Here is a 144,179-nt window from a genome sequence, read left to right as displayed (position 1 = left end):
CAGTCAGTGACTCAGAGAGCTGAGTAGTCCTACCCAGAATAACTTTGAACCCGTTTGAATCATTGTGGTTGTATTACTCGATACTGCAGAAAGAAATGTTAACATTTTCACATTGTCTAATATAAGCACTGACATCAAAACATCAGAGACAATCTGTTCCAACACAGATAGAGAGGGTAACTCACCAGGAGAAAGCTGCACAGCACAGTGGCGGGAAGGGTCATACTGTCCCATGATGCTTCGTCAGGAAGTCGGAGGCAGCCAGCAACAGGTGGCGTTCTCTATGAGCATGAACTGAAGGAGGGAAAGGTCACAACATAGTCTGTCTGCAGACAGCTTTACGTCACTGTAAGCTGAGGACGCAGAGGTGGGGACTATGCAAACCCGTGCCTGTGAGTGTGTGTGTGTGTGTGTGTGTGTGTGTTATATATATATTATATCTGTCTGTGTGTGCAGCTCGATGAGGCAGTGCTCTACATGGAATACAAAACGGCACGCTGAAACAAGCACCGGATCAAGTAAGAGAAAAACGACGAGAAACGTTCAATTTCACCAAAAGGCTTACTGCATAAAAAACTGGCCTGCGGAAGCGCGACGGTCCGTCTTTGACGTTGAGGAAGAGGAAGATGTGGACGAGCCCCATGATGCCGTAAAGGCACGCCAACACCAGGGGCCGGTGCAGATGTCTGGTTGCTGTGATACCAGCCAGAAGGAGGCCGTGAGCCAGTGGAAACCTGGAGGCCAACATAAAAATAGACTAAGAGATACATGCAATAGGGGATCCATATGCAGTGTACCACATGATGCAGAGAAGAAGGTGAAAACAAGTGGATTAAGAGGACACGCTGCATCACTGAGGATAATTACAACACTAGTACACAAGTGTACTTGAATAAGCTCGTGTTTTTATATGTATAAATTTGAATCATGAGGAACATATGAATCTCTACTTGGTTACGTCACAATATCATTTATTGCACGCTTTCGCTTCCTTTAAAAGGGTTTCATGCTTAAGTGTCAGCTACACAAAAGCCACAATCGCTCACCTGCCACTCCACAGACCCCCAGTTAAAGACCCTGGCAAAGACCCATGAGGCAAGTCACCCTTGCAGCACATGCCCGCCCTCCACACCAGCTGGCACAGCAGGGCCGCCGGAGGCAACGCCAGGTGGGCCTGGTCGTATCAGGCAACAGGCTCTGCTGCTACAATACCAGGGCCCAGGAAATAGACAGCAAACAGAACCCAGAGCTAGCCCACTGAGGAAGTATGAAAAAAAAAAATCTCTTATTGAGATACTATCTTGAACAATTTACATGCCCGCAAGCGAGTGTAGAGCCAATACGATCCGTTTTACCTGGAGACATGATGCCCACATCAGTGGACACCACGACATGGCCTGCAGCAGGCTCTGGGCAGCGTGAGGACGAGGCCTCCAGCAGCCAAGAGCAGCACACATCTGCCTGCTGCATGACAGCAGCTCCCAGCTCAGCGACAGAGTCCTGCCTGCGCAGCACGCCTTTATGCAGTCCCATAACCGCCAGAAGGGAGACAGAGACAGATACCAGAGTGTGATACACAGTAACCTCCTGGTGAAGCTTCAATGAGTTGATATATAGAATTCTTCCTGTGCTCCTCTTTATATATCCTATAATGATACAATATCGTGTCAGATGATAGCCGGCGTCGCACAGATCTTACTTCTGAAGATGCCCAAGTGCAGTATGTGTATGACAGACAGTAGCATCGCCTGTCATCACCGTCATCACAGTACCATTTCATGCTCACGGTTGAACTGCTGTCCCCGGTATAAGAGGCCGAGAGTGGGCCCGCCCCCACTGCGTCTCCTCATTCCAAAGGTAAAACCCTACACAGTAGAACACTGACACACAGACAGCAAATACAGACACACAGATGTAAGACGGTGTGAGCATTTTCATGCGGGATATAGTTTGTTTTCAGTGTAGGGATTAGTCGAGAGCTGCAGAGGCCAGCAGAGTCCTTGAGAAATTAAAGAGCACCTTGTTGTGGTGTGTCCTTTAATTTAAGAGGAAGTCGCTCTAATGAGATGATACACACACTTCCACCAAGCAGAGACCACAGCTGACTCCTGGCTTCACACACCCTGCAATTTATTCTACCTTTACTTACACAAGACTTCTCGTGCACTGTAAAACAACGATGAAGCACCTCTCACCACATTGATCATTTTAAATAATGCTTCATTTTTTCCTGTGACAGCTAGTGTGGAGTCAGTGCAGCAGCACAGTATTTTTATCTCCCGCTGAAGGCAAAGTCACACTTTGTACACTTCCAGTAGTCATGAACTAGCTTCTAAATCTCTCCGACTCACAGCCTATATGCTATAACATGTTTCTTTGGTTTATGTCCAGTGGTTATATATATATATAGATAGATAGATAGATAGATAGATAGATAGATAGATAGATAGATAGATAGATAGATAGATAGATATACACACACAGACCTTCTCACTTGTTTTTCCTTCTATGATATTCTCTGATGTCTTTGATCCTGTCCTACAGCATCCTATACCTCACTGTTTATTTACTGTCACCTTCAACTATATCAAAAAAGACTGAAATAGCACAACATCCTGCATATGAATATCTTGCATGTCAGATCTTTGTCAAGTTGTTAAATTTGCGCCACATCACCGGTTATGTTTGTGCTATTTTTTCTCAAGTAGCACTTGCATAGACAGTACAGTGACTCAGAGAGCTGAGTAGTCCTACCCAGAATAACTTTGAACCCGTTTGAATCATTGTGGTTGTATTACTCAGATACTGCAGAAACTGTTTAACATTTTCACATTTGTCTAATATAAGCACTGAACATCAAAACATCAGAGACAAATCTGTTCCAACACAGATAGAGAGGGTAACTCACCGAGGAGAAAGCTGCACAGCACAGTGGCAGGAAGGGTCATACTGTCCCATGATGCTTCGCTAAGGAAGTCGGAGGCAGCCAGCAACAGAGTGGCGTTCTCTATGAGCATGAACTGAAGGAGGAGAGAAGGTCACAACATCAGTCTGTCTGCAGACAGCTTTACGTCACTGTAAGCTGAGGACGCAGAGGTGAGGATGACTATGCAAACCCGTGCCTGTGAGTGTGTGTGTGTATATATATATATATATCTGTCTGTGTGTGCAGCTCGATGAGGCAGTGCTCTACATGGAATACAAAACGGCACGCTGAAAACAAGCACCGGAATCAAGTAAGAGAAAAACAAGACGAGAAACGTTCAATTTCACCAAAAGGTCTTACTGCATAAAAACTGGCCATGCGGAAGCGCGACGGTCCGTCTTTGACGTTGAGGAAGAGGAAGATGTGGACAAGCCCCATGATGCCGTTAAAGGCACGCCAACACCAGGGGCCGGTGCAGATGTCTGGTTGCTGTGATACCAGCCAGAAGGAGGCCGTGAGCCAGTGGAAACCTGGAGGCCAACGTAAAAATAGACTAAGAGATACAATGCAATAGGGGATCCATATGCAGTGTACCACACTGATGCAGAGAAGAAGGTGAAAACAAGTGGATTAAGAGGATACGCTGCATCACTGAGGATAATTACAACACTAGTATACAAGTGTACTTGAATAAGCTCGTGTTTTTATATGTGTAAATTATGAATCATGAGGACCATATGAATCTTTACTTGGATTACGTCACAATATCATTTTATTGCACGCTGTCGCTTCCTTTAAAAGGGTTTCATGCTTAAGTGTCAGCTACACAAAAGCCACAAATCGCTCACCTGCCACTCCACAGACCCACCAGTTAAAGACCCTGGCAAAGACCATGAGGCAAGTCACCCTTGCAGCCAACATGCCCGCCCTCCACACCAGCTGGCACAGCAGGGCCGCCGGAGGCAACGCCAGGTGGCCTGGTCGTATCAGACAACAGGCTCTGCTGTACAATACCAGGGCCCAGGAAATAGACAGCAAACAGAAACCAGAGCAATAGCCCACTGAGGAAGTATGAAAAAAAAAAATCTCTTATTGAGATACTATCTTGAACAATTTACATGCCCGCAAGCGAGGTGTAGAGCCAATACGATCTGTTTACCTGGAGACATGATGCCCACATCAGTGGACACCACGACATACGCCTGCAGCAGGCTCTGAGGCAGTGTGAGGACGAGGGCCTCCAGCAGCCAGAGAGCAGCAACATCTGCCTGCTGCATGACAGCAGCTCCCAGCTCAGCGACCGAGTCCTGCCTACGCAGCACAGCCTTTATGCAGTCCCATAACCTGCCAGAAGAGGGAGACAGAGACAGATACCAGAGATGTGATACACAGTAACCTCCTGGTGAAGGCTTCAATGACAGATTGATATTAATAGAATTCTTCCTGTGTTCCTCTTTATATATCCTATAATGATACAATATCGTGTCAGATGATAGCCGGTGTCGCACAGATCTTACCTTCTGAAGATGCCCAAGTGCAGTATGTGTATGACAGACAGGTAGCATCGCCTGTCATCACCGTCATCACAGTACCATTTCATGCTCAGCAGTTGAACTGCTGTCCCCGGTATAAAGAGGCCGAGAGTGAGGCCCGCCCACTGCGTCTCCTCATTCCAAAGGTAAAACCCTACACAGTAGAACACTGACACACAGACAGCAAATACAGACACACAGATGTAAGACGGTGTGAGCATTTTCATGCGGGATATGTTTGTTTTCAGTGTAGGGGATTAGTCGAGCGCTGCAGAGGCCAGCAGAGTCCTTGAGAAATTAAAGAGCACCTTGTTGTGAGTGTGTCCTTTAATTTAAGAGGAAGTCGCTCTAATGAGATGATACACGCTTCCACCAAGCAGAGACCACAGCCTGACTCCTGGCTTCATCACAACCTGCAATTTATTCTACCTTTACTTACACAAGACTTCTCGTGCACTGTAAAAACAACGATGAAGCACCTCTCACCACATTGATCATTTTAAACTAATGCTTCATTTTTTCCTGTGACAGCTAGTGTGGAGTCAGTGCAGCAGCACAGTATTTTTATCTCCCGCTGAAGGCAAAGTCACACTTTGTACACTTCCAGTCACCTTGTCATCTCTTGTGTCCTGCCCTTGCCCCATTGATCTGCTTAGTCAGGGAATGATCAGTCCTTTACAACGGATTCCAGATGTGCATTCATTTCAATATTTTAGTTATAATTACATGAATAACCTATTTGATCATGTTTTTGTTTTTAGAGAAATCTAAAAGGTGATCCCTGTCTGTTTCAAGGACAGTCTGTTGCTGTGGAGGTTTAAATGTGACCCAGCTGAATGACCCCTGATCCAGGTAATAGGGGGGCCCCAGTTTGGGCAACCCAGCTGAGCAATGCTTTGCCAATTCAGCAGTAACGACTGAGCTCTATAGCATCACCATCTGAATTGTGTTTCTGACCTGAACCAAGGCTGGCTCCAGCTCCAGCTCCAGCTCCAGCACGAAGCATCTCCATGCAACAGTGTTTCATTCATTAAATCCAGCATACAAAAAAAAAATACTACACAAAAATAAAACATCACACCTCCCTTGTTCGCATATCCACTCAGCCAAACAAACACCCACGCTCGCGAAAAGGTTTGAATCCTCACAGCCCACTTACGTGCGGTCCGTTCGGCCACAATAACCAGCGCCGACGCGCCGAACAGCACCGCCTGGCACCACGCTGTCCAGCATCCGCTCCGCCGGGCCGCCGACGGCATCCTGCGGGCGACCGCCCCGACAGCGTTTATCATGATAGGGATATGTGAGAGAGCGAATAACGCGGCGGTGACATTATCCTGGGCATCCTTCAAGCCCGGGTACGTCCGCTCCTTTCTTCTCCCGCTGCCTGCCCCCCCAGTCAAAAATATATGACGTCACCGCTCGGGTTTAAAGGGGCGTCGGTTTACCGAGCGCGCTCCGTTACTGTTACTGTACGCAGCTCACCTCCCTCCAGCCTCTGATCATGAACGATCCTAATGTTTTAATGGGAGGTATCATGCTTGTTTCCTATTGATAGATGGCTTATTGATCAGGTTCCTCACATGCACGTGTTATTTTCAAGAATTATTCAGCAATAATGTGGGATAATCAATATTATATTGATCCCCTGTTGGGCCATTCTTCTGTATAATATGTGGTCAGCTCCACAGCAGCTGGTAGGCAGGCAGGCTGTGTCCTGATCAGCAGTGTGTCATCATCATTGAAGATGCATGCTCTCTCTTTGCATGTAAGTAGTAAGTCCCATCATTTGGTGGCCACTTTGAACAATGAGCCACCTGACACCCTTTTTAAGTTGTAATCTGAGGATCACACAAGGCTACTGCACAATAAGTGCACAGAGCATGTCTGGCCTCCTCACTGTATTGTAATATAATGTTTGTGTGTGCACTGTCATCATGTCAGTTTGATTATTTTTACAGTCAGCTTGTGTTTTAGTTATATATATATATATATATGATCTAACTTAGAGTCTGAATCTGTCGTGGGTTTATTTTCTAGTTAGCTGATTAATACTGAAACTGATGTTGAACTGCTTAGTACAAAACTAGTTTGTTGTTGTTGACACTCTTTGATGATGATTATTCCAAGACGCATAACAGGATGTTTCTCTACGTCACTATTATCCCGCCTCAGCACACAACACACACACACACGCAAAGGTAAGTGTGTTACACATAACACACACAACTGAGGTTTCGCACCTTATGATACATAGTCATGGAGTAATTGTAGCACACACAAAAACAAGAAGATTCAGTCTCACGCAGTCAAACCACAAATGAAGACAGACTTATTGTACGTATAATCACATATTTAGTTGTTATTCTATGAAGATGTTCCAGAGATACAAAACAAATAGCGGAAAATGTCACAGATCTCTCCTTTTTTTAATATATACATTTCAGATTAATATTAGCAACAGAATAAATTAACAAAGATGTATACATTAAATCAACTTAGTCATTGGTCCCAGGCCATGCTGGTAAAGACTTGATTCTTCACACGCTACAGTCTCTGTAAAGTATAGGCTAGGCAATCCATGATTGAGATAAGGCTTTACTTCAAATAGGGCAGTAACAGACAGCTGCTGAGTTGACCTGTAAGGATTATATGGCTGGATTAGCAAGGCTGTTTTAGGGCTCTGATATACAGCCTGACTCCAGCTTGATGCTGGTTGGATGCAGAGGTAGAGGGCTGCCATGATGCAGCTGAACGGCAGAACACTCCTTTGCTTTGTAGATGCTAAACTCAGTCTGCTCTCTGGCGCCACCCTGGTGGCCAGAAGTATGAGTCTCCATCTTCTTTATTATGTCAATAACGTTCCCCTTGTCCATCTCAGCCTCTGCAGCCATGGCCTCGAGCTGCTCTGCCGCTTCACTCATGTCAAACCTCTCGATCTCTGAGTTGACTCGGTGTAGCTCCTCCGGTGAGTGTCTGTGGGAGGCAGAGGGGGAGAGAGGGCAGAAGCCTTGAAGGTGCACCTGGAGGCTACAGTAGTGGAGATAGGCACAGGGGCAGCTAGGGCACCTGTGGGGTCGTTCTCCAGTGTGGAGGCGTTTGTGGAGCTTCAGGTGGACGAATTGTGTGAAGCGTGCCGGGCAGAGTTTGCACTGGTAAGGCCTCTCACCTGAGTGTAGCCTCTGGTGGGTCTTCAAGTTGCTAGTGCTGCTGAATCGCTTATGGCACACCTGTGTCAAAACAGAGAGAAGGAGTCACAGTTACTACACAAATAAACAAGATAAACCACGATAATCAGTTTTATTTGGACCGAGCCAGGTAAGCTGTTGACTGAAACTACATATTTTGCACAGACGTTTGAGCGGTACTATGTGGTAACCATTTCTTTAACCACTGTAACCGTACCTTGCATTCATGAGGCTTCTCTCCTGTGTGAACCAGGTAGTGTTTCTGCAGGTGGGCCAGCTGAGTGAAGTTTTTATTGCAGGTCTGACACCTGAAGGGACGCTCGCCACTGTGCACTCGCAGATGGACCTGAGGACAGCATGTCAGAGATTTAAGTATTTACATTTCGATAAACAGTGGTAGCTGCTAAATTCTAATTCTCAGTTCCTTTACATATTATGCAAGTGATTTTACAGTAACTGCATGAAGCAAGTGGCTGCTCTGTTTTCCAAACCCTGCTTTACTAATATGATGAAGAGGAACTAACCTTGAGGTTAGACAGCTGACCGAAAACCTTCCCGCAAATGTTGCAGTCATACCGGATCTTTCCATTCTGCCTTGTGAGGGGGTAAGACAGGGTCTTGTAGCCGATAGTCTGCCCACCTCGTTTGGTCTTCCTGAGGTCCATTGCATCCTCTGTACTGCTCTGAGTGGCGGAGGTGGGTTTGGAAGGGAGGCAGTCTGAAAAAGCAGCCATGCCCACTGGTGGTGAGCAACCTCCAGGTGCAAGAGAGGGCAGTGCTTTGCGGAGCGATGTGGCCATGGATGAGGCACTGGAGGTGGCAGGTATAGTGAGGTCTGCCTTGACATTGCTGGGAGGAGAGTGTTTGAAATCTCTGAGGTCATCTGAGGGGATCCTGAGGTAGTTTGTCCTTTTTGATATGAGGTCCTTATTGTCTTTGTTTTCACTGGTCTGTGAAAGAATGAGGTCTTGTTTTGTGTTGGATAGTGCAAGTGTCAAGTCTTTGTGTGCATTGGCCAGAGGATGAAGGAAGTGTGCATAGCCATCAAAAGGCAGTAAATGAGATGAGAGTGTTAGGTGAGGCTTCAGTCGATCACTGTAGTACGGGTAGGAGTGAGGTAGAATGCTGTTAAGGCCAAGTGAGTAGTGAGGCATTAGATAGGGAGCATGCCTCAGAGCAGGATGAACTCGATCGGGCACCGAGGGCTCTTGGTAAGGTTTGGCTATAACCGGGCCTTGATTGTGCTGAAAGGTGAAGTGCAAATTGGAAGGGACAGGACTACTTAGAGCTGGCCTTTTTGCAGCTGGAGGGTTACAGGATGACAGAGGTGGTAGAGTTGCATATCTATGGCCGTGGATGGATTCTGAGTGGGGCTGCATTGGGTACACAACATGTGGACATAAGGGAAAAACCGCTGAGAAGTTAGTCTGAGACAAAGGACTGTCCAAACGTCTGGGGCAGGTCATCAGGGATTTGGAAGGCTCGTCTTTTAAGATTTCAGAGACGCTGTGTCCTAGTTTCCCTGTTGTCTTCTCCTGAGCTTGACTCTGTTCTGTGAAACAAATAAACAGAAATGACATCAGCAAAATCATTTTTAGAAATACAGTAAGCATAAGTGACACATACACCCATGGTATTAATGTGATCATGCACAGTTCCTTGTTCAACTTTACTTTCAGTTCAATGAGTTACTTTATGGGTTAAAGATTAGAAGACCTGCGGTCTGTCTCCCAGACTTGCCCTGGCTCTCTATGAAAGTGGACACCACATGTGAAACAATAGGTATCTGATCAGGATACAGATAACATGGACTTAGTGAGGACAATATGTTACTTGCATTAGAGTGTTGGCCAGATGTAAGTATTTTCCACCACAAGCAGGACAAGATACATAAGATAAAATAGTGCTTTTAATCTGAAAGTGACACAGTGTGTTTTTTAAAGACATAAATAATCCTAAAAGATTTACATTTAGTCATTTAGCAGACGCTTTTATCCAAAGCGACTTACAATCAAGGTGCAGTGCAATAAGAAAGCATTAGTGCAACAATAAGTGCTATGACAATTCTTAAAAGGAGATTCGGGAGATTTTTAAAGGTAGAGAGGGACGCCCCTGCTCTGGTAGGAACTGGTGGTGCGTTCCACCAACGGGGAACAACAAACGAAAAAAGTTTGGATTGCCTTGAGCGAACAGGTGGCAGATCCAGGCGTCGCTTATTGGAGGAGCGCAGCGGTCGTGAGGTAAAATATGCCTGTACAAGGCCGTTCAGGTGGGTAGGTTTCAGTACCAGAGACAACTTTGTAGGTGAGCATTAGAGATTTGAATTTAATGCGGGCTGCAACAGGTAGAGCTCGATGAGCAGCGGGGTGACGTGACCTTTTGCGTTGGTTGTAGATCAGCCGCTTCAACTTTATATATAAAAAAATCACAAGAAGATTGTGCTTAAATGACTCACAGAAACAGAGGAAGACAAAATACAGAAGTATGTATGTACATTTCACCTAGTCTTGCACACGATTAATATCAACCCACACGACCAGTGAGCAACCCTCACCTACTGTGAGTTCCCCCTCCGTTACCCTTCCCCCCTCTCCTGAGAGGCCAGCTCTCAACAAACAAACGGCCGACACTCAGTGAGATATCAATCTGTCAGCGGGTCGCCTTGTCAGGAAGTTCAAGTAGTCGCTGGAGCGCTTCCCACCTCTCTTCCTCCTTAAAGAGGCAAATAAATAAGGGGAGTCGTGCCAGAATGCTGTCAGCACCTCAGGCAGCCTCTTGTCTGTGAGCGTGCGTGTAAATGAGTATTTCTGTGTTTGCATGCGGTCTCTCTGCTACCATGTGCACTCTTTGTGTTTGTGAATGAAAGCCAAATGCTTTGTGTGTGTGAAAGAGCTGCCAGCTGTGTTTCTATGTGGAGCTTTTTTCTTGGAAAAAAAAAAAAAAGGGAAACTGAAACATTGCCTAAAGTCCTGAAATTGGTCTCACCTTACTCAGGTACTATGGCTATACCTGGAGACAGACCCTCTCTGCTTTCAGGACTCTACTCTTCATGCTTTGTGTCCTGCTTTAACAAAAGGGCTGTGGGTGTGTCTGAGTAACTTCTTAAACACCCACACAAAGAGTGCGTCAGTCGGCCGGTGCTTTGATTTGGAGTCTTACTTTACAATGACAGTACATGACAGATTTGTCTCAATGCGTGGGCGCAAGAATAGTTTCTCTCTCAACTCAGTCCTTGCACCTTTGTGAATTAACTCTACCCACAAACTTACCAATACTGTCAATAGCTAGTTGGCCCAGAGGAGGGTAGTTACAACGCTGGGCAAATTCAGGGCAGTACCACACAAGAAGCTCCTGGCCCAGCTGAAGTGGTTTGATGGTGTAGAAGTAGATTTCCAAACCATTCTGGCAAGCAACCAGGTTCTGCTCCTCCACAGTACATGCCGGGTTGACATAACGCATCCAGTTACTCCGCTCCTCATTCAAACCATCCAGGATGTGGTTCAAATGCCCCTTCAAGAAGACCTGACGGTGTGAGAACAAGACAAGGCATAATTCAGTTCACGATGACAAATCAACATCGAGACATGGTCTGATTCTGAAACCATGATGTCACTGGTTTCACGGTGCCTTTATGGTAAATACTGCGCTTTCTTTCAGCTGAGATCGGTGCTGCTTATGATTGTGGCTTACAAAGCAATGAATAAAAATTTCACTGAATGACTACAAAGTAGTATTGAGTATTCTATCTCGCCCACGAATACGCTCATCTATCGACTCAGTGGTGGAATCATCACATCTGCTGACCTTTTCGAAAGCTATCTGACTTCAGTTCATTTAAAACACTCTGCCTTCCCTCTCTTTAGTTCTGTTAACTTGTTCTTCATGCTATCTGCTCTTTGAAGCTGCACTTTCATTTGAGTCATGGCTGAAACAGATCGTCTGTGTTATGGCTGGTGCAAGTTTTGGTTGGGTTTGCATAATTTCAAGGTTGCTGACTGTAAACCATAGAACACACACAGGCTTCTTTTGTGTGGAATGGAAGTCCTGATGCTACTGATTTGTAACGTAGCCGTTCTCAGGCTCAAAGCCACTTCCTTGCTTAGTCAGTGTGAGAGTTTGTGAGACTGGAGAAGTGCGGACATGGTATGTTGTATTTACTGGCAGTGATACCACTGCCGAGAGAAGCGGAGAGAGAGGAGAAGCGCTGCGTCACTGAAACCAAACAGCTGTGTGTGTGACCTCAGACTGCCATGCAGAGAACTGACAAGCAGTGCATGCAGATTTGAACCCATCTGATGTAGCGGCATTTAAAGATACTCCACCATTTGGCAGGCACAGTCACACTTTCACAGGATGTCAGGCATTGACCACAAATGCTAACTTGTGCCATGCCACAGCCATAGCAGCGTCCCCAGATGGAGATACAGGATGTGAAGTGAACGGTTTTGAAAACACACACAGATGAATTTCAAACACAAATCCAGAGATTCACATGCAACATACTTACCCTCCAGAAGTACTTCCTGTCTGCGTCTTTCGGTAGCGTCTCATCGGTGTAGCTTTCTCCCACAAGAGGACCAAAACGTGTCCCCTTAGGAATCATCTCTTTACTGGTCACCCCGAGCACCTGTTCAACAAGGAGGACATAAAAATCAAACAACAGAGTAGCTCACAAATTGGAAGCTTGAGCAAGCTGCCGGATGCACTCGAGTTGAAAAAACATAATTAGAGGGATGAGATTCTTGAGAATACAGTCCACTTTATCTGACATTCCACCCACTGCTTGTCCCTTAAATAAATAAAAAAGGATTAGATAACTTCACTGGAAAGGATAACTTCAGTGGAATTATTATCTCAAACAATTTGATGTTTTTATTATATATATAGATAGATAGTCATCACAAACCTTCCTGAGAATTTGTCTGTGACAGTATGTTTCTTTTCCTTCACACGCTGAATATTTCATAAGCCGAAAGCCCAAGTTATCTTTAGTTTCTCTACCATATTAAAATTTCACCACTACTCTTGTTCGGCTACCTCCAGGTGTGAAACTCACTCCTCTGTCTCAAGCCTCCAGGGTGTGGAAGAGAGTATAAGGTGTCACAGGCACACCCCAACCAGTCAACAGCACCTTGAGCTCTGTGTTCAAATCCCCTAAAGCAATGGTAATGTAGTCTCTTTCATCTTGGAGCAATACTAGCGGTGGTGTGTATGTAGCTGTATCAACCGCTGCATGCTTAGCCATAGAGTTTATCTTTACTTTATCCAGCTAGTTTTACTCTGGCTTTCATTGGCTTTGTCTGACGGCTCCATTCGCGGTGCCCTTGTGTCACAGATTACTGTAACGTATCCTGCTCTTTGGTGTCAACCAGACTCTAGACAGACCTTTTTAGAAGGTCAAAGTGGTAGTACAGGTATTTTGCTGCAGACGCCTAGGCTACTTCCTCTGATCTTGCTTGACTACCATCATTCATCTACAAAGACTCAACCCATATCTTGCAAACCTGAAGTTTCCTTTTCATGAATAGTCCACTGGGTTAATCCTTTATCATGCATTACCTGCAATTTCCTTGCTTTTGCTCATCCAGTTTAACATAAACTATTCTCTACTTTAAATCCCTGTAACTGCCACACACTTAATCCAGAAGATTGTTTATGGTGTTACTCTTAAGGTGGGTCCCGGTGCTGGTACTCTGCTTTACGGTGTAATTGTGTGCTAGGACAAAGGGGTTGGGAATCTAAGGTAGCTACTAATCATAGAGACCTGAGGCTGAGTGCTGAGGGGCTTGCCTTTCCCTGTCTTTGCCTCAACACATACAGAGCAGAGAGGAAAGGCTGAAATTAGACAACAACATGTCAAGTACTTCCCGCTTGAGGATGGATGAGTGGATGGAAGGATGTTGGAGTGACGCAAGAGAGGTGCAAGAGTCGGCAGCCACACAAAACATAAACAACTATTGTACATGCTTGCATACCTCTTAGATATATTAGGGACTTATTTTTTGCATCGTTTTCCTGGATGGTAACAACTCCTTAAAACCAGAGACCATTTGAATAACACACAAACAAGGAAGCTCTGCTTTGCTGCCTACCTCTGAGGAGCTGTGGCACCGTTTCAGCGCCAGGTTTCTGGGTAAAGATCTCTCAGCTCGTGTCCTGCTGCTGTTTTGAGGCTCTTCCTCCAGAGGTTGGTCCTTAACGATATAAGTACATTTCTCCTCAAAGTCTGCCTCACTCCATGATGTCATGTCTATATCCTGTGTCTCGGGCATCGCTGCTGTGATGATCCCAGAGCTTTGCAGTGATCTTTCTGAGGTTAACATGGCTGTGGTGCAACGAGAGGAGGAGGCCTAAAGAAAAAGAGAGAAACATGTGTAAAAAAAATTGATGATTCTGGCTACGAGGGAGGGCCACGGACACCTTTTTCCTTTTACCTTTTCCTTTTCATGTCACAACTTAAGGGGGAAAAAACAAAGACAATACAAATAACAGCTAAAGTATCACAGGAAGTCAAGTTTTGAATGGAGCTAAAATTAGATTCCAGAGTGTGAAATGTGCCAGCAGCAAGTTGATGTTAAGAAGGAGGAGAAGTGGTCTATCCTATAATCTAACTTTCCCATCGGCCGCTACTGCCGGACAAACAAACTTCAAAGTGGAACCTTCGTGCTTGTTGCCCCGTTGCCCCCACTGTCCCATACATCCTGTGACTCTCCGAATCACAACCCCTAGGCTGTAAGGGAGGTTCCTGTGCACGTCAGTCCCAGAGCAGGACCACTTTCACAAGGAAATCAGCGCTCCTAGTGAATCGACCAGACTTCCTCTGAACTGACTAAGACTTGGCTCTCAGCCAGGCTCAAACTCTCTTTCTGTCTGTCGCCTATGTCTATTCCTCGCTTCTCAGAAAGATTGTTGTCATGTACCTCAGCCCTGACAAAAGCTGAGCTGAGTGCCTTGACTGATGAGATAAAATGGTGAAAAAGAGGAAGACTTGTGATTAAAAGACAATGCTGAGATAGACCCCCTGAGAACTTCCTTTTTTAGGGTCATCATTTGCCTCTGTGATAGCAGTAGATAAGGTGGGTGGTAATATTTGGTAGGCGTTCATGATGCGACCAGAAGTGAGACCAATCTCAACTCAAAACTTGAACCTATCTGAAAACTTGTTTGACATAAAATACTTAAATCATGAACAATTAAACCAAAAGTTTGACAACATTTTTTTAAGTCACACAGTAATATGACATATATTTGAAATAGTGCATGCAGTAACATAATATATCGACTTATTCTCAGGGAGGGAATGCAAATAAAAGTGCAGCGAGAGGGTCGTTGTTTCACCCTATTTTTCTCTGAAGTGTGTCACCACAGCTGACTCGGAATGACTGTCACAAGTGCGACAGCTCACTCTGAAACCATCAAACCCAGTGACACAGCATAAAATATACTCTGAAACATCGAGACATGAGTCAAAGGCACACAGCTGTGTACACATAACGGGGCTGACTCTCGAAAGCACTCCTTACCTTACTTTGACATTAGATTTCGCAGGACAGTGTTATAATGCAAAGATTAAATTAATAAAAAAAAAAAATTCAGAATCATCAGAACAGGCTCTTTTATTCGTTAGATGATTTTAAAAAAATGATGTTGCATACTTACTGTGAAGCCTTGAGAGGAGCCACACATAGGGCAGACTGTCAGTGTCCTCCTTGAAAGCTTGAGTGTGAGTGAGCAACCAGTGGCTGTTCTCTGTCTCTTCCCCTATCTCAGCCAACCTTAGTCTACTGTGTACCTGTGTATGACTGACACAGTGCGCGACTGAACACTCAGTTCAGCGTGTGACTCTTCTTGCATTGGAGGAAGGAAGGTGTGTGTTTGAGACACTCTCCTCCCCCTCCTCCCCTTTGCCCCATGACTCCTCCTTGGAGAGTGTTTGTGTGTATGTGTGTGTATGTGTGTGTGGGTGTGTGTGTGTGTCATTCTTTTGCCCCAGGGTGTGAGGCTTTCTCCAGGGGTGGTGGTGGTGGTGGTGGTGGGAGGGGGGTTGCACTCACTGGCTGTCACACAGCTATGTCCGGATCAGACAAATACATCTTCATTTTCTGACAGTCACCCACTCCTTCTTCATCATTAGACATACCTGTGTTGTGTTGGGAAGTCAAGGACCCAGCACAGAGGAGATGAGGTCATTCTGGTGCTTGTTTAGTGTGGAGCGAGCATTTTTAAATCAATTCAGTTTAAGCTTGAAATATCTGACTGTGCTTACCCTGTGTACAGGGTTAAATGTAGCACACCATGTTGTCACGCCGTAAACCACATAGATAATTACAGTTCCTGGAGTAACATTTCCTGATCTTGACACCTTCCATAACAGTGCTTTAAAAAATGTGTGTTTCCTCTCATTTCCTGTGTCACGATCAGTTGGTCAGTTTACTAAAATACTGCTTGTAAAGTGACACGTCTTGAATATGAAGACATTCAATATCCTACTGTTCATCACAGCAACAGCTGCACACTGAAATATTTCCACTCTCTCTATGAGTGTTGCATGCTTGACTAACCGATACAGATACTTCCTAACGTTCAGCGTCAGAGCAGACAAGAATTGTGTGAAACTAACCCAAATTGATATGATCTTTTTCGTCAGAGTATTTCTTGGAATACAACGATAAGTGTGTAATCTTGGAACATGTAAGGGGGGGGGGGGGGTAATGAAAAACTTTGTCTGTTGTAAATCAACAAATAGAGAACATTGTTCTCTTTATTGTTTAATCTGTTCATTTTCTCAAATAATTGTTTGGTCGATAAAGTAAAACATTATCCTAGAGCACAAGGATGGTCTGATACCCAAAATATTTAATTTACTATAATGTAAAGCAGTTCATTCTCACATTTTATGACCTGGGAATATCAATTTTTCGTCCTTTTTAGCTTGATAAACAACAAAATAGTCATTGCAGCTCTGGTTGTAATTTACAATAATAAGAATATACTTTTGCTTGAACACACACATGAAATCTTACACATTGTATTACTGCCCCCCAAACACATAGATGATTGAACATACCTCGTATTTTCATCTAAATCTCTGCCCTTTTCTTATTATTTTAGTCAACTCTTATTCACATGAATTCATTCTTTTATTTAAAAGAGCATGTTTATAATGCTCAGCTACTGAAACCGTGCCCTCACTTAAAATAATAATAATAAAAAAAATGAATGGAATACTGTGAATGCTGCATACAGGAACAGTCGTATCCTGTGTTTTCCCTTTCAGGAGACTTGTGTCCAGCTGTCCTTCTGTACTGCTCAGTGGGGGTGAGATCCACAATGTGTTATACTTGTGTCATGCTGTAAGTTTATCTGTAGCCCGACATTCACCCCACTCTGCTCTCCCCTTGTTCTTTTCTCCAAAGGCAACGTTTGATTTGGCAGGCTGCCATCCAGCTTAAGAATTGTCTGAATTTTTAGACTCGTCATCCACGCGCTTGACACGCGACATACTGTGAACAACAACAACCCCGCATGCACGTCTCTGAGCTTATTTCCATTCGCATATACGTTTGCAATGCACACTGCTCTCATTCACTTTCTCCACTTCAGGGAAGTTATTATAAATTGCCTTGCCATGTGTCAAGTAGATTCTGTTCCACATAGACACCTCTTCGTTTCTGTGGTGTTGTCCTCCTTTTCATACTTCCTGCCCCACTCATCACACCTGACCAAGCTACTAATTATGGCTGCTGACATGATCCACCATGTAATTTAAAATCCACTTCTCTCTTCGCTGTTTCGCCCCGCGCCTTCAGTCATCTCATTCATCGCCTTCTATTCGGCTCTCCTCTCCTCCACCTCCTCCTTTTCCTCTTGTAATGCCTCTCTATCTGAACCTTCTCTTTTACTACATCAATTACTCATATACTGTGTGAGCAATTTACAAAATGACAACAGGACTTCTCGTATGAGTTGTTCAGAGGTCTAAGATTGAACTTTGGTTATGTGTGGCATAGTATGTGGGCGGATGTTCTGGAGCGTGGGCGTATAGTATATGTGGCTTGTTGGTAGGTGACTACCTGATATGATATGACATTCTTAGAATGACAGGATGATGAGCAGGCTTATGTAGACATGAAAATAACAGTCCATAGAGAAGAGTAAGGTTGAGTGATTTAAGTAGGTTGGACAAACAAGAAGAACAGCTCACTGACTGTCAATGGCAAAGAGATTGATATGTTGGTATGTTTTTTTTTAAGGTAGCAAATAAGAAAGTGACAGAAAAGATGTACATGTATATGAAGTACCCATGTCAGCTGAAGGAAAGGTCACCATAGACACATTACAGTGTCGCACTAAATACTGAGTTGTACTGCGTAAAGTTGATTTGCGCCACCAGAAGCTCTATTTCCTTTTCTTATTTTACATCTTTCCATCTCTCTTTCCCTCTCACGTCTGTACATTCATGAAATGAGTGTCAGAAAACATTAACATTGAAACATCTTCAACGCGAGCTGACCTGTTTCCGCGGCACATCTCGACAACCCGGGCAGATTTCCATCTGATTATCTCTTTTGAGATTAATTATATCTTTACGTCGACTGTGTTCATTCCTAAAAATAGCTACTATTAGCCTCTATAAGCTACTGGTCATACCAGACCAAGTAAGACTTAAAAACAACAAGTGTACTGATTAAGAGTGTATCTTATTGCTTATGAATTCAACTTATTTGTAAATAATATAATATAAGTGCTATTTCTTCTTGCTACTGTAACCTAATTTCAAGAAAAAGCAAGCAAACATATTTCCTCACTTACTCTTACTGGTTTCCAGTCATACAAATAGTTTTGGTTTGACCAGGTTTACCAGAGCTACCTGTGTCTGAGATTGCTGACATCACACCGATACTGTGAAGCCGATTTTCTTATGCGTCACTCAGCACATTTCAAAACTACATGAAGTATTTTCTTGAACAGAGATAACGTCCCTGTAACACCGAATGACCCACAGACCTCTTTTGAGCAGAACTATAATCCGCTGTGTGTGAATGTTTGCTTTAACAATTTACTGGAAATGTTGCATTTTACAGTAGAAGGTAAAATTACTCAACAATGTCCATGAACTATAATAAAGAGAGCTGCTTGTACACAGATTAAGGGTGCCTTTGGGGCCTCTGTAAATGGCGTAGGTATCTTAAGCCCTGTAATTTCCATGCTTGAGTCTGTACCTGCCTTGGGTCATTTCTCGCAGCGGGACTAAAGGCGACCACTCCTTCTCTGTCACCTCCCCCATGGACGAGGACAATGGTCTTCGGCATAGATGGCTGAGAATGAAGCCATTTTATAACCCATTACGGCTGAAATGTTTGACGCGGCCTCCACCTCTGCCTTTTTTCTAAAGTTTTATGGTTGACTCAAGGAGAAATGTTTCATACTCTATCTTGTTGTCACAGACCTCTACTCTCTCCCATGTCACCCTCACTTTTTCCCCCTGCCATGCTGTGCTGTTATCAGCCTGTCAGCCCTGCCTGCCTCCTCGTCCATTTCATGTTACTTCAGGTGATTTCCTTTAGCTTGCTGCACTCTATCCAGCTTGTGGTTGAGAAATCACTCATATTCACATGCCTTTCTGCCAGTCTTTTGACACTTTGACTGAGTTCAGAAATGCTTTATTGACATGACGGGAGAAATATGAACTTAATGAAAGTGTTTCAAACTGGAAAAACAGAGATGTAGTTCGCCTTTCTCCGTCTTCTTTTCCATCCTGTTTCCCATTTCAGATGCAAATGTGAATAAATGTCAGCACTGCAGCACAGCCACCACCCACCTAGTCCACCAACCATCTCCACTCACCTGGTGGATGATCTCCTGTTGACAGGCCATGGGTTATTATCATGGTTTCAGGGCTAACAGGAATGCTACTGCACTTCACAACAGATGTCTTTTCAAAATCCTGACAAAACCACCCACAGAGATGAGGAGAAAACACTATCACTGTACTCAGCTGACCCACATGTCATGTCTGTCATGTGTAAATGATAGATAATGTCCAACACTGATGATAAAGCAAGGATGTGCCTGCATGCATACATCGAGGTTGGTGTTCACCTGCACAGACAAGAAAAGAGACCCGTATAATTCTAATCTAATGCCAGCAACAGTAATCAAGTTAGTCTGCTTGGATATATTGTTTAATACTACCTCTTCGGGTTTTACATTAGGTGAATCAAATTAATGCATCAGCCCTTTTAATTGATAAATATTATTGGTGGAGTGCAGTGTAAACTAGTGTAAGGTGATTTGTGTGAAGCAGCAGCAAAGAAAGTATTAACATACAACCAATATGAGTGTCAGACCGAGGAATCTGTGGTGTAATTGAAACACCAGTCTGGAACATTTGTCGTGTCATTTCTCTGGCATGTTCACGAACTACAAGCTGGATCAACTGGGTGAGCAGCTGTTGACTAACCCTGCTTGCAGTAATCAGTTATAATGAGCATCAATGGGGACATTATTGCCTTGGAATAATGATTTCTATGTCACTCATGGGTATTTGTAGCTGTTTATCATTTCTCATCGTTACGTAAGCCGTTCCGCTTGATATCAAATGTGACAATCCACATAACGTGGAAGAATGTCTGTCTATGTTTTTATTGCGTGTGCTGTGTACTGTGCAAGCCATCGTCATCATTTGGATAAGATCAGTGGTGAAAGACGTACTCGGATCCTTTACTGACGTGGAAGTAGAAAGTAGAGATGTTCTAAAAATGCTAAATGTGACTTAAGTAAATAAGTACAGACTTACTCATTATGCACCAATCACAGATTTATATTAGTGTAGAATATTATATAATTCTGTTTATTATTCTGAGCTATTTAATGTTGTAATGAATCAAAGTGGAGCCAATTTAGATACTTTAGATTAGCAGTTAAGTCCCATATCATAACATATAACCAAAAAGTATAATATTAGTGGAAGTATAAAGTGGCATAAAATGCTAGTATGCAAAAATTGTGCTTAAGTACAATACTTGTACTTGAGTAAATGTACTTTCCACCACTGTATGAGAGGCTCTGACCATCAGGTGCCTTATCATCCATTGTAATAATCCCTGTTTGACAACATTTTGATTTTTACTGTTTGTTTTCTATGTGATTTCGATTGATTTTGATTTTCATTAAACGTTCATTTCATTGAATAATCTATGAGCAGAAACAAAAAGCCCCCATTTGCGTTTAAAACGCACGGCATAAAAGCAGACAGATAAGTCGCTAATCTAAACCACCATCTTGTGAGAGCTCAACTCTCCCTTGATTTCATCATACTGTAAAGAGAAAAACATCCCTTCTGGGTACTTGATCTCAAGTGAAGTGTTTCCTCTCGCCCCCACTTCTTTCAGTTCTATCAGCTTTGTTTATCAGTCATACTCAACAAATTACTAATACTGATGTAACCTTTCTGGTATTCCTTTTAACTGACCTTTAATAACAAATACTGCAGTGACTCCGCACTTTTAAAACTGTCCGTACAAAGAGGTCAGACTAGGATTTCTCTTCAAAGACATGCAGTACTTTTTCTTTCTGCTTTTTTTTTTTTTACCAAACCTAAAAAACTTAACGTCCTTAGTTAGAAGGTTTTCTACTGACGACCAGATTGACAAGTAGCTGCACAGCTGAGGAAGTGTAAGACCCCCAGGAGCCACACCTGCCTGTATTAAAAGGCTCCTCGCATTGTTTTGTCTTCCTCTTGATTACTAACCCAGACTGTAATAATGACCACCAGTGAGACACATCATCCGGGAAGGATGCACACAAACTCGTACACACTCACTTACACAAACACACGTTCTCTTTTGCATATCCTGCAGAGCTTAAGATGTTCTATCCAGCGGAAGTAGAAGAAGAAACTGGTACTATTAGGTGCAAAATAGTGACTTAATAAATTATAAATACATAAATATATATACAGATATGTCTGTGTGTGTGTTCTGTTTCTCAGGAGCAGCCCGATTCAGCTCCGTCAGCCTTGTGGGTAGCTTGCTCTTCTCTGATTCCTGCCATATTTCTGGATAGCCACTGAACAAACAGAGGTGAACCTGAGCCATGCTGTCACACTCTGGCACGGGGTAGAGTTTCCCATAACTCTTTCTCTCGTGCACACACACACACACACACACACACACAAAGACACACGACTTCCTCTCTGACATACCAAATAAAGACATACAGAGAGCCAGACTGTGACCCCCCCCCTCCGTGAGCTGATGCAATATGCCTGTGTATATGCTTATTCATGCATACAAATTCCTTACTGTGTGCGTTCGTGTCCTGTGTGAATGACACCGATCCCTTCCGGTCTTTAAATAAACCTTATCAAACAGAGAATGAAGTGAAACCTGTTTAGCAAAGCAGTATGCATCAAACATGATAGCTAAAAGAAGATACGAGATTTTCATCGACAAAAATACTATTAGCATCGGACGCTTTGCAAAGTTCCCATGGATAGAGGAATAGTTTGCCATTGTAGGTTAGACGTTGGAGTTGGATGAGAAGATTGCAGACTGTTCACTGTTAGTTTTGTGTGAAACAAACAGAAAACAACATTTATTTCTCAGATTAACCAGCTGTCTCACTGCCACCCACTTCACTCTCTAGCTCACTCGACCACAGCTGCTCTCAGAGTGTTGGGTAATTGGATTGCGTACCCCAAAAATGGATTCTGTTTCATCTTTTTCGCTACAGCTCTGCTGCAGTTTCTTTTACATCCTGCGGCCATGCTCTCCAGACTAATTGGACTGCCTCTACTCAAATGAATGAAGAGGACTGGCGTCGGAGGACGCCTGATTTGGTCTGAATATGGCCTCTAATATAAGGTGTTGCATTCATGTGCTGTGTGTCAGTGCGAGCCTCGTACAATATTGTAATTTCCTCATTGAGCAAGCTCACAATAGGAGTACAATACAGTCTGTTTAAATGGTTTGAGTTGACTGCTCAGGAATGGTGTCCATTATAAAAGGGGAACTTTGCTACCATTCAGTGACAACATCAATGACATCACCAGGTGCCACTGTGTCTGTCTGCACATCTCCGTCTGTGTCTTACACACTCACGCACAGACACACACTCTCTCTATTATAGAACAAGTCAGACAGCACTGTCCTCCACCTGTCTCCAGTGTTACCTGGCCCAGTCATTACCAGGGTCCCATATCCCCACTGTAAGTGCACATGTCAACAGCAAAATTACAGGGCATGCACACACACATATTTGTTTTGCTTTTAAAAGAGTAATATCCATCTGCACGCAAGCGATACATTCATTTTCTCCCGAGCTCCCTCCTCCTCCTCTTCTTTTTTTTCTTTTTTTTTTGGGACAAACCCAGAAAACAAAGCAAGTGAGGTTCAAAGACAAAGCAGAGAAAAGGACACGAAGAGTGGAGATGTGTGGAGATGATGGACACACATTGGTGGTGTGTGTTTGTGTAATGACAAGGGGAAACAGCCCTTTTTCTCAGGTGAGCACGGACTTTACCTCAGTGATCACAAACCTCCGACTGAGGTCAGAGTGTCATTAGATCTCAGCTTTGTTCTCCCACTCAGCTCACTCTTGCCTAACTAATTAAGACAAGGACGTCTCTCCAGATGTCTGCGGTGAGAGTGTTTGTGTCTGTCAGACTTTGGCAAGACTTGAGATTGGACTGCAGAGGGAAAGAGTGCACTGACAAGTTTGACGAGGATGAAAACACAGTGCCAGGCAGACAGAGATACACATTGCTTTGACTGAAAGATAAAGATCTATTTCCAGACAATGACATCAACTTTCCTCGTCCCTCGGGTTACTTATGCCGTTGGTTTACTGTTAGTATAAATATGCCATGGTGCACGCACAAGCAATCGAAGACACTCTACTCCTGAAAGTGGTGTTGTTCTAAAACTGTCCTTTTATCCTCGGCTCTTTCACCAAGTTGGCTTTAGGTAACCCGAGTGCTCTCTTTCCCTTTTCAACATGATCACTACAAACAATGAAAAAACTTCCCTCTTCCTCGGGGTGATTGACTCAGTCTTATTGTCGCTCTTATCATGTTTTTTTTTCCTGTTGAAAGAATTCATGACTGTATGTCTGAATACTGTCAGGCCTTTGTTAGATGTGGCTGTCACCCTGAAACAGACGGAAATGAAGTCACCGCTGGACAACACTGGACGTGTTTGCACAGATCAAATAAAAATGAATGGCTGCCCTTTTGTCAATAATCAACACGTGATATTAGTCACTGTATTTCGCCTTAACCTGGGTATCAATTAAACTGACACAGCCTCAAATGTGAACCAAGTTTACCGTGGTGAGCACGCATACTGTATATATGCCTGATGACAAACGCATAAAGCATTTCCTATAATTTGTGCACCGATCACATCCTTCTTCCGTGCGTGCTGTAATTTCCCTGACTGGATCCTCAATAACATCCTGTTGTCTGAGGACATCTGAAGGGGGCCAGGTTGGACTGACCCTCCACCACATCACACACAGGACAGGACAGAGCAGAGATTATCCAGGGCCTGGCTAATGACAGCTGAATGAGAGAAAGAGGCAGGAAGCTGTCCCCTGTGATCTCTGTATTTAAACGCATCCTTATTATTGCTTATGTATTGTTTTGTCGCGCTTGGATCCCTTCGGACTACTATTATTAAGTTGAAGGACTGTGACTTGACTCTGACAGTAGATTTCTGCTGAGGTTTGGTGAGAGAGCATAAAAAGAACGTCCCTCGTCGATGACAGATGTGATTAAAAATTAAAGGTGTAAGAACCACATTATATGAAACTTGGTCTCCCTGTTGCTGTAAACAAACCAAAAACAGGATATTCCTTTTCAAAAGGCATCAGAAGATGTTTCAAATGTTCTTTACTAGTCTGCTGAAGAAAGTTTTGGACATGGAAGAGTGTGTATTTACAACATATTGTCTCTTTACAATCCCTACTACAAACAACACCATTCATCCTTGTTTACCATGTTTATTTGTACCTTGTATCTTGTATTTTGTATTTAAAATTCTGACCTGATGATGGCACCAGAGGAAATGTCAAGGAATCCCTGTGGTCATTAAGATTCATCCACTGGGGACCATGAATGTCTGTACAACATTTTATAGCAATCCATCCAACAGTTGGGGTGATATTTCAGTCCAAAGAGGTGAACTGACTAAGCAACCCACAAACACCTTGCCACCACAAGACAAACCCACAAAAAGACCAACCAGTGACAGTAGTATACAAAATACACAGAATGCCATTATCGAGTAAATAAGATATTATAAAGTGTAATAAGTTATGCTATTTTTTAAAAGTACATTCATTGGTTGATGTGTTCTAGATCTGGAGTAGACTTAAAAATATATAAAAAAGAAGAAATAAAAAAGAAAAGAAAGAAATGTAAATCAAGGTCCTGTTACTGTCATGGCTTATCATCATCAGCCTCAAAATGGACCCAGAATCCTGAGTGAGTGAACAGTGAACAGTGAAAAAACAGAAGTGAAAGTATAAAAGGCTTTAGATTGCACGGTCTGTTTGATATCAGGATGCTGGCAACTTATCAAGTTATGTGAATGTGCATCGGCTTACAAGAAAGGATTTCTCTGTGCACGTACTGTAAAAGAGGCCATTGATTGACAAACGGGGCTTATCTGTTCATCGTGGTATGTGAAACTCATGATGTTAGAATTTAAAGTATAAAGCATTTCATACTTTACAAAGGTTCCCTGGTTTTGGTTTTCATTCTGCCCGTTGCCTGTGGTTTGAAAACTACTAAGACGTTTGATGTTCATTCTGATATTTTAAATATTACTAAAGGCGTTCAGCAAGGCTTGATATTCAAATATTGTCCTTAAGTTAGACACATAAAACTGTCCCTTTTCTGAAAATGTAATCTTCATGCAGATGACACAGTTCAGAATCAGAAATATAAACTTTTAGTGGCAAGCAGGTTTTCACATACAAGGAATTTGTCTTTATTTTCTCTGTGCTTTAATGCAACCTTTATTGTTGCCTCTCTGTCCCAACCTGAGAAATCTTTTTTAGCTACATGCAGGTTAGGTGCAACTGAATCTGAAATGTAACCGGATAAATAAATACCCTCTGAAGTCTGAGAAAACCTGACACTATAAGCTGCATATTGTGACACTTTCTCACATAACAGGCCAGTAATGAAAATGAATGTAATCAGTAGAAGTATCATTCTCTTACAGTGCACCTTATACATGACTTTTCTTAGTAATAATCTGCCTTTAAGCTTAGCTATCATACCTTGTTTTATCATTAGCTGTTTTGTTTGCACCGCTGTGAATGAGGATACCTCCTCAATGGTTTTCATGGGTAGAATAATGGTTGTATAAAGTCACCTCCATTGACTGGCATGATCAACAGCTTCCTTCCTGCTTTACCAATCCATCAGATGCGAAACACCTCTAACAAAATGCACTTCTTCACAGGAGCCACTCAAAGTGAAGCCATGAAGATTTATGAACCAGTTAACCTTGTGGTAACCCTGCGCAGTGAAACACAACAGGTGGTCATCTTCCTTTGTCTGCCACAACAGAGACAGGTGCTTCCAACTACGTTGGACAGATCACTGTTGACTCTGGACAATAGAGGAAAACAGGGGAACAAGAAGGTCTAATTCATGCATGGCCACTTCCATCCAAGCCCAATTCTATGTCAAACACACGGATCCAAAAACCCGCCCACTCTATGAGCATAAAAAGTCCATATTTCAATGCAAACACAAACACGCTCATTCAAACTGTCAGTGTTCTTCTCGCTCGGGTTTGTTAGGGAAACAGAGGCGTCAGAGGACAATAGTTCTGTGACCCATATCTGATCCTGACATAGGCAAACAGGAAGAGATCCCCCTTTGCATAGAGGGGTATTCCTGACTCCAGCTTAAGGAAGAGAAGAAGAATGGAGTTGGAAGGGAAGGGGATGGGGGTGGGGAAGAAACCATCCTTTGACCCAGAACTTCCACCTACAAACATTTCCGATACCAAAAGTCCATCAGAAGAGACCAAAATCTCTCTTTCCCCGGGAGCAGAGAAAGGATGTAATGACCTGATAACAGTAGTGACACCACATGACACCCAAAACTATATTTTCTTCACACAAAACAACAGTTTTTTTCCTTCTATCTGCACTCCACTCATGTTTTTCAACACTTTCACCATCCATTCATGCATGACAGGATGTCACTAGTCGAGAACGTTCTTGTCTTTGTCTACAATCTGGCCCCACGGCGTGACAGTTCTGACACACTTCAGACCAAATCCGAAAGTATCACTTTGGAATCTCCTGGAGGACATCTGACTGTATGATCAGCAGTGGTATCCAAACAATGTGTTTCCTTTTTGACTGAAATGTGTGATGTGTAATTAACCATGTCTCGAGCCTCTTATCTGCATAGCTGTAGAATGACTTAGTCACAATGTGGCGTCACGGACAAATAACACAACACATTCAGCGAGTTGGCCTCTGTACTTAACCACTCAATAACATGGACTACTGCTGGAAACACATATTTCACATGAATCCGCTGATATCTCTCAAGTTACTGCTGCCTCAGTGTGCCTTATCTCATGCTATCAGTCATTGTGCAAGAGTAGGTGCCAGTGATAATGATGGTCAAATCCAGATTGATTGCTTAAGTAAGGAGAGGAAGGAAGAGGATGATGAGCAAGAAAGAAAGAAGAGTGAAGGGTTGACCTTTATCCACCCCTGTCACACAGATAAGAGCGGTGATGGAGATTCCCAGTGGACCCGGATAACCTTTACCCAAAAGTGCAACAACTCTATTTAGAACTTCACAGTTTTCTTTGCATGACACGAAAGAAAACCAAAGTGTCATTCTGAGATTCAACCACTTGTTTTTAATTAAATAATTAATAATTAAAATGGGACTATCCCTAAAATATTACATTTTTCTCCAGGACCCCAAGAATCTCTCTCCAAAATGAAGCCACAGAGGGACAGTCCAAAAAAATTTGTGAAAATTATTTGCTGAAGTATTCACTCCAGCAGTCAGTCTGGTCGGAATAGTTGGTATTCACCAGGAATTTTGGGCCCCATGACAAAAAAATCAAATTGGGCGCCTCTTCTGCGCAGCTGTTGTCACCACATCTCTAGGACCTGACTATCCCATCAAAAGCTTTACATAACGCTAATCAAAGGCTTGAAACTGTTTTGCGTCTTGTAGTTCAATATTAGTACTAGCACAATATTTACTGCTGGTGATTTGTACATGCATGCAAGTCTGCATACAGTATGCAGTGCAGTTCACTAGATAGATAGATCAAGTATGGTTTTACTTGATTTCATAAGTTACCAACACGCGTCCCTCACGGCATGGTTCAGTCCGTAAACTGACTATGGCTCGTCTACATAGCTTAATTCAATTATACTTTAATCTTGGTTTGAGACATGGTGACATACTACAGTTGTTGAGCACTGTAGATGACATTGTTATCAGTATGCGTACTCTCCAAAGGATTTTGAAGTACGTGGGGTGGTATGGAAGAAAGAATGAATCCGACAGTCTTGAGGTTGCATCGTTTCTTATTGATCTGATCTCAAGTGAAACCATACTTGATGTTTTCATGTTATAACGTGAAAATACCACATCATGAAATAACATGATAATTTTATATCACGAAATAACGTGATCATTTCATATCACGAAATAACTTGATAATTTCATATCACAAAATAACGTGATAATTTCACGTTATAACGTGAAAATACCACATCACGAAATAATGTGATAATTTCATATCACGAAATAATGTGATAATTTCATATCACGAAATAACGTGATACTTTCACGTTATAACGTGAGAATACCACATCATGAAATAACATGATAATTTCATATCACAAAATAAATATCACGTTATAACACATGATAAATATCACGTTATAACACATGATAAATATCACTTTATAACATGAAACTTTTCACGTAATTCCGTGATACTGAGCCAAATTATTTTTTGGAGGGTGGCAGCAATGTGCTTCCGTACTTTAGGGCTTCCGTACTAAAGGCCATTTTTATTTACTTTTTACTGCCCAAAACACGTAAAAACAAAGAGATAATTAATTTCATTATTATATTTGAAATATTAAACTCAATGATGATGGTTTAATCATTTTATATTGGTGTTTACCTTTTTTTTTTTCGGGGGGCCCTGCCAGTCGTGGGCCCTTGTAAGTGTCTAAGGTTTCCCCGCCCCTGTAATCACAGTCCATGCTGTTGTCGCTTCGTGTCGGTAGATGTCGCGGTAGAAAAGCGGCTGCTCTCTCTTCAAAGCTCTCGTTGGCTGTGTGTGTAGCCTGGGGTTGATGTTGCACAGGGTGCAGGGAGTCTTCTTCTTCTTATCAAAGCCACTGTTTCACTCTCTGAGGCAGCGTTTTCTCATACGCCATTCCCGAAAACTGACCTCCAACATGTCTTTCCAGTACCCGCAGGCCTGCCGCGACGACGCAGTTGTGAGTAAAAATAAAAATAAAAACGTGCTAACTAGCGTGCTAACAAGCCGGGATGCTTAATCATCGCTTCATTCATTGAAACGGACGCCTGCTTTGTTAGCACGCTAGTTAGCTTAGCACTGATTTTTGTTGTTGTTGTTGTTGACAAGCATTTTAAGTCATGACTTAAAAACTAACATGACGCTTTGTTATAAAACGGTGCTTAGATTGTTAGCTTTGTTTTTAGCCACACCTGGTGAGCTAGTTTGACATTTTAAACCAACGCCTGCTTCACCTGTCCTCAGGTGGATGACTACCATGGCAACAGGGTAGCAGATCCATACAGCTGGCTGGAGGACCCGGACAGTGAGAAGACACAGGTGAGTGTGTCTGTGCACAAAGTGTTGCTGCACCTACACCTGTGACCACATCCTGTCCTCCAGCACCTCCACTGGCTCCTTGTTCAGACCCTCTTTCCTTACCTCACTGACTTGCTCCATCGCCACAGCAGCCTCCTCCGTTCATCTGATCTCCTCCACCACCACCCTCCAGGACCAAGCACCGAACCTGGGGGAGACGGAGCCTTCTTCTCTGCAGCTGCCCTCCTCTCTCCCCCAAACATATCCATGACTGTACCGACTTCAAATCACTCAGAAAAACACACCTTTTGCTTTTAATGTTTCGCTTAGTCTGATGTGTTTTTAGTGTCCTGTTTTCTGTTTTGATGTTTTTATGTACAGTGTCTTTGAGTATCCAGAAAAATGTTTTATTATTGTTATTACTCATGAAGAAGTCCAGCACACCACCTGCCTAAAGCTGTGCTGATATCACCAGAAGTCTGTTTACCGAGGAGGATTAGACTAGATTAGATTATACTTTGTTTATCCCACAACGGGGAAATTCACTTGTTAAAGCAGCAGAAAGTGTAACATACACTACAGAAGTAGAATCAAACAAAAGGGCAAAAAACCCACAGAAATTAAATAGACAGAAATATCTATACCTGATGATGATGATGATGATGTAAAAACACGTGTCCCGGCTTTTTTTCCTCAGCTAAACTATTCAAGATAAATCAAAAAACATTCTTGGAAGTGACCTCCTCCTAAAAACGTGCGTGTCTTGTGTTGTGTCTTCCTTCCGCCAGGCGTTCGTCACCGCTCAGAACCAGCTGACGTTGCCCTTTCTAGAGCGCTGCGAGGTGCGAGACCTGTTCAAGGAGCGCATGACCGAGCTGTACGACTACCCCAAGTACAGCTGTCCCTTCAAGAGGGGGAGCAGGTGAGGCGAGCCCGTAACAGACAGACAGACTCGTGGGTGGGTTTCAGGTTTTTAAAGGTCCGGTGTGCAACATCCAGTGGAATCTGTTGACAGAAATGGAATATAATAATTCACCTACAAAATAAGAATATCTGTGTTTTCATTACCTTTTTAGAATGAACTCTTTATATCTGCAGAGGGAGAGGGTCCTCTTCCAGGCAGATACAGGCTTTCACAGGTTTTGCAGCTACTATAGGTTCTCCTACACGCTTGGAAAGGGAGTGAGACGAGGGCTATTCAGTTAGTATTCCTGATAGATGCCAATAAATCCTGCACACTCGGATCTTTTTTAAATATAAAAAAAAAAAAACATGGACATCAGCGTTATAAATACTGATTTGCCTTGATGGACCCAGTAGGTAGGATTAATATTCCAGATTTGATTTTGAGAAGATTCTCTGTGCCTGAGCAGTTCCTCTTCTCTCTTTCAGGTACTTCCACTTCTACAACACAGGCCTCCAAAACCAGAGTGTGATGTACGTGCAGGAGAACCTGGACGCTGAGCCCACAGTCTTCTTGGATCCAAACACATTTTCTGATGATGGGACCGTTGCCCTGCGAGGTATCAACTAAGACTGTTGTGACAACAGACCGGCACTGTGTTTTTATTACTGGGCATCTTTTACATTTCTGGATATTGCACTCTTTGCTTTTTGAATAGTAATTGTATTATATATTTACTACATTTCACTGCAATGTCTAAATGTGCCAGGACAGATTGCCAGAAAAAATTCTTGACAAAATTTTGTCTTCATGCTGTTTATAGCATCCACATCCTCTGGTGTCTTTGTTAATGTCCTGCTTCTTTTCCTCCTATGTCTTCAAGGCTACGCGTTCTCTGAGGACGGGGAGTACTTGGCGTATGGCACCAGTGCCAGCGGGTCAGACTGGGTGGAGATCCGCTTCCTGCGGGTTGAAGACGCCGTGCCGCTGGAGGACCGCCTGGAGCGAGTCAAGTTTAGCTGCATGTCGTGGACTCATGACGGGAAGGGACTTTTCTACAACTCCTACCCCGACCAGGAGGGCAAGAGCGACGGTGAGGTCAAGACAGCGTCAGGCTGCGTTCAGACAGATACTAAAGTTTGCTTGAGCTGCCAGAACGATCTCTCAGGATTTAAAAGAGAAACTAATTGGTAAAGCTCAATAACTGAAGATAAAAATGGATCCCCTTCAGTCTGATAGATTTCTACCTTTGACTTCCTCTGCTCTTAAAACTTGTGTGTATCTCATACCTGCCTCACTTGTTCTTTGCCACCACTAGAGGGCGATAATGAAATAAAAATGTTTTGTCTTCTAGGCACTGAGACCTCCACCAACCTGCACCAGAAGCTGTACTTCCACGTTCTGGGCACTCCGCAGTCTGAGGACGTGCTGTGCGCCGAGTTCCCCGACCATCCCAAGTGGATGAGTGGAGCTGAGGTGTGCTTGCAGAGTTATTTCACTTACTAACATCTGACTGAGGAAGAGTGAAGGTGTTCACTGGTATTCAGGAGGAGTTTAGTGATCGTGTGTATGCTGCAGGTGTCAGATGATGGACGCTACGTGCTGCTGTCAATCAGGGAAGGTTGTGATCCCGTCAACAGACTGTGGTACTGTGACCTTGAGACCACTCCTCAGGGTATTACAGGTATGTTACACTTATTATTTACCATTACGTGGTAAGTACAAACACAGCTGTGATGTAAGTCTAGTGTTTTTATTATACAAAAACTGAGAACGGTAAATTTATTCTTAATTTATTTCCACAAAAAATAGGAATCGATAATTTTTTTAAAATTGTTTTATTTATAGTGTCACTTTGTCCATACATGTTTTAAAGCTTTCATTTTGTTCAGGACTTTTGCCGTGGGTGAAGCTAATCGACAACTTTGACGCCGAGTACGAGTACGTGACCAACGAGGGCACGCTGTTCACATTCAAAACCAACCTGGACGCTCCGCGTTACCGCCTGATCAACATCGACTTTGCCTCTCCAGCTCAGAGCAACTGGAAGGAGCTCATCCCTCAACATGACAAGGACGTTATCGGTAAGCTGTCGAAACACTCGTGACATGTTTTTATTATTACGATATCAGGACTGTTTGTTAAAGCGTCTTATCTGTCGTCTCCCCCCTGCAGTGTTCGCCACCTGTACGTACTCCAGCTACCTGTTTGTGTGTTTCCTCCACGACGTGAAGAACGTGTTGAAAATGTACCGTCTGAGCTCGGGGGAAGAGCTGAGGACCTTCCCTCTTGACGTCGGCTCCGTGGTGGGTTTCACAGGACGGAAGAGGGACTCTGAGATCTTCTACTATTTCACCTCCTTCCTCTCCCCAGGTACGACGATGTAACTGCTCTATTACATTTACTGCTGTGGGAAGTTATTTTAGTTTTAAAGTGTGGATAGTTTATGTTGCTTTAACTTCATTTCTGGATAGGTAGTATAGAAAAATCATTTCCCCACACATTGCCAAAGCGATTTAAAGACTGTAGAACAAATGAGTTTTTCTTCTGCTGCATCCAGCCATCATTTACCACTGTGACCTGACTAAGGAGCCGCTGCAGCCGCACATCTTCAGAGAAGTCACCGTCAAGGGCTTCAACCCCTCTGACTACCAGACCACCCAGGTAACTACAGTTCCTTGTAACTAAAAAAAACAAAAAAAAAACAGTGTAGCTGTTCGAAACATATTTTTCCAGTACAGTAACCAGCGTGGATCGGTAAACATAGAAGCATAATGATACATTGAGTATCCTCTTCTCCTCGTCACTTCTCTCTGCCACAAACAAAAACTGAAATCATGCTTCATTTACCTCAGTGTGCTGTATATTCAGAAGATACACTCAAGTTATGTTAAAAATAAAACCACTCAGGTTGTATTCAGGTTGTGCCTGTATCATTTTTATTAACATTATACTATTGAATTGTTTTTTTAACCCTCTTGCCTGTCAAAAAAAGTCCACTAAGTTTACTGAACCTAAAGTTTCATAAGTGTCTCAGGTGGATATTTAAGGATACTTAGATTACACTTGCAACAACACTACACTGCTTATGTAATGACGTGTCAGCGATACATTGCAGGTATATACCCTCTGGTAAGAACATATGTGTAGACATTTATTAATCCTCTGCCCGACCTTGACCCAGTTCTCTCAGTACTGACCCGACGTATAACGAGTATTAATCAAACTGTCAAGAGAGAAATCAGCTGAGAACAAATCCAACTCAGACTGTTAAAGTGTGACTGGGAGGTTTTAAAAAATAATAAATAAATAAAAAAACAGGCGGAAGTCATATGTATATATATTTCTCTACTTTTTTTTCAAACTGGTTTTTCATTCTGACATTTTCTTTTTTTAAATGAAGTCAGTCGAGTTCCTGGATGTTCAGTGTCTCACAGAGATTTATTGTTCTATTCCTACCGAGGACAGCGAGCACAGAAATAACACTGTGAAAATAAGCATGCCACAGAGGACACAATTTTCTGTGAGTTCCTCTGCCCTCGCTCTCTCTCTCGTCTGACTCACACAAGGACAGATGAAGGTTCAAGAATAGCTTCATTGTCCTTGAGCAATACCAATAACACGTTAAGTCCTCGTTGGCAGCAGGATGAGCACAGATAAAAGATCATTTGTGTGTTTTAATATCAGATTCACTGCTCCCCATCTGTGTCAAACATATCCGTCCGCTGTCATCCCTGGCTCCGTTTCCAGTCCTGTTTTTATCTTTCTGCGTGTTTTGTGCCAGATCTTTTATCCCTCCAAGGACGGCACTCAAATCCCCATGTTCATCGTTCACAAGAAGGGCATCAAACTGGACGGCTCCCATCCGGGTTTCCTGTACGGCTACGGCGGTTTTAACATCTCCATCACGCCGAGCTACAGCGTCTCCAGGCTCATCTTTGTCAGACATCTGGGGGGAGTCCTGGCTGTCGCCAACATCCGAGGAGGAGGAGAGTACGGGGAGACCTGGCACAAAGGTGAGACGCGCACCGGTTGAGCCGCGTGGTCTTTTTATATTTATCGACAACTTACACACCTTTGTGTCTTTACTTTTTTTTTAGCTGGCATGTTGGCCAACAAGCAGAACTGCTTCACTGACTTCCAGTGCGCAGCTGAGTATCTCATCAAGGAGGGATACACTTCTCCCTCCAAGCTGACTATAAACGGAGGCTCCAACGGTGGCCTGCTCGTAGGTATGTAAGAACAACAATGTAGAGGAAGATCCGTTTCAGATGAAGCGTCACGGTTCAGCTGCACGCTTCATGACCCCTCACCGCGTGTTTCCTCTCTCTCAGCCGCCTGCGTGAACCAGCGGCCCGAGCTGTTCGGCTGCGCTGTGGCTCAGGTGGGCGTCATGGACATGCTCAAATTCCACAAGTTCACCATCGGTCACGCCTGGACCACGGACTTCGGATGTTCTGAAGACAAAGAGCAGTTTGATTGGCTCATCAAGTAAGTGCTCAGTGACCAGAACACACACACAGTACATGTTTGTAGTCCTGTCGATCGTGCTTCATTCCCGTTTTCCTCGTCTCAGTACTGACATAAATTTTGGTTTTTATCTTAAATTTGTTTGAATGCTGCAAATATTACCTGGACCTTTTTATTTACAGACCCAGACACAGCTTCTGTTGTAAGCAATGTTATTAGATGATTACGTAAACACTCGTTAAATATATTGAGTATTTGATCTGTCAAATAGTGCCTATAGCCCTCTTTATTTCATAAAAGTATTTTTTTTTTTTTTATCATAGTGGAGGTGGTCTTTGATTCAGGTGTAGTGCTCGCCCTCTGCTATAAATACGCTCATTTGCATATCTAATTGCAGCAGTCTTGATTTAATGAGCAAATTAAAAGCAGTGACTAAAACTGTGACGCCGGAGCCGAACCGTGAAGAGACAAGACGCGGGAGTAACGATCAAAAAATGAACCGCACTGACTGATTCCACCAGAAAAAACTCCCACATGATAAATGATTTATTCATTTGTAGCTTGAGGCAGTATTGATAGGCAACTTTTTTTGATATTTGATAAATCAGTCAGTCATTTTTTAAACACAAATGCCACACATTCTCTGATCTGGCTGCTTTTCTTTGTCATAAATGAGTAAATTGAACATTTTGGGGAATATTTTGTCTATTTTAAAAAGTATTTTAAGGCACCGCCGTGGGCTCGGGGAAATTTCTGGAAAGAGGCGTTTTATTTCTGCCATTTTACAGATAAAATGATGAATCAGTTAATTAAGAATAGAATCAGCCCAAACCAGCATAAATGTTTTCTCTACACTCATAGCTCATACTCTTTGTCTCCTCGCTCCTCTTTGCCAGATACTCCCCGCTGCACAACATCCGCATCCCAGAGGGCAACGGGGTCCAGTACCCCGCTGTGCTCCTGTTGACAGGGGACCACGATGACCGAGTGGTGCCTTTGCACTCCCTCAAGTACATCGCCACCCTGCAGCACATCGTCGGCCGCAGCCCCAAGCAGACGAACCCTCTGTTCATCCTCGTGGACACAAAGTCAGGTCACGGCGCCGGCAAGCCCACCAGCAAGGTCATCCAGGAGGTGGCCGACACCTACGCCTTTATCGCTCGCTGTCTCAACATCTCCTGGGTCAAATAACCTGCTCCTGGCTTTAAATGGTGTGTGTGTGTGTTTGCGTGGGTGTGTGTGTGTATGAGTTTGTTTTTTGTTTTTTTTCTCTCAAATCTTTTGAAAAGTCCAACTGTTCACACGTTCTTTCTAACGTTACACAAAGACTTAGAGGATCTTTTAACTCATGTTTACACAGCTACCGTAACTATCTTTTGTTTGTTTGTTTGTTTTCCTCCCCCTTGCTCTCCCCCTGCACACAGTATATAAGCCAACATGCAGCACTCACAGCTAACGTACCCTCTCCTTTGCAGGCCATGTTTTTTACTCCTAACGAGTTAAATGACTATATTATCAGTGCCGGGTGTGCAAAGAGATGAGACATCTTCACGGTTACAGTAATCATTCAATCAGCAGATACAGTCATGAGGTCAAAGTGGCAACAAAAAAAAAAAAAAAAGTGTGTTTGAAGATCGAGTCCTCTGGGTGCTTCAACATGATGCATATTATTTATTTTTAGTTTGCGCTCAGAATGGAGGCTGCGCGACGTCGAATGATATCAGCATGCACAAGTCTGGCAAAGCCGTTACAGTCGACAGTATTGCTGTGGATGTGGGACGTGTGTGAGTGAGTGAGTGGAAACTTGCAAAAAAAACAAAAAAAAAAACACTGCAGTGTGTGTGTGTGTGTGTGTGAATGTAATGTGTGAGTGTGTGTTTAAAAGTCAGTCCCCACATTTCTTTCAGACTGATAAATGATTTCTACCTCTTGACATGTGCTGATTGTTTACCTTTTTAAAAAAAGGGAACAAAACACAATGCCACAATTACAATAAACAACTTTTTAAACAGCGATTGGTCGTGTCGGTTTGTTCTTTATAAAAATGACAGATCAGTCATTGTTCATAACAAGTCGTTAAGCCGGCTGTGGTTTATTGGAATAATGAGTTATTAAAGAGCTGAAATGCATAGAAATGGTAGATTTAAGTGTAAAAAAACAACATGCGAGCCGTGTGATGAACTGCTGACTTGTTCAGGGTGTTCCACCTCTGACCCAGTGTCAGCTGGCATTGAGTCCAGCACCCTGTGACCGTGATGAGGATTAGTGCTTACAGAAAATGGATGGATGGAAGCACAACCAGTGATTATTTTATTTATTTTTTTTACTTTAAAGCTGCTGCAAAGCTTTTAGAAACTGTATTTGATTCATCCAACACAAGAGTGCGGCTCTGTCCGTGTCCACCAGGGGGCAGTCACTGTGAAAAAGGACCTACACGTGCAAGCAGGAGCAGAAAATGAGGGTGGTCTGACAGAGGGCCCCATGTGGATTACTCAACATACATGTTTCGTGTTCAACTTTTACTTTCATGTTCATGGAGGATTTTTTCAAAAAAGTACAGATACTTCTAGAAGACTGCACAGATTTCATGTTTTCAACCTGAGGTCTCTTCTTACAAACTCTTTAAAAAAAAAAGGAAAATTAAATTCAACTAAAAAAAATAAATAAATAAATAGAAACAAAACAAACAGTTTTAATAAATGTTATTTATTTGCTTTTCATTTCATTGTTTATTATCATTTATTATATAAATGAAACATTAAAATCAAATAAAATCCTGTAACACACACGAGGAAATCTTCACGTTTAACAAAAATAATCTAGAGAAGACAAAGTTTTTACTTACCATTTAAATCTATTTAAAAGTCACATTTTCTCTCTGTTATCTCTCCTTTTATCGAGACATAATTCTATCAAAACACCATTTCACAGCCACAGTGTTTTGACTGTTAGGCCTCAGCATGTGGACAAACTGCAACATGAACTTTGAGAAGATAAAACTGTAAACTAAAATCTGTCAGCTCGTGATAAATTGATTTCTTTGTGTTGCTGAAGTTGTTGTGACTCAAAAGCTCTTTGGGAAAAACATCCTTAGATTCTTACTATCAACACAAATACATATCTTCTTTTATTTGAATATAAATGTTCACATTACATGTAAAAACTGTCCATTTTTCACACGTCCAGTTCAGTTTAATAAATGATAAATGTATTCATTCATTCCGTTCTATTTGATCAGCAATAAAACAGATTGAAATCATGACAATGATGACTGTTACAATAACATAAATAAGAGAAGTTATTCTTCATTCAGACCAAGAAAAGTGAAATGTGCACAAATCTTTTTTTTCCCTTTGATATTTTTAAAGAAATTTAAATCACGGCACTTAAATAGTGTAATGTAGCGTTTCAACTTTCTAATTTTATTTAGATTCCAAACATCTGGATGAAACTAAAACATTTTGAGATTTGCTATTTTTTTTTGTCTTCTTTTAAAAAAAAATAAAAACATTCAAATTCTTTAGTTGCACAAAATCCAATCAATTCATTTTGAACAACAAACAAACTTTGCAGCTAAACACAGTGTGAGAGAATAGCCTGTTTTATAACACGTAAATCTTAGTTGTAGTAACTGTTATTTTCTATATATAAAATATATATACATACATACATATAAGATATGTAAGAAGCTGAAACTAAAAAAGAAAAAATCCTGAAAACTCAAATCAGAAACCTCTTCTGAATGATGCCTTTTTAAACAAACAAATTAAATATTTATTTATTAGGGGAAAGTTTCCTTCACACACTACACTACATGTTAAACACTTACAAATCTAAATGATCTTCTCATCTTGAGCTTTTCAGCTCTACATACACATGAATCCACTTCTGCTTCAACTTTTGTCTTTGGGATTTACTCGACAGCTCAGAGTGAATGAAAGGGAGACTAAAGAAGCATGTGCAGTTAAAATGTAAGAAATAAAGAACTAATTAAAAAGAACAAAGAATAACTCATGTTTCAGTGAGTGAATTAAAGTCTTTGCAGGTTTTGAAAAACACAGAGTCCATGCACATGAGTTACATCCTCCTAAATATGAACTGCAGTAATTAATTTCAATGCAAACATTCAGCAGATTTGATGAGGTCTGATCACAAAACGTGTAATATATATGAGTCCATGTGGAGTTTGATCACTTCCTTAGTCAGAACAAATATCATCAGCAAATAAAATAAAATAAATCACAACCCTCCCTTCAATCATCTCACAACCAGAAACATATAATGTATGCAGCCTTAGGTAATGTATGCATGCATGCATGCGCGTGCGCGTACGCATGCGCGAGGCACCGATGAGCCACCAGAGGGCGCTTCACGTGTGTCGGACCTATCTGACAGAGACTGAACAAAGGCAGACAGAGCAGCTGTTATGGACTGGATATATTAAACATGTCAAATATAAAGTTTAAACTGTTTTAATATGCGCACTCATCAACTTCTGTCCACACACCGTGTCCTGAAAACTGCCGGGACCGGGTCCTGATCTCTGATTGGCTGACACGCTTGAAGACGTTCTAAAATATCCAATGAGCACACACCTGTGACCGCACTGAAATATTAATGCGCCGACCGGAAATCGCAGCTCAGCCACTCCCCGTAGGACTATATTACTCGGCGGAAGAGCATTTATAAATATATAGAGAACACAAAAACAGCTGTTGTCATGGCTACAAGTTACATAAATGTCATGAACCTTCATTTGTTAATTTAGCAATAATAGTCAACAATAATCACAAACTGTTTTTTTTACATTAGACTTAACCAACTTAACCAAGGAGCTATTAGTATAACAGGGTTATAAACATAAGCAAAGGATTGGAAAACCAGATTTTAAATAATGGATAAATAATAAAAGTGATAAAAAGTAATAAAATAAAATTTAAAAAAAATAAATAAAAAGTTATTTTTCACACTACAAGTTTGAAAAGTGGGAGAGAAAAAAACTTGATCTGAAGTTTGAACTAGTCTGAAAACAATCTGATCCTGTAGCATGGGGGCAAATCAAACACAACAAACAGACTTTAAACACAGTGAGAGATGAACCTTTAGTTACTTTGTTTTCTGTAGCTAAAATCTGCACACTGTCTTGTGATTTTTGTATAAGTTTCTCTCAAAGAAGCAACATGGAAAACCCCATGGCTCTTTACTGCTTACTGAACTGTTATTATATATTTAATCTGATTAATAAAGAGAAGTCTGTTTGGTTGTGTGACAAAAAGAGGAAGCTGAGCTCTTTGACATTCTGCAGTATGTTAAAATGAAATCTTTTATTATGAGAGTTATAGTGTGTTTACATTTTTGAATACACCTTTCTGCCAACGTTCAGACTCCTGCATGTTATATGTTTGAATCATACGTGTACTGTATGTCTAAGATTTAATATAACACATAAATAACACATGAAAATTTTGCAATAAAACCTCTGTATCTATAGTAATATAATATACTATTTCTGTAGAGGAAATGTATTTAGTAAACAAGGATTATCTATCTATCTATCTATCTATCTATCTATCTATCTATCTATCTATCTATCTATCTATCTATCTATCTATCTATCTATCTGATGGAGGTGAGGGTTTGTAGAGGACCGATGGGTGGCGCTATTCATTTCACATCCATCCCAGCAGTTCTTTGGGGGTATCAGCTCCCAATCACTGGTCTGGGAACAGTTTACTGGTGCTGCTCAGTGGAGACACAAGGCTGAGTGAGTGAAGAGCAGATGTCAGATCAGTGGTGAAGGTTTGAGGTAGAATATTTTATATTATCAGGCCTGTGTTACAGAATAAGACCTCTTATGTGACTGTTTTATTTATCTGTATTTTTTTTGTCTACTCGGATAAAAAGACTCATTGGCATGTTTTAAAGGATTAGATTTTCCTTCATGGCTTTGAATAGGTGAATACTGCTTGTAAACTAGCTGGGTGGGGGATGTGAGGTATGGATCTTTATCAACAAGAGAGAAAGAGAGAAAGAAAGAGGTGGGGGAGGCCATGAGTGCCACATGGTTTGAAGAGCCATGATAGAGACATAAGAGAGCCAGAAGATTGGGTTTAAATTAAAAAAAATAAAATAAATCATGTGTCATTATCAAAAAATGATCCTCTACTTGAGCTTCAGGAAGCCTTACTGATACATACAAAACGTTGAGGAGCAGCAGATTGACCGACAAACATTAATTGACTATGGGAAAAAAAAAATCATTTTGCAGATGATCTTCCAGATGTGCAACAACAGCTTCTGAGCAATCTGTTGCTTCACTCTGACGCGTTTACAAAAACAAAAACAAATCTGCCTGCCTCCCCATGCTGCCCGCAGCTTATGTTACAGTGTCACTATAAAATATTCATCCATGGAAAATCTCTTTGATTTCAGCCGCTTGGCTTCATACCGCCGGGTTAAAGTCTGCTTAAACATGTAATTCAAACTAGAGCGTCTCTGCGAGCTTCACGTCCAACAGGCTCAACTGTACTTGTGCTCCACATTCACCTCCATCTAAAAAGAGGCACACCGGGAAGAAACGTTTGATCCGCCTGTGCCATCTCATTCATTCTCAGAGGTGGGGGGAGAAAAAAAAGAGGAGGATGTCCGCTCCCTCTCTTACAGGTGAGTCACTTTTTTTGGCAAATGTTCTTTTTTCTTCAGCTTAAATTTGGCACCAAAACAAGACAAAAAAACCATTCAGACTGATTGTGCGGCTGTAGCTCACCTCTGTGAAGCTGCACAAGCTGCCTCTTATTGACCTGAAGTGACCGGCTTTTTAGGAACATGACAAAAAGATGATGCATCTGTTCTTTTAGCACAGAAAAATCAACAAAAGTTATGAAGTTAAAGACGCGCGCACCTGCGCCAAAACTCAATCCAATGATTTAAGGAGTTAAAAATCAAAACTAATAAGTCCTTATGAGGAAAACAACCAAGAAACAAACAAAGACACAAAACCTGACCAATCACTGCAAGATCACTTCTGAACCATCTTAAACTCTCAGTAAGAATATTACATGAATATGAGGCACGGGCCTTCCGATCAGGAAATGCATCGATCATTTTTGGTTACAAGCTTATTCTCATGCTACATTTGTGATCATCAAATGATGGGAAACTTTAAAAAGGTTTTTAAAAAAGTGGAAGCAAATAATAAATAAAAAAACATACTGACCCGCAGAATCCGAAGGGAACAAATAAAAAAAAGGCGCAAAGGAAAACGGTGGCTTGGAGAGAGGCGTAAACACATATTTTTTGTCCCATTGTGCGCAATGTTTGGCGCAACCGGCTCCACAAGGCGCTACTTCTCCTCCAAACCTCCCCCCTCTGACGTCACCGATATTTCATTCAGATATTTTCACCCTGTTTACTCCTGCAGGAGGAAAGCTGTGTCGGATTGAAATAATAATATTAATAAAAATAATAAATAGTCAACAAGACGTGATTGGACACCTTAAAAACTAAAAAGTTCATGTTGATTTTTCTTCCAAAAAAATCCAAGTGGAAAATGATCCAGGATCCAGAAGAGGTAACAAAACAGTTTACATGCTCTTAAAAAAAAACCCGTGTCGGATTGAAAGTGACTTTTATTTATTACGCGGGCACGAGTATTAAATATTATTTTAAATCGACGTTTAAAGGCTTATTTTCTGTTCAATGAGGCGAGAAAATGTTTGCTACAAGTTTTTGTGGGGGTTGAGTTTTGTGGTGAAGTGTATGGAGCACATGGCACACTCTAGCTTTTGTGAGACTTTGTGTGATTTTTTTTCGTTGATTGAAAATATCCCTTAACGAAATCTTGAGAAAGAAGTTTGATAAAATGTAAAGAAATAAACTGCAGGGCTTTCTTTCTTTTTTTTTTACAGAGACAGAGGGCAGAAATCTCAACCAGTGTGTGGATGAAAACAAAGTGAAGTCAAAGTGTTTTAAATGAATTCAATAATTAAGACAATTATCACCTTTTTGCATGGAAAAGCTTTCACATGTTCCACCCTCTCTCGCTCTCTCTCTCTCTTGCACTCTCTTGAAAAATGACTCTGAGAGGAGATGACCTGCTTTGCCAACACTGTTTACACTCCCTGTGCAAAGGGTATAAAAAAGTGAAGGATTGGGTGGCTGGAATGCATGAAGTAAACGACAAAAAAATAACCCCTTCACTAAAAAAGAAAGGAGAAAAGAGGGGAGAGACGAACTGAATGAACCCTTTGAACTGCATTGACAGCAGCAGGGTAAAGGCAAATTTCCTCTGGGAGCCTATACACAGGGTGAGGGGAGTGGGGGTTGGGTGGGGTTAGCTAGGGTGAGGGAGTCCAAAGTCTGCTCAGAAAGTTGGTATTCAAACAGCTCAGGAATCTGCTTCTGCTCATGAGGTTAAACGCTCATAATTATCTGTTTTTTTGGTCGAGACAACTAACTGCTTAAAAATCAGACTGATTTCAGTCTGAACTGGAGTCATTTTCCTTCTGAAGGAGTTCATTTTCCAAAGATTTGACTGGCTAGTTTGAACAGTAAGTGTAAAAATGTGGAGCTATATAAAAACGTTTAGAAGTGGAATATAATTCATGACGTCCAGATGGTGTTCAATGCAGCAAATCATCACTTACATCATTAAAAACGGGGAAACATGTTGTTCTCGCTTTCGCTTTTTAAATGTTTTTAACTTAAACGACCCCAAAAACTTCATCTGAGACACACGAGTTTGATTATGATGTGAAAAGTGACTGCTGACTGTAAAAAACACAGGAGACGGCGACAGGAATAAATCCATGATTTTCACTCTATATACTATATATATATATAAATATATATAAGTCTGATGACAATGTGTTCTTCTATAAATATAGTGAAACGTTGAAGACATTTCTGTTGTCATGGCAAATTCGTAGTTATAGTTAGAAAATGTAATGTACCTTCGTTTGTATGATGTTGTTTTAATCATAAGTGGATATTTTCTCACAGGCATTTTTTTTAACATTACACCTAACATGAGAGAAACGCTGCAAACCTCTCTTCTCCTCCTCTGTAAATATCTTATGCTCACCACGACTAACGTCCCATGCTGTTATCATCAAAGTTACAAACATTAAAAATAAGATGTTTTTTGTAGAGCTTCATACAAAGAGTTGTTATTTCTGTTTATATAATCTAGCATGAGGGCAAATCTAGATCATGTATGGCTTCCAGCTGGTGTTCATGTGATAAAACAACTGATGTAAACTGAAGAAGTTGTGTTTTTAGTTCATCTTTAAAATAGTCCAATGCATAGTTATGTTTCAGGCTAACATTTTGCAGAACTTAATATGAAAAATTACTTTTAAAAAATATATTTCTCCAAAAAATAGTTTATGATAATCTTCCTTCGGCATAAAAGCAAATAAAAGGTAATAATGGGTGATTTCTATTCAGTGTTGATTACAAGACAGAAGACTAAAGTAAAGGAATTTTTTTTTTTAAAGTGAAAATTTGGCTTTTAATTGGTGTTGATTTGAACTCATGGAAAGAAAATAAGTTGTATTTTCACTGCATGTGAAAATAGGGGACATTTATGATTGTGTTACATACAAGTCAACCTTTAACAGAACTCCATATGAGAAACTTTTCTACACACACACACACACACACACACACACACACACACACACACACACACACACACACACAAAGACTGATGTGAAGTTAAAAGTCTGAGTCTGAAAACAAGTGAGAGCTTTAGTTGGTACTGATGAGGGGGGAAAACAACAACGCAAATTAAAGAAAATCTTTGCAGAACTCCATAAGAGGAGTTGCAGCTTTTAGGTTCTCTTCCACAAGTAAAAACAGTTTGAAAACATCCTGTAGAATAAAGTCAAAGGGTGGCTTTTAGTTTATTATTTTTTAATTAAGGACATTTCTTCTATAAAACATCCGCTCATCAAACACCTGACATCAGTTTCCCCTTCATTCCACATCACATAGTTTTTCCTCTGCCATGTTAAGGTGTTCACATTGAGTTTAGGTGTCTTCAAAACCTCTGCTCATCTCTGTTTTGGTATTTCAGTCGCTTCCTTTGACTAACAGGCACACCCATATCTAAATTATTCCTTGTCATTAGCTTGCACACATGTGTGAGTGAGCTGCACTGCGGTGATTTCCACTGACTCGTCCTAATCAGAAAGGTCCTGTCAGGATATGAGTGAGTGGATAACATCTGACACTGGTATCCAACCCTGTGACCCAAACAGTAATTCTATGTTCTATGGCGACGGTGGAGGCCTCCTCTACAAGCATCTTCAAAAACAGGCCTTTTTTTTTTTTTGAGCGCGGGGGCTGGGATGGATGGATTGGGGGTAGGGGTAAAGCTCGTGAATTCCGGAGGGTGGGCTCTTTAGCTCTAGTGGGTGGAGATGGGCTTGTTGTTGTTTCATTCCTCCAACGTGTTTTTCCTCTTTCCTCATACCCGGGAATAACCTCTTGAGAAACATCCCACCAGGGTAGATGTGAGATAAGATGGGAAGTTTCTCAATGAACGTACTCTACTGCAGATTCGGTGTTGTTGTTGTTTCTGCCGCGTGGCCTTGAGTAACCACAGTTTACGCTTCGATCTGTTCTCCTCTGCAGTGTTTGTCCCCATCGTGGTGGATGTTTAGGACTTTAAATATGCAGTGAGATAATTTAACATTTGTGGAATACATTTGAAACATTTTGTTTTTGGAAGTGCAGACATTTATAACATTTATTAAACTGATATAAATCAATGAGGTAATAAGTATCAAACTAACTAGTTATGTGTATGAAAGAGTTCTTGACTTCATAAAACTTTGCTGAAGTTTTACTTATATTGACAGTTTTCTGCTTTATTTGATCACATGCTGATTATATAAGTAAACTAAAAAATAACTCACAAGTTGCTCAGTCTGTATTCTTTTGTAACATAGAAGAGAAAGAAGCTTCCTCAGTGTGCAGGCTCCACAACATAGTCACCATTTAATTGTACTTTTGCACATGTATTCCTTCAAAGTGTCCATCGCCCTGCAGATTGATTTTTTCTTTTTCTCCCCCTACTGACAACTGCAGATCATAGGAAGTGAACACATCAGTTTTCAGGTTTGTTTTTCTGGGTTTTCCAGTCACATTCCAAAGCTGTGAGTTCAGCTCTCTCCTCTGGTGCCCACTATGATGCTGGGAGGTAACTGGTCGTATGTTACGTGGAACACGAGCTCAAAAACAACATGTGTATGCATGGAAAGCATAAAGAAATGACTTTACTTTAAAAAGGTCTTGGTTAAAGGGATTTAAGGCTGCGAGCGTGGCTGGTGGTTATTTCTGTAACAAAGACGAGGGAGACGGAGTCTGTTGGAGTGAAATCAGACTTTTTAAAAAGCGGGATTCTCTCGTGGTTGGAGTTAGGTGATAGTTTGGGGTCAAACAAGGCAAAGATACGAGAAGAAAGTGCTCTGAGGCTTCCATGGTTTGTTTGTAGCTAACGCAGGAAGTTACCTTTCAAATCATCGATAGTTGAGCTGATGGTATGAAATGTGTCTCGGGACATCTACAGATGGATGATAATTTTTTTTAAAAATAGGGGGCAAAGGAAAGCTCTGTCTGCGGTGTTCATGTCTGACAGGTTTCACAACTGCTATGGTATTTACAAGGGCCGAGCACTAACTAATACAGACTTGTGGGTTAACCAGCCTTCGTTAGACTAACTTCACCATTTGCTTTTGGTTCTGATTTCTTGCTTGTTTGGATTTTTCCTGCTGCTATGACTACACCAATTACCCCCCCCCCCCCCCCCCCCCCCCCCCCCCCCCCCAAAAGGATCATTAAAACTGAATTGAATCCCATCTAATCTAATCTGAGTCTAATAGCCTTATGTGGCTACACCAGCAGCTCCCCTCCTCTTGTGATACACTTTGACACACACTCAAAAACAGCACAATCTAACCCAGCTCTGAGGTGAATGTTATGTCACTTCAGCTGGTTGCGAGTTCGATTCCCGACACTCACCACCGCCACTACCCTCCTCTTCCACCCCACTCCCTTCCTTGGTCACAGGGGCAGAAATTAGTAGCAAGAAAGCATGTAATTGACAAAGTCACGTGTTCTCACTACGGGAACGGGCACAGCCAGCTCGAGAGCGAATGAGAGCGAAGGAGAGGGAGAGAGAGAGGGAGAGAGAGAGAGGGAGGGAGGGAGGCAGAGAGAGAGAGAGGGAGCAGTACAGAGGTGGTGTGAGTGAGGAAGGGATTGAAGGGAAGAAAGAGAGACATGACAAAAATATCAAAAGGCAGAAAGCACGCCGTACCATGCGAGCTAAATTGGTGACCGATGGGATCGAGGATGTCGGATTAATGGTGACTACCGCAGCCCGTTTTCGCAGAGGAAGCTTCTCTATTGCAACTTGGGCGCAGAGGGTCCGCGGGGAAACATGGCCGAAGGTTATTCTGCAATTATTATCATTATTATTATTTTCTATTTTTTTGGTTGTTCTCTCTATTTTCTGCTCTTTTACTTTCGCTCGCGCGAGGTGGGGAACAGAGGGTGGTAGAGGAGGTGAAGGAGGATAGGAGGTGAGGAGGTAGTAGTGGTGGTGGTGGTGGAGAGAGAGAGAGAGAGAGAGAGGGGTGGAGGGGGGACAAGGTGCAACGTGATTGTTGTTCCAAAAACCTTTTTTTTTTTTAAAAAAAAGAGAAAGAAACCGATCTGAACCGCCCCTACCGAGCACCGTATCCAACCTACCGGGAGCATATATGCATTGTTAGAGCGTGGTGTGTGCTTCCTCGGCTCACTATAGTTTTAGGAAACCATGTGTACACCTGCCTTTTTTTTTTTTTTTTTTTTTTCATGATGCCCCCCTTTATAAAGCCTACAACAACTCCACGCGAGCAACCTAGGCTGGTGTTCAGATGGCACGACACCGTGCACGAGATCTCTCGGACCGAGCATGCCTGTGCACGAACCGAGAGAGAGAGAGAGAGAGAGAGAGAGAGAGAGAGAGAGAGAGATCCATCTGTCACGGAGTAACTTTTCTTGAGGGGGGGAAATGTTTGATGCACACTGGATCCACTGCACAGCACCATGCGCCACTCGAAAAAACAGTAGTTGTAGGATATTTCCACCGGCCCTGAATCTTCACATAGCCCCCCGTGTTTTCAGAGTGGAGGGGATTCCCCCCACGCTTCTGCTTCTTCTTCTTCTTCCAGAAGTTTTCTACTTTTACGCAGCAGAGTGCGTTAAACTTATATAAACCTATGTGCGCGCATGGAGATCCTGTTTGTGAATGTCTGTAAAAAATGTTCTAACTTGCTTCCTGTGTGCTTTGCTTCCCTCCCACTACTACTACTTACTACTACTACTACAACCACCACCACCACCACAACTACAACTACAACCACTGCTGCCGCCCCTTGTTTCAGGAGGGCCGGGTAAAGGTGGCGGAGAAGACCCCGCCAAGTCCACCGCCGAGCAGGAGGACCGGACTCGACCTCAGATCCTGTCGGGATCGGGCTTCTGCAAATGGTTCAACGTCCGGATGGGCTTCGGATTTATCTCAATGACCAGCAGTGAAGGGAGCCCCGTCGACCCCCCTCTGGATGTTTTCGTCCACCAAGTAAGTTGACGTCGAGAGAGAGAGAGAAGAAAAAAAGAGAAACACACACGGACAAATCAAACATCTCATGCTTTGTGGTGTTGTGATGCGCTGCGCATCGTCTTCATCCGGATGTTTGCTGTTCTAAAAACGTGCCAAAAAAAAAAAAAACGACCCACGATGGACTAGTTTCACCCCCCTCCTCCCCTCTTCTTCTCCCAACATTTCCACTGTCACTTCAAATCCCACCCTGATACCCGCAGGCCCCCTCTTTCTTTCTTTCTTTCTTTCTTTCTTTCTTTCTTTCTTCTTTTTTGTTGTATTTCTCCTCCTGAACACCAGTTAGAGCCACATTGTATCATCCGGATGTTTTGCATTAACCAACACGTTACTGTGTAATCACACGTTGTCCACGGGCTAAAAAAAAAAAAAAAACACGCCAAGTTTCCTCTTTGAGCCACATGCGTCCAGCTCTGCCCTCCCCTCCTCTGCTCCCCTCTTGCACTGTGAAGGGAAGAAATGTCGTGTGGCTGTGACACGGTTAGTTTCACACTTGGCCCCTAATGGACAGCAGAGTTTGTTTGTTTTTTTTACTGAGATGCAGCATGTCGGATGAGCTTTATTATTATTATTATTATTTTGAAATATAAAAAAGTCAGACATGTGCACAGTGGTGTGTGTGTTCTGAGGTTTTTGGTTGTTTTTCTTGATGCATCATGCAGTTAAATTCAACATAACAGCCTTTCACATGTAACACTTGTGATGTGGGAGCCTGGCCTGCTCTGCACAGCATGCACTGTTTGATTTATTGTGCACAGAGTTCATTTTTTGGAGGCCTTGTTTTTCGACTTATTCTGCAGCAAACAAAGAGAGAAGTGGAGTCCTCCCTTCTTTCAGCTCCTCTTTTCCCTCCGTTTAATCGCTCCCCCTTTTATTTTTTTTTACGGTCCTATAAATTGGCTTTAAAATACTCTGGGAGGACGATCAGAGGCATTTTCACCATTTCATTTGACACCCTCCTCTGGAGGTGTCTTTATTGTGGACTGGTGGGAAGTGGGGGGAGCATATTAGGGGTCAGATGTCAGCAGTGATGTGGTGAATTAAAAAAAAGAGAAAAGAAGATGGACCCAGTAATCATTATCAGGCAGAGCAGTGAGTGTTGAGATGGTTTCATTCATTTACGTCCTCATCAAGCCTTTCTTGCAGAACCTCAATAACTTTGACATGCTGTTTGTTCAAAGTGTAAAAATAGAAAGTGGGAGCTGTCAGTGTGCTGCGGTTTGTTGTGCTTCACTTGATGAAATGAGGTCCTTTTTTCTTCTACGGCTGTGTTTCATGTTTCTCTATTGTTGCATTCGCCTCAGTTTTATTTGTTGTTTTTATGTTTTGAAATTGTCTCTGACCTTTTGATTTCTGCTCATTATAAACGTATAATTAACTGTGACAATTTAAAGCCTGATTTAAAAAAAATGGTTTAGCAGATTTATATTAAAAAAAAAAAATCTGCAGTGAACTTAGTGATAAAAAAAATGCACATTTCGACATCTTATATGTTGACCTTTGCTCTATTTATCTCTGTACTCGTGGCGTGGATCATCATATATCAAATAATGTGTGTTACATTTTTTATTTGTGTGTGTGTGGACATATTTTTTGATATGTGAGCATTGAAATCAGGCAGAGTGCGTGCTGCAGCGTTGAGTTATCTGTTTTTGATTGATACCTTCATATTGTGGCTCCATCGTCTTGAATGCACTGCATCTATCTACATCCTCCTGGCTCCTAATTTCCCTGCTACTAGAGATGTTTATAGAGGAGATGGGAGACAGCCTAAAGAGCTGAGCAGAAGTCAGCAGTTTGTAACCTATAGAGGGTACAGGACAGGCTGGTGCCATATGCACATGATGTCTGTGTGAATACATTTCAAATGCTCAGCGATGAGGTGGGTATTTTGATAATAAAAAGGTGTTGAGATGAAAATGTTTGCAGTTTATAACGGTCAGCTCTCCTCCGGATAATGATTTTCTCTAATTGTGTGGAGCTAGTTACATTTTTACATGATTAAAAAAAAATGCTAATTGTTCCACAAAAAGCCTTTTTGTACATGAACTAACGAGCATACACTAGTGCCTTTCCCCCAGTGTTTACAATACAGCTGTCATTAAGCACAAAGAGCAGACAATATCATGAGCACGCTGTCATATTAAAAGCAAAACACCCTTCCCTTTGTAAGCATTTGCTCTCCCTCTCTCTGCTTTTAGCCTGAAGCTATATGGACATATTGATGGTACTTCAAGGTGTTTAGGAAATATTCAGATTTGAGCACGTTGAATTGAATTATAGCTTGCGACCGTGTTTGAAATCTTTATTTTGAAATGGGGAATATTTCTGCTAGGATAGTGACATGCAAACAAGCAGACCAGGATGAAGAATGGACTTGTGTTATACAAGCTGATGACAGAGAGTTTGGTTTGACAGAAGGGTAACCGTCAGTGTTAAAAAATAATGATAATAAAAAAAAAAAAAAACAGAAAGATTGCTGATTTATTCCTGAATATTCCTACACAACACATACCCTGTATGTATGTATGTATGTGAAAGGGGCAGAGGTAAGAGCGATGGGGAGGGGAAGAGGGAGCATGAGGACAGGAGAAAGCGGGGGAGAGAGGAGGAGTTTTTCTAGGAGAGGGAAAGAGGAGGGCTGTGGGAAAAAATAAGTGTTGGTTGAGGGGTGGTGGTGCGGGTGGGGGGGTGGGGAGGTGGTAGTCGAGGAGGAAAACATGAGCGAGAGGTTGGAAAAAGACGCGAGCGAGTGGAGGAGCAGGAGGTAAGAGAGGGAGGGTGTATGAGTCAGCGAGAGGGTCCCCACCCGACCACGAGTTCTCTTCCTGGGAGGCCTCTTCATCAGAGCTCCTATCTGATCACTTCCTTTTGGAAGGTGTGTGTGTGTGTGTGTGTGTGTGTGTGTGTGTCTGTCTGTGTGTGTGTGTGAGAGAGAGAGCGTAATTAAGCTTCTTCACCCGCTCTACTTAGTGATTCCACACACAAAGCAATTTCATTATCTCTGTTTGTCAACCACTTCTCTACCTGGACTGTAGTGTGTGTGTGTGTGTGTGTGTGTGTTAGTGAGAGAGAGAGTTCCTGCTGGGACACAGGGGGTGCTCTCTCCTCGGGCATTCTTTAAAAAGAGGAATTTCTTTAAAGACAAAAAGGCAGGAGGGTTGGGTGGGGTGAGGGGGTGTGTGTGTGTGGCGGTGAGGTGGGGGGCTGCTTGCCCTTTGTCGGTAATCAGTTTGAAATGTTGAACAGTTTTCTGCTGCTGCTGCTGCTGCTGCTGCTGCTATTCTCCTGAAAGCTCCAGAGTGTGTGTTCAATTTATAGAGCCCCTGTGTCAGTGTGTGTGTGTGTGTGTGAGGTTCTTACTTTCCACTCTTAACCACCAGGTTGTTGATGTCTATATGTGAACCACTGTAAGATGTTTTAGGAGTGAGTGAGTGTGTGTGTGTGTGTGTGTGTGTGTGAGTGTGAGTGTGAGTGAGAGTGAGAGAGAGAGAGAGAGAGAGAGAGAGAGAGAGAGAGAGAGAGAGAGAGAGAGAGTGTGTGTGTGTGTGTTTTTCCGGTGCATCTGTAGAAGTGGGCCCCTAGTGAGATTAACCTCTGGTCCGTGTCACCGTTTGGCATGCAGGCCCCACCCATCTCTGCCTCCAGATAGCCAGTATCAGGCTTTGTCTCTCCTGCAGCAACACTATACCCCCCACCCCACCGCCCACCGCCCCCATCCCCACTCTCTCCCTGCACCTCCTCCACTAAAACCCACCCTCCTCTTCTGCACATCAAAAAACGCAAAAAGAAGAAGAAAGACTTAGTCATGTGACTTCCTTTTGAGAGAGCTGTGGCCACATACAGCGGAGATGATTGGTAATTGGAAAGGTGGTGGGGTAGAAAGCGTAGCGGGGCTAAAAACAAGTCGCAAGTTCACCTGAAATACAAAGAGAGCGCCCCGCAGAGTGTCAGGTGTGTTTGCACCGCCTGACGTATTTTTAATTTAATTTAATTAAAATCTAAACAGACTGAAACATTCAGCGATAAAACAAAAAAAAAGCGAGCGCAAACATTCAGTTAATAGGTCTTTTTGTCTCTTTGATTATCAGCAGAAGAAAGAATTTAGGTTTAACACACACACGTATTGTAACGAGTGATTATTTTCATTATTGATTCATCTGCAGATTATTTTCTGGATTCATTAAAAAGTCAGAAAACGGTTAAACAGCCAAGCGCTTACCAGATCACATGATGGCTCACTCAGTTCCTTTTTTTCCCTGACCAAAAGCCAAACATATTGAGTTTACTGTGTCATATGAAAAAGAAGAATGCTGAGAATGTTTGGCATTTTCACTTGAAAAATGACTGATTCAATTGATCTATTATAAAAATAGTTGAGGATTAGTTATCCGCAGCTGTTCGAGGGATTGACTGATCATTGCATCTCTAAAATATGAAACAAACTAATTACATAAACTAACATGTAGGAAGTCCTTGGTAGCCGGTTGGTTACTGCACATTCCACTTAACGCCACTGGATTAAATGTAGCCAAGGATCCTTGTTACTATATATATATATATACACAGCAAAAAATGTCAGTAAATTGTCATTATAACGAGATCATATACAGAGAAATTCTTATTAAAAAGGAAAAAGGCAGAGAAATAAGTACCGACAGATTTTCTCAAATGACTAACATGACCGTCACTAAGCGCACAAATCTGATAGATAGACCTACTTTTTGCTCGTGTTAATATCTGAATATCAGTGTCATAAGCAAGCAAACCAGCCAATAACCATTAGCCCACTTAAATTATGTTTGACATACATCACACTAGTAGTAGGTTGAATTCAGTGCCAAAATAAACATTAGCTGCTGTTTTTTTTTTTTTTTTTAATCTTGGCAGTCGGCTGCAGCAAAATAAGTTAGATAATGATTTTAATTTAAACCACGTTCAACAATAATATTTATTTATACAGATCATACAGATTAAAAGACAAATGCAGGTCATATTTGCACAAAGTAAGTCTGGTAATGCTGCCTATTATTATGGTTCAAAGTGAATTGTTTAGTACCAAAAATGATTCAGATCTTTAAAAAAAAAATTGAATTCTCAGTTGTCTGATGTATAAAATTATTATTTGCTATTAATCATTTCCAATGAGTTCATGTCACTTCCTCAAATAGTTAATACTTCATTTTCAGAACACTGTGTAAAAGCAGATATGTTTTGTAACCGTGCTTCTGTTTCGAATGGGTCCAGTTATTAGCAGACCTGTGTGTTTTATCACCAGTCACCTCAGCGAGGTTCATTTCCCCTCTCGTGCTGATAAACGTAGCAAGATGATCTAGTGCTTCCTCCCCTAGATCAAATATTTGCCCCAGTCATAATCGCGGGTGTTGGATGTTGTTAATTTGAGGCAGGGGAAACATGAAGGCTTTTAAGTGTTTGATGGGGGTTGGGCAGGGTTCAAGGGTCAGGGCCACTAATGACAACGTGTTGAGGAGGGCTTGGTGTCAGCGTCATGAGAGCGCCTCTGTTGTTAGTTTTCATCCGTGTGTGTGTGTATTTTTTCCCCCCTTCTCCTTCATTCAGCTTTCTCTCTCCTCTTTCTTCTTTTGGTTTATATGCGTCCTGTTGGGTTATGTCCATCTGAGCTGATCTGGCCCAGCTTTGTCCACTTAGCATTTCCTGTGTGTAAAAAGCTACTTAATGGCACCACGCCACATGGTGACCGCCATCTCCGTCACACTCACACACACACATCCTTTCCTCTTAACACAAGCACAATCCAGTGCACGGCTCCGCGTGGCCCACCTCTGATTTTTAAAGCATCCAATAATTAGCCATTCCATAGCCGGTGGTCGCCACGGAGAGAGAGAGGGGCTGGTGGAGGATGGTGGGTGTCCTCTCTCTGCTTCCCCATCCCCTCATGTTACGGCTTCCTGTATTGATTGCTGGGCCTGGTGATGACGAGGGCCTGGCTGATGAAAAGGAGGGCTATTTCTATCCAGGATGCTGTATTGATCGCTGGCTCCTTCCTACACACACACACGCACACACACAGTCACACACATGTGGAGCTATAGGAAGATATTTATTACATATAAGGAAGCTCGTAAGCATAATCAAGCCATTTTAGAGTATGTCGGGATCCATTTTGTTGGCTCGGTTTCTTCAGTTTTTTTTAGGATGATAGTAGCTGATGGTGGAGTTAAAGCTACGTGGTAAGAGCTGGTGTGGTCTGCCGGTGTAGCAGGGGGTGGTGCTGGGATGGTTATACCACTGACCCCTGGATTTCTGCTGCTGACCTGTGGGGGCTCCTGATCAAATGGGGGTTTTGTTCCTGGGCTCCCCCCAGGTCCAGCCACTGATCAGGAGTTGCTCCTCCATTGGAGCTGAACAGAATGCGCTGGAGGCATTTCCATGAACCCCTCCTCCTACTTCAAACTCCCTCCCTCATCCGCCACCCCCTGCTTCAGGCCACTCCTCCATTTTGTGTTCACTCTCTCTCTCCCCCTCTTTCTCTCTCTCTGACGCTCTCTCGTTCCATCTCCCCGCCGTGCCCTTTCCTGACCTCTGTGCGTAAACTGAAACGGGTCAGGACACCCGCCAGGTCACTCGAGAGGAGGAGACTCGGGTTACAGGTTCTGATTTGTGAAGTTGTTTTTTTTCACACACATTTGACACATGCATACACCATCACACACACACACACACACACACGTTAATCCACATGCTGTGTTTTATTACGTAATTGTGCAGTGACTGAGCTGTTGGAAGCTCGTGGTTCAGAAAATGAAACTCATCTGAGACGTGAAGCTTTGAGTGGGACACCACCTCCTATATGTAGAAGACGTGTATGAGTGTGTGTGTGTGTGTGTGTGTGTGTGTGTTTTCCTGCATTTCTGCAGAACAAAAGGGGTTGTGTGGTTTCCTCACTGGTGCATTGTGGGCATTGACGGGGTTGAAGAGGGGGTAGGGTGCTGAGACAAACCACTCAACTTTGACCTGGAGAGACAGGCTGCTTGTGGACTGAAGACAGGAGAGGAACAGGAAGGGCTCGTGCGCCACATAGTCTAGAGACCAGTCGATGATTATTCATCATTATTCAGAATGCATGTTGTTTGGTGGGGGGATGGGCGCAAATTTTGATTTGCTTTCTACAGATTTGTGCTGCTCAATCATCTGGACGGCCTAATGATGGTAATCGTGAAATCAATTGGCGTTTCAATTTGAGAACAGGACTCGGGCTGTTTGTGGTTTTCTCGGTTTGTTTTTATGTATGCGTGTCTCGTCAGTTTTGCTTGATACATTAATAAAGTATTGATTGTTGGATCTTGGAATTTGTTATTTTTTGCAGCACTGCGACTTGTTATCGACCCTTATTGGTTGCATAAAGCCTCAAGCTCAGTTTGTGACTCACCTCTTCGCCCCTTCTGTTTGATTCTGCCTCTTGCGTCTGTTGTGCAAAAATCTTTGCTTTCGCTCATTTCCATTTCCTGATCCTCGTCCTTTCCTCAAAGCCAAATCCAATACCTGAGCGGCCAAAATGGATGCTTCCTACATCAGCAATTGACTAGAATCAAAGTGACCGCGGCAGTACACCTCACGAACTGCAGAAAGGACGTCTGAGGGAGAAATGAATATGAGTGTGTTGAATCATTAGTTTGTTTCTTAGAAATTGTGGAAATGTAAAAACTGCATAAATAAGTACGTTTTTGTGAGAAATAAGCTCATTTAATTATTGTTTGTTATGTATGTTTAAATGTTGAACATTTAAAGCACTGTTTGCTTTTTGTGTGATATCTATGGAAGGTGTTTTATATTTGATACAAATTGTAGCTACTTATTTAAAGAAAATCCAAATATACAAATTACTTTGAAATAAAAGGAAAAAAAAGACAAATACATAACCTACTTAAATTCCTTTTACTTTCCTTATTTCCCTATTAAAGAATTTTCAAACTGCATAATTCCTGGCCTTTAATAAACTTTCTTTTTTTTTTAGCAAAATCTTCACATAGTAGCAATGAAAAGAAACTGAACTCATTTTCTTTTTATTCAAGTGTTTTTAAAAAAATAGTTTTTATGTAATAAGTTTGTCTTTGATACACAATGTTTAAATAGTTAGGTATAAAGCTATCTATATATTGAAAACAAACTAATTGAAGTTATCTGTTTTTAAAGTGGATTTACATGAAAAAAATCCCTTTAAACCACCTGAAACGGATTTATTTGTTATCATTTTGTAAGATTAAATTGTTATACCCCGAAAAGCTTTTTTTGCATTACTTTGAAGTCTTTGCTTATTCCACTTTAATACATATAGTGATCGATTCAGTAAATGTCATTAGAATAGACAGAAGTTTTGGAATGAACATTTTGCAGTGAAATGGCGTTAAGATTTTTTTGAAAACTGTACTAATTGATGCAAATACAATCCTTTTATATGGATTATCGGGTATTACTACTCCTTTATTTTTTGTTAGAAATTAGAAGAAAAAAAATCAATGTAAGACTTACCAGCTTTTAGAAGCATACAATAAAAGAAAGAAAGAAAGAAAGAAAGAAAGAAAGAAAGAAAGAAAGTACTTCTAATGTATTTTTCCACTCTTATGTAAATACATTAACATTGTCATTGTACTGTGGTAGTCACATTGATATCCATCAGAGTGCAGTGAGTTCAGATACTATTCTTAGTTTGTAATTAATTCACACTTGTTATGTCACTTTCCCTCTTCTCACTGTTTTATACATGATTGAATTCTTCCATATTCATTTACTGTATATCTATGAATAGACCACCTATGGAGCACCTTTAGTTTCCTGTAACTGCAGTCGTTGACAGAGACATTATAGAAAAAAAATGCTGCTGAGTACATTTTCTCTCTTTCCTCTATAGTTTCACATTTGATTCCCTCTGCTCATTTGTTTCTGTCTCCTACACATCTGTCTCTACAGCAGGCGCTGAATTTACAGCTAGCTTGTGTTTTATATTTAGGCCCTCGATGTATAGTAGGTAGTAGGTTTGCTCTGAACAGTGCATGCTCGTGTGGGTGTGTGTTTACCTATGCCGAGATCTGCAGGGCTCGCTGCGATTCATGAAGGTCATGGATACGGTGCATATCAGCCGTCGGTTCTGTGCGATCAACGAGGCATAAATCATTGCCCAGTGGTTATGTAGTAACTAAATCAATAATTCCGATCATGTAGATAAGATGGATGGTGGATGTGCATGCGAGAAAATGATTGCATGGGTGCAACATGCTTGTCTTTTCACCCTGCAGAAGGAATAGGAAGTGGTGCCTCTGAAAAGTAGATAAAGGGAGTACAGCGAGGACGCCGTGTGTGAGATAGGTCGCTCTGTGAACAGACTGTCATGGCAGTTGGTGCAAACCACATACAGTCGATACGCCGCGTTTGAAATGATGTCTTTCTGTACATTGTGTGCCGCTCGATGTTGTTTGCCGCATGCAGCAGTGTGTACAAGTGTCCACAGATAACTGCTGAGCGTTGGTACGTTTCTTAGACTCTTCTCTCCGGTGATGAGTGTTTTCTTCCTGCTCTCACGCAAATGTTTTATATTTAAGTCTTAAATTTCCACAGGTGTGGACAATAGCATTAGAACTTAAATTAAATTAATTCTGAGCTTTATGTTGTCTAGACAGAAAGTAAGAACTAAAGTGATAATTGAGTCATGTCTCTATAAAGTGACCTTTCTGCTTGAGATGGAAGCTCTGTACCTACCTTCAATTGCCTATTCAGGATAAAGCATACTGTATTTGCCAGTTTATCATTTAAGGTTACAATACCACTAGAGCCATCAAGTCAAGGTAAAATACATTTCTATGCCATTGTGGATATAAAGCCTTTTTAAAATGACATATTGGGAGAGATTTCATTGGCTTTAATGGTCTCAAAAATTATTCAACATTATTCAAGGACATGCGGCTGTCTGCAATAATGTAAATGAATTAAGATACGAATGGGCTTTCTGCTGTATTACATTGACCTCTACTCTTACATATCCATCCATTTGAATTATTATATGAAATCATCATTAATCAACACCAGATAAATGGATATACTTTGTTTTTTGACACTGAAATTAGAGCAAAAACTAACTTCTTCCATACTTTGAGTCTATAACAAACTGCTAATTTCCTGACTTAGATACAGACCCTTGTGTATTGCTGGCATCTTTTTTTTTTTTGAGCTATAAGCGCCTGCCACTGTTAAATAGATAATTGCTTTTTTTCTCCCAACAGAGCAAACTGGTGATGGAGGGCTTCCGCAGCTTAAAAGAGGGTGAGCAGGTGGAGTTCACCTACAAGAAGTCCTCTAAGGGCCTGGAGTCCCTGCGGGTGACTGGACCTGGTGGGGGACCCTGTGCAGGCAGCGAGAGGAGACCCAAAGGGAAGGTCCCACTCCAGAAACGCAAACCAAAGGGACACGGGTGAGTGTGATCAAACCCAGAAAAATTAGGGTGTAAAAAGGAATGAACCCCCCTCCCCATATACATGCATGCACGTCTCACCAGTCTCGACTACATCTAACAGATCCTAAATGTATTTGAGTGCTGCATTCACAAATCAAGGCTGCCTATAGTAGGAGACATATGTTATATGTACATCTCGTCGCAGTGAGCTATTTCTGAGTGGGCTGAGATTATAGATTAAATCTATTCAATCTGCCGAGTACATGCCTGTTGCTATGGTTATTGTGCACCATAATAAGGAATTGAATAGAGCACTTTGCCTGCCATTGCCGCTATTTTAAATCAATTTGCCAGCTTTTACATTAGAGACGGCATTAGCACAGGGATGGATTGGGCTTATATGCATCTCAATGCGGCAGTAGCTCAATCAATTGTTTTGTCCTCAGTAAAATCCTGAAGGGTGCTTTGCTTAAAATCTGTCAGAGCGAGCCATATGGAGCTCCTTGAAAATGCCTGCTGGTTTAAGCAGAAGGAGGCTGCGTTCCCTGTCCTCCTTCTGACAGAGAATGACGTATAGCGAACCATACGAGGCAGAGCCGAGTATATGTGTTATAGGAAGGCATCACAGGACGACAAGGCTACATTAACATTAGAAAGTCCAGCTCTGGCACACTTTTATTTCACACTACGGCTGCTTGCAGTGGAAAAAACCCTGTGCCGTTCCAGTTTTTTTTTTTAAAGAAAAGCTTTTGTTAGAAAGGAGGAAACAGTATCTGGCAGAGAAGGCTCCCTGATTGTTTTACACAGCTGAATAATTCAGTTTATTTGGGATAATTGATCCAGTGTTAGGTCAAGTGTCTCTGCGTTCTACTAAGGTGGTAGCAAGGCAGTATTGGATTCAGAGATGGCAGGTAGATGTCTGTGATGTCACCGGTTTTTGTGAGCGTGCTCAGTGTGAGTGGCTCTTGTGGCAGTTGCGCTGCTCTGACCCCTGCTGGTCACTCTGTTATGCAACCCAACTATTGTGTAGTTCTTTACAATGGTGCTCTTACAGTCTCTGAAGGTGCTTGATGTATGAACCGTGTGGAAATAATAACTGATAGTATTACTTATCAGAGCAGCAGAGTGTTAAAGTACTGCCTGCTCAAGAAAAAGAAGCACGCAGCACAACTCGAAATGTTTTCAGCTCTCTTGTCTTTATCAGGACGGTATCAGGTGGCTTCCAGTAACTAGTTCATTAATTAGTCATAGGATTTAAAAAGAAACATAAATACAAGGTATCCAAGTTGATACCATTTTTAATTGTTTTTACAGAATACAATATTTAATCTAAATTGATTAAAAATATATATATGTGACGTGTAATGTTAAAGAACAGTGCTGTGTTGTTCTTCTCTGTCTTGACAATGAATTTGTTTTGTAAATGTTTAACGCCTTTAAATGAATTTAGTTGAGCATAAACGGTTTGTTTTATAATCAGCCACTGCATTATCTGAAAGGTTAAAAAAATGAATTTTTTGATTGTGATAAACATGTCAAAATATATAGCCGTAATCCTACCATAGATTAATACTTAATTGTTGATGCCAATGGATTTGGTGTAGTGTTGTTTTATAGTTATGGGCTGTTGATGCAATAAAGAGGCACTGCAAAAACACTAGCTTAAAAAATATGTAATAAACATGCACTTAGGCCCGCTCGTGTTCATTAAATTCAAACTCTAAAATGTTCTCTGGAGATAATTCAGCCAGTGTTTGAAAGCAATGAAGACTTTTTTTGTTTTTAATAAAATCTGGCATGCTTTGTGGCAGCAATGCTGCTTCACTGTGTCCATTCTTGTCTTGGTAATTGGCCATTAAACTGGATGCAAACCTCGATGGTGAAGCATTGTCTCATGATCATGTGCTACTGTACGCAAAGGCTTTGTTTGGCCGTATCCTTCAGTTAGTAAACAGTGCATGCCTCTGCTGTTATTCTGTGGCCTGAGGGGCGTTAAGCATTGCGCGGGCAGACTGACAATAATAAAAAAACACTGAACACTGAACCCTGAAAATCGACTTCTATTCGTACATCAAGCCTCCAATAAGAGCATCAAACGCCTAAAAGAGCAAACATGTCCATTTAATTTGATGTAGTGCCAAAACAGTTGGTGACATCCTGACAGGCTGACTGCTTCGACACATTTGTCTTCACGTTTTTTTTTTTTTACTCTTTCAGCAGCCAGTTGCTTCTTGTCAAATTTAATAACACAGTGTTGTTTGGTATGCCACAGAGTGCTACATGTTTAAGCCAGAGCAATCTCATGTGTCATACTACCATCTAGTGGTGAATTTTAGTTGGAGCGTCTATTTCTGCTCCGCAATGCTGATGTTTTACGAGGATCTGTCGAGATTTTTCTTTCTTCAGCAGTCATGTGTTCATTTGTTGTGTCGGCTATAAGCTGTGTTTATATGTGACATCTTGAACATCATCTCATGTGTTCCGTCTTCCCTCCTTATTGTCCTCTATCCTCCTGCAGCTGTTATAACTGTGGAGGTCTGGATCACCATGCCAAGGAGTGTGGCCTGCCCCCCCAGCCAAAGAAATGCCACTACTGCCAGAGCATCACGCACATGGTGGCTCAGTGTCCCCACAAGGCGCTGGCGCCTGCCACAGGCTCTCAGGACCAACATGCGTCTACCTCGGCCTTCAGCCCAGGGACCGGGCCCTACCTCTGCCCCCCAGAGGAGGAGGAGCGCTCTGGCTCGTCTCCTCTGGAGGGCTCCTCCTCCTCCCCCGAGGAGCCCCACACACGTGGCCCCCGGACCCAGAGGTGGAGGAAATCCTGAAAACAGCCCATAGAGGTGAAACCTTTCACCGCTAACCCCTGACCCTCCTGTCTCCCCTCAATCAAGGATACCTGAAGCCCCCCCTCATCTACCTCACACCTGTGAAAAAAATGGGAGGTCTTGATTTTCTTTACTTTTTTAAAATTTTGTTTCGTTTTTTTTTTTCCTAACCAGCGCAGCTATGGCAACGATCACCGGGGTACAGACGTGTGTGAATGTGTGTGACTGACTTGCAGTCATCTGGTGCAGCTATGGCAACCACCGCTGGAATGGTGACTGCAGGGAATGACTGTTTTTCTTGTTTCAATCAGTGCAGCTCAAGAGTGAAACAACATGGTATGAATCTTTTTTTTTTCCTCCCTTTTTCTTCCCCTCTTGGACCTAAGTGTTTTTCATTTTGAATCCTTTTTTTTTTTCTTACAGTTGTTGTCAAATTTCTATCCTGTAGGTCTAATCATTCCAAAAAAAAACACAAAAAAAAAACAACAAAAAAAAGAATCACAATGCATCCTTTTTAGCACACACAGTAGCTCATTTTTAAGAAGGATTAGAAGAAGACTGTTAAAAGCTCAAGACCCTCTAAGCTATAATCCAGACCTGTAGGATTGTTAGCTTGGCTCATGAAGATCTTTAGGGAAACTATACGGATTCCAGAGGGAATGTTTCTTTAAGCAAGAAAAGAGAAAAAAGAAAAAAAAACGACGGCGGGCTGCTAAACACATTCTCTATAATCTTGAAACACTCTCTACATACCTCTCTCTTACTTACATGAAACAGACTTGGACCAACTGATTGTCAAAAGAGTGAGCATGTGTGTGTTTGTGCAAGACTGCGAGAGAGAAAGAAAGAGTGTGTGTGTGTGTGTGTGTGTGTGTGTGTTTGTATGTGTGTGTTGTGCATGCTCTGAAAAGGAAGCAAATCTGTCAGACTGGAGTCGCTTCTTCTTCTCCAGGTGCGAGTCAACACTATTAACGTTTGGTTTCCTATTTTAGAGGTAGACGCGCCCCTTAGATAAGACATCATGTAATCCAGCTAGATCATAGTTTTAGATTCAAGGTAATGAACTGATCATTAGACTTCCATTTTGGTTGTTGCATAATTAGTTGAAAATAACATTACAGTTTATAAATCATAGTATAAGTCATTAATATATATGTAAAGTCACAAGATATAATTGAAATTCTATTAACTTTAAGTAATGCATATATAAGGAATTAGCTCTGACATAGGTGAATAGCCCTGTATATTTGCATGGGATACTTTGATGTTGTGTGAAAAAAAAACTTGTAGCTCTCTCTCTATTTAACCGTTTTCATCCAAATCAAACTGACCTCTTTTTTTAAGATTTATGCTCCACGCCTTCTTTAGCTCAAAACAGTCAGCAATCACCTCTGACCCAGCACAAAGACTCACCTCGTTCGATTAAAGGTGTAGTGTCAGGCCATTACAGTATCATCAGAGCTGCTCTACTTACTTATTACCTCACCAATACTTCCTCTCGGAAAATGAATGTCACAGAACGTCAGGCTGCTTGCTCTCCCGACTGTGTTGCAGTAAAGATCAAGATCCACCCCGTTTCCTCTTCCATCTGTGCCTACCAGTTGTTAGTTAGCACCAGCCAGGCGATGCTCACCTCCTCGTCGGGATGAGACGCCGTCACCGCTGCTGCTGCTGCTGCTTCAGACTCACTGAAGAAAGACAGAGAGAGAGAGAGAGTGAGAGAGAGAAGGAGGGAGGGAGAGAGAGAGAGAAAAGAGTGCTGCTTTTGGTATAACTTGAATCCCAAGCATGGCTTTAGTGGCACTTATTTGTGACCGAACAACTCTTCTCTGACCATATTGAATGTGAAAAAGAGCTTATCGACGCCTCACAAAAGTTCACGTCGGGTCGCTTCGGAGTTGTATCTTAATGTTCTGACAAATCAAATAACTTTGTATGATGATATCAAACTAGCTTGTGTGTTTTTAAAAAAAGAAAAAAGCTCTAAAAGTAGACAACCAACTTTATTTGGTATATTTCTATACCAAAGAGTTTGGCTTTATTTTTTTGAAGGCATTTTAAAACTTAAGACTTGCTGAAGTGCTCGCTATCCTCGCTCTTTCAGAATAAGAGGGACTTATTGCTGAAAGTGCAAACACTGCAGTTTTTTTGTTTTTTTTAATTTTATGTACAGCTTTTTGAATGTGTGCGTGCATTACAAAAAAAAAGAAAAAAAAAGAAAAGAAAGAAAATCAAATCTCAACAATGCAGCATGACAGGAAAAAAAAAAAAGTGAATGACCAAACCACCTAAGGAGCACAGCCCATGCTCAAATCTTTATGGAAACAACATCTTTTTGTATGATGTATTTTTACATTTTTACACACAATTCCTCTCAGGATGATGAACTGTTCTCAGGGAATTAACCAAAAAAAAAAAAAGTGTATTTTATTCTTTTGGGAATCATCCACTGACTGACTCAACAAACTCTGTTAAGCACCGGTGAAGAGACATATGTAACTGATTCATGTACTGATATTAGCAACTACCTCTTGAGTTATACATAGTTGTGCATTTCTTTTTGTTTTGTATATTTTTTTGATGAGCTTGTATGATTAACTGTAGGTCTCTATTGTACTGAGGTGTGAGAAGTTCCCTAGTGTTGCCACAGACTCCCTGGTCTTCCTTACCAGATTTGATGAGTTACTTTTTTCTTTTACTGCAAAACTTTTCATTTTTTTTTTTTTTGTTTACAGCAAAAGCCTACCTCATATGTGCTGTTCCTCCACAAACTCCTTACCTCCTCCCAGCCCCCTTCTACCTCCTCCATGCAGTTGTTTGTAAAATGAAATTGCCACTCGTCGCACTAGAGTCACACGGCATTTTCAACTAAATCAGCCCTGGGATGGCTCGTGGCTTGTGACTCCAAATATATCTTACAATCAAAAGCTCTTTTTGAAGGTTTTACACAAAGTTTTCAGAATGGGCGTGTTTGTCTCACGCATCCAGGGTGAAGTTTTTTCTGCCAGCTCGGTGTTATACTGTCAGTATATACGCTCATCACTCAGCTGCAGACAGCCAGTGAGTTTACCTCTGTTTGTCGGGGTAGCTGTAGACATGTTAAATATGAAATATTTTACATTGCCGTGTGAACACATTTTGAGAAGACATCGACTGTTGTTTTTAGTTTGTAAGTATTTTATCATAACCGTTTTTTGTAACCACTTGATATGATGAGTTTATGGTGGAGAAGAATAGGATTGTACTTCGCACAAGGAGTGCCTATCTTTTATGTTTTGTTTGTCTGACCCTATTACCAAATAGATATTTTCCTCTTTTTGGGCTCCATGGTAATGGCCTTTGTCAGCCATTTTTACAGCCTCAGATAATCAGAAGTTGTGTGATTTGGAGATGACGCCCCCTTCTCGTTGCAAACTATATTTGTAGTTTAGAGCAGCATTGTTAACAGTTAACATGAAATCAGTAGATTTTGTACTAATGGTGACATTGCATAGAAGTCATTCTAAAAAAAAAAAAAGTGTTTATGAAGATAAATATTGTTATCAGTACTCTTTTAAAAACTAACTCACAAGATCAAAGATTGATTTTGCGCATGACCGTAATATTACGATTTACACTCATGTTGCAGCGGGCCTACGTATGGACAAAATACACAACCGTGGGGAAAAAAAATAGTGATATTATTGTTGTTAGTAGCTTTATATCTTCTTCCAATCAATGTAACTACTGATTGATATCTTGTTTATTGTCAAGTTCAGTATTCGACACAGCCAAGAAAACCTCTCATACATAAGAATAGACCCCTTAAAATAGTAATAATCAAATGGTTACAATAAAAAGTCTCTCAAGGCTGCATGCAGGATAAAAATTGGTAGTATTAATATTCTCCCGCTTGTCTTGTTTTGACACAAGCAAAGAGTCTTATCCATGCAGTCATCAAAAATGTTGCAGACGGTTTTACTCACTCACTCAAAAATTTATGAATCTGAATGTACCATGTTGTGTATCTCAGTAGAAGACTCCAGTTTTAATCTGAGGCCCCCCGAAAAGGGAATATGGTATTCTCAGATGTAATTTGCAGCCACCAAAAACAACAAGAATTGGAAGAAATAAGAAAAATCTACAGTGTGGTCACATAAATTTGAACTTTACGTCAATCTGAGAGTCTTAAGAAGAAAAAAAAAATTACGATTATATTACTCAGATGACACCATGTTAACAAAAAACTGATATTTATTGAGAAACTGGGATAAATCAGTGTAACGTTTGAAGAAATCTTTGTTTAAATCTCTTATTTCATGAAATGCATTTATTTTATTTTGGAGGGTTCAAAGGATAGTTCATGCTTTGTCGTCTTCTAGAAAGCCGAAATCACGGCATTACATGCGGATTAAGCTTTAGACACATTTTAATACAAGTCAGCATATCGTTATACATCCGTGATCGATATCTACAACAGCAGTTTGATATTAGAAACTGAACGCTTCGTGATTTTTTAACAAAATAAAACAAAGATTACCGTGTGAACACGGAAAACTACAACTCCCATGAAAAAGCAGCGTGGGTACTTACGTCATCACAACCTGGTTTCGTCCACATCATTGGTCCATATCCATAAAACTCGCCAACAACACTGTATTCTGAGGTCACGTTTTGTCAACTTAAAGATGTAATACCTGTATTAAAACTTATACATCGTTCAGTCTTTTCTGCCCGGCTGTTATTACAAACGTGTCTAAACTAACCGCGACCCCCTCCATCCCACTAATGGACTCGCCTGCTCTTTTTGGTTTAGCCCGCGAACGTCTAACGGCTAACGGAAACGACCGTTACAGGCCGTTAACACAGAAATATCGACAAATAAACGAAATTTTTATAATTTAACACCAAAACTATGGCCCTTATCTGAACACATGAAGCGTGCCACACGACCTTATGTTAAGACATGCTCGGTTCTTCTGTCCCAATACTGTATTCTCGCTTATTATCGTTCTTACAAATGTCAACGGGATTTTTGAATTTTAAGTTTCTGCGCAGAGGCCGGAAGTTCCGGTTTAATCTCGGTGTAATTTTTAAATTAATTTAAATTAATTTTTAAAATTGGATTAATCGCTGTCGAGTGAATTCCATCTATCTGCAAATGTTAAAAACCAACAGTTTGCTTTGTTTACAATTAATTATACACTTTGGGAAATATGCTTTTTGTTTTGGCCCCTTTAGACACAAAATGGCAGCCGCAGCAGAAGCAGCTGCAAGCTATTGTTTTCAATGGCTTACTAAACTAAGATAAGCGTGGCACCTGTCTTAAACTGTCTATGTGTGACACAAAAAGCACAAAGTTCAACCAGGTGTGAACGCAGCACAAATCACACTGTGTCTAAAAGGGCCTTTTATAGGAGATCTTCTGTTAAATAACACTGCTACAGCCCATATCCAAAGGTTAAGAAAACACCCCTGCACCCCAGAAGCTCTAAAAACATGTGAACATTTTTAATTAATCTGTGAAAGCATGTAAATTGGCCTTAATTTGGAGTTGGAGTGTGTTACCTTTGAATGGAGATAGACTAGATCTTTATGCATATTTCCCCAAATCTTAAAGGTTTAAGAAAAGGCTTATAAAAACCCTTTAAAATTCAACTTAATCTTATTTCAAAGGGTTTTTGCAAGCCCCCTTTCTTTAACTTCAAAGGAGCCTTTAAACATACAGTTTATTTGTATAGTTTAAAATTACAAAAAAAAACTTGGACAGCAGCTTAATCCTGATTAAATTGGAATATTATGACCTAATATAATATCATTGAAGCAAACGTGTGTTGTTGCATTGTGTACATTTTTCAGAAAATCGCATTAAGGTTTCTATAAGGAAGACAAAAACATGAATTATCCATTAAGCCTCTGAAGACAGACAGGATGTAGGCCTAATATGCCATGATCACAGACAGGGAAACCTCAGTAGTCTGTTTTAGTGCTCCCTCATGTGGTTGTTCAGGAGATAACTGCAGACTAACTGAAGTTCACACACACAGTACCTCAAACTGCTGCCTTTTCAGCTGCTCTGTGCTTTGCCTTGACTGGAGAAACAATGTATTCTAGGGGATGATCATTTATGATGTTTATTTTTTTTTAACTGAACTGTATCATGTCAGATTCATATTGTGTTTTATTGTACATGAAATCATACTGGAACATCGGACCTCTAAAGGACCTATTAATCCAACGAAGGCAGTTAAAAGTGCAGATACCTCCTTGTATTGACTAATAACCTCACATTTCTCATGTTTGTTTTTATGTTTTTACTCTCTACATCATGGCCAGAGGGAGTCTTCTGTGCTCTTTCTCTGGAGTATGTCTAGAGCCAAGCACTGATTGCTTTTGAATGGGGAAAAATGTTCTTCTATGTGCATATCACTCATTATTTTAGCCCCAATATAAGTGTACTGCCTTTTTTTATTTCTGTGAATCTTGGATTGGATTTTTAAATATGTCTGAAATGTTTTACTTGATTGGAAAATAAACATATTATATTGGCATTAAAGTATGTATAATTTCCTACTAGACATTGAAGTGGTGCTCATTTCTCTGTAACTCAGATTGTAAAATTCTCTCTCATACACATTTGCACACACACACAGTTTTACCAAAATTATGTTCAAGATCAGTTTACTATTTAAGGACTGACAATCAGGACATCTCTGCCTGTGCTGCCTCGATTTTGCCCATTTTTAAAAGGGAAATTCTGGTATTTTTCAACTCTAAAATTAATCGTTGAGTGCCTGTTTAATTTTCCTGCCTTGTTCAGAAACAATGGCCAGTGGCTAAATATCCGCTCAAACCTAACCCTGAGGCTAATAATAATAATGATGCCTAAAAATAATACAAGCTCTAATTTAACTATACTTACCCCTCTAGATAAAAAACACTGTCAAGGAGGTTAAAAGTAGCCACAGTTACAAAAACAGCTCCACCAGTGGGTCTAATTAATCTGAATATATGCTCCAGTTCGACATTTTCAAAGCAACCTACAGATTCCTGGAAAAATGTGTTTATTTGTCTAAGGTTTTTATTAGCCGAGACATGTGGTGGCTTTCTTCATGGGATCTTCACAAAAAAATACTACATTATGAACATATGAAGTAAAATAATTTAATTTTGATAACCAATTTTTTATTTAGGCCTTTTATAATGCAAAAATGCTCAAGATTTGCTTGTTCCAGCTTCTCAAATGTGAGGATTAGTGGCTTTTTTTTGTTGGTCAGACAGAAAAGGTTATTTGTTTTTGAAGATAATTGACATGTTCTGCCTTTTTGCCTTATTTCTGCTCATGTACAGTAGATAGACTGTTGGCTGCATTCAAACCAAGGATGTTGTAGCTACATGTTATCCAACAAGGTACACAACAAGACATTTGAAGATGTCTCTTTAAGACGAGGACCATTTTTCTTTTTCTACATTTTATAAACAAAACAACTGATTAAGTAACAAAATAACCAACAACCAATTAGTAAAGACTGCAATTCACTTAAACTGGAAAGAGCTGCTGTATATCAGTTGACCTCATTCAATTCCTCTAACCTTGAATGAAATCACTTCTTTACAGACCTTCAGTTGTCGGACAATATAAACAGTAGGACACATCAATCACAGCACCTACATGTCACAGAAACTAGTTCAGAATGAAGGAAAATGGGTTTTTTCTACCTCTTCTTCTCCATTAGGGGGCAACCTAGTGCCGCTGTATCACCGTTTCCCCTCAGGCCTCTGAAGGACACAGCCAAAGCAGATTAATCACCTCAACACATCTGACTCACCAAAGACGCTGGTGTTTCTTCAGAGCCCTCTCTCTCTCTATTCTCCTGCTCCTCTTTAATGGCCCAGCGTCTTGCCTTTTTACAACCAGCTGTCTCTCTCACTGTCTCTCTGCTAAGCACATCCAGGCTTGAGGGGGTCCATTAAATGAACGCTCTTTGTTTACAGTTTCCCTTTGGTACCCACTATCATTTTTCTATACGGCTCACCCTTTTTTTTCATATACAATCTCTGGAGATGCCTTCGTCAAGGTCAGCTATTTTTATGGCATGTGGCTATTGGAAGTATCGCGGGGAGGCTGTGATATGAAAGGATGGAGAGAACTAGAGGATAAATACTGCTGGGTCTTTGCTACAAACACTAGTGTGTATTGTCAGATACTATGCAGGCCAAAGAGAGGAGAGGAGTACATATCTTCACCGTCTTTCACTCTATCGTCCTATTCCTCATTCCTAAACTGCATGTTGACCTTTGTAGTACCGCCTCCAGGCTGTATGCTTTAACCTTTCCATTGAGATAGAGGGGGCCCCTGCACTGGGAATACAAGATAAATCACAACTGCTGTCTGTTAATACGACAGACAACAACACACACTGGCATGCAAGGCACTGTTGAAACCTTTGTCCTTTCTCACAAAACGCTCCTTGTACCCCCCAAAAAACACACACACCGACATACATGCACGCAGATGGCCATGCCTTCATAAAGATGTCCACAACATCAGTGCACCGGGTTATTATATCCACAAGTGTCCCCTGAATTATTCATCCTTCATTAAAATGCACTATGAGTAATGATAGCCAGGAGTGTGTTTTTGGGTTTTCTTTTTTTTTTTCTTTGTTTGAGTAAAACACATGGGTCATTAGGAGTCATTTCTGGTCAATTTTGTATGATCAACCATGCTCCAGAGAAAGACCGAAAAAAAAAAAATCCCATTTACTTTCTGTGCATTGGGAATTCATGTTGAAAGAGATCAAAGGGGACAGACAAAGAGATGAGAGAATCGACATCTTCTCGTCTCCATTTGGCTCCCTATGAGAGGAAGAAAATTACTTTAAAGCCGCTGCCTTGATGAAAGAAAAGGGCGTTATGGCTGATGTATTCCTCCAGAGGTGGAATCAACAGTATCAATGACTCAAAGGCAGAGGGAGAGAGCAATTTTTTTGTTGAGGAACGAGAGTGCTATTTGACAGTGGCGAAGAAAACAGCGATTCCCCTGTCAGGAGATGTGACTGGTTCAACACTCATTGCTGTTATTTCCGGTGTGTGTGTGTGTGTAAAAAAAAACAAAAAAACAGCACATGTTATCAGATAGTGAGCTCATTTGTCAATCTGTGGATTTTATCAGACAGAAGCACCGGCAACATGCCAATCTCAAAATGTGATTAGGTGTCATATTTAGCCATGATATTGTTTTTCTCAGGACAAGTCTAAAACAGGTCATGAAAATGGAATAACCTCCAAACGTCCCATTAGTTTCTCTCGCCCCTTCACTAAGAGACGGCCAGCGCTGTCATTTTTCTGACAGAGCTGTCAAAGCATCGAGCCCACCATCCTAGTTACACATAAAGAAAATAGAAATGAAAACATTGTCAGTGAAAAGACTCATGGGGTAACGGAGACGCCAGGAGCAGGGTGAATCACTTAGCAAGCTGTGCTCCTCCATTCTGCAGCTGCCACCCACCACAACACATCTGCCACTGGGAAAAAAACACTCGGATAGAAAACCGCATCCAAACAAATTGCTACATGACACAAAAGATCACTTCTTCAAATTGAAATTCATTTGCGGTCGAAACAGGGGTTTGTCCCCCTGGGCACACAAAACCCACACACAGGTGGCAAATGGTGGAAACTGTCTGCATACAGACACACACGCAGAAGCTACATGTAGTTCCAGTAAGACCATTAGATTTCTTCATGAGGGGGCAAATGGTTCTTCCAATATACCCCCTACCTCCCATGCTATCTCTGGGCAGACACATGCCACTGCTGGGCAGGATCCTAATATGTACCAAATCATCACTTTTCAACCAACAATGCCGGCCCGGCTCAGCCAGTTACTGCAATTCCTCTTTTATTGCATTTCCCCAGGATTTCATATTATACATACTGAACTCCACAGAAAGGAGTCAAAGCTGATTTCTACATCTGAAATGTCTTACAGAAAAAGAATCGTCCACCACGGGCTGGATATTGCACCACAAACTGCTACAAGCTTTGTTGAAATGAGCCACATGGTAACAAATTGTTAAATTATTTACACAGACGATGCCAGGAATCTGTGATTTGCTTCAGGGACGGTGGATGAAATACTGAATTATTGCCTTTTTGCCTTTTTGTTTGAAACAATAAGTGCTTTTTTTTCTTTTCATTTGCTTTACCTAAAACACCATTTAGCAACTAATCATGTTATTTGAATTTTTACATCATAATATCTACTCAATATGTAAATAAAATCCACTCGAGTCAGTTCAGTCAGTTTTCACACAATTTCATCAGATGTTTGAGAGTTCAAATGAACTCACTTATACTTCAGATGAGTGACATTTCTAAAGATTATCTGTATGTGAGTCACAGCGATTAGCAGGTTTATAACTTAAATAGATTTTGCAGTTGCTTTAGGTGTGACAAGTATAATTATACTGTACGTATAAGAGTGAGTGACATAGTGATATATACATGTCATTTCATGTTATCATTTCATATTATTCTGGGATATTGTACCTTTTCTAAAAATAAAGCGAACCCTACTAAGAGAGTTTTACAACCATGGCAGCTCTAGAAGATTGTACATTGTACTAAAAGCTAACGTGCTCATAATGACAGTGCTTACCTTGTTAAACATCTTCTGCAGTGTGCTAAGATTTGCTGCACAAAAGCCGAGGCTGATGGGAATGCGATTAGTTTTGGTCGTCAACTAAAGTACTGGACGAATTACAAATTACTCTCAGGGGATCAAAGTTATTACAGTTCATCCTGAGGGTCACATGAATGTCTATACTGTAAGTATCAATGCGTTACACTAAAAACCACAAATGTGAACCCCCGGTGGAGCTAGAGGAGAAGGCACATCAGTGGGATTCATCCTCTGGGGACAATAAAGGTCAGCACAGAAGTTCACGGCAATCCATCTGGTAGTTTGCAGGATATTTTCTGGACCAAACTGATGGACCAACCAACCCGTGACTGCTTGTTTGTCTGTCAATCAAACAATCAAATCAAGATACTTCTAACTAATTGGTATTTATTCCCTGAAAATCCCTTTGGTGTGCCACAGTATAAATTGTTTGACATTTTTACCCTCTCAAGGTATACTACATATATTGTTTAATCACCCACCTCTGCTGTATGTGGTCACTTTATAAGTATATGTACTGCTACTTCTTCAAAAGACAAAAAAAATCAATGTGGGCTTACTGTACATGATTCTTAATCTAAGATCGTGAATTATTAAAGCCACCGGGAAATGAGCAGAGGAATACATTTCCTCCTTCACAAAACCTTCCTTGGCAGGTGCTATTAGACTATAATATCTGTATGACAAACCAAAGTCACATTCAGAAAGCAATTTTCTGTCCACAACGCAATCTCGGCCATTAATTGCCTAATGAACAAGATGTTATCCAAGGATACCTTTCCAATGACCACTTAGGAAAAGGAGGAAGAGGACTTAATATGATGGAAATAAGTGTGACAGACTAAACGGTCCCCGCTGAACGCACTGACGCATACCCTGACCTTCCCTGTCAATCTGGAGGGCAGACAGGGTGGCCATTTATGTTGTGGTGGCAGAGCTTGGGCTGCAGGAACAGTTTTCATCATTACTCCCAGAAAAACCTTGTCAGAAACCCAGAGCTGTCTGATCCCTCGCTGCCGTCTGTGGGAGGGAAATAACAATAAACAATGAAAAATCAGAGTCAGAAGGCGTGGAACATTCTTGGGGCCCTTTTTGTCAGGCTGTGCAGTCTCCCGTGTATCACTGTGAACTCTGTATACCAACAGTCAGCTGGATTTCTGTGATCTCAGAGGAGTGATTTTAGAAACTCTGTGGTCAGAGAAAGCGAAACACAGCCTGGCACACAGCCAGGTGGATGGACGGACCAGTGAACCAGTCGGAAAAACAGCTGCCCAACATGCTTACTGGCATGATTTGATTAACAATTACCTAATGCATTCCTTTGGATAATACAAATCAAGTCTTTGGGCACTTAATCAATTAAGAGTCCGACATTTAAGAATATTAAGACATAATCTTCATCATTATACTTGATGGCATCAGTCGATACACTCTAAAATGACATATCCCGTCTCCTGTTTGTTACCCAAAGAAAATGGAAAAAGCTGAATAACATAACGCAGAACTACAATTATGACATTTTTAATGACATTATTTGTAAAACCTTGCATCAATGTCAAATTCCATGAGCTCATATTTGTTTTCAACAGGACAGCCAAGCCTTTGGAGTGTTTTTTTTTCTAATAAATGTTTTCAGGTATTCAATCACTTCAGCTCGCACCACTAGGTTTAGCTGCGTGGAAAATGACAAGCAACACTGGTAGAACGCCAATGAGTTTCAGGATGATGTCTTCCCTGTTAATTTTCATAATGTGCATATGTGGTGTTTTTTTTTAAATAAGTCATTAGCTATATCCACTCATGTACAGCAGAGATGTCATCACTAGCGTTGGCCCATGTGTGGGTGTTTATTTAAACTCTGAAATCCCTGGATTACAGGTCCAATGATTGACTGGGTAATGTGGGAAGACAGGGGCAGTGAAGAAGAAACCTACCAAGTATGCTTGTCATTTCACAACATGGAACAGAGTCAACGGACAAGAAGTGTCGTGGGGCCATATGCGATCGCGTCACTTTGTGAAGAGAAAAACACATCTGGAGACAATTAGTGGATAAATGATCTGCTCCCACCACTTGAGACCAGAGCAACACCTGGTACTCGGGCCGAGGTGAGACCTCTAATATGGCGACATACAGTAAGTGCCTCGAAGCTGCTGATTATTCCCTCATCAGATTTACTGCAGCTGCACTGTTATATACATTCACAAGTCGCCCGTTATTGAGGCTTAAAATTCATTTTTGACCTTGGAAGCAGTAGTTGGAAAAACACTTTGTACTTAACTGTTCTGGAGCTTTTGATCATATCACAAGATCTTCTTCAGCGCAGATAGACTTGCTCAGTTGGAATGGTAGATGTTTGATTTTTCCATTTCTTTTTACGAGCACTTTCATTTATTGTTGTTTTAAAAGTTAAGAAGTTGACACAGCAACTGTACAAATTTCATGACTGCAACAGATCAGCTACTAAATGGACTTCAACATTTGTCATAGTGTATTGATCTCTCAAACAAGTTGTCACTGCTGTGGGATTTCAGCAGTTTTGTCCCAATAAAATCAAATCGTTTTAAACTCAAGTTTTTCTTTCAGTGCAGCAATTTGCATTATAATGTCTTACATAAGACTTTTAGTATATGATAATAGTCTGTTTCAGTTTTTTGCAGTCAACAGGGCAAAAACGTAGTAAGGTAACAGCTTGTTGTAGCCTGGCAACTACCGTTATGTTTATCTTTAACACAAGAAACAAGCAATTTGCATGTTTTACTATGTCTTTCTCTGTGAGTCATCATAGCTACCGTCCGCAACCACACTTGTTATAAGTAGGACTTTGCTGACAGACACCGTTCCAGTTTCCAAGATGAGTCACCATCATTTATACTTTAAGCACCACTAGTTTGGAGTTTAATTGTTCCTTTTCACCAAAAAAAAAAAAACACCACATTGTCCCCAGACAGTACATACAGCTGGCCCCACGATACTGACAGACAAAAGACTGAATATCTGATTGATGAGAGAAATGAACCCTACACAGCAGAGTTTGAACCCCCATAGCCAACAGTTGACAGAGTTTGAGGGCTGAGTTGGTATCTGCTACATATTTTGTCCACAGGAGGGGCTACCATGATACAAAGTACTACAAAACTTCTTGTTCTTGTACAAAAACAAACATTTTTGTAGAAATCCTGCATTTTAAACAACAACTGATACAGAGTGAAAACTGCAACTGTATGTAAGGATGGACATGAGTAAGGACTTTGACAGTATACATTGCTTGTAGAGGCTTTGAACATAATAGGCATGATAGAAAGTTCTTTACAATGGCAGAACTTTGGCACAAGGAAGGCATTACAGAAGAAAACAATGAGTATTCGACAAGGTCAGCATAGATGATCCCAAACTATATATCACTTTTATACATCAGGTCGTAATAAACCATTTGGCACGGACTAACGTTCCCTTTGTTGGTGTGAGATTAGTGTTTGTTCAAATCAGTTGAAAGAAACTCAAGCCACTGAAGGGAGGGACCAATGGAGTCACACACACATGGAGGTAAGACAAAAGGGCATTGACATCAACAGAAAAACTACATCTGGTGTTACTGTCACAATAGAGTGTTCCCTTCTGCACAGGTGTCAGATGAGAGAGTGTATGTGTGGTGTGTGTGTGTGATGTGTGTATGTATATGTGCTATCTATGTGTGTGTGTGTTTAGGTCCAACTTCTAGTGTGGACCAGACTTATGTTTTGTCCCAACCTGCTTGTATTCTCTTTTTAATTTACATACTTTTGAGTCCTTCCTTTCCATCTCCCTTCCAAAATAGAACGTCACAGTGAGGTGACACTGCTCAGGTATCTATATTTCCACAGGAAACATCTGTCTACATAAGCAAGTGGGTTCAAAAGAATCCTGTTTTGACTGTTAACCTCAGTCTGTGGTTAAGTCAGTTTAATTAGACCACCCCCTCCCCTCCCCTCCCCTCCGTGTTTTTAAATTGAGGGGTATGCTCAGCGTTCATGCCATGGTTTCCTTTCCTGGGAGTCTCCTATCGTTGAACGTGTGCATGTTAATGACCTCCTCTGTCTTAACGATGACGGGCGGCTGAGGCTTCTGTTTGAGACGACGTTGGCACTTCAGAGACACGCGCAGCTCGTCCATCATGGCACTGCAGAATGATCGCTGCAGAAGGAAATAGGAAAGATGGAAAAGTTATAAGTTGTTACTCAAATCAGGCAACTCTACCCCATAAAATACAGCTATTAGCCAATGGTAGCCAATCATGTGTTGCATGATAGAGAAACTCACCTGCTTTACTTTACTTGAATAATTATATTGCTTTAATGTATTTTTTTTTAAATAACATTGCTTCAGTGTTTGTATCATATATAATACGAGGCCAAATGTGTGTTGACCAACAATAGAAACAACAGAAAATAAGACCAAAAGCACACACACTGATGTAGACACACTTTTGCCCATGTGTAATTATGTCAAGTCCAGCCAGTCTTGTATAAAAAAAACCCAAACTCGAACTTTAACGAGGAAGAAACCTGCTGCTGCTGCCATCTTGACCTGGAAAAATTGATCTCAAGAGACCATCCTGATGCCTTAGTAAAAAAAACAGCATACAAATAAAATGTGTAATCAACTTGGTCCGTTTTATTTCTATGTCTGTATGTCGTAATTATGTAAATATACTGAAGAACGTAACTGTCAGTTGAATGAATGTGTTTTTACACTCTACATTAACTAAATGTCAGGAGAAATTTAGCAGTTTAGCATTGAACTTAATGAGATACAGCTCATCAAAAGGATTACACGATGGGGCTTTAACTCCCTAGAATAGGTCCAGCTGTAAAAAAAAAAGAAAAAAAGAAAAGCACCAGATCCAATGATTTATTATGCAACTCAACAGCACCTGGTCTTTCAAACTCCATACTCATGATGACAGTATCATCAACAAGCTAAAAATACAGATGGAGTAGAAATCGCATCAAAGATTGATTGAATTTTTGAGTATCGGACCAACTGAAAATATGTTTTTCCTCAGTGTCGGAAAGACCATATTAAATACAATCTCTTCACATGATCTTTTCTTCTTTAGAAAAATGTCATTTAAAAAAAAGGTCTGATGTGTCCCAGATTTTCCCCCTTTTCAGCTTCACTGTCACACAAAGGCCTGAATGCTGCACCCTGCTGCACCCTGCTGCACCCTGCCAAGAACTAAAAAGAAACATTTCTAATGTTGGCTTGCGGGCAGAAAATATAAAGAGGTATTGAATAAAAGGACAAAATATCTACTTCAGCAGATTAAATCCAAAAATATTGGTACCTTCTTTTAAACCATCAATCACACCTTTGCTGAGTGACACGATATTATGTGAGTTTTGTAATATGAGCCTCTGTTGTTCCTGCATTATGTATATGGTGTGAAATCCTATAAAATGTCAATATGCTTGTGGTCCAACATTGCCCATACATTCACTTTCTGATTATGCAAAATCTAATTCAAATTCTTAGAGGGTGAGAGATATAAGAGAGGAGAGAGAGAGCAGTAAAGTACGAAGCTATTATTTTTCCATTTGTGTACGAGTGTAGGTGTGTAAGATGGATATCTGTAGGTGGCTTATGCACCACATATCTTTGTTTTATTCTCCAGATTTACATATATGTGTCTGGCGTATGAATGAGATATTTCGGATGCCCTGGAAGATGAGCGATTACGGAAATACAGACAGACAGGGTGAGACAGAAAAAATGGTGGAAAGGATATGGATGAGAGTGGTGGAGAAAAGAATAGGAATCAAGGGGGTTTAAAAAAAAAGCTGGTGGGGTTAAGGTGGAGTAGGTTGGCAGGGAGAGAAAAAGAAGGAGAGGCTTGTTGTCAGCATGTAAATTACTAGCACCTTGGCAGCCTAGAGACTGTGGCATTTGTAAATTATCTGAATATTGTGACCCAGTCTTGCGGCTCTTGATTAATGACAGCTAAGATGAGCTGCGAAACATATGCAGACAGTAAAAAAAAAAAGCCAGAAACTAATTACTGTTGCAATAAAGTAACACGCCACTGTGCTGTGCTAATTCTGTAGGTGTAAATAATTAAAACCTGCTATCAAACAGACTTTCACAATTATCTGGTAACATCATTGTACAAGTTAAAGTGCACTAAAATACATACTCCACACTGTGTGATGAATCATGTGCGCTCGGTACTAAAATAGAGCACAGAAAGAACAGTCTGAAATATATTCCCTCTCTTGCTAGAAAGAAACATAACCAGAGGGGGGTAAGAGAGAGAGAAAAAAGCTGCAAGTATGCTGTACTCTATGCATCTCCAAGATTAAAGGATACATTCACATTTCCCCCCCCCTGAGTCTGTCTTAAAAGAAAACTCACATTTCTACAGTGAAAGAGATTTTAGTGGCTGTAATAATTCCTCTCATCCATACTGGCTGTGAAGAGATCCCATCCTGATGTGATTTCAAATTAAGAGATGGGAGACAAAATCCACAAAATCCTCCTTTCACGATAAAATGCATAATAGATTTCAACAGGGGCTAATATGAAGCATTAGTGTGAGTAGGACAGATAAAGTAGGTACACCATCCACTACAGTTACAGTCTTTTTTAATACAAAATCACTTTATTATAAACCCTCCACTGCAGCTCAGCAAGGAAACACCAGCTTGTAAAATATTTGATTTGGCCGACAGGATCTCTTATTAACCATTATGGACAGGAGGGACAATTATCAATAAGACATGAATATATGGTGCATGTGAGAAATGTTTTAAGATAAGCTTGAAAAATGAGATCTTATCCATGGATCATTCCCGAACCTGCAAAAAAAAAAAAAAGGAACAAACATGCAAACTAAAAAGTGTACAATAGAATATGTGTGTTGAATTTGAGAGTTAATTTCTTAACTTTAGGGATGATGAATGAGCGTTGTCAAATGTAAAATGAAATTTAATTGTGGAATTCTCAATGGAAACAACAACAACAAGCTTTCATTCTTAACAAGCATCAGAAAAGACTCCGGTACCTTCTCCAGCTGGGCGTTCTGTTTCGACTTATAAAGGACCTCCCCCACAGCCACAAACACTGACAGCACCAGTCCTGCAGCCAGCACGATGAAGATCCCACCGATGTTCTGCACCCCCAGAGCGCTGGCCTCTTTGCTCTCCTCCTCGGGACAGCCGTTCCCTCTCCACCACTTCTCCTTCATCATGTGCAGCTTCCCTTCCTCCTGCAGCTGCAGAATGGCTATCGTGATCTTGTCTCTGTACGGGGAGCCTGCGGGGGAGAATAACACGAGGCTAGTGAACATGGATAAAAGCCAGATATGAAAAAAAAAACAATTATGCCTTTGCAAAGTCGTTGTTGGGTAGGTGCTGTATATATAAGTGTTAGTGGGCGTATGAAACACACTCCGGCTTGCATGTGATCATATAACCTGTTATTGTTGGCTGCTTAAGAGGGAGTTTTTTTGTAAGTCCTTCTTCAAATCCCACTAATCCCTATATTCACAGAGTGATTCCAAAATTCTCACTCCTCTCTGCAGTGTGTGAATTATAATGCACAGGGAGTTGGCAACAAAGACTTGGCTTTGCGGAGCAGAGCTGCTGTTAAATTTGACGCATTAGCTGCTGTTTGCACGTCCTTTCATTTGCCATAAACGGCACATATAAAAACAGCAGAAACAAAAGAAGGCCCAGTTTGGTGCATGTGTTTTTTTTTAGGATTATATGTGTGTATCGGTGACAGGGTTGCTCTATCAAGTGTGTTTTTATGCATTTTAATGTCATGATGAGTAAAAGAACCCAAATCCACAGCCGGTAGGAAGGCGCCAGAATTAGCGACAAGGCATTAAGGCGCAGCGGGTGCTGGTGTGATCAAAGGAGGAGTAATCGCTGCAGAGCACCCAAGTGGGGTCGTGTTCCTTTCCCCTCCACAGCGTGTGTGACACAACACACGGCCGATCGTAGAGCAGCGAGCACACTCTGCCCCAGCCACGGCCAAGAAAGATTAATACTTACTGTGAGTGTTCATGTTTCATTTATAAACTGCTTTAAAAGCTTGTTAGTGCATTTATGTGATTATAGAACGCCTAGTTGTGCATTTCCATTTCCATTTCAGGCTTATATGCTTATTGAGAGTGACTTCAAAGAGCCGAGACAGGAGTCAAAAAATGTAAAATCTTTCTAAAAAGGCGACATAATAGAAATCATTTCATAAACACAGAGGAATATTTTGTGCGAAAACCTCCAGGGGCTGTGATCTCAATATGTCCCCGGGTAGCAGGTAGCATCACTTTGTCTGTTGCTCTCCTGCAGTTTTTCTTGTCAGCCCCTTTAGTTGATTCCCTCTCCGTCTCATCTATCATTTATCTATTGCCATCCATCATCCTTTCATCTCCATGTCTCTGTGTATTTAGACTGACAAAGGGGACATTAATACAGAAAAGGGTAAATTACACAAAGTTGCGCTGATTTTTGAACAGCATATCAATGTTTTCTCCTTTGATCATAAAAAAAGTGATGTATTTTTGTGAGTGTACCCGTGGGCTGCTTTTCTTCGCGACGTGCGCACGTTAAGAGAAAGTACATACATACAGAACATCCATTCATTCTGTGCATGCACAGTAGATGCTCTGAAAGCGGTCCTGTGTATGCATGCGCATGTGCACAAGAAAAGCATATGCTTGCTTCATTTGAAGATGAGAGATCTATCAAGTATCCGAGTCCCCTGATTCTGGCTCCGCTCATATTTCAAATGATTAATGATGGCCTAACAAAGCGGGCCTTGGATAAATGCTAATAGGATGGGTCCTTAGAGAGGAGGATATGGAGAGCGGGGCTCGGGCGAATGGAAAAGCGCTGTGCTTGACACACTGTGCATACACAACTACCTGACAGATGTTCAACACCAGAGGACATCCATCACTCCCACACTGTCTGGCCTCAAGTATTAATGTGATCACAGTTTAGGTCGATAGCTTTAGATGACGCATTTCCGTTTTGGGAACAGGAGGTGTGAAAACCGACAAGCACTAAGAGGTTAAGACTTATTATACAGCTTGCTCTAGTTTATTGCTCTAACAGCCCTGCAGGGAACGAGTTGCTAAACAGTGTTGAGCAGGGCAAAAGTTATAGGAGAGATGTTGAAATGGAGGCTGAGGTCTTCATTTGTGGTGGACCAAGTATACAGAGCCTTTACTTTAGTCAAATGTTAATACTACAGTGTGTAAAATGCTCTGTCCTGCATTTAAATGTTACATTAATATGTTGTATAGCATAAAAATATAGTATTGTATAGAATAAAAGTATGTGACAGGCACATTATTATATATTACAATATTATTCTCAGGCATCAGTGTATAAGAAGCATTGTACTCCTGTAGTTGGTTGAGGTAGAGCTAATTCTTTTATATATTTTGGACAAGACTGCAACAAATGATTATTTTCATTACAGATTAATCTAGCGATTGATCGATTGATTGATTGGTTTGGTTTGTAAAAATTCAGAATATAGTGAGAAGTATCATCACAATTAGTAAGAGCAGAAGCCAAAGTAACACATTGACATTGCTGGTTGTGTCCAACTAATATTACAAAAATAAATTGAAGTCATGACAAAGAAATCATCAAATCACAAAAGCTGGGAAACAAAATAGTTGCCAATTAATTTTCCATCATTTGACTAATTTCTTCACCTCTCCTTGTATGTACGTTTTTAACAAAGCATCATATTTTATATGTATCTGAAAAACCTTAATTTGTAAAATAACTAATAACTACATTATGAAATAAATGTTGTGGAGTAAAAAGTACAACATCACCCCTGAGAATATCAGTGGAGTAGAAGTAAAAAAACAGCATGAAATAGAAATACTTGATTAAATCTACTTGTTTTCCACTGCTGCTCCTCTGGAGTTTAGGAAAAAGAGAAAACCACCAAAAATTTAATATTCTTATTCTTACAAGACGGCTGCTGGCATGAACGCAGAACTCACTCTGAATTAATGAAGCAATTAACAATTGCGAGACCTCTTCTATCACAGAAGAAACATTTTAGAGGCTATGATCAGTTTTATTCCTGAAATATTGAGCAATGAACATCAGGATTAGAAATTGGAATGAGTTAGTGGGTAGTAATAACTTTGAAAGCAGACGTTTTTTAAATCATTAATTTTATGCATTAAAATACTAAACCACTTATCAGAGAATTAAAGTGATTTGGGAGATGTTTTGAAGTCGTATATTTGACATGCTTTGTGAACACATGAATGAAAACAGAACAGATCCACGTTCTAGGTCTGTGTGTCCATCTCAAGGGCATCAGTGTAAGTATCCCTGCACTTATGGAGCCACAGTGGGACTATATTTCACTGCATCACCTAAGCTTTGTTACACCCGAGGCAATCATGGCGTCCCTGCAGATCCATAACTGCCCTATACTCATCAGCAGTAGCTGGGTCCAGATGTGGACGGCCAGAATGAATCCTCCATATTTTGATGGCCTTCATATCACTAATGATAAATGTGGCCATTACAGCTGGCTGCAGTGCTCTCCGCGGCCTCGTCATGACCACTTTAACCTCTGTGACGCTGGATCGGAGGCATCGCCAGCTTTTTGCTAGGGTCCCCTGGAGTGCCAGGGTTGTAAGCGGCATGTTTATTAACCCAGACAATGACTGGTTTATATGCAAGAAAACGGTTATCATAAAAGAGGCAGAGGTTTCAAAATTTATGATATAATTTGCCAAAAGAAAACATTGCTTTTGATGGTTTTAGCTCCTCCGCCTCGTCACAGGATAATGGCGTTTTTAAAATGTCAGAATACAAATTTTTGACAGGAGTTGGGTCCAATAAAATGTTGAATTCTTTTCATACTCTTTGAAGTGCTTTGTTGTGCTTTAATCCTCAGATATGATTTAGACCGTGTCATGTAAGTCGCAGGGAATTGCTCTAAATTGTCTCTTGGGTTGCTTGGTGTGATTGTTTCACTGTCTTGCACTCACAATCTTGCCTTATGTGACTCCAAAATAGGCTAAAACACACCATGAAAAGTATTTCTGAGTTGTTTAACCAAGGTTTGCCTCTCCACTCTGTAAATAATCCTGTGCGAAAATCATTATGGCTAGCCCGTTTCTTAAGCCCCAGGCACTTTTTAACCTTATCCATAAATTCAACCATTCGCTTTTCATTAAGCTAAACCTTTTACACCTTCTGCTGTTGGACCATTATACCCGTGACCCCATCAATAAAGGTCAACCTTTTCCTTTCTCAGAGTGTATCCATCATCCGCACTATATACTGTTATCTGCCACATATCTGTAGTATCTCTCTCTGGCCTAAAGCTTTTCAAACGTTTTTTGTGCTGGCAGCACAGAAACAGATCGAGGTTTGAGGTCATTTACCCATTGGTGTTCCCACTCCGTAGGCTTTGGAGTCTATGAGGCCTCCGATCTGTGTGAGGTTGCAGTTGCGCTGGGTGACAAACTCGATGGTGGTGGACTCCATGAGGAAGGCATAGTCCGAGGTCAAAGCGCGCTGGATGCCCTCGTCCACATTCTTGACCATCACAGATTGCCTCCTGCTGTTCATGAACTCCCACATCTTGTCGTAGGTGGAGATTTTTGTTTTCTACGAGATAAAAAAATAATAATAATGGTATGATATTGGTCGCAGTATTGAAAATAAATATGGTAAGCCCGAAATTTTGCTGCTATAAAAATGCAATCAGTGTGTAACCTTTCTATTCTTTAATGTCATAGCAAAATTAATTTATGGAAATTATTAAAGAAATTAGAGAAATATCCATGTACGATTATAAGTTATAATCCCATTTTTTCATAAAATCAAACCAGTTTTAGACAATAATTACGGTATTGTTTGAGATTTGTGTATTTATACAAGGGTAGTAAATGGCGGGGTCTGCCATTCTAGCACTGAATTCAGTTAGCCTAGCTTTGCATGATGGATTCACAGGAAGTGATATGATCCAGCGTTTACATTTTTCAATTTTCTCATTGATAACAGCCTCACTCTCTGCTGTTCACTCTGTTAACAGTCATCGCAACCTCACAACTTCACATTAAAAGCGTTCAACTGGCGAAACTTGTCTACTGTCTTAATGTGCAGTCACAGGAAATGCAACGTGTTTGTCACCAAGGTTAGTGCTACCTGCAATCGTTCATCAAAAATGCATCTGCAAACCAGGACATGGTCATTTTCAACAGTTGCTGACAGCGGATCATTTTTTTATATTGCAGGGGAGTAATGGAACAAGACGGAGCAGCCAAGGTGAGCTGTCAGATGGAGAGCAGGCTGCACACCTCCAACTCATCAGCAAGGTAACCAACTCCATTACTGCGCACTGCTGTTGGTTGGAAAGGTACTGTGGTTGCAATTACTATTGACTTAATTATTAAACAACACTGGCTGTTATCACCAGTAACCACAGGTATCGCCAACTCAACCAGGACCAACATCTTACAAACAATGACTTTAATTAGTGAGAAAGGATGATGCCTCATAAAATCACCCCATAAACACCCCGAGCAGACGCAGTTACCTTGAAGAAGGTCATGGTGGCGCCGTCCTCTACAACCCCATACAGGATTTTAGTTTGCTTGGCCAGGTCATCAGCTGAGTCTATGGGCGACTCCATCCGCTCCACAGTGAGGAAAGCAGCCAAGTTGGCCGTGTATGAGGAAATGATGATGAGGGTGAAGAACCACCAGATGCCTCCGACTATTCGAGTTGACAGGGCCTTGGGCATGAGTTCTGAGCCTGGTGTGAGGGAGGTGGCAGGAGTGAATGTTACACTGCAAAATGTATTAATCTCAGCAAGTCCTCATCTTGTATTTAATTGTAAACTTTATTTTTTTTAACAAGTTTTAAAATCAAGATAGGATTAGTTTTTAAAAAACATTCAAATGTGTTTGGAGAACGGTCTTTTCAGCTCAGGCAGATGCGCCACTCGCTTCAAGACGAAATCTCTTGAGAGAGCTCTCAAAACAAGTTGATTGTCGGAAGTGAAATCATGCTGCCTCAGTCGGTAAAGTGAGAGCCTCAAAAGATGCAGGAGACTATTTCAAAAGTCTCCTGAGAACAAGGTGTTTGCATAAATCGACCATATCAAATCAAACACATTCAGTATTGATCCTTCAGAACAGTGTGCAGAAGTGAAAGGCTGTTTGGGCCAGAGAGTCATGTACCCAAGGTAACCTCACATCCTGACTCCACACCCCACTGACCCCTAGGTGCTGATGGGCCCAGGGCAAGAGGAGAGAGGACACTGGGTATTACAGCACTATCATTAATATGATGAAGAACATATAGCGTATGTTATTTGAATAAATATCAGTAGTCTGGCTGTTTGTGCTGCTGCTACAAAAACATTGGTGCACAAAATTCAAATTGTAATCTCTAGTTGAGGCTTTAAAACGAAGCTAATTAGTTTTTACTTAAGAGGTATAATATATCACTCTCATATAAACATGTAGGTTTATTCTTCCTGTGAGCTAAGATGATTAAATTCAAAAACACTTGACATGCACATTTGCTCTAAATTCTTTCTTCCTAGCTGGGGAACCCACAGAGGTCTCTCTCTGTTGCCGCTGGCCTGGATAAAACAACCCAACCCTCAGAGACAGTGGGATATAGAGAGCTCCAGCTCTGCAGAGCAACAGCAGCCACAGGCTGAGGCAACTACCTTGCTGCATGAGAGCCCCAACTCCAAACCAGAAACTATTGAGCAGCGTAAAATTGTTTTCCACCACATCCGAGTCTGGGTTGCACGGGTGCGGGTTGTACCACTCATAAGGGCTAAACCTATAAAAAGGAGAGAGCACAGAGACAGATATGTCAGCACATAGCACGAGAACAGTGTGTTCCCTGGTGCAGGTTACAAACATACATCTTTACATTGCGAGCAGAAACAAGGTGAGTGTAAATGTGTAGGAATAGTGTGTTATGGCTTCTGGGTCGGAGCATCTGCAGAGACCAAAACAAATCATTCTGGCTTTCGCTGAGATCAACTTATTGGCATATTCAAATGCCATCAGTTTATTGTGAGAGCAGATCAATAGGTTGGAATAACACTGCCACTGGTGATAATGTCCTAGAGCATGATGATCTCTGGAGCTCATTTGGATTCACTGACTCAGGAGCCTTTATTTGATTCCCCCAGCAACTGCAATCAGAGTTACTCTGCTGATACCACATCCTCCTCACACCCCCAACGTGGGACTGTTCCTTTTTTTTTTCCCCTCTCCTGGTTTCCCAAAAGACATCTCTGTTCATCCACCCCCTAGCTGACTTTCTTACACTCCCTCCACACTTTCATCTTTTTCTTTTTTTCAATCCCATTGCAACAACCGTCCAACCCCCCAATTGCCTTGCTTCGCCTATGACCCTCCCCCTTTCACCTCCCGCCGCTCGCCTTGGCTGATTGTCAGTGTCTCCGGGTCGGCTGTGGACATTTCTCATTTATTATCCTAAGCAAAAGTGGCATGGCATTAGCGCGAGGTGATTGGGTTAGCGTTAAGCATCAGGGTCTGATTGAGTTTGTGCTGAAGTGGGTGATAGTGGGAACATTGCTTATGCAGAGTTGAGGGGTCCATCAGGTACGGCGGTTCAGGAGCTTTGCCTCCCCCAACATGCCGAATGCTAATAAGCCCGTGTGCTGTGTGTTAAATATTTAGACACAGTAGAAATGATGCCATATGTCAGCTACTTTAGCGTAACACACACATGTTTTTCTATATATTTTTATATACATAACTGTGTTTACAAGACCTAAAGCAGCATTCACATTACAAAAGCAACTATTATATGATGGCTGTTTTATAGCGGCACATTTGCCACAGCGTGACTGCTACAGATCCTCATACAGATATGTCATTTGATCTTTCTTTGTTGTTGCAGCAGCAGCCTAATTAACAATCTTATTCTACGAGCATCGTGAACGTGGCAACGTTTTTGTCATATCGTCATCTATTTTCTAAGCCGTCCCCCTTGAGATTCATCTACGTGGACGCGGTTGTGATGACACACTATAATTCTTCCTGTCAAGCCCATCAGGATGCCTGATTTCCTGGAATGTCAATGAGCTCGGTCTCCTTGAAACCACAGGCAACTGAAACGGCACAATGGCCTTGCGGGGCTGTCTGGAATGCGAGTGCGTGCACTCGCATGGGTTCGTATGTGTGGTATGGTTTTATGACTGTGTGTGTATCAAGCCTCTGGCGCATGAATGTTTGCGCATGTGCCTCTACGGCTGTGTGGGTGTGCACTTGTCTGTGGTAGCAACTGTGCTTCTGCATTGGCTCAATTAAATCCATCTAAAAGTCAAATGTTTTCCGTGATGATTTATTTATGTTGCTGTATATAACGATGAGCTGCAGCCTGAGGCTAATAGTGGGTGATATCCGATATATGCCGTAGGTGAGGTAGCGTAAATCTGTGTAAATCTACACAACGCACACTGATTGGATTGTTGTTTGTCCCCTGTCAGTGCATACATGTGTCTTCTGTATGCACCATGCCGGGTAGCTCCTCTGTATGACCTTTGCCTGCAGCTGGCCTGTATTCCTGCGGGCCGTGTTCTGCACACTGATCACCAAGAAAAAGCCGATGTGGAACATGCGAACGTAAGGTCACCTCCTCACACCGAGCATGAGGGACATGTCGAATTGCACGCAGAATTCTAAAAAGATTCTTTCACCCTCTCTCTCTCTTTCTCTCCTCTCCTGTTTCTCCTGTCCACGGCCACAATAACACAACACGCTCCCTCCATTTACTGTCTGTTGGATTCAATTACTCTGGCTGGCATTATAGATCTGCTGCCTTTCTTCTCTCAGGCCAAGTAGAGAGGTTGTGTTGGGGTGTTTAAAATCACCGGCGTCCAGGATTGGCAAACTGCAAAACTGCATCAGCCTGAAATCGCATGTAAACATGTTATAACACTATTTAAATCATCCATTCTTCTTGGCATATGGACACAGGAAAAGGGTTTTGCGATCTGAGAGGATACCATTTGTTTTGTTAATAAAGACAGGAATCAATTCAACCACTAACAGAGCTGGAAGGAACCACTGAGTGAAATGCATTTCTCTGGAGCTTGAAATGAGATAGCTTATTTAGTCAGGGGGGAAAAAAAAGCACGTATGTGTGTGGGAAGCAGTTCAAAGACGTGAATCCCTGGTGAGATTGAGGTGTTTAGTGGTTTATTGTGCAAAAAAAAAAACAGGACTTCATAAACTTCCCGCACTCACTCTATTTGTAGGGGATTAAAGAAAATAATATACTCGGCATTTAGGGGATTGAACAATCAATTGGTGGCCGTGCAATCAATACTACAATTATGAGAGAACCAGCTCAGCGAACTGTAGAAAACACTGTACTCCAGATTTAAACTTTGCTGAATATTTTTGGTCACATAGTGTGAGGACAAGCACTATTTATTGCCACGGTGTGCAAAAAAGGCACAATGCATGCACACAGACAAGAGTATTATAATTTAATACATGTACCGAGGCCATTTCATTACAAGCAGAAGAATCAGTATAATTGCATGCTAATCACTTACCCTGAACAACCGTGGAAACAAAGGGGTCTATGGTTATAATTTGCATATTCTGAACTAACTTAGGTGACAGTTGCTGCTTTCCTCTCAGGTGTTCATTTTGCCGGTAACATTTGACGAAACGTGCATTAAACCCAAACCTCTCCGAATGAAAGCAGAACAAGAGGAGCCCTGGGGTTAATACACATCTCTCTACATTGGTCATGCATCAGGGGGTTTTAGGGGGATGGGTTCATCAAGATATGCGTAAGGAGTGTACTTGTACAATGTCAGCATTGTACTTGTACATTTCTTACGGCTAATTAAGAGATATATAACGGGTAGCTGGTTTTACAGTTGCTGATGCTTGTGCAAATACGCCTGAAATAGTGTGAAGAATCAGCCATAAAGACCATACCAGTGTTTTTCTTTGTTTGAGCTCATTTCCTGTGAGGTAATGAAATTAGAGTAGTCGTTTATTCCTTTTTATTGCAGTTTTCATGCTTTTCATCAAGGTCACTTCATGAATTATTGATAATAAAGCTAAAACAATTATTTTTGCCTTTTCTGGGCGATTAGTTCAAGAGCTGATGGGAGGGTCTGAACTTTGAGATTTGTTGTTTTGGTACCCAACTGTATCTTTTAAAGACTTCAGCTGTATTTTACGATAAACTCTAACATAAATAAAGAGTTTAAAGGCTCCAGTATCTTTTGGAAATGATCAATCATAGTGAATTATAAAAAAAAATATGTAAAAACACTAGTGTGGTCCTTAAAAGTAACATATTTCAGTTTTATATTGTTTTGTTTTTTTCTTAATACATCTAAGAATAAAGAGGCATGGGCTGCCTTTTGCAGGAGTGCTTTTCCCACCAGTCACAGCTTGATGATTTTCAGTGAATCAGTTCCCCTCCTCAGGTCCAGAGGGAGTAACTGCTGTGCGTTAGTATAAGCAGGCAAACAGGAAGGGAAGAAGGAAGTCAAGGAAGGAACGAAGGAAAGAAAGGAAGGAAGGAAGGAAGGAGAGAAGGGAGGGTTGACATGTTACCTGGCTATGACAAACAGCACACAACTGACACCCAAGCAAGCCAGCAGAATATACATCCAGATATCAGGCGAGAGGGGGTTCAGGAAGGAGAAGACTCCGGGGTTGGTGCCGTTGGGCTTGCGGTAGAGGATACTTATCCCGAGCGTCATGAAGGGCTTTGAGAAGTCGATGACCTTCTCTCTGACATAGGTAATGGCCAGAGGAGCCACCGCCAGGTCCGCTTTCTGTAATGAGATAATAGGGGTGGAGTGGCATGGGGGTGTTAGGTGTTTGAGTCCACCAATAAAAGACAACCGATCGAATTAACATCTGATTTCTGTCGACAGCTAATCTGGTCAATATGTACAAGAGGAAGAAAGCCAGAGGAGAGAAAATAGCCTGGGTCATTAGTTCAGCTAGATTAGCAGGTAGGAGGCTGAGTTCTTCAGAAAATTGCAGGTTATGTGTTTGATCCTTCTTATGTGGTGTCAGAGGTGAGTCACCAGGGCAACAATTGTGGGATTAGATTGATCTGTGACAAATTAACCTTTGTTCCCTGGATGTCAGATTAGCCACCTTTGGTTCTAATGACTTTTTCGCAAAACCCCTCCAAGAAATAAGTTATTCATCATACAGAGCCAGATTTACAGCGTCTTTTTTGTTACATTTTCTGCTTCTGGTTTTTGAGACCATTCATAGTGGTGGAAAGTAGAATGTATCCTTTGTGGTCAAGGTTTTGAATCTCCATCCTATCAAGTCATTGCAGTTTATGTTTTATGACACCTTGTTATCATGAACTGAACTGAAGTGATAGTATGGCCCCAACGTAGAGAAGGATAATAAAGTCAGCAACTTGACTCAGCAATGTCAAGTTAAACAGTAATAACTACCTAAAGTTAAGTAAAGCAAAGATTTGAATGTGAGTCCTTCAAACAATTAGGTAGATTTCTGCATTGAAATTAAGAAAAATGTAACTTGAGTTTGGAAAACAAGTTGAAATATTCCCACTGTGCTGGCAGATTTTTCATCAGTTTAGATAAAAGTGATCTTAATCTATGAAAAATGTACCATATGAACATCATAAGAGATATGTAAACTGGAGGCATAATTAGTTATTGTGTTAAAGTAACTATCAATGAATGAATAGCAAAAATTTAAATTAAATTAAATTTCCGATATTGTAAATAAACACTGGAAAATTCAGAAAATGTTTGTTATCTTGATTTTAAAGATGCGTTCGAAATTCATGCAACTATGCAAAGCCTGGTGAGAGTCACGACTCACATGGTCCATGAGCTCCCGCACCATGCCGTTCCATTGTCCCGTGCCCTCGTCCAGTGCGCCGTATTTCCCATCTTCCACTAATCGTACCTCATAGCGGAAACCAAGGATGCCAGAGAGCTCTCTCAGCAGGTCGATACAGTACCCCTCGAAACGGTCGTTCCCATACAGAGGCTTGTCCGACTTCTTAAACATCACATATGGCTCCTCCTGTAGAGGGAAGATGTAAAAGTGACTTGTGTATGAGATTTTTTTTGTGCGTATATATGTTAACTGTGTGCATGTTTTCATTTGTTCTGCGTCTACCAGTATGGTGGATACACGGAGGGATTTGTTAGCCAGAGAGTCTGTGATGTTGGATGTTTTGCTTTTGTGAGTCTCTGTCATATTCAGTCCGCTGGGAGGATCCCATGTTCCAATCTGTTGAAACAACTCAGCGTCAAGTATATATCACGTTGTCTTGTATACTGATAGGAAAAATAATGCGGAAACCACATAGCAACAACTGCACCAATGTGTGACACACCTTTTCCAACCCCTCCTCCTTCAGACTGATGACGTCCAGGTCGAAATCTGTCCTCAGTCCATTGGTCTTATTGAAGAGAACACGTCCTGTCAAACCATCCCAGTGAGCCTACAGATAAAAGCATGCGGCATAATAAACCAAAAATACTCAGCAGAGTCATTCCATTAACCTTAAGGTATCGTCTTTCTCGACAATACCATTCCAACCGCTAACCATAAAACTTTTTCTGTCCCAATTATGAATTCTGTCTGGCTCTCCCCCTTCGCTGTCTATCTCAACAACATAACAAGAAACAATAAAGCAGTGAGGATAGGAGGAGGTTTGACAGGTAAGAGTTCATTATGCATGTGGTTCATTGTGCTTGAAGTTTCACTTCAAAGCCGTTGGAGTAACAGACGGGCATGGAGAGCGATGGCAAACACAGGAGTGGGGAGTGGGGAGGGGAGGGGGTGGCGCTAGGTAGTACAATGGCTCATTTTGAAAATTACCTGCAATGGTACCATCCAGAGAATGAAAGAACTTTGTAACAACAAAGCAAATGTCTGACCCTGACTAGAGCTAAGATGACACACAGAGTCTTTGATATAAACATGGCTGGTGATGTGTACGGAGAGAAAAAAAAAAAAAAGAGAAGAGGGAACAAAAAAAACAAAGTAGTTACTGTGGGTAATGCAGTGGTTATTTAGAGTGCGTTATAATTATGCAATCGTGATCAAGATCATGATGATCACAAGAGAAAGACAATGACCACAATTAGTGATTTACAAAAGAAATGCTTGTGATTGATCAATGCAAGATGCCCGCACAGCAGATTCCATGGGTCAGAGGTCGAGTCATTGATAGCACTGATGGCCTTGTACCTCTTTGATGAGGCCGATGAAACGCCCCCCGAAGCGCCACGGCTTGTGGCGGTTACACTGCAGAGAGCTGACCGTGATCTGCTGCGACTGTTGCACTGCGACCGCCACGACGTGCACGGCGTCGTACATCAGCGCCGCATCCGTCTGCAATTACAGGGAGGTAATATCATTAGACATTTTCATAACGCCTGCCAATACATCTGTCCACATGACCTTTTAATCGGCCCATTTGTTCACCTGCGGAAGGGCATAAGAAACTGTGTGAAGTCTCGGGTGGCTTGCTTTACTCTTTTGTCAGGACAAGAGAACATAAATTAGGAGTAATGCCAGCAGTAAATGCCCTGCACAAATGGCACAATGTCTCAGCCTGTTAGTAAAAATACCCGACCACTGTCTGAGGCAATGAGAAAGCTACGCCAGGGAGAGTCTCTCAGTGGAAGGCTGATCTGTCAGTGTGAAGACTAATGGTTCCTGATGGGTGTGCCTGTTCTCCGGCAAGAGGAAACGCAAAAACAGCACCAGTGTCGATGGGACAACTCTTATGGCACACTTGGGATAACATGCAAAGCCCACAGCACAAAGCATAGCTGGGATACATACTGTGTTGGAAAGCATGCATGATTAAATGAATATATATATGCTCAATCAATATGAATATGCTCCAGCTCGAATTTCTCATACTGACACGCTGCGATTTATCTTCAGCGCTGTGCCTGGCGCACATGAATTCTTTTCATGCCGTCTGTTCTCACAGTTTGAGACACTCCACATTTACTCTGGTCAACACATTACAGCTCAGCTCAGATCCTCTTTTCCATGGTCCCACACAGGTTGAAATACACTGTGGTGGTCTTATTTGACAAGTTCTGGGTGACAGAGCTGCGAAGGAGTATGAAAAATGAGTCTGAAACCGCAAAGTATCTGCAGCTATAGGGTCTTTTGTGGATGTGCTCGGCTGTCAGAGAGAATGAGCGGGGGCCCTCGGTGCAGCTAGGCGCACGGCTAGGCGCACAGCAGGGGACCGCTGAGCCGCTGTTCAGCTCAAATCAGCTCCCTATGTCGTCTCTATAGGCGCAGTGGAGCGTCCTTGCCGTCCATGTGGGAGAAAAGGAAAGTATGAAGGTTCTGGGAGGGGTAAAAATGATGCTATATGCTATTTATCCAACTCATATTTATGGTGGCAGGTCAATTACAGAAATAAATCTGACTTCCAACGGCAAGAAAAGAGAAAATCCCGGATAGCAAGGAGGGGAGGGAGTTTATGTGTGGTTGCTGTGTTGGGCAGATTGTCAGTTTTTAGCTCGTCCTCCATTTCTCCTGCGCTTTTGGAGTTGGTGACTGCTGATGTCAAAGGCAGCAGCAGATCAGAGGATGGGAAACCCATCTCTGCACTCTTTCATCTCCACTGCTACCCTGAGAAAGGGAACAGCTAGTGCCATATCTGCTCTCCCAGTGCAGGCAGTGTATGTGTGTGTGTGCGTGTGTGTGTGTGTGTGTGTGTGTGTGTGTGTGTGTGTGCGTGCTAGCATTGTGGTGTTCATGGCAAATGCTGATTAGGAAAAGAGTCTGTGGAATTCCTCCCCACTATTCAATAAATAGATTAGCAGAATGGCACAGAGTCAATATCCAAACACTATTTTCTCCACCCTATCATCCAATTATTGTGTTACCAACTGTATACAAAGACATGCGGTTAGACTGAATTCTGCCTCAGTTTATAAACAGCTCAATTTGATTTTTTCCCCCCCGAAAAGTTGTAATATTAACATTCAGTTTCATTCCACTCCGAGAGTACAGCACACATTTTGAATATATTTATTCAACCGAGTCACTTGGGAAATGATTTTAGTTTGACTGTGACATGAAATTCATGCAGTTCAAATAAAGTATGCCTTCCAAGAATTTTTATTTTTTCTTTTTTAATTTTTGGTTTTGACTTTTCAACTTTCCAGAAACAATCTTGACGTTTTCCTTCCAAAATCAATCAATAAAAACATTCCTATTCCTAAACTCTTTATTCAGCTGTCCGTTTTCCAATAAATCATTATACATAAATAAATATGTGCACTAGAAAACGGGTACAACTGGAAAGTTTTCTTTACAAGGCCCACGCTGGACATCTCACCCAGTGTCAGCTGGGATTGGCTCCAGCGCCCCTGCATCCTAAAAAAGGACAAGCAGCTAATGGATGGATGGATTGGATATTTTAGTAACACCCTTGATAATGAGAGAGTTTAGTAAATAACAGAGACTACAGTACTTAATGATGATTTGTGCAGCAGCCTTATAACATGCTACTCTGACGATTTTATAGAGCGATACACTAACAATATACATGCTTCATCAGCAGCAGTGTAAAAAGTTTTTTTTATGTGAGCAGCATTAGAGACAGGAATTTGTTTATTGTAACATAAAGATCGATTTGGCTACAAGACACATTGGTTTATTAGAGAACGGGAGTTTATTAGACGTTTTACAGTACGAACACGGTTCTGTATGCTGCTGTGTTTGCACTCTGAGGACAAACTACTCCACCGAATCCCCCCCATCAGCCTCTTTGTTTGAATGATTTATGTCATTCTATTAGCTTCTCCCCCGACTTTAACATCCACTCCTGGAAATATTTCCTCCGCCTTTTAACTTTTGATTACCGTGATACATCAAATATTGTCTGGCTCAAATGATTCATATGCCAAAGATCTTCTTTTTTTTTTTTTCCTACTTGCTTTTGGATCAGAACAATTCCTGAAAATCCCTTTTGTGATGGAAACAAAAAAGAGGCTGGCATCAAGTGGAAGACGGAGAGATCAGGAAGGGAGGAGAACGTGAAATGATGGCTCATAGCTCGGGCAGATTGCGTTCAATTTAAAAACAATCCAAGAGCGATCTTGATATTTATTTCCGAGCCAGGCACGGATCCCTTTAGGATGATTTAAGTGAAACCAATCTCCAACCCCTAGGGCACTCAGTCAGAGAGGGGAAAGGGTTTCAAACAAAATGCCCTAAACTCTTGTTGCCTTGTCTTTCTCACCTCTTTCTGTCTCTCCCTCTCTACGTCAAACACCCACACGACCATCTGAAATCACACACACTCTCCTTCTGCTTCGATTATTGTACAAGTCCAGATATCTTTTCCCTTCATTTAACCACTCACACTTTCCCCACATCTTACACCTTCCTTTTCCAGCTCTGGATGTCTTAGTTCAACTGCAAATTTTTTCCCTGTCTCATGAATGCGATACGTGAGGAACATACAAACACTGACAAACACGTGCAGGAACCAATTAGCGGGACGTCTGTACACGACGCACAAAAACAGCAACAAAAATCAGACTATGGTGACAAACCATCAAGCGTCCCAGAGGCATGCCTCATTTGTCGTAGTCGCATGCAGTGTCCTCAGTCAGAACAGGTGAACTGTAAACTCTACTGAGCTGCCTGCTGAGTGTACGTCTGTGTGTGTGTGTGTGTGTGTGTGGCTGTGCGTGTGTGTTTACACAAATATATTCCTTTTCTCTGCATCAGTATTCGCACCAGCTCTCCACAAGTGCATAATTCCATAATTCCTCTGATAATGTTGCACCCTGAAAAACGACATCTCCCTGTCTCTTCTCACCTCTACTCAATCAGTCATCCTCCTCCCAGAAATCCTCTTAACACACACACACACACCCACACACACATACACAAACAACCCCTCTAGTGATGGATGTGTACTGCGGTTTCTTGCCTACAGTGGAAGTCCACTGTTTATACATATCATATACATCTGATTAGCCCTAATGAGATTAGCACTGACCTGTTATTCACCATGCATCGCAGGGCTACAGCTGCCAGGCACAGAGCAACAACACACACACACACATGCACTCAGAGATGCACACACATGCACACACACACAGGCAGCATTGCCATCAGCATCGGAGTCACAGTGTCAGCGGGGGAGAGAGAAGCTCATTGTTTTCTTGAAGCCGAAGTCACTCTGCCCTCAGATCACAGACAGACCCATGGGGTTTGATGATTTGATAGAAGAAGGAGGTAATTATTCATTTCATTCCATAGTTTATACGTATTTGTGCTGCTTCGCTGCACAGTCGGCGCGAGTATTGGAGCCACAATTTATGCTGTCAGAGAAATTACTGCTTTTCTTTTCGAAACTTTTGGCGATTTTTTTTAGCAATTAAATCTTCACCAGTCAAGTCGAGTTTCGTGTAAACAATACGCCATATTTGATCATTTCTACTCTAATCAAGATGCCAAATCTAAAACTCACCCCCAGCACTGAGTGAAATACTGTTTTATGCATTTGTTTTATCTGCCAACATGAAATCCTCATGAGGAGTATAGACACCGATGGGGAAGGGCTGGTACGTAAGAAGTGATGAATTTCAATTTAACAAGAAATATCGCAAGCTTGTTGGTGAGCTCACCGCATAGACAAAAGAGAAAGATGGACAAGACTTAATAACGCTTCAAGTTAAATCAGCTACAATGAGGATTTTGGGAGAAACACTTATTTGCTTTCTTGTTGAGAGTTGGATGAGAAGATTGATATCACTCTCATATTTTGAGATAAAGCTGGAGCCAGCAGCCAGTTAGTTTATCTTTGCATAAGGATTGTAAACAACTAGCCTGGCTTTGTCCAGAGGAAACAAAAGAAAGCTAAATATTGTGTTTTTACTCTGGGTTACATGCCGATGTTAATTAGTGAGATTTAGAGCTGTATGCTTCTAGGCACATTTTGTTGGACAGAGTGCGGATAGCTGTTTACCCCAGTATCCAGTATTTATGCTATTAACATCTCCTATCAAATAAAAATGTGGTATCAATCTTCTCATTTACTTCTTGGAAACAAAGCAAGTATGCATATTTCCCAAAATCTGGAAGTTTGTTGTTGTTTAAATATGTTTCTGACACCCCAAAACTGTCTTAATGTTATGTTTTTGGTCCCTTTCGATGCTACTGCAGTAAATAAATTTGAATGTGAAACTGAACCGTGCATTTCTGGCACCGGTGAGACCCTGGGCGATGAAACTGAGTCGGCGCGTTGAGAATACATGGCTGCAAAAATGAAAAGACAGCAGTTGAAAAACACTGAAAAGTGACATGTGATTTATGAGGCGTATTATGGCTGTTTCAGGCCTTCTAGGAGAGAAGGGAGAGCAGGCAGAGTCGGATCATTTTAGTGGGAAAAAGCCCCCCGGGTGACTGCAGCTCGCTCGGTGTAGTGCCATCTTTCTCCTTGTCCCTAACTTTTACACTCTGTCTCTCTTCATCCCTTTCTTTCTGACCGCCTATGTTCCCACCCCAGTCGCTCCACAGTCCCTCCTCCCTTCACGTCTATATCTTCCTCCCTTTTGTCTGTCTTTCAGTGTCCTCTCTCTGCCTCTACAGTATTTCACTGAGCTGTGCGTGAGCGTTGTTCAGAGTGTGGGTATATGTGGGGCTCTGCCAGTGCCGTCACTGTCATTTTTTCCTCTTTTTCTTTTGTGCGTTGGAGGTTTAATCCCTTTCTCACATTGCATTTCCACATGCCGAGGCAACGGAGCAGAGTTGCAGCATTTTTCTTTTTCTGTTTTTTTTTTTAAATGAGGTTTTTGTCACAGGGAAGTAAGACTGGCTTCTTCCGACGAGGACCCCTGGGTAACAGATCCATTGATGGCGCTGGATTTATGTGAAAGCACATTCATGGTTTTATTGTAGATTTAAGCACACTTTAAAGGGGGATAAAAGACTACACTGCAGGGTTTTTTGGTTTGAAAGAAACGGAGCTGTGAGTGAGTGAGCAGCGTTTGATGCATGTCTATATACATTCACTCCGTATTGATGCAGTGTTATTCAAGTACCCCTATCTTATAAAAATACTGACAGATGCTTGAATGTAGAAAATGAATTATGAATAAATTGTCTCACCTGATGTAAGGCTATTTACCCAGTTATACCAATAAATAGTGAATTTATTAAAGGTCATAAGGGCAGAGCGAGCTTGTGACCTCATCAAACAACAAACTGTTTACACAGCTTAATGGGAGAAGCAGTTCAAACACACACAGACTGTTCATGCTAACTACCCAGTCTCTTCTGTTTGTTCCAAGCAAACCACTACTGCTGCTGCCAGCAACATTTTTTGTTGCACGCCAGATTTTTCCCCATAAAAATGTATCTCATTTTGAGTGAAAGCATATAAGCAATAGGCAGAAATCATTCATTTAGCATTCTTTACTAATTAGCTCACAACACAAAGTACAGCTGAGGCCTGATGGGAACGTCAACCTTGGTGGTGGCCCCAGAGTAAAAAGTTAGGGGATCACCAAAGTCAGTGTGATTCATCCTCTGGGGAGCATGTGAACATAATTTCATGGCAAACCATTCACTAGACGCTGAGATATTTCCAGACATGGGACCAAGTTACACATGTGCAAGTCTCAAGTAAGTCTCAAGTCTTAATCTTTAAGTCCCAAGTAAGTCCCAAGTATTTTTTTCTTGGGCAAGTCAAGTCCAAGTCAAGTCACCTTTGGCCTATTGTTGTAATTTTAGTTGCAGAATCTGATCTTAATATGATCACACTGTAATCATCAACATTATTTAAAAAATATAATAATAACTACATTTTTATATTCACACTGAAAACATGATGTGAATAACGCTCAAGTCATTCAAGTCATCGTGTCTCAAGTCAAGTCCCGAGTCTTAAACTTCCAAGTCCGAGTCAAGTTTCAAGTATTTTATTTTTTGTTAAGTCAAGTCACAAGTCATAAAACTGTCGACTCGAGTCGACTCGAGTCCAAGTCACTAAGTCTCAAGTCCCCATGTCTGGATATTTCAGTCTAGATCAAAGTGGTGGAGTGACAAATGACTGGTCTGATCGAGGCTGCAGGGGTATCTGTTAAAAAAAACGCAGCGACATGCGGCAGAGAAGCTGAACCGGATCCAGCTTTTGGAAAAAGTCAGCTGGATGTCACGCTGCAGCTACCAATCACATGATCAGACCGGTTAAACCTCATATTGATGGAGAACTTTGAGCCATGCAGGTACCTAGAACACCTAAAAATGTCACAGATTGGTGTTTTAAGTGACTGCGCATAAGACATATCAAATATGATACACGCCTCACTATATTATTACATTTTTACAAAAGAGGGTGGTGAATGCTCTAAGCAGTGGTGTCCCACCAGACTCTTCAGGCAGCAGCATGCTGTTGGCAGCACTGTCCACTTCAGAGTCCACGCTAATTAGCACCATGCTGCCTAACCTACATCTGATTAAGTGGCTGTTTAACATGATGGCCTTTCCTCTTATTTAATCAGCCTCCAACTAGGTCTAACTAAAGAGGCTAGCAGGTACCCACTCCACAGCCTTTTTCCCCTCCCCATAGTTCATCTGCTATACTTTAAACATTTTCAGAGCAACAAAGCTATGATTCAAACCACTTGAAAACAAGCCAAGACATGGGTTTTGATTAAATGGTTGGGTCACTTAAGAACTAGGTTTCGTAGGCAACAACCACAATTTAGAGCTGGACTCAGCTGCATGGTGGAGGAGAGGAGGGTTTGTTGGAGGGCTCGACGGTCCTGCGCATTTCGCCACCATCTGGTGGACTCTCTGTGGCCAGAGAGAGGGAGGGAGGGATGGAGAGAGAGAGAGGATGCAGGCAGTATGGAGCGAGTCCACACTTGATTCATAGTGTAAACAACACAGGCGGTGTTAATTACATCTGGGTTGCTGCTAAACAGTGGGTATTTTGCAGGGGTCTCCACAGAATACCTGAGTAGGATGATGCTATCAATTACAAAAATGGGTACTCCCAAAATCTTTGTTTGGTTTTTGGTTTGCTGATTACACAAGAATATGCATTAACACTGCACTAACTGTAATAATAATACCAGCATGTGTTCCTATGTGTATCACAGTTTTCTATGCATAAATATGTACATGTAGGCAAGTGTACAGCGGTGTAGGCATATTAATGCGTTACTAGATTATTAATATGTAAGTAGCATTTTAATTGGTTGAGGCAGGTGTGGCTAATTTGGACTATGTTGTGTAGTTTAATACTTACATAAAATGTGTAATCTTTTATGCCTTTAAAATCTTATTCTGCAAACTAATTACTAACTATAACTCTAAAATAGACATGATGAAAATATTTAATATAAGTACTAATTGATTAAATGTTAGTTAATTAATTCTGTATCTGCTTCTGTGAACCGTGAACAGCATGTACTGTATTCTTCTGTATGTGTTTTTCCACTTAAGTGATCACGCCGCATGCTCACACTAAGTACATAGCGTATCCTATATGTGTATGATTGTGCGTGTAGGTGGGTGGGCCGGACCCTTAAAGGATGATAGCTTGGAGAGAGACCTTGCTGACGGCCAGCCAATATCCCTGAGCACGAGTGTGACCATGACACACACAGCTCCTGCTGCTTGCACCGGCCCCTAGGGATGGACTGCATGATAGTGATCTGATGATGGTTGTAGTCCCTGATTGCACAAGCTTTTATGGTTCTATATAACATCAGCAGGCGCCTGCTACTGTCAAGGAATGTACGCAGGCATGGGAGGGGGGATATCGTTACGGAATCTATTGTTATGTTTCGTCATTTTAAGCTGTTTGCATTGTACTGGATTCTCAGTTTACTACCATGTAAATACAATATATAAATGAGACATTGACAGAAGGAGCAAAACCAAGGGGAGAAAAAAAAGATAATATATTTCTCTCTTTAAATTCCCCCTCCTCATCTCACTCCCGCTGCCTGTTTTCACTCACAAAAGGCTTCTATGGGCCGAGGGAGCATTGGTGCTAATAATGTTGATGCTGTGCCAAGCCCAGCTGGTGGTGCCCGGCACAGGGCATCGAGTGTCTGCTCTCCACAGTTGCTGTCTTTAAAAGGCTCTCTCCTCTGCCAACTGGGATCAGAGGGAGGGAGATCACAGTGCTGTAATAGACGCAACCAACCTGTGAACCTGTGTGGAGCTCAGTCTGTTCAGCTCTGTCCGTCCTGTACTGAATACAAAATCAAAGTGTGACGCTATTCCGTGTGGACTGCAAAAGCACCCAATTAGACCGTAATGATAGATCATATTTTACAGTTGATAAAAATCCCCGGTTACTAATTAGCTGACATATTATCGATAGAAACATATCTGTGATAGGTTCAAATTGGCAGTCATCTTTGGCTGCTACACAATATGTGGAATGACCAGTGTACTGCAGGACTTAATTAAGCCTTGGGTGAAAGCTTCAACAAATAAAATGAATCCCCAAATACCGAATCTAATTTCTAAATAGAGCTTACTGTATCTGTGCAGTGATCGGGCAAAAGTACAGAGCGTCGCCTCTGTTCATTTTCATATTTACTGCGAAACACCAAATTTGGCTCAACTCTCACACTGAGGACCCTCATTTGGTTGAAAATGTTGTATGAATGAAATGCACAGAGGGAAGATTTTGAGACTGAAAAGGGATTCATGTGTCGTTATTCTTTTCTTATTGTCAGATTCCAAGCAGCCATGTGCTACCCAACAACATGCCCACCATAGAGGCCAAACCTGAGCCAAGTCCTCCCCCTTTAGAGGAGCCACCAAACATAGGGAAGTAAATCAGTCATCCTGTCTCTTGTGTGCAGTGTGTGCTTCACACTTACATACAGTACAGTACAAACACACGCTTGTATGTAAACATGCGTGGTGAGACACGTTCAAACCAGAGTGTAGCAGCAGACTGGCAGCTATCCTCTATCCTGTGTGGGTGGCTTCTTCTCTATTCCCAGTAGTTCTTGTTAATTCAGCAAGGTGTCCCCCACCCCTCTCTCCTCTCTCCTCCCCCCTTACATTTCTCTGCAACACCGCACCCTCCCTGTTCCCCTTCCTCTGCGCACAGTATACAGTGAAAGTATATATACTGTGGTTCTTTTTAAAAAGGCACAAACCAAATACTGAAGAATAATCTAAACATTACATTAAAACCTGTTGATATTATTCCAGTATTTGTAGATCTGATGGTTACTTGTGGTAATGGCAGCTGTGTTTTAACAGCGCCCAGAGTGCAGCTCAAAATTAAATGCGTCGACCAAAGAGGACGGTAAACACGTCTTGAGTGGCGAACAACCCGTGCATGTGTTTAAACTGTGCCTGAGAGGCTTCATTGTGTCGATATAGGAGTCTAATGAAGGAATCAGCTGAACTATGCATAATATAAATGTAAAATGCACACATGCTCAGGATCTGGGCTGAAGAATAACACCCAGCTCTGCAAAAAGATATTTGCAAGTACTGTTTAAATGTAAATTGCAAACGGTGGCAGCGTCACATTTCACAAATTCTCAGGGACAGGTTGCAGGTACAGAGTTCGTTTTGGATTGTGCAATGTGTCAAAATTAACTGGATGGAAAATGATCCGGTGAAATAGGCCCCCGCGTACATGCATGCATCATTTCATTTCATCAGGACATACACAACATCTGTATGTCATCGAAAACTAACTTTCTATATATATAACAGTGTTTTATGACAGTACAGCTTGTGCGGGTGAAAGAAAAAAGGGCGACAAATGCTGCGCTGTTGTTTTTTTCTTTTTTTTTTAAATCATTGTCATTAGCAATTATTTACAGTATCCTGGGAGTGTTTGCTGAGCATGCATGTTCTTGTGCTGATTTAAAGTTAAGTGTCTTGCCCGAGGATATCTCAGCAATAGCTGCAGATGGAGGGGAGAGCAAATTAGCCACATTTGCTCTTACTTACTCTTTCTTACTGGCTTGGAAGAATCTCAAATATCTGGACGTGTTTGTTGTGTTTCCAGTGCATTAAGTCTGTGTAACACTAACATGCTTTTTTGTTTATTTATTTTTACAGTGTCCCACGTGAACTAGCCCCATCATGTCATGCATATTACCCAAACAACTGCTCTCTATTAATAACAGAGTCATTATTTAGAGCTATTACACCAGAATTTTCAATTGCGTTGATGACACTGGAGAACATCCAGCCCTCTGTTGTGGTAATTATAGCTCACTGAAATGGAGACATAAATGAAATGATGCAGATGTAGAAAATAGCCGGCCCTAGGAAACTGTTTTTTTCCCTCTCCAATTAAAATCTATCTATCTATCCATCTATCTATCTATCTATCTATCTATCTATCTATCTATCTATCCATCCATCTCTAATTGTTGTTAATTCCGATGAAGGCGGAGGGTTACACAAATTTGAGCTTCAAATGACTCCAGAGATATGCTAAAAGAGTCCACACAAACAGACAAGATCACCCACACTCGCTCGTCCATACACAAATGAACTGGACTAATTTGCATCCCTCCACGTCAGAGATGCCTCTGACAAACAAGAGTTAAGAGGCAGTGGCCGAGTGTGTTTGTGGCTGCGGGCCTGCCTGGGCCGTGGAGGGACTTCTCATTATGCATCCTTCCCTGAGACAACACTAGGCCTCACCCAAGGCACAGAGTGTCACTGTGATTATACACTAGCGCACATTAATGCGTATCTAGCGGTGTGAGAAAAACATCGCATGCACCTCTTAACACTCACAACATCCCCCACCCTCCATCTTCCACCCCTCCTGCTGCCACCACCATCTCACCTTCCCCATCCCCCTCCTCCTCTTCCTCCTCCTCCAATCTTAGTCAATCAATCCTTCATGAAATCACAAGGTGACATGGACGACGTTGTCCTGGTAACCATCGCTACACAACTGTTGCCTGGTCACCGAGCACAAACAAGCCCAGAGCGCAGTACGGCTTTTGTGTAGCAGAGAATAAGAAGAAGGTATGAAAGCGAGGAAATAAAAGGCTGGAGGGAGGGTCGGGGGTGGAAGGTCAAACGCTAGCTGCCGCAGCCCTCCCTCCCTTTAATTTAATGATAGTCTTCAAGGTGGCTTCTCAACCCAGAGCACTGCAGCATAAATATCACACAAATCTACACATTGATTAAACACATTTGAGAAGTAAAGAAAATATTATTTTACCCATACATTCACAATTAAGGCACAGGCTATTTTTAAAAGTCACCAGCAGAACTGTTGCTCCATTACTCCTTTATTAAACCATTAAAAATGATAGTGGTTTTATATCCAGGCTCCTATTCCTTCAGTATCTTTTCTTCAGTCCTCATTATATAGAATCCTCTTAGGGTTGAACACTCTAAAGAATAAAACACACTGAAGCCGGGATTCATAAATAGAGCACTCTAATGAAGCACTTTGTCAAGCTTGACTCTGGCCGTATTATTTATTATTTAATGGTGGTTCTAGTCCAGTGAGATATGTCAATATGTACTATAGGATCTGACAAAATGATTCATGCAACGTAATTAATCAATTTAACGTTCTCCACTAATATCCATTCATTTCCGATGAAGGAAATAAAATTAAGTGCTTTAACTTCTTTGTGTGTTGCATTAATCTTTTTTTTGCACGCAGAGGTAACTGCTCACGTGGGAAAAAATGACGCACACGCTGTAGCGTTGTTTCGGGCGAATAAAATATGATGTTTCTATATTTACAACAGAGCGTACTGATGATGTTAGTGTGGTTTATTTTGTTCATAGGAAAGTGTAGAAGCAACATATTGATTTCTATAGCTATTTTTTCAGCACATGTAGGTGTTAATAAAGGTGATGAGACAGATATATGAATAGGCGTTGTGACAAACTCAAAAGGCTTGGCCTTAAATCTTTGATACGAAGACATTTCTTTCTTTATATCAATTTCTGGTGCCAGATCTTAAATCTGGGAAAAGCAAAGCAAGGGCTGGCTGAAAGAAAAAGAAGAAGAAGAAAAAAAAGGTGTTTGTCTGCAAGGAAGGTGTTGTGAAGGTGGAGTAAATCGACTGTTTACAACAACAGACCTAGAGAGGGACCTTGAATGTCCATGACGAGCTCCATTCCCTTTTTCACTTTCAAATCACCTTATCCCATGCTTTTTTGGAAGCCGTCCTAAAAAAACCAAGGCCATAATTTCCATCCAATTTGTTCCCTCTCTCTGCATGAGCACTGACAGATTGTCATATTTTGGCCACGCTCCCAGAGGAGAGTTGTGAGAGGCAGGAGGGCAGATAAACGGCTATTACCACTCACACCGGCTCATTACTGAGCATTTAGACCCAGGAGCACTAACCCAAAAGCTCCTCGCAGGGGGCGTTCATGCTGCTTCCATGCCCACCCCAGGAGCACTGCACCATCAAACTCGTGATTGACAACTGGTGCACATTCAATCTCCTCTAAAACTATCGTACATTTCAAAACATTGATTTATTTCTTCCAATCTACAGTCACCGAGCTTTATCAAGATCCTTCTGGACAAACACAAGTGGTTGCAGCATAAACCCCCCCGAAGGTTACATTACATTACATATGGCTTCCAATTGATTTGGTCATTTGGACATACACGGATGAAGTATGAGCATGTTTTTGCATATGCAGCATATCATGTGCGTACGCTTACAGCATAAAAAGGCTTATGCCTACCGTCATGAATCCATCTAGCAGGCCTGAGTCCGGTTTGGGTGGGGCTTGAAGCCGCTCCATTGACCACTTCTCGATGATTGACGACACCTGAGAGTTTTCTGTGTTGAGGATGCGGAACCCTGTCATGTTCACTCCACTATAACGATACGGCTCCATGTCGAGGGCAAAAAGGTCCTGGATGTAATAAAAATGAAAAGTCCAAATGTGTCTGAGCTGCAGGAAAAAATTAATCTTTCATCTTTACTTGCACATCGCTATACAGTACATCTCTCATCTGTCTTGAATAATTAAGAAGAGTCATTTTAATGGCGGCTTTAGGAAAAGAGCAGAAAAGCACAGTTGAAAGTATTTCAAGAGTTATTCTATTTCATGCTGAGGCAGTAGCCTTGATTAAGGCAAGGTTTTCAAGGTTACAGGCAGGGTTTTGGTGGACTGCCATCTATCATGTGGAAGTGAAAGGACAACCCAATTGTCCCGCATACAGCATGTCTGGCATCTCACCAGGCAGATGTCTCTGGGATGCAACAACACAGTTGACAGAGCAACAGCAGGTGATGGACGCAGAATGTGGGTGCCACGGTCAATGTTTGCTGTCCTATTCTGAAAGCAGCATGGATGGCTTAGTACCAGCATACAGCAGCTTTGGCCAGCACACTGCCCTGAAACCTGCCAAACACTGGCTGACGTTAAAGTAGGCATGTTTCCACCCTGACAGGCATGCCGCTGAAACAGGCTTATAATCACCATTCTCTTCCCTTTCCCAGTAACATACCTGCTGTCACTCACTCTCCTTTCATCTAGCCAGGTTCTTAGGTGGATGCACGGGGGATACTTACAAGTCCTGTGCACGGGTAAATATCTTTTTTTTCAGGTCACTTTTTTGCAACCTTTCCCTCAGCCTCTCACAGCATGCCATTTGTTTGTTAGAGCTATAATGGACCAAATGGATGACACTCTCATTTGCTGAGGGCTGTTATCTGAGCTCTCAGTCTTCTGTTCTCTGGGCTCTGGGAAGATGTGCTGTTGTTCATCTGGAGCGTAGCAAGTAATCTTTGTAGTTGGCTAGATGAAAGAACTTTGGAGAACTTCAATCACTGCCAGAGTCAGAATAAAATATATCCAACTGCTTTTGTTTCCTACACTCAGGGTTGTGGACATCCTGGTAAGGCGTGAAGGCTGGTTTTGAATTCAGAGAATAAACTCCAAGAAGTTTCACAACTATACTTTAAAATGCAAATAGTTCTAATCAACCACACGACAATGAGTCAGCTTTTCAAAGCCTATCTATTTCCTCTAGTGCGAATTTAAATTGTAGTTCAGGTTCAAATGCTTCTCACAAAATGGAAATAATAAGATGTTTTTCTTCGACTGCCTGCTGTTCCAGTCATATTTCATTTTTTTTCCTCAGAGAAGAAAGCCCGCTATCAGGCACTCAGACAGATGGATGCTTTTTTGCCTTGCAACAAGCAAAAACAGGTGAATCTTTGCACTTTAATAAAATGAAAATGGTTCAAACCGCACACATTATCAAGAGGGTAGTGCTGCGCAAAAAACTAATAAACATTGTATATAATTGCATTTTGTCGACATAAAAAATTAAGAAGTGCCAATGTACTCACCAGGGTAGTAAAAATATAATGGTAGTATTCTGTCATCATACCCATTGCCAGGGCCTACAGGGAGAAAAGAAGAGTAACTAAATCAAAGATTAATAGCTTAATGAGTCTTTTACTTGATTCATTTCATTTAGCTTTCTTCATTTAGCTTTTATTAAACCTGTATAGTCTATGTGTATAGTGATACCAGCCACGAAGATGGCTGAGAAAGAACAAATTTTACATTAAAAGAGACCATGGGCGTGTGTACACCATACTGTATTGGGGGCCCGGTGATTGATTGAAGATATATTGAATTTTTTTATTACACTTGAATGAGATGAAATCATCTAATCTGCCCCCCTGACAGCAACCAACCAAACCCTGAAGGAGACATTCATGTTAAAAATAAGAATAAGAGGAAGCAGACCGGCATCTTACAAAAGTTGATACTTTTCACACAACATGTGTTGTTTGTACTGATGTGATTTTATTTACTTCACAGCTCCGTCTCGATGTGAAAGGAGAAGAGAAAAAAAGAAACAAACACAAAATGTTCGAAAGTCGTTATTTACTGTGAGAACACTATTAGAGCTTTTTACAGGCAAGAAACAAGGAAGCACAGCAGGAAGAGGCGGCGAATTGAGCTGTTGACATACAGTATTTGTTTCGTTGTGCCTACCAAGTATTCACCATCAATAAATAATCATTTTTGTTGCTCCTCTGTAGACTAGCGGCTATATAGAGAAATCAAGCAATGCAATAAGCTTCTGAGAAGACTTCAATTCAATAAGAACCCCCGCCATTCTCATAAATAATGCGCCTCTGTTAAATGAATTTAACATGCCTGTGAGCAGAATTAGACTTTCTAATTAAAAAACCTTTATTGTCCAATGGAGAGAATCCATTATGACGGGTCAGTAGTAGAGATCTAATATTCTACAGAGAGATTAAAGATGCACTGAGCGGAAAGTAGGTATGTGAATCATTTGCGTCAGTGCTTAAAGAGAGAAAGTGTGATAAAGGGAAACACACATGAGCGTGTTGTGTTAGTGTATATAACATAATGAATTAAGTATGAGTCTATGTATCGAAAGCACCATTTCTATGAAGGGAAATTATATACATTTTTAATTAAGTATAGGAAGCTTGATGCAATTACTCATCTAATGCAGAGACTGTTCCATCGACCACTCTTACTGCCCACATGTTGAACTTAAAGGTGAATATTATTCAACCGCAAAGTGTTCAATACTAAGTAGATTAAAAAGACGCTTTCAAATAAATGATAAAATAAACTCAAGAAATGCTATTTCATTATAATTTTGTTTGATAGAATTTTTATTTTCTTTTGAATCATATTGGCATTTTCCCTACTGACACATAATAACACACTTCATTTAATAAAGCTGTTCTGAATCAACCAACTATAGTCTGAAGCTGAACGTACCAAGACTGCTCATGATGCTGCTCAAGTCAACTTACTGGCAATGCCGGTTTATGAGCTTGGATTACTCACTATCAAAGTGAAGAAGTTAGCAGTGTTATCTTACCCTGTCCCTGTACTGTTGCATGCAGTATGCATACAATTCTGACAAACAAATTTTTCATAATAATGCAACTTGGACCCTTTTGTTCAGATATCTGTTGCAGTCTGTAGTCTAAAATTTTAAGTACAAAGTATGCAATTTAAGACGGGTACTACATCGCTAAATGACACCTTGGAGATGCAACAGGATGGCATTCGATGGGCTCGACAGTCATCTGGGAAAGCTCTGCTGTTGTTATTTGTAAAAATGTATAAAATATGTATGATTATATTTACTGTTTCGCTGTCACTGTCATTTTTTTGGTTGTGTCATTTTGTTCTTACTGATCATCTTAAATAATGGATAAACATCTGTCTTTGCTCTCTGTCATCAGTCGATGTCGCGTACCTTCCTCTACACAGAGGAAGATGCAGGAGGACATCCCAGTATTTTTCGGGATACTGCATTTGACATACCACGTACTGAAACATAATAAATCTTTTTCTGACATACTAATTAGTATGGTAATTGAGCGTCTTTAGAATCACAATGGTTACCCTTAATTAACCAACATTAGCTGCTGCCATAAATATGAAGTTAATAAACAAAGCTCAGTTAGTTAACCAGCTATGTAGGTAGCGTATGTGCATCCTTGTTAAACTAAATAAAAGAAGATGTTTCTGTGTCTGTCTTTTGTGTTTATTTACAGCAGCAGCTAGGTAAATGATTTATGATTACTTTAATGTTGTCCTTGCTTTGGCTAATATGTGCAAACTGGCCAAATCTGGTAGCAGCTGTTCAACTTGTTAACAGTTAAAAGGAAGAAAAAAAGTGACATGAAAAGTGCCACTGAAAAAAATACAATTATGAGATAGAAACAGACATTTAATAAAACTATTATGATTAGAATATGAATAATAAAATAGCTATTAATAATAACGGGTTCACTTTAAATCATTTTAACCATAAATAGTCCCGAATGTTTGAGTTTTGCAGTGACTTTAACAAACTATCATAACTCATTAAGCTGAGCTCATACCTGTTTTAGGATCCAAGCAGCCATCTCATGTCCACAATCAAAGATGACATGGAACTCCTTTGCCTTCTTCATCTCCTTCAGAAGTGGTTTGGCGTCCTTGGTCTCTGTGGGCAGCTGTCGGATCTTCAAACGAATGTTGTATCGTGACGGCGCCTTGATCAGCTCCTGAAGTCGAATGAGACCTGCAGACAAAGAGGATACATATAGCGTGAAAAGGGAATTTTTAAAAGATGCAGCAACATAATGTGTTTGATGTGCTGCCATTTTGAAGTATCGCTGATGCCGAGGAGGCCACGAAACCAGCTGGATTCAGGTTTTTTCCCTCAGCAGAAAAATGCCCATATGCATGCTTTCCTAATCCACAGTCTATTGATCCTCCTACTCATGCTTGGCAAGCAAACAGACTGCTACAGACCTATCAAGAGAATTTAACACCAACCCAGCACATTGCACTCTTTTGTGGAAAGAACCTCAATCTGCACCCACGTACAGAAACTTCCAATCCCACAGAAGCCTCCCAAATGTTGATCTGCTCTCTTCTTCCATGTTACCATACAGTACCATGCACTGGGTTCAATTTTATCCTGATGGAAAGCCGTGGTCGATCCTGTCTCTTTCTCTCTCACACATACACACTTCAGATGTGCTCTGATGAGTGTGCCTCTGTTTGCCCAGCTTGTACTTGCCCCTAGGGAGCCCGACGCCGCCGTCACATATTGCGCTACAATCTTCACCTTTCATTTCTCGACCACACGCTCAGGTAGAAAGCTCTCCGGGAGATACTGTGATGAGATTACAATGAGTTTCTCCCTCAGTAAAGAACTTCAGAGTGCAGGGATGAAAGAGGCTGGATTGATGGGAGAGATGATTACTTGTCATGGGTATAAAAATGGATGGAGCAGCGAGGATAGTTTGAGAGGGAACTGGAGAGAGATAGGATTTTTTTTTTTTCTTTTTTCCGTGGAACCACTTTAAGATAGCTCAGCCTATTTTTTATTTTGAAATGAAGTGCTGGGTGAGCAGTTTAATGGTCTTACTGTGAGTGGGACTGGGTCTCCCTGAAGCCTATAGAAAGATTGGTGTGAAATAGGAACATGCAGGTCTTGTTGTGAAAAGTACCATTGTAGGGAGGAATACTCAACCTCCTCGAGCTTACCTCAGGTAATCCCAATAGATCCCTACTCCAGGGCATGTCTGCGTCTCCCTGTTTTTGTTCACACTGACACTTTGGGAGGTGTTAAGCAAGAAAAAAGAATCTGTCAAGGGAGCTCAACGTTTGGGAAACACTGTCAGTGTAGATGTTTGTGGGCTCTGGCTAATGCCTTCAGACTTTCCCCCTGGATCTTCTAACGGCTGTGTGTGAATATTTTATCCCCTCCGATAGTTTTCCCTGCCAGCCGTCAGATAGGCTCCAATCAGCAGCGCAGGGCCCTGGAGCATGAAGCTGTGTGATTACAGCCTGGGACCAGGTGGAGGCGGTGGGGGGAAAGCAACCGAGGCTATGCAGCTGTCACACTTTTCAGGGCGTCAGGTGTGTTACAGAAGAAACGCTGTAAACAGTACGCCCAAGTCGCTGCTGTCTGACAGAGAGCGAGGCGAGAGGTCACCTTTTTGGCATCTCACTGGGGCGGTTTGTTGGAGAATGAAGGTGTTAATGTACTGAGCTCTGAGGCAGGAAGAGACGAGAGGGTCAAGGCGATGAGTCAGAATAATGTGGCAAGTGTGGCGAGTCATTGGGATATCATCTGAGATTAACCTACTGGCGCTGGCATGCTGCAGTTTAAATGCTTAAATGTATCGAACAGATGTGAAAGTAGAGGAATCAGAAAAAAAACCCCAGTAAAACTATGTTAGAAAAGGCTTAAAATTTATATTTAGTGGCACAATTTAGGATGTCAACTACGAGGCGACATTCACTTGCTCAGAGTAGGGAGTAAATTCATTATTCAACCTGTCTAAAATTTAAAAAATCCTCTCAGCTATATCTAATTTACTTACATTAAGTTGTCAACCACATCACACCAAATAGCTCATAAATTGCGAATGAACATTTAAATAATTTTTTTAGCTTCCGTGGAGCGATTACGCTTTACCTCGTAAAAATATCACCGCACTCCAGCTAAAAGACGACCCGTCTTTTAAAACGCATATTATGAGCCACTCCACAAAGTCACAGGATAGACGAAATGGCTCACAGACGCATTTGATAACCACCCTCAGAGATCAAGTGTCTCTGTGTGTTATTAATGGCTGTTGTCAGCGCCCACATACTACATTTCTGCATTGCATTAATCTGAAGAGACATTGGGTCATTCTGGGTAATGTGGTTCTCTTTTTTTTTTTTTTTTTCTATGCCGCTGCTCACTCTTCTGGAAGACTGACATGGGCAGCACCTGCAGGACTGAGGCAGAACAGTAAGCTATTGATTTCTGAATTAACTTGACAGGTTACAAAGCACTCACTGAACTCTGAGCAGCAGTGCTGCTTTTTTGTACTTCACCTGGTCCCTCTTGTTTTTCTGGTCATTTTAAAAAAGGCGACAGGTTGTAAACATTGTCACATGCATCATGCATAACAGAAACACCACTGGAAGATGAAGACAGACACCAACTGTACCTGTACCTGTGCTGTCGTCATACACCACAGTGACCGTTCTCCACTTGAAGAAGTGCACCAGGTCGAGGATGGCTCTACTGAGGGAGGAGAAGTCAGGGTACAGGCTGACATAGTACGAGTCCCTGTTGTCTGACACTTGATGCTTCCACTTGGTCTGGACGTGGGGCACTCCCAAAGCGTTGCAGATGGATTGGACTGCATTGGCCGACGAGCTGTGTGAGGGGCCAAAAATGGCCGCCACCCCGAGGGAAAGTTGATCACATGCTGGTGAGGTAGAAAGAGGAAGAAGCAACAATGTGAATTAATGTGTCGTAAGTTTAAACCTGCTTCTACTGTCTGTTTGGTCTTCAATTCAAACTGATAATGAAAATCTGTGCCCCCCATTTTGTTCATGAGGATACACATGCATGCTCTGAGCACACAGGTGAGGCCATACATATTTTTCAATAGTTTTACAGTACTGTACTTATCTACAGGTGGTTGTAAAATGCCAAAATGCAGCAGAAAAGAAGACGACTGTGAGCGATTTTCAAAAATTAACACCAAACTCGGCTTTTCTGTAAATGTTTTATGAGGAAGGAAATGCATCCAACACATTTGTTCCTCAAGGATACACACACACACAGTGAGTATCGACAAGGACACAGTTAAGCTTTTTCCCCCCCCTATTTCATTTGACTCTCGGGAAACTAGTAGCCCATTTTAACAATTTAATATCAAGCCTTTGTGGACGTTTTGGCAATACAAACTCAATTGGAGTTCGGTTTTGTCAATATATCAAATTGACTTCAAACTGCTGCGTTCACTCATTCATACGCCTTTCAGGATAAACGCTCAATAATTTACTTGTGTGACACTTATTTATCACCACATTGCACCTTCAGCTGTAGTGCTGCTGTGATTTTTTTGCTTCTATCAGATGTTATGCGTCACATTACGGATTTAAAATTAGCATTCATGCCAGCTAATCCTTGAGTGTATTATACAGTATAGTGCACACATTTCACACTCATATAGTAAATATAGTGCACTAAACAGTAAAAAGAAAGAAAGAAGAAAGAAAAATGGTGGTTCAACATGGCAGACTGTATGGAGGACCTAATGTGTCTGTAGATTTAAATTTTTCATTCTAAGGTAACAAAACATAACTATTCTCATTTACATGTGATTAAACTAGTGGTGGGCATACATTAATTTTTTTAATCTAGATTAATCTCACTGTAATCATAGTATTAATCTAGATTAATCTAGATTGAAATGGCTCATTCAGAATATGTGTGCTACCTAAGTAATGACTAAAAGTAAGTAAGTCTTTGAGAACAGGTTTCTTATGCCAGGTGGCGCATTAGACCAGCTCATCTCCTGTTTCCAAAATGCATCACTGACTGCTTGAGAAAGCTGTTCTACTTTGATACTTGGTGATGAAAATAAACCATGTTCAATGAGATGTACTTGTGTTTACAAACTGTTTATTCAGTTAAACATGAATTTTGAACTGTACGCCTACATAAGAGGTCCTGATGAACTGTTTACAGTAGCTTTGGGTCAATCAGTCCAAGCTCTATTTCTCCTTCTTCCACCAGTCACTCAGGCAGACCAGCTTGACGATGATTCTTCCCCTGCGTTACATCAGTGCTTGATCTGCAGCATTAGCTAAGGGATGCTTTGCGTTTAGGCGGTCCTTCAGTAAACTAATTCTGCATTGCACAAGGTGCAAACAACCTTAGTCTCATCGAGGTTTCCTTTAGGAAGCCTCTTAACAATAACTTTTCCCTGAAGCAAACCCCATGGCTTCGTAGTTACATCCATGTTAGCACGTCACGTTTGATGTGGTAATTCACAGTAGGCATACAGGTTCGAAGACTCGTTCTCGCCCCCTACAGTGCAATTCGGCTAGGTATACATCCGTGCTAAAATATCAAGGTCAAAGTCATCATAGTTTGCGTAGTATAGACCCAGCTCCCAACCCAACTTTTAGAATAAATTAATGGCGATATATTTTTTTTATTGCCCGATAAAAGTCTCACTAGATTAAAACACTAATTAAATTTTTCTCTGCCAACTTCTGTAAATAGAGCACCCTAAATCTGACGCACTGTACCTTTAAATGCACGGGATCTATACCACAAACCATTTACATATATCTTCATTTCAAATCTAGACAATTAAGAGCAATTGAATTATATAAGTAACAATCTTCCCATATCCTGACTCACCTTTCCTGGAGGCCTCAAAGCTGTCGAAGATGTTTATTCTCTGGATGTCATAGGTCAGCGTGGTGTTGGGGAGCAAGGTGCGGTTCCTGTTGATTGTGTTCAAGGCAAATTTAAAAGCTAGTTCCTCTGCTCCGGAGGGGCCGCTCTCAATGGATTCAAATATTCCTCCTGAGGGTTGGAAAAAAAAGGGAAAAAAGGAAAAATCAGTCAAGAATAAGACCTTTGAATAGCCACTTCCTCCTAATGGTAATTGCAATAGATTCCTTAACACAAGTGACATTCAAGCAAATGATCAATATAATGCAGGCAATTACAGCCCGAGCAGTGCTATCATTTTTAACACTTCACTATTTGTAGTATTATTGATGCTATTGTGTTGGCTGCTTCACACAGCTCAGTCACACGGTGACATGATGGGGCTGATTTACAGTGCCGGGTTAGACGAATGGATCTCGTCTCATTTGCATTCTGTGGCAGTCGTTGGTGTAATTATAGGCAATTAGTTACGTAGGGAGGTGAGTTCAGGGGTGGGTGCCCTTCTTTAACTCTCTCGCTCAGCCTTGACAGGAAGGTTCAACTCTTCCATTTTGTCCCATTGATTTCAGCGATTCTCAAATGAGACGGAGAGCAAAGGCAGGCAAGAGTGTGGGTAACAGAGAATTAAGTTAAAAAAAAGAGGGATGGATTTCCTGATGGGAGGGTTTAGAAACATTTGAAGTGCTAACAAAAGAAGGAGAAGTCCAAACAAGTCAGATATAGACATAAAACATGAGGGATTTTTTTTTAGATTAAACTCAGAGGATCACTCTATTATTTCTGCATCATATCTCACAGTTTTTTAATGGAACAGCTTCCTGATGGGAGTTTCATGCTGTGCCTGTCTGAGAAACATTGCTTCCATTTGGATATATATGAATAACATCTTGTGATGCGTATTAATTGACAAAGTGAATGCTTCAAGATAAAAACAATAAATAGTGTTTCTTCACGCCACATGAGCCAGGCAATATAATTACCGCTACAAAGTAAGGTGTTGTCAACCTAATACATCTCCATCCAAGACCTGTCGGTTATTTTGTGCTAACCAAAAAATGATTTAAGCTCCAGATGGTCCATCAGAGCGGTTCAGAATCCTGAACCGACCCACTGAACAATTCAAGATTATGTGAAGACATGCATTCATTTTATAATCACCAAAAAAATGTCTGTCAGCAAACATGAGAAATCTATTTTTTTTGGAAACTATCTATCTACGAGCCAGTCAGCCAGGACACATTTCATTTCAATGGGAGTGAGAGTGATGACAGTGTTTTCACACATCCATCATTAGAATGAGTGAAGTCATGTTGTAGGTGGTGCAATATGGTGGAGTCTGCAGCATTTCACAGAGAATATTTCTATGTCAAACAGCTGAAACATTTGTACAGTCAAGCCAACTACGTCCAAAATAAACATAATAAAAAAAACGAAATGCGAACCCACGTTACAACAGATTCTACACCTCCGAGGATGCGCTAAATCGTGAGAAAGCTTTACAGAAATCAAACTTAAAAGAGAATGGATGAGGGAGGGGGGGAAAAAAAAAAGATGAAAGGGGTTTGTGAGAGCAGCTCTGAGAAAACACTCTCGGAGTCAAGAGCAGAGTTCAGTAGTCCATCCACGGCTCTCGCCCTCTCTGAGGACGCAGAGTCGGTTTGACGAAATCCTGAAAACTGGGGAAAGGAAAAAGAAAAAAAGAAAAAAAGTTTAAAGCCTGTTCATCGATTCAATTACAGAGAGCGAGGGAAAAGTGAGAGCGAAAGAGAAAAAGACAGACAGAGTGACGCATTTTTAAAAGAGTGGAGAAAGTGTGTGTGTGTGTGTGAGAGAGAGAGAGATGTACAATAATAGGCACAGCAGCTATAAATAGCGTCTGGCCATGGCAGGGAGTGATAGAAAAGGAGTGCAGGAGGGCAAAGAAGGTGTCATTAACTTAGGGAAGTGAGCTTTATCACTGTCACCATTGTACAGCCATATGTTGTGCTTCCTTGCTTTATTTTCTTCATATAGTCCAGCAGAGATTTGAAGGAGGTGAAATGGAAAGAAATGAGAGTTTGGTGTGATATATGCACATGTGTATGTATGAGGCCCTTTAGTTTCGTGCCTCACCGTTATTGAGGGAGCTATAATAATGTGGTTTTCATGTATAAGTCCTACCTGCTATACCTCGGTCTGATATGAACATGCTGCTATTCGTGGCATTTCATTTCACTGGAATAGCACATTCATCTTCAAAAGAGCGAATACCCAAGAATCACCATTAAAGATGATTGGAATCATGTCAGTCTGACCTAATAGATAATTATTAGTCTATTGCCCCGAGGGAAGCAGACCCGAGCTCTTCAGGCCTGTTCAGCGAGTATGAAAATGAGCATAAGGGTATGAAGTTATGCTCATCAGATTTCTTTGGCACACTGTTTGCCTTGGACATGCTGGTTTTAAAAAGGAATCATACACCTCTGAGTACACGGGAGAGCGGAAACATTAAATTAAGTCCACAGAGGGTTACATTTAATATTTCCAAGGAGATGTCAAGCATTACATTACGCTGCAAAATGATAGCATGCAGAAAATTAAATGGTTATTGTTTGATTTAATGCTCCTTGGAATGCATCCCCAGCACTGTCGACAATGAAAAATGTATCTGGACTTTTTTGCATTTTGGAAAATACTTGCACATTGGTATTGGGTGTAAAGTATATGCATCTTGCTTAAAGTCTTAAAACACTCGGTGCTGTATCATCCATCTATCCATCCTGGATTCGCTACTTGGCGTCGTGGTCCGTCTGATTGCAGGTGTGTGACTTACAGCTGAGATAATCAGTGTGTGTGTGTGAATTATGGAGCTGCCATCACCGGGTCTGGTGTGAATTATAGTGCAAATGAAAGCTCTGAGTGAGTTATGAGCTGGATAATCACCCTGACGAGAAAACAGGCCTGCTGATCTGAGCGTCTTAGTGTGCGTGCATGTGTGTGTGTGTGTGTGAGAGAGAGAGAGAGACAGAAAGTGGAAATGAAAAGGCAGTGTGGGAGGGCGTCTCCTCTATGTAAATTTGACTCCCTAATGTTTGCTCACTGTTAATCAAGGGTGTTTTGAATTGGACATTATAAAGTAACTTAATCATTGGCTTCATTATTGTAGGAAATTCACAGGGGATGAAAAGGTGCATCACTTAGGGTAGAATATATTCTTCCTCTGCGAATAAATATTTCATATTTCTGTGGCTCCAAAATAAAAGCAGAGAGAAGATACTGACCATTAATGTGAAAGGGTTACTTACTAAACTATGAATGGAAATATAATTATCTCTTTCTACTCGAGGATGCTCTTGTACACTGGAAGATAGGAGTCAGATATGTTGCCATGGTGACTCATACAGCTATACTATGGTTGAAAGGCATCGGCAGTTTTGGAATCTGAGCAGCTGATTGGTGGAGGAAGGGCGTTGTGATAGTGCATACGGCCTGTCTCTGTGACTAATGACCAGCAGAGCAGCTGCAGGATAGCAGTGGGCTGTAGGGTGGGTGCCATGGCAACCAGCGAGCAAACCCTGTCACTAGGGCAAGTGGCCCAGGTATGAAGTCACTCAGTTAGGCTTTAAGACCTCCACCCACCACACCCACAACACCGTGACCTGTTTCTGTCTTTCAGTCGACGAGCGTCGCTGCTGGGAGTCAATAGGCAGGAGGCAAAAGTGATGGAAACGCTCCGTAAATATCCACGAAATTCCCGGTGGGAGCGCTCCCTGACATGTTTGGCGGTGAATGGGACATGATGCATGAAGGCCTGCAGAGAGTTGCCGCCCCTGGTCATTAATCTGAAGTTCCCCTTGTGGTAGACTGACCTTCCTATGCTGCACAAGGGCCAATTCTCTCTCCCTGAAGATCCCTAGGAAATCTAAGCATAGCCATGGGATACATCCGCTGTGCTGGATGCTGGCCAGTGCTATGACATCTACAAACAAACTATCATCACCGTAGCCAGTGTATTATTTTATTATTTCTCATTTGCTTGCTGTGTGGTTTGATATTATATTCTATTCTCTCTATCTATGGGCAGAGCCACATGTTCCTTTAATGTCATTGCAGAGGTGATATACAACGATGCATCATTTGACCAACCACATCACTCTGGCTGTAGCTCAGAGATAATATCTTACAGGGCCTTTGTTTTGTAGGAGCAAGATAAGTAAAGCAGTAAACTTGGTTAATAGAGGCATATTTTCTCAGGTACCTGATAGAGATCTCGGTTGATTCTAGTAAACTTATTTAGGAGCTGTACTTCAACTTTAAATCAAATGAGAGAATAGATTATAAATCCCTGAATAGGAAATCAGGTGTTATATAGCATGGAAGACCAAGGTATAAACACCATAAAAAGGATCCACAACCATGAAAACACAAGTCAAATGAGCACATCTGTTAGACTTACGGAAAGTGAACATGACACCATTAGAAAGCAGCTTATGCAAACAACAATGGCTGTTGTTATCTGACATGTTTGGCTTGTTGTGTGGTTTTCCTCCAGAATAAAATCACTCCTGTCACCTTAAAGCCTTCTTGACACTAGACTGGACTGTCACCTGCCACTGCTGGACGCTAAGCCTCGGGCTGAATCACACACTTGAACATACACACGGATTCAAGCACACTCCAAAGATTGAGCCTAAACAAACCTGTCAGGTAAGAAACAACGGGGTCCAGGGGAAAATGTGACCGACGTGAGAATTTAAAGCCCACGCCTGCTGCTGCATTCAGAGATACCTAAGTTCAGTTACACTTGAGGTAATAATCTGCTATACCATCGGCAGAAGTTCAATTTCATTAATCTCATATAATGAGCACACACACACTGTCTTCAATTAGAAATGTGTGCCACCACCCTCGTCCCTGACCCAGCTCCAAGTGGGAAACCAGTGATCACATAACATATATTAATTCTGAGCGCTGGCAACAGATGTGCTAATTTACCAGGCTCTCTCTATTCATAATAATGTGCCAGCTCCCTCCTCAAAATATGTGCTAATTTGCAAGGGCTCATTGTGGATGTGCTAAACTACCGGCTGACATTTTGTGTGCTAATTTGTCAAGCAGGGACCCTTTTTGGTACTAATTGTGCCAAACTGTGAGTACACTTCCACAGGCCTTGAATTGCTGAAGTCCCAAATGACTTCTGTCTGCTCGCAGTTTCCACCCTCTCCACAGCTCTCAAACAGTGAATGCAACTGAAAGGAAACTGTGAAAACGAGATGTATAAGTACGCACGCTTGCCTGCGCACACGCAGATGCACACGGGTGTGCGCGCGCACATTTCACAGAAAAATGTGCCTGCTCTCGAGATTAGACGAGCTCCTTAAAAGAACATAAGAACGCAGCTAGAGTCAAATGCTAGGGTAATTTTGTAGTATCATCAAACACGCACGCACTATACGGAAACAGCAGCCTGTTCCTGTGATTTAAAAAAGCTACTTGCAGAAACAAAAGGTCACGACTACAGTTTGTTGTCAAGATTTACAATTAAAATGAACTATTTTGCTGAAATAGTTCATATTTTTCTTACTGCTCGGAAGAAACACAATGAGGCCAACATGTTCGGCAGTGTCAGTACAGAGAGATATTTAATAAAAAGAAAAAGAATATGCAAAAGATGTGCACACAGATTATTTCATTTCCTGAAATTCATCAATTACCATTTACAAAAGACTACAACAACGATCTTTCCATTGTTGATTTATCTGGTAATTATTTTTTTTATGTGAATGATAAATAGTTTGATCTGCAGGGTGCATTACAGTTGTTTGTTCTCTCCGACCTACAGTCAAAAACCAAAAAGATATTCAGTTCACTATCAGCTAAACAAAGAAATGTAGTAACGCTGTACAACAGAGAGGCTGCAAATATAAATCGTTGTTTCGAGCTTCTGATGCACACAGAACCATCAGAGGCACACGCACAGCAGAAGACGGCGGCTGAAAAATAACATGAACAAAAAAGGTGGCAACGCGTTCTCGCGCTCTTCCTCGAGCATCATTCAGCTCTGCGTAAGGAGGAGCAGTCAAGCTAAAATAAATATCTTTGCTGTTTGCAAGAAAAGGATTTTCAGTTGTCTTTATGTTGTCTCTCTGTGGGCCACTTTGGGGATCTTTTTTCCCTCCACTGTATCTAACAGATCCTCAAAAAGGTGAGCGTTTTGAATGCACCCACATATTCCAGGGAATAACATGAAATATCCAGGATATTACCATGGAAACTAGTTGTCTACAAATGGATCCTGTAAATAAGGGGCTACTAGCATATGACTGCCAGTGTTATAGTGCTTGCCACAATAACCAACAAAAGCAGTATTAAAGTTTGTCGTCAACATAACAAGCAGTTTTGATGTATTGTATATATCGCAGCTGTGGAATGAAAACATTGTCCTTGGGAGAAAAATCTGATTTATGCACATACATTTAGGGAGAAGTAGTCCTTCACACACTGTGGGTTTCATGAGCTCTCACACCTCCTATCTGACATCCAAGTACAAACACAGGTATTCCCAAAACTGCAGCCACACAGTTGTAAGTTCAAGTAAATAACACAAATCTCAAAATTGCACTCTGAGCCTTTTCTGCCGACACAGTAAATATGTGATTTGGCTGTTACCTATACAGTTATTGGACAGAATTCTAATTCTTCATACCTCATACCCCGTCTCATTCCTTCTTCTGTGCGCCATCTTTTTCTCTCCTTTATCAAACTACCACACATACACACACACCGCCTCCCTCACTCCCCCTGACTAGAGTGCATCTCATGGTGGCCTCGGCAGGTGACAGATGGCGACCTCACAGCGCTGCTCACTGTAAACTGAGTTTTAATCAAGCCTAAGCACGTGTGAGAGATGCTAATTATCCACTGCAGGCTAAGAGACGCTGGAGTCCAGCCTTGAGAACATTGAGACTATGCATGTGCATTCGCATCTCTAGTTTATAATCACTTTCCCCATTGTGTTAAAACCACTGGGGCATTATTATCCATTTACGGCATGAGGCAGAATGGACTGAGTGTCTCGACTCCAACCCTCAAGCTGTATCTCTCACCAAAAATAAATATAGATGAGAACTTGACTAACAGTAATCTTGGAGTCTTAACTCTGTGAAAGTTAAGCGGTAGGATTTCCAACTGTCTCTCAGCGTACTTGCCAAAAGACTCTCACACTATTGTGCCATTTCTGAACATTTTCATTTCAGTCTTTTAAAAAAAAAAAACACCACTTTTATCTGAAGAGAGCGTGACAGCGGGATAAGCCTGAATTACAACATCTCTAACATGCATTTAACATATATCATACGCGACCGACCTTGGCGTAGAGCTAAAAAGAACTCCAATTTATAATAATGATGCAATTAGGTCACAGCAAATTATACGAGACTCTATCGTCCTCTTTGCTCCCTTCGCCGCTCTCATTCTAATTCTCACTATTCTCCTGTTCATCAAAATGGCCCTGTATTACACTCTTCCCATTGTAATTTTGAACAAAATGGCTGTAAAATTAGACTTTCTTTCTTGTAGAAGGGCAGATGTTATCTCCCGTCAGAGCCAAAGGTCAAGAATTAATTCAGGAGGCGGCTTGTTAATGTTCACAGCTGGGTTTTTGAAGGGCGACGGAGGGGTAGCGGGAAAAAAAAAAAGAAAAGACATTTAACAGGATTTCATAATCTGATTAGAATAATTTTTAATCTTCATGAATTTAGATACTTGCACAGGAGGTGATTATCGTTTTTCAGATAGGTAACGACTTAAATCTGGTGAACTGGTGCCAAAAAATGCATGAAGTTGATATAAATATATACAATAGATTGAGCAATAATGTTCTTACACACAAAGATTTTAATTACATTCACTAGGGGAGGCATTGCCAGTGATTTCCAATGTGTTAGAACTATGCAGGGTCTATGTATATTCCCTGATAAAGCCATTTCTGTCTTGAAAAGAACATAGAGTCTATAGATACTACGGAGAGAAGCTTAGAGACAAATGAGGATTGTGCCCAAAGGCCTGCACAGTGTGTCCTATATATGTTAAACATGCTATAAAGGAAATGGTGATAAAAGCTACAGTACAGTGTTCCTCTCCAGGATTGGGGAAGTTCAATGCTTTGAAATTCTGAAGCTAGACACACACACAAAAAAAAAGGCACAATAGGAAATAAAGTGTGGAATATGCATGTCATATCTGTGCCTTTGTGTGCAAGGACACTGAGACCAGAGGAAGAGGGAAAGTGAGGCTTGATGACAGTGCGAGAGAACAAAGTAGAGAGGGAGGACTGTGAGACAGGCTGAAAGCCAAAGGGAGACAAAGACGACACGGTAGAGAAGGACAGCAGAGGACAAAGGGGAAAAAATGTGAAGTGGAGAAGAAAAGAGGAGAGAAAACGGACAGAAAAGTCTATTTCTTCTGGATTCTGGCTATTGATTTGACGCTCGGAGTATACCACACTGTTTCCTCACAGCCTCACGTCAGGTGCGCTTAGAAAACAACAGGTGACGGCCGTGGTATCTAAAGTCGGAGTAAGCTGTAGGATTCACGCAGGGGATAGATGGGTGCGCTGTCAGAGAAACCCAAAAAAAAGAGAGCGAGCGATTGGAGAAGGAGGACGGGAGGAAGGAAGGGAGGAAGGGAGGGAGGGAGGGGTGGGGCATGAAAGAAATGGATGAGCAAAGGAAACGAAGGGGGAGAAATGGAGAATAAAAGAGGTCACTGGAGGCAGATAAAAGACACTCAATTAAACGAGTGAATGGATGGCCCATTAGACCTGAACGGACACCTGCACCCCCCTCCCGCCTCTCCCTCAGCCACAGGGCAGGGAAATGTCAGCTCTCGTTTTGGGTTCATCAGCATCCCATCAAGCCGCTGCTGTACACAAGCTACCTGATACTCTACAACTACAAGTCAATGTGTTGCTACACTTTGCTGCAAAGGTGTGTCAGTTTGCCTTGCTTGTTCTACAAACACACACACACACACACTCAGGCAATTGCACAGTAGCAGAGAGAGAGAGAGAGAACGAAATGAAAGAGACCTGGTTTCACAGAGGGAAAACAGCCAGAGGCTGCCCGATAAAAAAGAAATTACTGAATAATGAAGTTCCTCAAATATGCACACTCATTTCTTCTCAATAAATAAGAAAAGATCTTGAGGATGAATGTTAAAAGACAATAAAGGTGAAACTGGTGGAAATTCAAGAGTCCTATTCTAATATTCTAATATTTCTTCTGAGCTGCAAGTCTCCGCCCGTTTATTTCACCATTTCTCCTACTCATTCACACCCCGCTGGGGAGGAAATTCAATGTCTTTTGTCATGTTTAGAAAGCAATGGCTGGATGTGGGTATCTCACTGGTAGCTGTGTATGGGGGGAAACGGAGGCGATTGGCTTCATTATGTCTCCTCAAAATCTTAAACAGATGCAAGACAGGAAATCAATCCAAGTCTGTTCCAATCCACCGTGATGATTTGTGTGTGTGGATAAGGGTTGGATATCAAACAAACACTGAAGTGTGTCTTTTTTTCGAGTGTGGGCGACATTCAACAGAGCCCTAACGGAGCCAAGGAAAATTGAGTTAGTTTAGCGTTTTGCAGCTTGTTTTTCCGAAATTAGACAGATTGTTCAGTCCTTCAGTTAAATGTACACTTATATGCTCTTCTCTGGGTCATTTACATCAGCCAACGCCGACACAAATGAACTGCTTTCTTTCCAGCACATATTTATCCTCTCCTCTCACCTCTTCTTTCACAAACACCTTCAAAACAAGTACACCAATTTAGAGAAATATACACAAACACTTAAAAAATCCTCGGAGGAAAAAGGAAAGGAAGGGCGTAAAAATGAAATTCAACATAGCAGGAGACGCTCTGCATAACCCCGGTGGACTGTGGACAATGGAGTGTCATGCTGATTCAAAGAACATGATTTTAAGTAAGCCTGCCTCAATACATCCTCCCACAGAGCCCATTTCCCCCTGTGTCCTTGGTTCACACAGAGAAATGTTCATACATCCGACCGGCTGTGCCGTCAATGGCAGCCCAAACTCTGCTTTCTCTCTTTGTCAGCCACTCGCCCTCCTCCTCTCACTCCTTTATTCAGCTGGCTGCAGATGAAGGTGAATCACCACATCCTAACCTGATCCGGTGCCTTACATCGTATAGCCAACGCAGGAGGGCTTTCTACGATCGATAGACTTCTGAATCCTGCGTAGTTTGGACGTCAGTGCTTTCACCTCCAAATATCTAGAAATTCCCAAGTGATTGCTTCATTCTTACAGAAGACATTTAGAAATGGTTTTGAAGATATACAATCAGAATACGGATAAAACTATGCATGCATATTTACCACTGAGCCCTTTAGCAACAAACACAGTCATTGACCCTCCTACGCATTAAACAAACAGTAAATATTTACTCTGGCTCCCAATTAGCACTATCACCAGCTTCCATAATAATAACATTGAGAAGCCATGTTTGTTTCCCTCTATTAAGCAATCACTTAATACTTAATTACCACAGTTGAGCTCGCATGAAGTTACTCCCACGTATGATGCAAAGAGTGGCACTATATCGCAGGGAGCGGAAGGTCTATTTATCACACCACTTAAAGCACAGGCGGTTCTCGCAACGCATATCACACTGAACTGTAAATGAACTAGTCCGACTGGGTTCGTGTCAGACAAATCTACAGTCCAAAGAAGAACAGTGATAATGCAAAATCATATACAGAAGTCGCTGCGGCTTCGGGCTGTTTAAAGTCGTCATTAATTCATGGCGGCATGCATTATTAATCCGATCCCACACATTCTTCTTAGTAGTACACATTGTTGTTGTGTTTACGTGTTTGCATTCCCACAGATGGAGACCTGTGATGGATACACACGGAAAGGGCCAACAGGGACTTGGCACAAGTTACACGCTACGCTGCCAGTTTCTCTTTTTTTTCCTCCATTATTCCTCTTAGCAAAACAAACATATTGATTTTTTATTGATTCCCACCATTTTACAGTCTACTGGAAGTGGAGACAGCCAAATATGTAATGATGCAATATAGATAAATTCATGAGATCCTAATAAAAAATACATTTAGGGTTTATCTCCCCAAGGGACCAACGAGGATATTTGTGTTACCAATGTTTTCCACCATTTTTGCACCCTGTAAAAGCTATTTCATGCATATCTGTATAGTCCCAGGGAAATTTTCAGCTTGCTAATGGTACACTGCTGACATTTATTCGAAGCTGCAGTGCAATGTCTCCTGGTCTCCCACTATATTTCCACAGAACACTCGACTGTCCTTTCTGTCTCTCTTCACAGAAGCCATCAGAAAACAGTAATAAAAAACCACAACTGAGAGTGGGCTGAGAGTGGACTGCTCACAGGCAAACTAATCTATCTTTACTCTGTATCTGCTGGCCTCAACACTCGCTGTTTTTCTACTCGCTCACACTTCACAAAGACTCTCTCTCTCTCCTCTCTAACAAACACTCTTGTTTTTCTTACACCTCTCAGTGACTTCAAATTTTTCTCCAATCTCTCCCTTGGAGGAATTGTGAGATGGACAGCTCCACATGTATTAAAAGATGCACAAAACAACAACAACAACAACAACAACAACAACAACAAAAGCAGAAGAAACATGATTTCTTTGTGAGCGTTTTCAGCTCTGACCTTCAGTCATCTCTGAGCCAGACAACCTGGCAGTAAGACATGCTGCAGGGCTCATCTCAAGGGACAGTTTCACAGAGCAATTGCACACATAACCCCTAACCCTTCTGATACCCGGTGATATCCTTGAGTGACAAAGACGAATGATATGGTGTGAATAATGAATGCCAATACAGAAGTCAAGCCTTCCACGAGGCAGCAGTAGAATATAGGACTTAAATGTATTCTTATTTGGATTTTTCAAAAACAGACAATATGTCAGGAGGCAGTTTTGCAAGAACCTGATGCCTCCTTCATGTAAATAATCGTCTCAAATGTAGCTGGTAAATCTCAACAATTGACTAAACACTGAGCACAACGAGAAAACTAATTTCATACCTCACAGATATTTCCCCATTTGGAAAAATGGCAAGAAAATCTGTGGTCTGAATTAATCACCATTCTGCCTTTTTTCGTAACTGAGGCATGACAGCAAGACCTTCAAGAGACTCAGGAACGTAAACATGTTTAAAAGAAATCCATCTCGATAGTTCTTTGTTGGAAGCCCATGTGTGGTGCTGCATGCTAATGTAAGACAGATCTCCTTTTTGTTCTTGAAACCCACGGTGGGTATTTTTAAACCATGGAAATCATTTGCCAGCAGAGAGGAGATAGTTTCATATTTCTATAAGCTATAGCGGGGCCAAGTGACACATGAATATTTTAAGCAGCTTTGTGCCTATTTAAATGTGTTTGCTGTGAACGCGCTTGGCAGTGGGCCAGGGCACGTGGTGTTATCCATAATTCCTACAATCCCAAACTAAACTCCAGCACACTGATAATTCAGGCTGGCGGAAAAGCAAAAAGCAAATAAAGTCAATTAACTACAAACTCCCCACGAGTTTGTTTCCTCTACCCTTGCTTGTTCTTGACAACCTTGTAATTTCACTACCATAACACAGTCGAGGGGGATGAAAAGAGCGTTAAATATTAGAAATGCAATAAAGGACCTTTATCCTGGCGCAGCATTGTGGAAGTAGTTAGATAAACATAGCATCCACCAGAGGGGATTGTGTCTTTTGCCAGAGGACTAAAAAAATAAATAAATAAAAAGACTTGATTTCCTTTCCTAAATGAAAAGCAATGCTGTGTTTTAGTCATAAATATTCCCAGACATGCCTGTAGTGGGGAAAAATCGAAACATAAACAGGAAATAAACAAACAAAATGAGCATCCCTGAGTCAACAACCCTTTCAGCAGCAGTTGACAGCCCAGGGACATACTGCGTCTGCCAATGTTGTTTGAAGATGGCGGTGATAATGTTATCACTCAACCTCAGAGCCGCAGACCAACTATAGTCATCTGAATTAAAATTAAGAAAAAAACTGTCTCCCTTTCATTGTTGCTTCGTCCTCTGTTTAACTTCTTCTCGAGGCGCTTTATGAATTAGACACGTCTGTAAGTAGAACTCGACTGGCAGCGATGGAATGGCAGATCTGATGACTCATTGTTTGTGTGACTGAACATTTGTTATGAGGACAGATAAATAGGATCGTGTACATATAGAGCTATTTCCATGGAAGGGTGTAAAATGAGATCCTTTCAATTTAGCCTACCATATAATGATAGATAGACTTTAATGCAACCCTGATTTTTTTTTTCCACCTCACTGAATTCCAACAGCTCATCTATGACAAATGAGAAAGTTGAACTTTGACTATGGCAGCATCTCAAAATGCTGCCGTGCTGAAATTATTTCAGGAAGGTCAAATCTCTTCATCTCTGTGAATACATTAAACATTTAAGAGAAAATGTTAGCACGTTAGCCAACCTTAATTCGGATTGCAAATCCGACACCGAGGTCAATTTTATGCCACAGAAAATGAGCTGCTAGAATTGATTTCATGTTTAAAGTGAACATTTTTTTAAAGAGCTTTTTTCTTTAGCCTACAACGTACGACTGGGGGTGGAAAGGAAAACCAAAGTGGCAATTGAAAAAAAAACAACAACATTTTCTTCTGGTTCTCTGAGACCTTTAGCAGTCTCATTCAGTGCTCCCAAAAGGCAGGCGTGAACTAGTTATAAAAAAAGGAATCTTCTCTCAAGCGTATTTTATTACATCTTGTAAGGGCTGCAGCGGGGTCCATTTCAGTATCAAAGTAAATGAATTATCTGTAAGATTTATAAACGAGGAACACCGAACACAATAATTCAACTCGGGCTGGGAATTAGCTCAGCATATTTGCCTGCAGGTGGTGGCCACAACACTTGTTATTTTCTCTCTCCCTCTCTCTCTCTCTCTGTGACACTTGTCGCTCTACATGGTGAAACCGATGCTGTGAATACAATGAGCTGACTATGCTTTGGTATTACACTGTGTTTGTGTGTGTGTGTGTGTAAAGGTCTCAGCCTGACAGGAGAACAGTGGTTGTTACAATGTGAGCCGTCTGTCTGAGCAGAATGGAACTTGGGGCAGGAAAGGAACAGACAGACCCAGGGGAGCTGACCTCCTCATTTAGCCAGCCTCCTGCAGGAACAGCTGGGATTATCTGCTGAGCATGCACATCCTGCAGGACAGGAAATGCACACGAAAAAAAAGGACCAGTGGGCTCTATTGTCTCTCAAGGCAATTTTGTATTTCTCTTCTGTCTCACATGCACTTTTTTTCTTTTTTTTTGATACAATCACCCACACACACAGCTCTATCCTATCTTTCTCTTTTAGAAACTCAGCTCCTTTACAGGCGAACAGACAGATAAGCATATCATCTTTTTTTTTATAGAACGAATTACACTACACGGAATGGAGCCATGTTACAACAGATGTGAAGTGGATGCTACTAGACTGTCAGATAAAGCTCTACAGAAAAGACTAAAGCTTTTGCAGAACGCCTCTTTTTTTTTGTGCAGCAACAGGCGCAGGCCTCGCTCTCTGTCCCTGGTCCTGAACAGTCGGTTCATTGGCTCCTTTACTCAGGACCATGGACAGAGGCTCTGTTTCTCTATCACAAACAGAAATCAAGCTTCCACCTCGGAGCTGAAGGTCTCGGTGACATGAATCACCTCTTATCTCGCATGGTTATGCCTGTCGTGCTTACTGATGCCAGATGCCTTGCAGATCCAGCATGTCCAATATAACCACATGCAAATATAAAAATACACCGCGGGATCAGTCCCTTCAATCCAATGTGCATCCAACCAATATAGACCTACTTTACAAATATCTCACAGAAATTTGCCCGCCTTGGAAAACTTTCGCGTCAAATACTATTATGCAAGGACCCAAGGATTACAGAGTAGACGCCGGGCGTCTGTCAGACAACCTGTGAGACGGTGGTGGTGGGGGGGGGGAATCGTTCATGGGGATGAGGATGCAGCAGGAAGACAAGCACATCCCCGTTGCCATAACGGCGGCTCTTGCGGACGCGGCCTGACTCTTAAACAGGACCCTCGGGGGAATTGGGGGATTGTGAGAGGATGCGTTGTCAACACTTGATGACATCCGCTGTCGGGAGGGGAGGAGACGTGGAGAGGGGAGGTGTTGATGGTGGTGGTGGTGGTGGTGGGGTGCCCCATTACTCTAAGATGTACTTTGAACAGAAAGCCACCCTGAGACCGATCTAATTAAGCAACAACAAAAACCACAAGAGGCTGTGATTTGGTGATTTGGACACAAACAATTTTTAAAGTTGTGAATCAGCAACAATAACGCGCTGTAGTGGCAGCTGTTGAGGGAAGTACTTTAATAATCAACATTAATTATGTCATCCTTCTGTCAGGCGTTGTTCTATGGTTCTTGAAGAAAAGTGGATAATCGGTTTTTTTTTTAGGCTAATGAGATACACTTGAGTACCATCAGTGTGTGAGAGATGATTTTTTTTTTATAGCTTGGTGCATTTAACTGGCTTCCAACGTGACTCAGCCAGTCAGTCACCGTGAACCGGAACTATTTTTTATTATTATTTATTTTTTATCCATGCCTGTAAAGGTATAAAAACGGCTGGGTATCAGTTCAGTGGGGGTTGAGGATGGAAAGTAGTGCCTATTGCGTATTGATTGGCTCCTGTGTGACGGATCACAGTGATTGATCCGCACTCCAGGGGTAATGTTTACATGTAAACATGGACTGCAGAGGACATGTTGGGGTGTCAGCACTTTAAAAAAAAGAAAAGAAAAAAGGCGGTGTAGATACATTATACTAGTGCAGAGATGTGAGTCTGGAGGTGATGCTCATCACCTGTTCATATCCGTGAACTGTTGCATAAGAGAACTCCTTTTTACGGGTTAGCTACAGTTGATTTTCTCTCAAAGTTACTGTTTCAAGGTTCGCGGAGACCACCACTCATCTCTAACGGTGTGATGGAAACAGTGCAATGAAACATTATCATGTTGGAAAGATGCAACTGTGCGCTGTTCATGAACAAATCTGATTTTTTTCTCTTTACAGTCAAATTGTTTTGCCAACTCAACGCTGTTCATCACAAAACCAGAGACAAAATGTCTCCATAAATGTGCACCCCCGTGGATGTCATTTCACTGTGGAGAATCACACAGGCAGCTCCGTGTGATTGGACATCGTTACCGATGGCATCGTATCATAAACAAACGGATTCTTACCAAATCTTAAAACGTGTGGCATCCCGCGAGAGTAACCAAGAAACAGCAGCAGAAGCGGGATCAGCCTGAGGTTGGACCTGAAAACGAGACTGGTTATCATCAGATGATGGGAGGTAATCTTCATGTTGTTTTTAAAAAAATGCACAGTGGTTTAATCCACCCGGTGCGCGGGTTCGATTCCCCCGTAATTCTTCTACGGTCGTTGGGCAAGGCAGGGTGACGGCGGCCCTGGATGCGCAAGATCACGGCATGGTCACTTGCGCTTTCCCTAAATCCATTAGCAGTCCCGGCATGATTCCTTCCCCTTCCCCTTCTCCTCCTTCAATGCGCCAAGAAACAACAATCCTCCGGGTCGAGGGACGGTGGGACATCCATGTCGAAGGGTACGGATCCAGTGAGGAGGGGGGAGCCCAAGCATGGGCTATAGGTGAGGTATTGGAGAGGGTTGGAGAGAGGGGCTAGAGAGCGCCAAGCAGAGGATACAGCAGCGATATGCAGCCCCCTATGAGGCGCTCTGGGTTGCTTGCGCTCCCATTATACTGCACTGCTGCACAGGCTCTGACGTCGAGCCAAGGTTAGTGTTGTGAACGCGCACCAGAGAGAGACAGAGAGAGAGAGAAAGAGAGAGAGTAAGGGAGAGAGATAGTGAGGGAGATGAATATACAGATAGAAGGAGATAAAGAACAAGGAGGATGAGAATGTGGAGAGAGGGAGATGGATGGAGGGAAAGGGAGGCGAGGGGAGAAATGATGGGAGGGAGGAGGGGGAAACTTTATTTTACACCATCTTTATCGGCTGTTTTCTTCCATAGCTCGCATGTGTTTAAAGGTTTGTCGGTCAAAAAGAAAAAAAAGTGCACACAGCAACACTAACTTCACCAGATCAGCGGATCAAGTCACAAAAACAAAGTATCTGTGACGGGCTATTCTATAGGATGATAAAATAAAGTTATTATGGCATTAATCTGCCGTAAAGTGGTATCTGATTGGGGGCAACTGTGACCTCTAGTATATTTTGGTGTGTTTGGTGAGCGCAGGATCTCTATTCAGGACCCTGGACAGAGGCACAGCAGAGCTGCGTCCTGGCCGCACAAAGCAGAGAGTCTGCTGGAAGTTCTCTTTCAGGGTTCAACCAAGCAGCAATGATTTAGTCGATGCTAAGCGTTTGTCGAAGGCACATTAATAAATAATATGTATACACTGCACTGCACACAATAACTTGCCAAACTCTGCACACTAGCGATATAATCTCATACCTGCAGGATATCATTGCGTTGCCCACCCCTCTCCCTACTCTGTGTGGAGTAGGGTATGCAATGCTTTTTATTTTGTCAATCACAACTTCCCTTTTCTAAATCTCTTTTTAATTTCCTGCATCATTCCAGAGATGTGGGAGGAGAATGTGGGATGAAGGGAATTTAAAATTGGCAGAACAGCAAATCCGTAATATCGACGGGAAGACAGTGAAAGGCACGAATATTTAACCTATGCAAATAACTCCACTTTAGACTTGAAAGCCTTCCAGCAAGTCGACTATTCTCGAGTGTGAGCCATCCACCGATGTGAAGGTGTGAGTGGCACAAAGGTTCCACTGCTGGTTACATTCCTCGGGGTTACAAAAAAAGAAAAAAAAAGGAAGACGGACGATACATCTCTTGAGATTGTAAGTAGGCCTTTCACGTTTCTGTCTGATTAACGAGTTCAAACGAGGTATGATTCACAGGAGAAGATGGATATCTGCAGATCTTTCATGGGCCTACATGCTATTGATTTAACACAACATGGACCTTATCATGGACCCCCCTCTCTCATGTGAACATGAGCTGGAGCTGTAGGTACAGGGTACAGGGTACAGTGACCGAAGGCTATTTAATCCCAACAGAGACGTGAAAGGAGCTCTTTGATGGGCGCCACCGGAGTCCTGAAGCCTGAATGAACACCATCACTGTGTGACTCAAGTGTGAATGACTGGCCTGTGTGTGTGAGGGGGTTGTAGAACTACTCCAAATAAAGTTGTTACCATGGCTTTCCATGTGACCTTGGCTTACTTTGTGGTGTTTTTTTTAAATCACTGGATAAACATAAAACCTATTACACATTACCCAGACTATGAGGTGTATCTTTATTAGACTGCAGACGAGTTATAAATTAGGAGACAATGTGTGGATGAGCAAAGGATAATGGCACCTTCAAGCTCTTCTGTTGGTGTTAAAGTGCTACTATATTACACATTACCACATCTGTCAGATCCCCACAAGCAAATCAAAGCAAATGCGTTTAATAGTTAAGAGGCAGCTAAAAACAACCCCAAAAGAAAAACATGAAGTAATTACACGGGATCAAGTACATGGTGTGAACATTGACTTTGAACGTGTGTCAGTATGCGTGGGCCCTGCACACGAGCACTCAGCAGTGTGAGAATATCAAAGAGAAAGGCACTCATCATGCTACCATCTGGACCATTAGCATAATTATGGAGAGATTCTGGGTTTTTCCGTATAAGTCAGCAGAGCTTCACACAGCATGAAAGGAATGCTTATTGAGCTCAGGGAGAAGACATCAACTGACAGGCATGTTGGGTTTCCTCTTTAAGCCACAGCGCCCTCTGGCCTAATACTCAGGTACTGCGCTGAGAAAAGTCCTCAGGTGCCCTTACACTCTCAAAACTTAATTTGCAGAATAGAATTAAGGCTGCCACAAATGATTCTGACTTAAATCTCTAATATAAATCTAGATATAACTCTATGTTTGTGCCTGAACAGAGGCTATTTAAGGACAAACTTGGTTACGTTCCCCCCCTGTAAGTAACCTTGGTTCATATTTTGTTTGCTGATATCTTGATTATAGTTCATCAAACTTTTCACTTCCACTTAAAGCCCAGTCAGGATGAGATAACCGTGTGTGTGTGTAAAGCAGTTAGATGAGAGGAGGTGAAGGGAATGGCAGATTGTCTCATTATGATGTTAAAATAACTCCTGCTCCTTTAGCTCGTTGTGACTAATAGGAAAATACCATTTGGGAGATGTGCTCTCTCTTCTTTTTTTTTTGTTGTTATTCATCCATAATCAAACTGTGTCGTTTTTTGAAGGAGACCACAAATTAGATTACTTTATACACACCCACTCACTTGTAACCCACGGAGGCTTCCACATGAGCTGGCTGTTGTGTTTATTCAGACGCCATTCATGGACTGGGTAATGCAAAGGGGACTTTATGCAAAGGAGAGATAACCACTGCTAAAAGCCTTCTGTCATTCGCTCTCTCCCTCCCTCTCTTTCTCCCGTCCCTTTTTCTCTCCCTCCTTCGCTCGTTCCCTCTCTCTCTCTCTCTCTCGCAGTCAGACTGCTGGAAAGATAGCATTGGCACAGGGAAGGAAACCATGGAAACGAGAAGCTGATGCACTTTGAATGGTAAGACCCTGAAAGAGAAGACATTCATTCAGCTCAGCCGCCCTGTACTAAAGCCTCATCTCTGCCGCATTATTCCGAGCACTACAAGTTTATTTTAACGCGGTTGGCTCGGGAAATCCAACAATGGTCTCACTTCATCAGCGCATTATATTAGGACGACTCTACCTAAGGACGTCTTAACATTTTGTCAAGTTGAACAAGAGCCCTATAAAAACCACAATCTCATCAAGCACACACACATACATAACACGTATAACCTTTTCCTGGCTACAATATAACCATGTTCGCTCTTACAAATGCAACATTCCATACGTGCCTCACTTGAGCCTGTAATCATGGGAATTTCGAGTCCAATACATCTCCCACTTGTGGCTTTTCTTTAGCACTGACTTTGAACATTAACAGCATGGAAAAGTCAGCACTGGCCTATATGTCTTAAGCAGTGATGTCAATAAGTACGCTTGGACCTCAGTGGGAATACATTCTTCAGAGACGACAATTAGTCAAGTGAGACAGTAATTAGGACCTCTCTGCACACTGTCACTTCCATTTAGTGCTGACGGATGCCTGCAAATCCCCCCTCCAGCAGTTGCAGTCAGACAAGCTTACTTCTGGAGCTTTGCACCGACTTTGTTGGGAACAGCCATCTGCAACTTCTATCTACTATGGCATTAGAGATTAGATCATTAACATGATGGTTAAGTAAAATGGAAATTCTACCAGTTCTACCATGACTGGAACAATTACTACTGACACTTTACATTTGTGGTGGTATCATAGAGATTGATTACAGTACTGTAGTAGTTATAAAGTCCCACTATATTGCAGAATTATGGACAAATACTTCATTACCATACAGCCATATGTGTAGAATATACAACAATATACACAAAATACATACAGTCACCAATATGACTTAGTATAGACTCACAGAAATATATAATTATGGCTATAGCCCAAATCACTTTGTGCAGTCAAAACATAGCCTGCAGGTTCAGCAAATGCATAAGGTAGCTCGCCTAACAAATAAAGCTTGATTCATCAGTCCTCATGGTTGCTAAATTTAGAGTTTGCTTACCAAGATCACAGTTGTGGAGTTAGCTTCGGAGAACGATTTCTAGGAATGAGCAGGAAGTGGGATGCTCTTTAGGGATAGGCTATAGTAGAGAGCCTGCCCAATCAGGTAACTTGTGGGCGGGACAAATGTCACACCTGGTGTGGCTATCCAAAGAGTAACAGCAATCATTTGGGAGAATAATAACGATGGCAGTAAGTTTGGAGGTGTTTTTTTAAACATAGAAACTGCCTGGCTTTATTGTGGGGAAGTTGTTAGTGCACCTGCAGTGCGGTGTATCATGATAATAAAAATCAATACTGGTGATTCCCAAGACAGTTGTGACTCCTCCATCCTCACTTACAGACTCACAGGCTAGATCTGTAATGATCCCAGTGTGGACCCTTTTTTCCACGGCAGACATTTTGACATATCAAGCACAGGTGTGATCAATAACATTATTAACGAGTGCAATAGCAGTTCCAGCCAGAGCTCTGCTATCGTGGTTTACTGTCATGGCTTACTGGGAATTTAATGGAAATGAGCCAATGTTAATGTTATTAGAGCTACCTGCGCTTTAGCTTCTGTGATGAGTCAAAATGTCTGCTGTGGGGTCTGTTCACCTTGAAAGCCACATCACACTCAGTATGATTAGATTCATGTTGAAGATGGGTGGAGCTATACTGGAATTACATGAGCTCATCAGATACAAATGAAAAAAAGTGCAACGTCTCTAACCAAAGCATCACATTCTGTACACGTCTAACCCTGAGAGGAGGTCTGATCAGGCATTCAGACAGGACTGTATAAGGAAAAATAAAAGATTATGTTTCATAGTCTTACCTTGCTTTAAATGCCACTCAGTATCAATCAAAACTCAATATATTACAAAAAAAATCAAATACACTGAAAGATGGGAATGAAAAGTTTGTAGTAGCTGTAGTCGGTTAGGATTGACAATATTTTTATTGCAAAGCAAAGCTGTCCCAGTTTTCTTGTGTAAAAAAAAAGTCAGAATGTCCATGGGAACTTCTCAAACTTTTCCTGCCGCATAATCCACTCCTGTCCATCTGTATGCTCACTATATTTCAAGTACTCATATATTATACATTTTATTTTTTTCATTTTATTTATGGTTCTCAGCATGGTTATGCCAATGTCAATGGCATTATTTATAAGATAAATATAAAATGCTGAGATTTACTAATAGGAACCCATAAACACACTTGCATAACAACACAAAATAAATAATAAATAAATATCTTCCTTTCTTCCCCTTTATTTTGTAAGAGTCGTTTATGTCTTCGGTCTTGTCAGGAAAATAAATGCTTTCTGTGCTTTGTGGTTACAGATCTTAGGGAGAAAAAAAAAATCATACATATTCACAGACACAGATCCACACAAACACACACACGCATACACAGCAGAGAGCCAGGCTGATTGGATGGTGGACGGCTGGAGTTGTTATTACAGAGCATCCAGCAGAGTCTGGTTTGCAGGATAAGGACGTCCTTACAGGGCATTTCTCAGTGTGAATGATGAGGAAACAGCCCCCTGTGTGTATGTGTGTGTGTGTGTGTGTGTGTGTGTGTGTGTGTGTGTGTGTGTGTGTGTTTAAGAGAGAGAGAGAGACTGATAGAGACCCATAGAGAAAGTCTGAAGGAGAGAAATAGACAAAGCGTGGACAGAAGCATCCATCTGCCTACATATTTTGGCCATCAAATAGAAATCTTGGCAATGCGTACAAAAAGTGAGTTCCCCCATTGGGCCAGTCGTTGCCAAGGGTTTGCCTGCAGAGAAAGAGACTGGAGAATAAGAGAGGAACACACAAGGCTTCACGTTCTGATACAGAAAAGCCACCAATAAACATATTATTCTGCAAAGACATCTCCATTTTTTGGGGTAATTGAACAGGATTAAGAGGATAGCCTTTCAAAGCCAAACATGAAAGTGTAAATAAAGAACGGACACACACAGTTGATTTGTGCACATCTGGGGTTTGTTAATGGGCTCTCTTGGTGCCTATTAGTAACTCATTATGGCCTGATCTAATTCCCACCATTTCACAGACCATTACAAAGAAAAGAATGCCACCACCATCAACAAGTCTTATGAAAACTAAATCTGTGTCCACACATAGCAGGTGATGCAGGAAATCACAGCCAGTTTTCTCCAAAGACGTCACAGTTACGATAATATGGGAAGGTTTTTGTGAGAAGGTCTCAACTCTGCTTTACATATTGAAACCTTACCTTCTTCTCAGAGAGGGGTTATAACAGGCACACATCCCTGACCTTTTTTCAGCCTTCCATCTTTGTAATGCAATCCACTCTGTTTCCACAAAGATCCAGGGATCAACTGTTGCAGCAGGGGATGAGGGCCCAGCAGTTGCCTCAGACATCCAGGATCAGAAACTCCAAACAGGGATAACACCCTCTCAGCATTCAATGTTTTCAATCAAGGGATCAGCTACTGTGACTGGAAACAAAATGTCCCAGACAGCTATCACGTAGGAGTTGCCGGCAGGCAAAAGCTGGCACGACTAATATGGCTTGTCAGAGTGAAAATAGCCTGGTATTGTTCTCACCTTCCGGAAAGGTACAGGCATAACGCTTTTGTCTTGTTCATCTCTCAGGAGTCATGCTCTAATAGCTTTTCAGGCTCATATTGCTTTGGTAAGAGGGATTTAAAGTTGCTGTTTCACTACCCAGAATGTAGTTATTATCATTCATTTTCACATAATTCAGCATGAATCAAATTTATAGCATCATAAATGTGATAAATTTGTGTCTTTAGAATAAATACCATTTGACGCGTGGATTTGAGAATTATGAAATTGCCTGGTTAGGGATTTATTAAATATAACTCAAGGTACATGGACTGTGCCTTCGACAGCTCAAGTGTTTTCATGGGTTGCCAAGACTGCAGCGGTACAAAAATATATTGGACAGATAAACAGAAATATTAAATAGTGTGACGAATTTGTCAAGCACCGCTTGTTCGGTCTCTGCAAAGAACTGAGAGATTTAAGGACATATGAGATGCGTTCAGTCGCAATAAAAGCAGCCACTTTCAATCTCAAACTCTTATGCTTAGTGACAGAAGGACATCTCTTTTGCTCATGCAAAGAAACCGTTGCATAAACTCTCTGAAAATTCAAACATCCCACACACAATTACATGCAGACACTTTTCCGCTTTTTCTGACTGAGAAAATAGCCATTTTAACATATTCAAGCCTCACGTCTTTCAGATTGCTTTCAGTGGTTTCTCTTCCTTGCACAAATCTTTGGAGGACTTTTAACAGACGAATACTTGTTACAAAGGTCCTGAGCATCGTCGGTAAGCCCTGTACAAAATCCACCCCCGCAGGAAAATATTTCCACCTAAACCCCTGCAAAACTCAGGGAAAAAAATCTAGTTGTGGACCAGCAGATAGAGCGTCAGTGTGGAAATATAAAGAAGGGGTTTGATCTCATTTATGCCCTCGCTGTTCTGGAGGTGATGAAATGAGGCCGGTCTTGAGCTTGGTGAGGTCAGTCCTCTCCTCTCCTCTTCTCCTTACTTCCCCCCCCCACCCCCATTAATCACGTCTGTACACATTAAAATGAGCTAAACCGTTTTTCATGTGCTCTACTTCCACTCAAGGACACCTTGCAATCGCAGGCATAAGTGAGGATCCCTCTGCTCATATTCATCTCCTGCATTCACAAGTAATGGACATCCTTCAGTTTTGATCCGGCTTAACAACATGTTGGGTGGAGCTTTATCTGCTCTTGCTAAGGCCGTCACTCTTCCTCGTGTAGCCTCATAACAATTAACACTTCCATAAAGCCTTTTGTCAAATGCTTAATAGAAAAGAAATGGAAATGAAGGACTTATCCTTACCCCCTTGAGTCCAATTTCACTGACAACTAAACTATGTGAAAGAAGCTTGGTGTGCAATATAGTATGTGCTTATGAAAAAGAGGAGGTTGGGGGGGAAACAGCAAGAAGATAAAGACACCAGGAGAGGGAAAGAAAGGGAAGTATAGAGAATAAGGAAGAAAAAGAGAGGATGGGAAAAAGAAAATGAGCTTGGTTCCCTCCGTGGCACAGTGCTTCAACACTTAATCATCCCCTGGTCTATAAATAGGCCTCCACAGCCATGGAATATTGGGAGATTAATGGAAGAGAATGGAATACCGTAATGTTATGAAGCTTCATCACGACACTTCAGTGTTGCAGATTTCATTTTGCTTCACCATCAATGGCTCCAGTTTTATCTTAGCAAAGTGAAGAGAGAGGGGGAAGTTAACCAGATTGCATTCAGATGACTTCTCCCTCCTCTTGTCTGTCTTATTTTTTTGTACTTATGATATTACTGGAAGACAGACATGCATACCAAGTGTTTTACTAATGCTAGCATGCTTGGACTGCATCAACATTTCTGTCCAAATTTGCACAAAATGCTTGGACTGCATCAACATTTCTGTCCAAATTTGCACAAAACAGAATATTCATCCTGTGAAAGCATGCTAGTTTTAGTAAAACACCCAAAGAACATAAGGTTTTCCCACGTCCACACAGTGGGAAAGTATTCTCCCCTTATTTTACATTCTGCACGATGCACTGCAGAGTTTCTTTACAGCACCTTTCAAAAGTGCTTATCTCCTGAGGAAATGTTGACAGTGTTGATGTAGTAGGAATCACTTTGTATCTTCTTGCACTCTCACTGGGTGTGTGTATGCACCTTTGGGTGTATGTGTGCACATTTCCAGGGGTTTGTGTGGGTGTAGGCTCACATCAGGATAGTTGAGGAAAACATGACAAATGTGTGATTTAGGTCAAAGAAAAGAAAGTGTGACGAAAATACAAACTGTTACTTCTGTTAATACGTGCATGTGTGTTGATATAAAATTCAGATTCACTGGCTAATGCTCTTCCACATTTCACATTGCTGTTGGTCAGTACTGCTATCCAGCACCTCCTGCTCTCTGTATATCATATCAGCTCCCACCACCTGTTACTAGTCTGCATTACTCACACCACATCACATCTTCATGTAAGCCAATGAGCTCATTAGTGCAGTAAGAATAAGTTGTGTAGAGTTATGAGTGAACTCAGTGACAAAAGAGATTTGATGCATCAGTATTTTTTATTGCTACAGACTGTTGATGTGTTATTTTATTATTTTATAATCACAAAGAAGAAAAGACAGACTGATTAATAGGCGTTTTTCCATTATAGGAAAAGTACATGTGTAAATAATAATATTAATTATGGCTGTATTCTATTTAGATGTCAGGGTCCTGGTATCACACATGCTGACTCACTGTCACACTGTCATGACGTACTGGGACACTTGATTAGAACACATCCATTGTTAATGTTACTAGTAACACCTTTGCTCTTCCTACAAGTCAAAATGTCTGAAGAAGGTCAATTATGTTTCCTTCATCAGGCACAGGAAAAAATAAAATATAAAGAAAAAGAGCACACAGAAATTTAGTACAAGGCATAATCAGTACATGAGCATCGAGGGGAATAACTCTCATGCATCCACAAAGTTTCCATTCATATTATAAACAGCAGCTCCAGGCATCTTTATCATTTGGAAACTTCAGGAAACATGTGTTAAGTATTGATTGATTGTCCAAAAGTAGGACATGTCAACGTTTTAATTCTTTCCCAATGAGGCAACTTACGCTCTGAAGATCTCCCCTGTGTCGAAGGCTGGGATCATTGCGTTAACAGTAACAGCCTCAATGTAGAGTGGCTGTTCACAGTCATACACGCTGTTTTTGGCTGACACTGAGTCCCCAGAACGATCAGTTTCAGTCCAGTCATTCCAGCACACTGCAACAAGGAACAAATGAGAGACAGAATCAGTGGTAGAAAACTGTGGTGCCAAAACACAATTCTAAATGAATGCCTGTACACAGAAACAATGAAAGACAAGGAGAAATCCACTTTGTATTTGCAGCTTATGACAATGTTCTCATACAGTACAGTACCTCCTCCTCCACAGAAAGGGGGATAGCAGCTGAAACGAATTTTCACACCATCAGTCTCAAGATCTACTGGGTTGGGGCAGATCTTTTCTGGATGCTCTCTATGAAGATAGTGGAAGGTCTCCCAGTCGTCATCACTGGAGTCAGCTTTTTCAAACCATGGTGTCCAGCATTCTGGCCAAGGTATTGAAATTGAGATAAGTTAGCAACAGGATTAGAAACAGAAGAGATTTGATCTAGATCAAAGACACATGCAATGTAAATGTAAATAACAAAAGGTGTGATCTGCTTACGGAGGTGGGTGGGATAGTAGCAGGGCCATCCTGCTGAACATCCTGAAATAAAAAACAGATGTCAGAACTTTCTATACAAAGTGAAACACTGAATAGTTTAGTTTGTACTTCAACCATCAGGATTTTTACTGAAATCAGTCACTAACCTGGCTTCATTTGATTGAAGTGGGATGCTCCTGTGTGACAAAGGAAAAAGTATTTAAAAAAAAGAAAGAAAGAAAGTCTTACTAGCTCGCAAAAACATGTTCGATTTTTTTCCCACTCCTAAAGCATAACTGTTATTTTCCCACACTCATGAAGATACCGCACATTGGATGGACAACAGCGAAGGTTTTTACCTTTTTTAACTGCTGCCTTGGGTGATCCTTGCTGGTGGCTTTCTGTTAAAAAAAATCAAGAGCATGTTATATAATGTGACTGAATCTATTTCTGATTATAGAGTAATCAAAATTGTACTTATAATCATGACCATTGCAATTATTGAGATGATCCTACCATATATCAGTCCAGCAACAATGACAATTGTTAACTATTGGAGAAAATTTAAAAGGTTAAAATCCCACAATATATGGATCTTGCACATTTCTATAGAAAATGTCAAAACATATTTATGTTGAAAATATAATACAAAAAGTCATACCAGTTTGATCATGATTGCAGATAATAAGGGGCCTGTAGAAAAGTTTTGAATTTATGAATACAAAGTACTGTGTGCAATATTAAAACAAGTAAACGTTCACTTAAAACAAAAAATTCTCATTCACAGAAACGCAGCTTTAGTATGTCACAATCAGAGGCTACTTGAAATTTTTAAAACTTAAACGCAGAAGAGATATTATGTTACCTTTCTCTGCAGAACAGAAGAAACTGGATACAGGAACTCTCAGTATGGTTTCATGAACCTCTGTGGGATGAATGAGCATCTTCGGTCTCTCTCCTTAAATACAGTACTCGAAGATATTTAGGATACCAAGAGACGTAAACAATGATGCTCATCGGAAGTTTTGCCGCTCACACCCAAAGAAAACAACACCTCAATTATTTCTTAAATAAATGGTTGGAAATAATGTGTTCAGCTCCACCTTTGTTCTGTCTGCCACAATTCAGACAAACATTTGGCTGCCTCTTGCACTTAAAGGCAGCTGTCATGCTGTCTCATCTGTGCATCAGTGCATAGCATCTTCATATTATAATTAATGTAGGAGCTGTTTAGGTGTGGAGAATAATTTGTCTCACGGTAACATAGCATTTTGGCACCTGAGTACATTACGTCTGAGAGGTGGTAAACCACAGGTGGTTTTGTAAAGATCTTCCTATCAAACACTAACAATGAGCAATCATGCACTGTCCTAGATAACTTCCAACCAGTTTGTCCAGGTCGTTAAACGACAGTGAACAAACAACACAATGGGACAATAAATGTCTCTTGACTCTGAAACACATTACCAACTGAAATCAAATTAATTCCAGATAAAAAAAAATGTTAAAAGGTTAAAGCAACATTTGTAACATTTATAACATTTGTACCTTAAAATAAGCTAAATAACTACTGCTAAAACCAGAGGTGGTCAAATCTTCATAAGAAACACTGAGATGGCCAATGAGATAATCAACTAATTACCACAGGTTTTGGAGACTCAATGCTACCATAAATATCTGAGCAAGACTTAACCCTTTGTCAAATACTTTTGTTTATCACCAGAACCGGTAAAATTACATAACCATCACCCTCAGCTGTACTTCGTATTTAGTGTTAAAAAGCAAATGTTAAACTAACAGGAAGGGAAGCCTTCTCAGGGAAGGAACCCAGGGAGCTGGAGGCCACCAAAGCTCACACAATAGAGAGTACCACAGCAAAGAGGCAGGAAGAACTACAGAAGTTGAAGGGACTGG

The 144,179-nt window shown here is 41.4% G+C and overlaps 5 protein-coding genes and 1 long non-coding RNA gene across 9 annotated transcripts in view; 3 read left to right on the top strand and 3 right to left on the bottom strand.

Annotated features, from left to right (window-relative positions):
* Positions 1-5,868, bottom strand: part of xkr5a (XK related 5a) — a 7,906-nt gene extending 2,038 nt beyond the window's left edge. The window contains exons 1-6 of the mRNA XM_027284416.1: positions 5,618-5,868; positions 4,444-4,627; positions 4,086-4,270; positions 3,775-3,987; positions 3,287-3,456; positions 2,909-3,020 (exon numbers count right to left, since the gene is read on the bottom strand). Of these exons, the coding sequence (XP_027140217.1) occupies positions 2,909-3,020; positions 3,287-3,456; positions 3,775-3,987; positions 4,086-4,270; positions 4,444-4,627; positions 5,618-5,750 (997 nt within the window). The 5' untranslated portion in view covers positions 5,751-5,868. The remainder of the gene's footprint in view (positions 1-2,908; positions 3,021-3,286; positions 3,457-3,774; positions 3,988-4,085; positions 4,271-4,443; positions 4,628-5,617) is intronic.
* Positions 5,869-6,796: 928 nt separating this feature from the next.
* Positions 6,797-15,509, bottom strand: prdm1c (PR domain containing 1c, with ZNF domain). Of its 2 annotated transcripts, XM_019277371.2 has the most exons (8): positions 15,306-15,509; positions 13,739-13,996; positions 12,154-12,273; positions 10,916-11,168; positions 8,171-9,198; positions 7,864-7,992; positions 7,628-7,688; positions 7,240-7,434 (listed from the first exon to the last, which is right to left on the bottom strand). In XM_019277371.2, exons 1-8 carry the CDS (start codon positions 15,330-15,332, stop codon positions 7,379-7,381), a joined length of 1,932 nt encoding a protein of 643 aa, XP_019132916.1. In that variant the 5' UTR covers positions 15,333-15,509; the 3' UTR covers positions 7,240-7,378. The 2 variants fall into 2 exon arrangements, with proteins under 2 accessions (XP_010739331.2, XP_019132916.1); XM_010741029.3 differs by having other exon boundaries at positions 6,797-7,688; positions 15,306-15,508.
* A 13,432-nt stretch (positions 15,510-28,941) lies between these two features.
* On the top strand, positions 28,942-36,889 carry prep (prolyl endopeptidase). The gene is made up of 14 exons (XM_010741030.3): positions 28,942-29,165; positions 29,450-29,524; positions 30,292-30,425; positions 30,896-31,026; positions 31,291-31,500; positions 31,762-31,883; positions 31,986-32,091; positions 32,300-32,491; positions 32,583-32,780; positions 32,968-33,071; positions 34,192-34,423; positions 34,508-34,639; positions 34,742-34,898; positions 35,774-36,889. Exons 1-14 carry the CDS (start codon positions 29,019-29,021, stop codon positions 36,066-36,068), a joined length of 2,235 nt encoding a protein of 744 aa, XP_010739332.1. The 5' UTR covers positions 28,942-29,018; the 3' UTR covers positions 36,069-36,889.
* Positions 36,890-46,788: 9,899 nt separating this feature from the next.
* lin28b (lin-28 homolog B (C. elegans)) lies at positions 46,789-62,489 on the top strand. 2 transcript variants are annotated; one of them, XM_010741031.3, is made up of 4 exons: positions 46,789-47,335; positions 48,314-48,507; positions 58,803-58,990; positions 61,491-62,489. In XM_010741031.3, exons 1-4 carry the CDS (start codon positions 47,326-47,328, stop codon positions 61,798-61,800), a joined length of 702 nt encoding a protein of 233 aa, XP_010739333.1. In that variant the 5' UTR covers positions 46,789-47,325; the 3' UTR covers positions 61,801-62,489. The 2 variants fall into 2 exon arrangements, with proteins under 2 accessions (XP_010739333.1, XP_019132921.1); XM_019277376.2 differs by having other exon boundaries at positions 46,789-48,507.
* Positions 62,490-76,432: 13,943 nt separating this feature from the next.
* On the bottom strand, positions 76,433-132,157 carry LOC104927045 (glutamate receptor ionotropic, kainate 2). 2 transcript variants are annotated; one of them, XM_019277403.2, is made up of 16 exons: positions 131,539-132,157; positions 115,210-115,377; positions 112,994-113,257; positions 110,378-110,559; positions 107,834-107,887; positions 106,215-106,388; positions 92,730-92,873; positions 91,870-91,977; positions 91,650-91,763; positions 91,347-91,553; positions 90,084-90,307; positions 86,183-86,301; positions 85,040-85,257; positions 83,883-84,108; positions 79,506-79,756; positions 76,433-76,639 (listed from the first exon to the last, which is right to left on the bottom strand). In XM_019277403.2, the coding sequence occupies exons 1-16, from the start codon at positions 131,660-131,662 to the stop codon at positions 76,475-76,477; spliced, it is 2,742 nt and encodes a 913-aa protein (XP_019132948.1). In that variant the 5' UTR covers positions 131,663-132,157; the 3' UTR covers positions 76,433-76,474. The 2 variants fall into 2 exon arrangements, with proteins under 2 accessions (XP_019132948.1, XP_010739334.1); XM_010741032.3 differs by having other exon boundaries at positions 113,000-113,257.
* On the top strand, positions 96,638-108,340 carry LOC109142733 (uncharacterized). The gene is made up of 3 exons (XR_002043059.2): positions 96,638-96,767; positions 107,623-107,690; positions 108,315-108,340. It is a non-coding gene; the product is annotated as an uncharacterized LOC109142733 (long non-coding RNA).
* Positions 132,158-144,179: the final 12,022 nt, after the last annotated feature.

Source organism: Larimichthys crocea, chromosome XI (assembly GCF_000972845.2).
Source record: "Larimichthys crocea isolate SSNF chromosome XI, L_crocea_2.0, whole genome shotgun sequence".
NCBI lineage: Eukaryota > Metazoa > Chordata > Actinopteri > Sciaenidae > Larimichthys > Larimichthys crocea.
Note: the sequence above shows the minus strand (reverse complement) of the source record. Positions and strands in the feature narration are given on the sequence as shown.

Coding starts and splice junctions, on each gene's coding strand:
- LOC104927045 (XM_019277403.2), bottom strand. CDS start 131,662: ATGAAGATTACCTCCCATCATCTGATGATAACCAGTCTCGTTTTCAGG. Junction 91,554..91,649: donor TCCGTGTATCCACCATACTG/GTAGACGCAGAA, acceptor TTCCCTCTACAG/GAGGAGCCATATGTGATGTT. Junction 85,258..86,182: donor TGGGGCTCTCATGCAGCAAG/GTAGTTGCCTCA, acceptor CCCTCACACCAG/GCTCAGAACTCATGCCCAAG.
- lin28b (XM_019277376.2), top strand. CDS start 48,178: ATGTCTGTAAAAAATGTTCTAACTTGCTTCCTGTGTGCTTTGCTTCCC. Junction 48,508..58,802: donor TGGATGTTTTCGTCCACCAA/GTAAGTTGACGT, acceptor TTCTCCCAACAG/AGCAAACTGGTGATGGAGGG. Junction 58,991..61,490: donor CGCAAACCAAAGGGACACGG/GTGAGTGTGATC, acceptor ATCCTCCTGCAG/CTGTTATAACTGTGGAGGTC.
- prep (XM_010741030.3), top strand. CDS start 29,019: ATGTTGCACAGGGTGCAGGGAGTCTTCTTCTTCTTATCAAAGCCACTG. Junction 31,027..31,290: donor TGGGACCGTTGCCCTGCGAG/GTATCAACTAAG, acceptor TATGTCTTCAAG/GCTACGCGTTCTCTGAGGAC. Junction 31,884..31,985: donor AGTGGATGAGTGGAGCTGAG/GTGTGCTTGCAG, acceptor TGTATGCTGCAG/GTGTCAGATGATGGACGCTA.
- prdm1c (XM_010741029.3), bottom strand. CDS start 15,332: ATGTGTGGCTCCTCTCAAGGCTTCACA. Junction 9,199..10,915: donor ACTAGCTATTGACAGTATTG/GTAAGTTTGTGG, acceptor TTTGTTTCACAG/AACAGAGTCAAGCTCAGGAG. Junction 7,993..8,170: donor GTCAGCTGTCTAACCTCAAG/GTTAGTTCCTCT, acceptor TGCTGTCCTCAG/GTCCATCTGCGAGTGCACAG.